The sequence below is a fragment of the Mesocricetus auratus genome, unplaced genomic scaffold, assembly GCF_017639785.1.
Source record: "Mesocricetus auratus isolate SY011 unplaced genomic scaffold, BCM_Maur_2.0 Super-Scaffold_6723, whole genome shotgun sequence".
NCBI lineage: Eukaryota > Metazoa > Chordata > Mammalia > Rodentia > Cricetidae > Mesocricetus > Mesocricetus auratus.
In genome coordinates this window covers 8,092,658-8,236,836 of record NW_024429183.1, presented here as the reverse complement: position 1 = coordinate 8,236,836, position 144,179 = coordinate 8,092,658, and the positions used below count along the sequence as shown (strand labels likewise).

Below are 144,179 nucleotides of genomic sequence, written 5' to 3'. Positions count from 1 at the left end.
CCTACAAATCCATTTACTCATCTGTTCAATCACTGATGGATCACTCCTCTGTCTACCCATAAACTTGCATACTCATCTGATGCTCATATATTCATCTGCCCATCCATCTATCCATCCATGTAATCACCACGAGTCTATCTGTTCATTCATTCATGTATTGTTCATTCACCCATTCATTATTCTTTTGTCCATCCATCCATTCATCCACCATCAGTCTATCTAGTCATCCAAATAATGATCCACACATCCCTTGACCACCCATCCATCTACTTACTTACTCACCAAACCATCCAGTCTTCTACTCAATCATCCATTTGCCATCCTTCTATCCATTCATGCACGATTTACTAATACTCACATTGTGATGACTCTGAACCCTACCCTCAGTGTTAGTTCTGAAGCCAGACGGTGATTAAGAGCCTTTGAGAAACATCTATTTGGGTAGGAAAGATAATCTTAAGAAGATGTCTACTCAACAGCAATACACAAAGCTACCACTATGACATCATAGATCTTAAATGCAGGGAAATAAAATTAGATATGATCCTGGAGGTCAGGCTAGAGTTAGTAAGGGCTGAAGACAGAGGGTGAATTATGTAGGCAGAGAATTCTGGGTTATGAGATGGGTTTGAGAGGAAAGCAAAAAGAGGGCCATGTGAAAAGTGTTTGTGGTTACAGAGAGCTGGATAGCTGGGCAAGATTCTGTATTACTTGGCTGGTTGGTTTTGAGCAGAACTTGTCCTGGTTTATACCCACCCATCCTCCCAACAAAAGGAGAGACCCTGGTCATATGATAGTTTCATTTCCCCTGGGACATTCTTGGCATTCTCTTCTTCTCCTTTCTCCCCTCTATCTAGGGGTTCATTTCCTTCCACAGGGGAAGTACAGTGTGCCAGGCTTTGGCTTGTCTCCAGAGCTCCGGGAGAAGTCCCACTGCTCCCTCTGCCTCCAACCTCTGAGTGGATAGAGAGATTGGAAATCAGCGACCTGCTCTCTTAGAAAGAGAACTGCAGGATGCAGGATGCCAAGTGATGCTATCAATTGATTAACACACAGCCTGCCAGCTTCCTGCATGATAAGACCAGCCCCATGCAGCAGGGAAGGCTGGAGTCCATTAGGAATGAAGAGCTCATCACCTCCAGCACTGCCTACCCCTTCCTGTGTGCCACCACACATTCTGAGCCCATTGCTGCACAATGCAATGTGGAGCATACTCAGGCCATGTCCCTGGGGTTGTAGCCACAGGAGGGAACCACCAAGCTGTCAGCTTCCTGCAGAGCACAGCTGCCAATGCCTGTGCAATGGGGAGGGATGCGGGGGTTGGGGAGCTTGTACCTTCTCACAGCAAATACCAGAACAGTGACTATACATCCTTCTCTTATCCTTCTTTACTTCTTTCCTCCTTCCTTCTCCCCTATGTCCACACTTTTATCCTGTCCCTTCTTCCCGCTTACCCTTCCTCCATCTTTCCTGGGCCTCTATTCATCAAAATAAACACACTAAAGTGAGAAGAATATTGGGAAAAGAAAGGGCAGACAAGGGAAAGAGAAGTTACTTGTAAGTTAAAAGTGCTTGTTGTTCCTGCAGAGGACCTGGATTCAGTTTCCAGAATCTACATGGCAACCTGCAATTATCTGTGACTCCAATTCGAAAGGATCTGATGCCCTTTTCTGGCCTCTGTGGGCACTTAACACAAATGTGGTACACATACCTACATGTATTCAAAATACTCAGTACACAAGAAATTAAAGCAAATAAATCAACAAAGAGAAAAGACAAGTAGCAAGCAATGGGAGAGGAGGAAAAAGCAAGGAGGCAAAAGAGAAGCACCACCCGCCTCTTATGGGAGCCGTGATTCCCTCATTGAGTGTGAAAGGCTAAGACCAAGGGGGCACACAGCATGCGAAAGCAGAGTACAGACCACAGGGCTCCCTGGAAGAAGTGACCTAGAGAAGGATAAAGCGTTTCCTCTGTTCTAACGGGGTAGAAACAGATGGGATACTTGAGCCAGAAGCACTCAAAGAAGGCAGAGCTGGCTGGATATTGTGAAGCAGAAATCCACGCAGTGTGGACAAGCAGGAAAACCTTGCAGACCTGCTGGAGAACTTGGTTCCCATCTTCTGAGTCTTGCTATGCGATGATGAGGGCAGGCTGATGATGTCATCCTCATTATCTCTGTGTCTACCTGATTGACTCTTAGGTAGAAAGCATTTCTCACAGGTCTATGAACCTTGCAAGGTACCCCTCAAAGTCAAGGGATCTGTGGGTCCTTCCTGCATCCTCTTTGCATCCAAAGGGACAATGCAACTGAGAGAAGCTCCTGGATTCAGTGTGAGGACAAAAAGAAGTAAGTTGGAAGTTCAGGGATGGCTGGCAGGGGGCATCTGGATGAATCAGTCAACTAGCAGGGACACTTCTGCTGGAAAATGAGTGAAATGTCCATATGATAATGGGAGGGACTCTTAATCAATGAGGTCACTTGACTTCTTGAAGACAGAGATAGAGCACTACACACAGTGGAGAAGAATCATGGAAACACATCTGCATGATGCTCTCATGCACCTCCCTGAGAGAGAAACTCCCAAAGCTGCCATAGAGCTTAGCATGGAGGGTCTCATGTGTCTCAGTGACAAGTGTTGCCGTCCTGCTCACTCAGAACCTTTTCCATCAGCACAGGGCTCACCTTTCATTGTGTTTAGAAAAAGAATCACAAGGAGACAGAAAGGCCACTCTGCCAGCCCTGTCATTCAAAATAATGAGCTAGGGAGTAAGAACAGTGAAGCCACATGAAATGAAGAAACTACTTGCCTAAAAAAAAGATGGTTGCGTTCATCTTTTGAAAAAGTTTTAAAGATGATCTGTCATTATCCTGGTCATTTGAATATGCCTTGAGAAATTTCAGTATCATCTGAATAATTACAGATATAGCATACCTGTGTATCAGAAACCAAAGCAGCCATAAACATTCCACCTATGGACTGATACCACTTCTGCCGACTCCCAGTACCAAAGTCAAAATGCACATGGATGTTGTGGGATAAAGAGGAATGAAAAGGGTTTTCTACAATGTACAGGACTCTGTAGACAAACACTGAGTCCACATGCACCCAACTAAGTTAAATACCTCACTTGGCCCACGGATTTGTTAGTACATTTAATGTGGTAATCTACACTGAATGCTATGAACCTTCAAGATGAAATGCTTCTATATCGTGAAATACTTTTACTATGTGCCTGACCACCTTCCATCCTCAGCAACGGCTTGCAGGATATTCTTCAATGTCTGTAAACACATAAATCCTAATTGCTCCTCACCCTGAGTGGCCTAGGCCTGCCTGAGACATGGGCTTTATCACAGATCAACTTTGTCCTTACTCATGGATCACCTGACTCTTCAGGAGCCCCCCCTGCCTCCCACAATGTGTATTTTGAGTAGAACAGATTGCAAGAAGTCTACCCTAAATGTGATACAGCTAGATTCAGTGATTTTTTTTCCACTCAGTGGTGACAGGGATGGGAGTGGGAAACTGAAACTTTCTCACTTTTTCAAAAGAACATCTATTAAAATCTCCCCCCAAACATGGCTGCTTACACTTCCACCAAAACCTTTTACGTAGGGGCCTTGCATTTGCAGATGCTCAGGCTTTTCATGCTAAGAGCAGATCTAGTGGTGAATCAGAACAAACAACACACCGTGTATAACTCTTCTCCAAATTCAACATTAGGCAGTGATGGCAGAAGCCAGGTTGCTTGAGGGAGACATCCACTGGAAAGTGACTGGCAGAACCTTCTTGGATGTTTGGAGTGTCTTATAACTCAATCTTAGTGAAGGATGAGAGAATATGTGTGAATGTTTTAAAGAAAAACAATCACTGAAAAAATCAGTTAGTAAAGTGCTTGATATGAAAGCACGGAGACTGTAATTAGGTATATAAAAGTCATGTAAAATGGATGGGTGTGATGACATGTCCTGTAATCCAAGCACTGGAGAGGCAGAATCAGGATTCCTTGGGCTGGAATGGCCAACCAGTCTTGCTGAATCAATAAGCTCCAGGTTCAGTGAGATACCTATTCTTCAAAATCAGGTGGGGGAACTGTTGATGAAGTCATTTAATATCAACCTCTGGCCTCAACCTTGCCACAACGCACTCCCCCTCACATACATACATGATCATGTGCACATAGATATCACACATAGACATACACACTGCCTCTGAGTTATTATATATTTTTAAATGAGCATTTAACTACATTGTTTAATCCCAATTAGAAATCAATCAAAAGGAACTGGAATGACCCAAAGAAGGTATGTTCCTTGTTTGTTGCAACTCGGAAAAATTTTTAAATGAAGAGAGTGAATTAGAAGTAGCCCTTTACAAACCATCGGAACAGAATCTTCACTTGTTATCATCTCATGGAATTTTGGCTTCTGGTCTTCTTTCTTGATGTTACTTTTTTTTTCCATCTCTTAAATGGATGCTTCATGTAGCTTCTGCCTGGATGTAGTCAGTTGGAGAAATGGGTCAGCTCCTCTGCTCCTCAACTGTATGTCATTCATTCATTCATTCATTCATTCATTCATTGTTTTGCCCTATACCCAAGGCATCCCCCAGACTGTTGGTAGTTATCCTTCCACAGCCTCCTATGCTGGGTTTACAGGTGTGAACTTATACTTAGTTTCATCTCACTTAGAATCTTAAATCTTCCCTGACTGTACCTTGCCAGAGGACTCTGTCTAACCTGCCCCCCCATCTGCTCATCCCTAACTCTAATAAGAATGGAACAACTATTGCTCATCACAGACCATGTAAGAAACATACCATATTGTTACAGGGTTTGGAACATAATTCCCATGTGTCACATGGTTTCAGAATTTCACCTGTACACTGTGTCCCACCTAGCTCACAAAAAAAAGAAGTAGCCCTTTAATCCATTTAGATGCACTCACAATACATGGATGATTCTCAGTGCTTCCTTTGGGAGGGGGATCCTATTTTATTATCCTGACTACGAAATGTCCACGTGAAAGAAGGTGGAGACTGAGAAGGCTTGCTCTGCACACAGAGCTAGTGATTCTGAGACTCGGGAGATGGAATCTTGGACAAGGGCCATAATGGGGTGGGCCTCCAAAGCACCCAGTTTCATGATAATTTCCATGGGCTCTAAGAAACCTTCTAGTGCTTGTGATGAAAGATGGGCTTTCCTTGTTGCATATGGATGAAATTTCCCGTCTGCATTAAAAAATGAGTCCTTTCCACACCGGGGACAATGGTGAGTTCATAATGCTTGAATCCAAAAGATACCAGGAAATTAGACAACCTGTCAATCCATGTATCTGAGAGGGATATGACTGAAAATCAGTGGGAGAAGTGTTTGCATAGAGAATGAGAAAGTTGAAGTCTTGGGCCTTAAAATATCTGTTTCTGGGGCTGAAGAGATGACACAGTGGGTTAGAGACCTCACTGTACAAGCGCGAGGGACTAATATTTGGATACCCAGAATCCATGTCAAACTTTGGGTGTGGTCTTTCATGTCTGTAACCCCAGCATTGTGGTGGGGGAGGAGTTGAGACAGGAGAATTGCTGGAGTATTTTTAGCATTCTAGCTCCTGCTTGAGTGAGACCTTGTGTCAATAGAGTAAGGCAGACGATAGAGCAGGATGCCCACGACCTCCTCTGGCCTCTGTGTGTGCATATAGACATATGTCACATATATGTCTGTTCCTGTTAGAAGGTGACATGAAGGGAAACACTAGCTTCAATTCCTTAACCCTCTTTCCCTTAATGTTCATCCTGGTGGTGGGTTCTGGATGAGACTGGGGTTAGAAGGCATGGTTCTGGCACTTGATCATCTGGGTAAAGGTGGACATCTTCTGGAATCTATATAATCCCTTATGTCACAGAGAAGATGTAGTTCAACATTTTATTGAGTCTTGTGTTTGCCCTTATGGTTTACCTTAATAAGCAAGGAGCAAGGTGAACCAGATGCCAGGAGTACATGTGTGCTACTAACATTGTAATGGGGCATGTGTGTTTTTTATTAATATTGCTGCCATTATTAGTTAGAGAAATTGAATGAGGCATTCTTCAAGTTTGATATACTTCAAGGGGCCAGTTCATCTCAACTATGTTCAAATTAACTTGCCCTGATTTTTCTCTGGCTGTGGCATCTCGGAATAGACCTCACACTTTGTGTTCTCCAGTTTTCCCACCAATAGATCAATGTTCTCTTGAACATCATAGAAGAAGTAAGACTAAGATACAACCCTCAGTCTGTCCGTCTGTCTGTCCATCAGTCCGTCCATCCGTCCGTCTCTCCATCCATCCATCCATGCATCCATTCATGTCCTTCTACCTATGTACTTATCCATTCTACCCACTCACTCACACCATTAATTGATCCATCAGCTCATTCACCCAACCACTTACCCTTCAACCAAACCATCTGTCCTATCGGTCCACCACCTATCTATTCCTCTACCTACCTGCTCATGTCTCCATTCATCCCATCCACACATTTATCCATCCTATCACTTAGCACCAGGCATCCACCCACCTAGTTACCATCTCCCTATCCATCTACTAATGAACACCATCCACACACACAACCCAATCATCCATTCATCTTATATAAAATAAATGTGCTAGTCAACAGCTCCTTCAATAAAAGCTGAGACTAGAAAGCTGAGTGATAGGTGAGACTTTCATCAAAAAATTCATTAGCGAAGAAGAGCAGAGGAAGAAGTGACTCTACTATGAGAAGGCCTAATAGAAGCATCTACCTCAGCTTGTGAGCAAGAGGCCGCATGAAAGGAAGGGCATCTCCACCTAAGGAAATGATGTATGAAGAAGAGCCCACACAGCCAAGGGTGGCTGTGAAAATCCAGCCAAGGGTGGCTGGGTGGCTGAATTCTCACATAGCGGTGAAAAATCCAGGAGTTCAATGCTTTGGTAAGGCAGAAGATGAAGGCAGAGAACATTAAGTACCATGATTTCACATGTCTACACCTGTGTGCAAACAGTCAGGCAACGTGTTTAGTTCAATTACCATGCATGGAAGTGGATGGAATGGGTATGGGCACTTAGTTTGAAAAGATAAAAGTGTCACAGATGAACTACTAAGGACCCCTAAATGCCACATGGTGCTGACACCATGTGGGCGATCTACCTGGATTTTGCATTGGATTCACATATCCTAGACACAGACACAGCATGAACCCTCCCTTGCCCTGTCCTGGCTGGTCGGTCATTCAGATGAGGCAGAAATAAAGACACTATCTGAAAGACCAAAACTTTATTCACTTCAGGGACCTCAAGACCTTAGTGAACTGGTCTAGCCTCCCAGGAATACGCTTTAGAGCTTCCAAGTCATCCCTGAGTTCTGAGATGCACTGGTTTTAACGGCATAGATAAAAGTGTGCTCAGACCATGCACGGCACTGCAGCCATTAAAAGGAGCAAGGCAGAGCTATGTCTTCATATCGGCATGAACAGATAGCACAGAATGTGGGGAAGTGGGGCCAGAAATGTATGCGTACATTTAGTGTAATGTCAAATTGGGAAAAATATATGCCACTGTGTTGGGGAGGGTGGGATGATTAGAAAGGACTTTCAGCAGCCAAGCTGTGAGCATCGAGAGACACTGGGATATATTTGTTTCTTAACCAGAACTAAATGGTTATGGTACGGAGGTGGCAGTGACACAGATCTGATATTTTTACCTGTCCAGATTTGTTCCTGAGCTGTCATGCCCCAGCAGTGGCTTCTGTGACAAGGGAAAGGAGGGAGAAGGAACTATATTTTACTGAGGATGTTTGATTGAATTATCAGGCTAAGAGTCCAAATTGTGATCTAGAAGGAAATGACAAGGTACATGTTGGAGGACTCTTGTTAAGAGGCAGAGGCAGTGGTGATGGGAATTTATAGGCGGACTGTGCTGCACACACCCAAATCCAGGGATGATGAGAAGGAGAAGAGAGATAGGGGTGGGGAAGGGAGGCAGTTAGGGGTAGATGGAGTATCCCAGGCTGATGTTGTATGTATAGGGATGACTGTAAACTCTGAGCAGGCTCAGAAGATACAGCCAAGAGTGCTAGCCACAAAATGGATCTTTCTCACTGAACAGATCAGCTCTGGGAGCCTGTAATGAGGGTGTCATAGCTGAGTATAAAATGAACCAGACATAGATATGAGGATAGGACCCTTGGTCTCACAAATAATCAAGAGGTTCTTCTTGGTGGGGTGTGGCTACTCACCACAGGCATTTATGGGGGGCATGCACAGGCAATGGGCAAAGAACCCACTTTCCAGCCCAGTGTCAATTAGCTCTAAGGTTGTCCATTGCTCTGTTTCTCTCTAGTGACATCCATCAGCAACATCCCCAAGTAGACATTCAGTTTCTCATCCCCAGCACCTCAGCCTCTGAGCCAGCTGCAGATGAGTCTGACTGTGCACACTCCGGGCTGTGCTCAGATGTCTGATGGCTAGCAGGTAACACAATGAAAGATGTTCTGCTCTGGATCCGGAAATTAGGCCAGCTGATGAACAATTTCTCTTAAGAGGATTTGCTTACCTAAAGCCAATAGAGCAGATCTCACTGAATCAGGAGGATGCCTGCTTGTCTGGAAGCTCCTGGAGGTAGAGCTGGCTGCAGAGACAGGAATGAGAGGCTGAGCAGTGGGGAAAGCAGCCCCTGGAGCAAGTCTGACCCTGAGCACAACAACCCCTCCACCTCATCAGAACTTTCCTTACAATGCCTGGAGCCTGAAGAAGGACTAGAATCCCAGCTCAAGGGACTGATTAAGTAATGGAAAGCCAAAGTGGTGAGGCTGAGAAGAGGAGTCAGTCAGTAAAGTGCTTGCCATACACATGTGAGCACCTGAGTTCGACCCCCAGCACCCAGATAAAAATCAAGCTTGCTATCCCAGCAGTGGGGGCAAAACCAGGGGTTTATGAGATTTGCTGGCTAGTTGCCCTGGCCTAGTCAGCTAGTCACAGGTTCCAAAGTGGACAAATAGCTCTGGCATTCACTACACACACACACACACACACACACACACACACACACACACACACACACACACACGCAGAGATAGAGACAGAGAGACAGAGAGGGGAGGAGAGAAGTGGCGGGGGGTTGGGGAAGAGTCAAACTTGGAATGTTTCTCCATGACAGCAAATCTCAATACTTGATGCAAAGCACTTTATAGATGAAAAGATCTTTGGAACTACAGCACAATAGCCCTGTGAGCTGCAGGGATTCAGACATGCACTGGATGACTGGGTGGTGACACTGTGCCTAGCCCATCAGCCCTAGCAAACTTCCTGAGAGCAGATGAGAAGAACCTGCTTTGCTGCATGGCTCCTAGGCTCACTCAAGGGCTAAGATGACAGGGCATAAACAAACCATTCACACCTCCCAAAGGTAGAGAACACCAAAACTCTGAATTATAAGTGTCAAAATCATATAAAAAGTTCAACAGGCAAAAAAAAAAGGTAAGAAAGACTGGATTAGACTCATTTTTGTGTACTCTATTTAATTCACCTGTCTGTCTTCTAGTTCCTTGGTCACCTGTCACCAAGTCTAGCAAAAGATAGAAAGGTATTCCTCTGCCCCAGGTACATCCCAATGAACATGTATAGGTGACATGTTTGGCACAAAATGTATATGTCAGCTTGATGGGCTCCCATTCACAGTCCCAACGTGCAAACATCTGAGGCTTTCACCAGTCAAGAGGCTTGTGAACTGGACTCTGTTCATACAGGCATGCATCAGCAGGGAAAATTAAGCAGACAAAGCCATTTACAAGACAGTGACTATTCCAAACAACTGATGAAGAGGGCTGGTGCAAAAGAGAAGATTTTATATGATTCCCTTCACACACAACCCCCAATACTGGCTAGGCACTGCACTCCATTGTTAAGCTAAGTAGCCTGGGCTGGGATTGAATTTACCCTGTAGCTCATGTGAGGCTTGAGAATGTGCTAACCTACTTTACTCTCCTTCATTCTCTAGTATAGCTGGGATGAGAGGCTTGTGTCACCAGGCCTAGTGATGATTTCTCACGTATAAGATACAAAAGCTGGCACAACTACTCTTTGATGTTAGGTATTGACATTGAGACTATACTGCAGGAGTGGGTTTAAACACAGCTGGTTAGGCTGCCTGTCTTGACTTTTATATTTTACTTTAATAAGAACACTGCTTGAAAATACCTTTAAAAGGATGGGCCTAGGGCCACCAGCTTGCTTTATGTTGATAGGCATTTCTTGTGGCAACACTGTCTTTAGATTGACCCGGAAGGAATTCTATGCTTCCTGTGATAGTGAACTTTAAGGAAAAACCTTCATTCTCTTTCTTCTAATCCTTTGTGGGTGGCCACTAATAAAACTAGAATGTTCTTCCCTAAGACCTATAATCCCTGGTTGTGAAAGAGATTCTTTGCAAACTTGGCTCATTGAAAAGACCCCGGAGTTACAGTTCCTGGGTCATCTCCATGGTGACAGAAATGCTAAACCTCTGCTCCGTGCTTTCTGAAGTCCTCCATCATGTTTAGCCTAGCCAGGAACCCAGAGCTGTTGAGCAGTGTTGGATTAGTTTTCTATTGCTGCCATGACAGATGGCCACAGATGTAATGGTGAACACAGAGCAGGTTTATTAGGTTGTAGTCTCGGAGGTCAGAAATTCAGTGTGGGTCTCATTGACCTAAAACCAAGGTGGTAGTGATTGCTGTCCTTTTGGCGAGGCCCCCGGGGGAGAACTGGACCTGTGTATTTGGGTTGTTGGCAAAACTCAGCTCTTTGCTTGATGCCTATCAGCACAGTTTGCTCTCAGCTACTTGAAGAGTCTCCTGTGTCCTTGAACATGTCTCCTATACCTCAGAACTAGTCACTGACCATCCATTCTGCTAAAGGTTCCAGGTTTTGGACAGTATTTGTGAAGTTCACCACTCTGAAGGACTCTGGTGAAAAGACTGGGGTAACTTGGACAGTTCAGAACCACCTCCTGTCCTGAGATCTATGACTGTACCCCATTTGCAAAGCCTTTGGAAAGGAAAAGGACATCATTATTTCTATTCTCGCCTCAAGAACTTGCATACTGTGATATACTTTCTACAATGAGGCTCTGCTTCCTGAAGTGTCCACTGTCCTTGGATCAAGTGTTCGACCATGAAGTCAGGTGCGGTTGTCTGGGACTTTTCATGAAGAACAAATAATGTTCCTTTTCTCTAAGACCTCAAAAGAAATCTCAGATTTTTAAAAGCTCTTATTCTAGGAACCAGGGTGAGGGATCAAATCTGTAATTTGTATGTACTGCAGTGCTTCTGTGCCCTTTAATGTGACATATTCTAAGGTGTTAGAGACATGGACACTGGCAACATAAAAAGCCATTGCTCAGTAGTGCCTGTTATCACTGATCCTTGCTCCTAATTTCTAAAACACATCCAAGAACCTGAAGTTTAGCTGGCAGAGTGCTGGCCTAGGATGTAGGAGGCCCTGAGTTCGGTCTCCAGTACTGCATAAACAAGGGCATTAGCACAAAAGGTGGTAATCCCAGTACTCTAGAGGTGGAAGAGCAGGAGTTCAAGGTCAGTCTCTGTCTCAATCAGTTCCTGGCCAACATGGGATAAGTGAGACCCTGTGCTAAAAACGTTATATACTGTCTCAACCTTTGACACTTAAACTTCCCCAGATTCACTTGCTCTGTAGAAAGACAAGGACTAAGACACAGAAAAGACTTCTCCAAGAAGCAGAACCCATCGAAACATTGACTCATTCATTCATTCATTCATTCATTCATTAACAAGCACTGAGTGTTACTACAAATCAGGCTAGATTCTATCCATGGTAGACACAGCAAAAAATAATCCAGTAAAGTCTCTGCATTTTTGGAGTTTCTATTTCAACAGGATGGATATGATCCACAAATAAATGAGTCATTAAAGTAAGTAGATTGATAGGTAGCTTATAAAATAGTTCTGAATCATTCCAGTTGGTCTCTTCCTGAGTTGAAGATAGGCACCATCTTGGTTACCATATTTCTTTCAGCAATTTTGGATTCATGTGAAACAAAGACAGACACAAAGGATTTTACTAAACTTTACTGAAGTTCCTAATCTACAAAAAAAGTCAAAGATAAAAGCTACTATAGCCAGGGATATTTGTTACATGGCAGTAGCTAACTACTACATGGGTCATGTCAAATGGGAATGTTTTATTATACATATCAATGAAGGAGACTAGAGAATTCCAGGTGGGAATTGGGTTGCATTTTAGAAAAGGGCCACTGAATGAAGTTTCATATGATGCTCTAACACACAGATGACTCTAGGAACCTATAATTTCTGAATAGGGTGGGGTTTTTCTGGCATTCGACCAATGCAATCATCAGGCTTGAAGCTATCATACATGGTGGGTCAGTTTCAAAGACATAACCTAAATTCCTTGTCTTCATTACTCTCTCTGCATGATAGTCCCTGGACTGTGTTATCACAGCTGCTACTAGAAATGCTCTAAGTTTTATTAGCAGAGTGGTTTCTTGCTTTTGGGTCTCTGACATACCTTCTAGCTCAGTCTGTAAGTGTTTGGATAGAGAATACCATATGGATTTAGTTTGTACTTCACATAGAGAAACCGTTCTCTTTCTAAAGGTAAATGGCTGGTGGGTGTAAAGATTCTTCACATGGGTGCCTACTTGATAAACTAAGGTGCTAGGAAAATAAACACAGCCAGAAAGGAGTAGTAGACCAGCAGGCCTTACCCCTGACAGCCAGCAATGCTACAATATTCAGATTTATCTCTACAGCAAAGTGTATCTTGATCTCTCATATTTTCCAACCATGATATATCGCTCTGGTAGTGATTTCTTTTTGTCCCCTTCCAGTTGGAATGTAAGGTTCTCTACAGAGACAGTGAGCCTGAGAATATTGGTCAAATGTAATTCTTGGTCTTGGTAGAGACAGAAAACTTAAGTCAGTGTATTGATTTATACAATAAAAGAAAAGCTTCAGAATAGTAATAGAAGTAACAACAACAACAATAACAAAATACATTTTCTTCCTTTCCCAACTTGCTTAAGTTATTTAATGTATTCACGAACAAGTAGGGTGTTAGTGGCAGCTTTTGAGAGTCTGAATTCTGGCATATAAATTCTCTCTCCATTTTATACATAGGAAGATTTGAAAACAGGCAAAGAACTAATTGAACTTCCTATGCCTCTGAATCCCGTGTTTAAAGTAAACAGTAGCAGAACAAAAGGTTTACTATGAGATTTTATTGCTGCTGTGGATGGTGACTACACCCTAGAAGACCTACCCTCTGAGGTGTCTCTCTTGGTCCCAGCAGGGTAAAACCAGTATATATCGAAGCTACCATCTCTTCCTCAACTTTTTCCCTCCATGCCTCTCCTATATCTGCTATGTGTCAATGCCTCCGGAGGATGCTGCAGGCTCTTAGGTTATGTAGAACTAGACCTGTGTCTATACCTTGCACTACACAAGGGTATACCAGTAGTCCACAGTTTATAGCAGCTTCTTCATGCCTTCTCAAGGCATTTTCTTGACTCCCATCTCCTCCCCCCCAAGTCCTCTGCAAACTAGCCTGTTTGCCTCCACATGAGGTTGGATATAATCAATCATGAAATGGACCCATGGTCTGCCTTATTCACCTCTAGGTTGGAGAATATTTGAGACTGGTTCCTGGAACTTGTTTCAGCCTCATGGCTGATTCTTCATCTGGAATGTAGACTGAGATTCCTCTGGAAGAGTTGAAACTTCCTGAGACATCTGCTTCTTACTTGGTAGAGGGGTTAGTATCTAAAGTCTTTCAGAAGGCCACATGGAGAACTTATCTGATGACATAAAAGGTTGGTTAGATACCATGTTTCTTTGCATTTATACTTAGCTTCCATGCCCCATGATTCTGGGCTGACTTCTTTTTATGACCCTACCTCTAGGACTGCCATCACCAATACTCTTCAATGGGGCCTTTTGATAGCTGCAATGCATTCTCCCAATTCTCAGGAGGCCAGAAACCCTAAAATTAAGCAGGGTGGTTTTTCTCCACAGGTCCTGAGAAGGCATTTCTCAAAGCTGCCCCATGCTTTGGTGGTTAGAATTCCTTCATTTTTCCATGAGAGTCTAACCTCTGCTGAGTGTGTTTTGTGGAGCTACAGACATCATCTATATTGGCCACCTTTGTGTCACTGAGACAAAATGCTTGGCAGGAGAAACTTAAGGATTGAATTTATTTAGGCTCATGGTTTCAGAGGGACTTTCTGTCCAGTACAATGAAGACAGCATGACTGGAGAACTCAGATCATGGCAGTGGGAGTATTGGTGAATATTGTCCCTATTATAGAAGACCAGAAAGTAGAGAGCCATACAGAAACCAGGGATGAGGGCAACCGTTAAAGGCTCATCCTCTATAATCCATATCTACTCACCAAGTTTCATGTCTTAAAGGGTCCACAGGTTCGCTATAGAGTTCTACCAGCTAAGGACAGACCCATCAAATATAAGTCTATAGAGGCAATTCAGATACAAGCCACACTATAGTCCAGGTATAGTGTAACTTCCTCTTAGATGATGCATCTATAGAAACCCAGGTCACACAAGGTCACCTATACAAGTGACAACAGCTCCTTCAGTCTTTTCCATCAGATGATTTCATGCTACTCCCTAATATACTAGGTCACATTGCATTAAAGCCTGTTAGCTTTTCCTGGTTGGGAAATTCCCACTATATAAATCTCTCTGAGACACCCTGGCCTCCTTATTTCAGTATCAGCAGGGAGATTACATTGAATGTCAAAATGCATCAAACAACTGAACTTATTTCCATCAGAAAAATTTGATTATTTCTCTTTGATTTACATGGTGTTCTTCTCCCTCCCTCCTGTAAATGCTGACTTTGAAATCCCCTTCGGCTCCAGACAATCAGAAACAGACTGTACTCTCAATGGGAAAGAGAACTTTCATTATATTTGATACTGTATTTCTCTCCCCTTAATTTGAATGTTATATTTTGATGGCTGAGACATTTATTTGCAATACTATAACCACCTCCCATAACTCTTTAAAGGGTGTTTTAAAATTTGCTTCTCTTGGGGGGGACTTCTGAGAAGTGGGTGAGGTATTATTCTCAGGCAAACTCACTTCTTTCAAACATTTAATTAAATTTATCATTTTCTAAGTTACTCAGAGGATAACTCAGAATAATTTCCACCACTGCAGCCTTTACCTCTAATATTGCTGTTCCTTCAGCCGGCTTCTCTACCAAGAGCCCAATAATTATTAGAACCACAGTCCCTCAAAACATGTAAGCCATGAATGCCCAACCCTTTGATACCATGTCATGGTGAGCATATCCTTCTATTCTGAAATTTAAGAACTGGAGGATTTTAAGGATACCAGAGTGTGCCTAGTGAGTGCATGGTCCTGGGTTCCATCCCTACTATCCCTACTATCATAATGGAGGAATGGGTGAAGAGGAGGAAGATAGAGAGGAGAAGAAGGAGAGGGAGGAGAGGAGGAGAGGGAAGAGGAAGAGGAAGAAAGAGGAGGAGAGAAGGGAGAAGAGAGATAGAAGAAATTAATCATCTCAGTTAGTATTCCTGGGGTTCTCAGTAATGAATTAACTGAAAATAAACTCAAGAAAATGCTGGAAATTCTCTGTCTCTTTTGAGGACAGGGTTACATGGATGGGGCATGCTATGTAAATTCATCAAAGGGTCCTCTTAAACTTCACATTAGGCCTTCAAGATGCTGATAGGGAAGCTCCCTTCTTGTCTTCAAGAAGCTGAGTCACTGTCTAATGTTCTGTGCATCCTTCATTCAAGCACCCTCTTTTTCTCCTTTCTCCTTCCCCCTCCTCCTACCCCCTCCTCCTCCTCCTCCTCCTCCTCTTCCTTCTCCTCTTCCTCCTCCTCCTCCTCTCCCCCATCTCCTCTTTTTCCTTTTTTGTGGTGCTAGGTATGGAACCCAGAGCCTTATATTTGCTAGGCAAACACTGCTATGAACCTGGATGAAGGTGTGACATGCCTGAGAGGGAGCATCTCAGCTTGGTGGTCAGCACAAGCTTGAGAATGACTGATAGATACCATGTTTTGTTTTGTTAAGTCTTTCCTTTATGATTGCTAGGCAGTCCCCCTTGTTTAGATTCTAAGCATTCACTCAATGATTTTTATTGAGTATCTACAATGTTCCAGAAGCTACATTAAGCAGCTAAATTCTCTCATTAAATCACTGATATATCACACAGCCAGAAAGTCAGTGGAATCTAGATGAGCTACAAATTTTATTAAAAAGAGGTAACATTTTCCAAGAACATTTTTTTAAAAAATTGACAATAAAAAGTGTATACTGTAAAATTAAAGTAAAAGAAATCTTAAAGACTGAAGACACAAGGCAATGTAATCCCTCGCTGAAAATCTCTTCTCTTCTCTTCTTTTCTCTTCTCTTCTCTTCTCTTCTCTTCTCTGTCTGTCTGTCTGTCTGTCTGTCTGTCTGTCTCTCCTGAGATGTGTCCCCCACTGTTGTGATAGCAGTGGCCCTGATGTCTTCCCTGGGCCTTGCCATGTGATGCTGGGGATGAATTATCCAAGTCTGCTCCCACCATACATTTCTCTCTGTCTTTGCCTCAGGAGGAACTGCCTCCGTCTGCTCTTCTTGTATAAGGAAAATCACATGACTGCCTCTGCTTCCCTTTTTTCTTTGGTCACCAGGAAACTTATGGTCAAATGTGTGGCCCAATCAAAGAATTGTTTGGTCAGCAGTTTAGCCTTAGGGTCACTTGCTCATTTCACCTTCTTTTTAAAATATGCAATCCCTTAGAATGGGCACTCCATCGTTGCCTTCTTATTGTTTAGTCAACTCTTATCCATTGTTTTATTTAAATTTTCCCTAAACCAGTGATGGAATTAGGTGAAGTATTTATAAATAAATGAAATAATGAAATCTATCCTTTTCCATCTCTAACATGTTAGCTAGTTTGATGCAGGGGTTCAGGAAATCTTTCTCTTATTGAAAAAAGTTCAGTTTATCCACTAAAGTTCTATTATATGAGACCTATCCTAGGATGGCATCTGGAATTAGTCATCCATATGGTATTTCATACCTTCTCTTTGGGGCACCCAACTTACCAATACCACTATAGCCTGAATTAAGTACACTAAAGTCAAGACAAGATAGACCAATGCCAATGTTCCTGTTGCAATTCCTCCTTTATATTTTCCTCTTAATATTTTCTACTTGGCACCTTTTCCTTGTCCCCGGTTCACCACCAGTCTGACATAGTACTGGGAGCTATCCAAGGAGAGACTGAATCTAGTTCAACTATTTACAACTGCTCAATTTAGAAAATTATTAGCATCTTTGAGCCTCTGCTCTCTTGTCTATAGAAAAATAACAAGTACTTTTACTTTCTGGAGCTCTTTTGAGGATTCATTCAGATTATAACAAAATGACTTTATGTCTGCCATAGAATATTTATCCCATCATTCTCAGTTGAGTGACGGCAGGGAAAGATGAATGGATGATGGACAGATGAATGAGTAAATGAATAGAAGAAAGATGGATAGAAATCTGAGTGATGATAGATGAAAGGTCCCATGGATGGATGGGTGGATAGATTAGTGGATGAATGGATGACTAGATGGGAACATGGGGAATGGATAAATGGGCTTGATAGATAATCAATGGATGAACAATAGGTGCATAGATAGATGAAGAATAGGTAGATGAATGAATAGTTAAATGGATGAATGGAAGATATATAATGAGTATGGATGGACTATCAATGGATAGACAGATGGTAGAAGAAAAGAAACATGGAAGATGGATGAACATAGAACAAGGAGATAATCAGACAGAGAATCTCTGTGTTGTCTTGCCACAATGTATCTTTACCACACCTCCCTTCCCTGGCTACAGGACTATGACTACACACCTAAACATACACACACACACACACACACACACACACACACACACACAGTGTGGAAGTCCTAGTCTGTTTCCGGGGGGGGGGTGTTCTGATTCTTTTCTAGGGTTGTGTCTACAGCATATCAGAAAAACAAAGCTAGATCCATACTCTGTTTAGAAGCCAGTTGTTTTATAGAATCATAATTTTAATCTTGTGTGTTCATGTGTGTGAAAATGAAGGGTTACATGGTGGCAGAGGGCAGAAGACACCCTCAAGTATCTGTCCCCACCTCTTAACCCAAAACAAGGACTGTTTACTGTTATGTACACCAAGTTAGCTACACAAACTTTCAGGAATTCTCCTGTCTCTGTCCTCCTCTTGCTGTATGAGTTACAGATACACACAAGCAGGTAAGGCTTTCTTTACATGGCTTCTGGGGATTTGAACTGGAGTCCACACTTGTGTAGTAAGCACTTTTTTTCTCACTGATTCATTTCTCTAGGCCCCAAAGCATTTAAAAAATTAAAAACTCAACTAGTAGAGAAACAGAAGGCATGATCTGTGACCCCCATGCCACAGTTAAAAAAGTCATCCTGAAGTTCACATTACAGATCTCTATGCCCGAGTCTCCTACACAGTGAGAGAGCATCCTGGCACCACGGGCTGCCCCACTGTGAGGAGATAGCTGGGGAGATTTGTGTGCTTTGCAAATCTGTTTGTCCTTGTCCCCTAGTCACGGGAGACAGGGGAAGTTGGTCAAAGGAGGAAGATTAAAATTCATAAAAAGGCTCAGAAAAGGGACCTGTTGTTCCCTGGGAAGGATCCTCTTGATCACCAGCTTGTACGGAAGCTCTCGCTTCCTGTCTAAACTGTGGCACAATGACACAGCCACTCCCAGTGTTCTGAGACCCGAGACAGGACAAGCAGGCCTGAGAGACGTGGGGACATCTGGGTGTGGGTCAAATATCAAGAAGGCTCATTACAAAGCAAGACTTGTAAAAGGAGACCTCTGGTGTTCCCAAGAGGGCTGGATGACCTGAGGTTTTGGGCCTACAAGAAAGCAGCCAAAATTCACTCAGGGTATCAGAAATGGACAGCACGTAGAGAAGGGCTGTTTCTGGGATGTGGGGAACCAAGTGAAGGCAAATAATATCCCCACACCCAATCCAGAAAAGCACTGCTAGGAAGAAGAAGAACACAGGGATTGGGGACTTGGCTCAGTGGGTAAAATGTTTGCCAACAAGTGTGAGGATCCAAGTTCAATCCTCCAGCATGCATGTGAAAAGGTGACTGCATAGGCTCATTCTTGCAATTCCAACTCTAGGGAAGAGGAGATACTCCTTCTTGGAGATTTACTGCTAGCCGATCTAGCCAAACTGGAAAGCTCCTGTCTTGAAAAAGAAAGAGGTACCAGGCCCCTCTCTGCAGAGTCTTTACAGAGCAGCCTCCAGCACAGGGCTTATTCCCACTGTGTTCTCTTCCCAGTCACATCCCCTTTGTGCTCAGCACACAAGCAACACTTCTCAGTTGCAGGTCCCAAAGGGTTGTACCAGGGTACCACACAGCTCCCCTTAACCTCCCTTTCTTTGTATCATCTCTTAATTGACTACTCTTCAGCAACCTTCTGACATCACCTTTTCAAGACAGAGCCCCCCAGCCCCCCACCCAATCCCCACCAACAGGAATTTTTAAAAATTAATCTTTTCTTTGTGTTTTTGTTTGGATGCCTGGATATCAAAAACTGCCACCCGGGATGGACGGCTGCATATACTTAAAATAAGATCTATGTAGAACATATAACATAAAAGAATCCTTGCATACAACAAGCAAAATTCAATGAACTGGAAAGCATGGTAAATGAATGAAGAACTTTAATATGCAGCTTGGTATTTGGCACATATAGTAGGAAAGTCCTTGGGGGCTGAACCTGGATTGGTGGCTGTCAGGGAACTGAGTAGAAATTGGAGGGGATGCTAGTTGGAGCAGGGTTTCCTTTGGGGATAATGGGAATATCCTGGAACTCATGGAGTTGATGTGTTTATGTTGAATGTAGTAAGTGCCCTTGAACTGCTCACTGTTGAGTGGATGGATTTATGATCTATGCATTTCACTGAAATACAAAAAAGTAAGTCAAATCCATGTGAGATGATGCCCAGAGGTCACACTGACACCGATATCTGTATCTCTCATGGCTTCTAGCCCAACACATGTGATCACAGGACTCGGCTCACCAGGCTATACGGCACCTTGGTGAAATCCACTCCTAGGTTTTGGTGGTGTTCAAGAGTCAACAGGGTATATCATGGGCCATGGTGGTTGCTAAGAGCCTGTAGCCTCCTCTGGAGAATAGGAGGAATAATGGGACAGGAAGCAGAAGGGAAGGAAATCAGGAACACAAAGTCTCCTCCCAAACCCTCGTTGTATGAGGAACCCTTTCTGTCTCCCCTTCCCCAGCTTTGCCAGGGAGCTCAATGTTTACACAGCTTGACTGGCAAGCATGTTGGCAGGGGACGCAAGGCCCTGCTGGGGCGCTGAGCCCAGCTCCACGCGGCCTGTTCCTATCTGCCCACATCCTCCTGCACTCCTGGCTGGACACAAGCAGGTCTAGGCCAGCGCAGGGCAGGAAAGACCTGGGGATCTTGGCCAATACTGCTGTTTCCTTGGCCCAAGCATGTGATCCATCCTCAGCTGGGCCCCAGGCTGGCATGGCCGTCTCCTGGCCCACTGGTTTCTCTGGGGATGTGTGTTGTTTTGAGTTCAGGTTTTCGAAATACTCTCCTCCAGCTACAAAGGAGCCAAATCCATCTCATTCTTTGTGTTTTGATAAGTGTCTTTTTAAAAGTTTCGGTTTTGGGTCCTGGATTTGTTTTACACATGGCTTGTAGCTTCTGTTGAAACTCGGTTGGCTTAGAGCCATGCTGGCCTGGCTAGGTTCCAATTTGTGCCAACTCTCCTGCCTCAGGCTCCAAGGTTCTGGCATCACAGACCTGAGCCACTATTCTTAGTGTGAGTGTCTTCTTGTCGGAGCCACTTCTACACCAGCAAAGAGAAACCTCTTAGCAAAAAGGTCATCACCCCAAATGGAAGAAATGAGGTGTCAGAATATCCCAGACAGATGATCCTGGGAGTGCTGAGGTAGGAGGGACCACAGACCTGGACAAGGGTCAGGTAGAGCCAGGGAAAGTTCTAGAAGCAGGTCGGCAAGGTGTGTCTTACCAGTTGTTTGAGCCTAAGAAAGCTGCTAGACTTTACCGGGCCTCGGTTTCTTTGTCTGGAAAGTGGGCACAGCACCTGCATTCATGTTTTGCATTGACTGAGTTCAATGCATGCAAAATTCCCTGCTGCACTATGGCCTAAATCTTATTGAATATTAGTTATTGGCACTAGATCTACCTTTCATTCCCCTTTGTCCTTCCATGCCCATATTTGGAAAATAAGACCATGAGATCATTTCCAGGGAACCGAGTGGGGGAAGCTGTATAATTGTATGCCATTATCATTTAGTGACATTCTCTGTTGGGCATTGACTGCCTCTGCCACCTCTACAGCGGTCTCTGCTTCCATCTGAGGTGAAGCCATGCGGGTGTTCTGGTTAATAGATGTCCGTCCTGTATGTACTCAGCCTCAGAGAGGCTGCTGACCAAAGACACACTGGAGAGGCACACTCAATCCTGCTGCCACAATAAGCTTTATGACCTAAAATACACAAGTGATGGCATCCTGGTGTGTTGGCTGAGCAGTCCTTCACACAGGACTCTGCTGTCTTAAAATTTTTGGTAATTTCTGAACACAAGGACACACTTGTGCTGAACCCTAGATAAGGGTAGCTGATCATTCCTGCACATTGCTGTGACTCTAAAGATTCACCTCTTCCAAGTGTGTGTGTGCGATTGTGTATATACATGCATGTATGTTTGTGCATGTGCATATTTATGTATGTGAACAGTTAATATGTGAGTGTATATGTATATGAATGCACACATATGTCTGTGCACACAATCATATGCATGTACACTAATGTGTTTATGTGCACGTGTGTGCGAATGTCCCTGTGTCCATTTAGTTGGGCCAGGGAGGACCGCTTTTGCATTCTCTGTTAGTACCCACCATGGAAAGGCAACACAGCTCATACGGAGCAGCAAACTGGATCGCCCACCCATGACACAGCCAACCCCACAGCAGCAGCATGGGGGAACGGAAGCAGCAAGGCGCTGACTCATGAGAATCTCCCAGCACACAGCACAGGCAATGATTTCTCTCTGCCTTGCTTTGGTGTCTCTTGCAGATGATGTATGAATCACCTTATTTACCTTTCCATCCAAGCCTTCTCCTTTATTATTTTTAATAATGCCATGCCAGCTCTGAGGAGGTGTTTCCTTTGCAAAAAGAAAAAAAAAGTGGGGGAGGAAAGAAAATCATCCCCCAACTCCCCATCCTCATTACTGGGTGAACATGCTTTTTCTATAGCCGCGCGTGTATGTGGAGGAGTTCATAAAATGAGTTGGTTCTAGGGAAGCCTCATATCTGAATATAAACAGTAATAAATTCAGGTCTTGATTCCGGGGAAGAGCAGATTACCCAGTAAAGTTTTCATCATCTTTAATGAGAATAAAAACGCTGCTGCACTGAACACTTTTTAATTTCAAAATAAAGAAGACTAAAGTACACTGTGAGTGAGGATGGCTCTGCAGGCAGAGGGTTAAAATGTGTGTGCACTGGGCTCCTGGAGGCAGTCCTTGTACCTGTTCACATGGATGCATGCGTGTGTGCGATTGTGCATGCACTAGCGACCCTGCCACTGCCACACAGCTTGTACTCAGCACTCGGCACTCACTCATTCACTCAGCTGCAGAATCTACAACATCCCGGTGAGATGGGTGTGTTCCAATTAAGTCTGGAGAGGCTCCTGAGATACAAGAGATTGTGCAGTTCCCTTCAGAGCCTACACTGCAACCAGTCATCCTTGCCTTAAGCTCCTGAGCATAAGTTCCAAATACCCTTCTAGGTTTGCATCCAGAAACATGACCTTGATTAGATGTGGCAAAAAAGCCACAGACTGACATACCTCAAGCCCTGATCTCTTATAAATGTGGATCTTAGGGGACCAACAGACCTGAGATTGGATCTCTCTAGCCTGTCACCAAATGTATATATAAATCTCTGCCCCCGATTCCCCTACTTTAGACTCCTCAGGTTATTACCCATGACAGGAACTCACTACCTGTCAAGGGAACAGTTTCCATACTCCCACGGCTCCCTCAATGAGAATGTCTGTTTTCACCACTGGAGACAGATCCCTTTTTTTCCCTGTTGGATCTTGCCTTCAGTACAGGTTTTTATGTCCTTGTGGACTGGCTTACTCTTTGAACAGAATATCTTCAAACCCTTAGCTGTTTCTCCCACAAGCCCTTTGGTGTCCAGGCCATCTGCAACTGTGGCTGTCAGACGATTGGTCTCTAGCTAAGGAAGGAATGGCCCAGCTTCGCTCACTTGAGCATGACTTGGAGGTTAGGGATTTGTTCCTTAGTCCACAGAGTACTAGGTATGCTGCATTAGTTATTTTTTCTCCTGGTTGTGATAAAATACCCAACAGAAGCAACCTAAAGGAGGATGTGTTTATTTTGGTTTGCAGTTTGAGGGGTACAGTCCATCGTGGAGGGGGAGTCACGATGGAAGGAGGGTTAATGAGCTGATCATATTGTTTACCCACAGTCCGGAAACAGCTCCCTTTGCCTTTTTATTCAGTCCTGGGAGCTAGCCCACACAATAGTATCACATTTAGGTGAGTGTTCTCTTCTCAGTTCACCAGATCTGGAAACATCTTCACAGATATGACCAAAGGCCTATTCCCAGGTGGTTCTAGATCCCATCTAATTGAAAATGAACAGTAATCATCACACTATTGCGTGGAAGTGATAGGATCAACCATTTCTGAGATGGAAAGCAGCTTGAAATTTAGGATCCAGAACCTTCTACAGGTGTCCCATATAGGGGAATAATCAGGATCTCTTCCATTCTTCATTGACCATCTGAGCCCCTTCTCCCAAGAAGAGCCTTCTGCCTGGCAATGAGGAGGGGTCCCTTCTAGGATCCTGGAATGATGAGGGTGTGCCATTTATAAAAACAACTGCATAATGGCTCCCAGACAATCCATATTTGAATATAAGGAAAATAACAGTAAAAAAAAAAAACCCGTAAAGGAACAGATGAAACTAAGTCAGGCTTTGTGGCAGGAAAAAATGTTGGTTTTCTTGTATTGATTTGATTCTTCTGGCTGATCAGGACAAATACCTGTATTCCCAGGAGAGTGTTGTCAAGACCAGATCCAAGGACTCTCCATGTGTGCCTGTCCTTTACACACTGGTACACCCTGGTTGTTACAGATGTCAGATGGAGGGCGATACGCTACCACTCAAGCTGATTGCCCCCTGTGACCACAAGGCTATGTCTGCACAGAGACCCATATCTACCCTTTTCCATGAATTACAAAAGCATCCTAATGGACCTTTATTAGTGTGAATGTGTGTGTGAGTGTGTGTATATTGTGTATTATATATGTATATATATATGTATATGAATGAGTGTGTAAGTTCATGTTCTTATGCTAGACAAAGACTGTTAGCTGGGGTAACATCTCTGTCACAGGTATCTTCGGTGGGTTGCTTGCTCTTGAAGTTATCCCAGCTTAGAAAGATAGAACCTTGAACCATGCCAAGCCTGTGCCATAGAGTTCTGGATTCAGGGCTCTACAGCCTGTTTCTGCAACTGGCCAGTTGTGTGGTTGGGCGTATTGTAAAGCCTTAGTGTTCAGCTCCCCAACCGAAAAATGAGAATAAAAAGGGCAGTCACTGCCCCATAAGTGTTACTAGACTTTAGTTCAATCCTGAAGCCTTTCATGGAGAATAGAATTTCCCCGTGCAGCCCAGGTGCCTTACAAGTTTCCTGGCCATTGAAATGAATCCAGCACGTGGTTGGGTGATGTTTATAGAGTCTCCTATCTTGGAATACTAATCCAATCTGCCTTTTACTGGTGATGAGATCTCAGAAGAGTTACTTAACCTCCCTATATCTCAGTTTCCAAATCTGTAAGATAGGGTGGTGTGACCACCTGTTTCATGAGCTCCCTGTGGGTATTAAATAAATGAGGTCTTGATAAATACTTAGCTTGTCTTGTGATTTAATGTGACATGTCCTACAGAGTCTAGTGGGTTAAAGCCTATGTCCTTAGCTGGAAAGGAGGCTGAGAAGTCATGATGCTTTTTGAAGGTTCTAAGCACTTTAACAGAAAGAAGTAGCCCATTGGAGTCATGTCCTTGAAGGCTGTATCCCATTCTAGGACTCCCTGTCTTTCTCATTCGCTGTCCTTCCCAGTAACCATGCTGTCCTGCCCAGGCACACACAGCATGCCTCCAAGGAACCATGAACTAATCCCCCCTGAAGCCATGAGCCAAAATAAGCATTTTAAATATTTTTACTAGGTATTTTTTTTTTGGTTTTTTGAGAAAGGGTTTCTCTGTGGCTTTGGAGGCTCTTGTAGACCAGGCTGGTCTCGAACTCACAGAAATCTGCCTGCCCCTGCCTCCCAAGTGCTGGGTTTAAAGACATGTACCACTAACGCCCGGCTTTTCCCTAGGTATTTTGTTCCAGCATTTAAAGCTCATGAATATAGCCTGGAACCTTCTATGCAGGATGCCTTCAAAACACACTAAATTGCTACCATCCCAGCAGAGCTTATCTACCTCCCTGGGAAAGGCTGCATCCCAGTCAGTCAAGCTATCCTGTGTGGGAAAACCTTGGTCATTCTTGACATGCTGGAAGGCCCAGCCAAGTGAAAAGAACAATGAATCCTCATCAACTACAATAATGGGATCAATAAAACACACCTTTCCCCTGACTCCTACCAGGAAAGTGGGGCATTTGATATTTGTTCTCTGAGTCTAGACAAACCTGTCTTCCCTGCATGTTAGTGAGTTTCGTTTCTGAGGTTTTAACAGTTGTTTTCTTATAAGTCACAGTCAGGCTTTCCGGCCCAGTTTTTAGGGCTTTTCACTTTGTGAGGGGGAAAAAAGCCTTGCTTGTTAGAGACAGCAATTGTGTTTTCATCACTGATTCACGGTGGAGTCTCTAGGTTGAGACCTTGAGCACACATTTTTGTCACACTTCCTATCACCTGTCATTCAAACACAGAGAGGAGTTCTTTCACACATGGATGGCTAGTCTCCCTGCTTTGTGAGTGTGAGATATACAGATGTGTTTTCACAAATAGTAGTGTTATAAAGATGAGTTTTCCTAAAATATAATGTATAAAAACTTCCATCATGGGTGCAAATACTACCTACAGAATTTCTACGGAGGGCCTCCTGAACTCCTGGTTGGGGGAGAATTGTTGCTGAGATCTCTCTCTCTCTCTCTCTCTCTCTCTCTCTCTCTCTCTCTCTCTCTCTCTCTCTCTCTCTCTCTCTCTCTCTCTCTGTGTGTGTGTGTGTGTGTGTGTGATATAGGCACAGCCAATGTCTTCCAGGAAGATTAGTGAGAACAAATCTGATTTTGGAACTAAGATTTGAGTCTGAGGATATGATTCAGAGCTTAATGTGCTTGCCATAAAAACAAGGGGACCAGAGTGTAGATCACCAGAACCCATGTAAATGCCTAGGAGTTTAGCACTCACTCTCAGAAACCAGAAGATCTCCAGTGCAGACACTCTAGCCAAATTGTTCATATCAGAAAGTTCTAGGTTTAATGAAGAGACTTTGCCTCAAAAACTAAGGTTAAGATTCCAGACAAATTGAGACACACATACTACACACACACACACACACACACACACACACACACACACACACACACACACACACACGGGGAACATATGTTCATGTGAATATACACATACACACAGAGTATTTTATAAAAAACAATCATCAATATTTGTAATTCCTCTGAAGATTCCATGACTATTCCCACAAAGCAAATGTATGGCCCTCAGGCCATATTTGGCCAAAGACAGCTATGAATACAGCCCAACACAAAATCATAAACTTACTTTAAAAAATTATGACATTTTTTTGTGAAAAATTCCAGGAATACTGGTGATTGAACTAAGGGCCTCACACATGATGGGAAAAAATGCTCTACCACTGAACTACACTCCCAGGCTGCATTTGTTGTTGTTAATGTTTAGTTGGTTGGTTGGTTTAGTTTATTTGCTTGCTTTTTGTTTTCTTTGCATGGGTAGGTGGGGAGTTACTGATGGTGTATTTCTCAAGCACAAGTTTTGTAGATGAAAAGGTGTCTCAATACTGAAAGGTAGGATATGCTTGACTATGCCTTGAAGGCTTGTTGTAGGGGCCCATGAGCACCCAAGTTGTCCCTCACTTTCTGGATATTGGCTTTTCTACCAATGCTGAGAACCAACTGCTTGGCCAGGTTAGACATGCTTCAGTGATGATATGGCTTCTTCCCTGGTGGACTACCCATTAGCGGTAGCCTTCTTCTTATAAGCAAGCCTCCTCCCTTCCTGCAATGTTCTCTGCATTCTGACTTGGTCTTTTCATTACTTGGCACTAATGAGCATACAAGATTCTCTTATATGTCTATGAATTCACAATGGCCAGTAATTGCCCCTTTAGTTCCCACCTTTGAAAATGGAGCATGACTCAGTTGAGAGAGTGTTGGTCACACAGCATGATGACTCAAGTTTGGTCCCTAGTACTCATGTACTAGCTGGTCACAGTGACATAAACCTTTAATCCCATTACTTGTGAAGAGGAGCAATGTCTGTCAGATCTCTGAAACTCCTGAGCACTGAGCTTCAGTGGGACTTAATATGAAAAAATAAAGGTGGATCTGGGCTTGGGGATTCATGCCTTTAATCCCCAAACTTGGGAGGCAGAGACTCTCAGATCTGTATGAGTTCCAGGCTAGTCCAGTCTTCATAGTGAGTTCCAGGCCAACAAAGAGTACACAATGAAACTCTGCCTCAAATGAATGAATTAAATAAAGGAATGAATAAACAAACAAACAAATGCAGAAAACAATTAAGAAAAGACCAAATACCAAATATGGACCCCTCGCTCCCACCTGCACATACCCTTACTAATAAGGATACACACACACATCATCACCTACAACACAATGCACACATACTAAAACTGAAAAGGGAGCATGGAAAAGTACCTACCTCCTCTTTATGTGAGGACCAAATGAGATGATGCAGGGGATGTCATGGCCTATCATGGAGGTCATGCTTAACACACCAGCTGTCATTTGTCACCATAGACATTGTCATTCATTTAGACTTCTGGTGCTGACCCTGACCCATAGCCATTGTCTGTGACGGTGACTAGTGCCATTTGTCAAGACACTTACAGCTCTGCTCCTCCAAGGCAGGAGCCAAAATAGTCTCTTCTTCCTTGTGTATTTGGTCCCAGCAATTTGAAGCTAATGAACACAGCCTAGAACTGGGTTCATGAGATGTTTACAAGATGTATCAGCTAATAAGATTGAAGACACTGCAGCTCTCTCCTCACGCCCTTACCCACTTCAAGAACATAGGGCCTCAGATATGCCAGATGAGAGTTTTACCACTAACCTACATCCCCAGCCTTTGTAACATTTTAGGGTTTTCTTTGAATGCAGCTGTACATTGCTGTGCTGTCTTGAAGGCCATGAGCCAAGAGGCTTCCCAAGTCATTTCCTCTCTGAGCCTTCTTGTTTCTGTGAATGAAAATTCCCATTTTTTTCTTCAAATCACTGCTCTTTTTAATTCACTGTCTGTTTCGGCCACTTGGCATCCACCAACATCACCAAGGTCTTTGTCTATCACATTCCATTGCAGAATCTAAAACCACTAAGGGCTCTTTTCTCAACTTAGTACCTTGGCTCTGAGCCTACCTGAGGCAAGGTTTCTTCACAGGATGAAAATTTCGGAGACCAACCACTTCCACTTGGTTCTGCTCTCAAATTACCAAATAAGTGGTGAAGCCACATCTTCCTAGCTGCTTGGCAAGCTAAAGCAGGCAGATCATGAGTTCAAGGTCAACCTTGGAAACTGAATGAGATCCCCAGCTCCAAAAGGTAACAGAAGGTTGGGGATGTGGCTCAGTGACAGAGTACTTGATGGTAGCCAGTAGTTCAGGTTCTGTAGCCAGTGGGTGTGACTTTGACCCTGTACCAGTTATGAACAGCAGCCTCCCTCTGGGAGAGTTTCTTGGCCTCTGTGTACTCATCCATGCAATGGTGATAAAAATACATTATGCAGCCTGATTAGTTTTATAACTAAGCACACTGTACCACACACACACACACACACACACACACACACACACACACACACACACACCAAAAACAAAAAAGAAACAAAACAAAATACAAAACTAGGGACAGTTCCCAAACCATAGTTGGTGATTTCTAAGGCTTAAATCATGCTATTAGCCATATTCACATCTGAGTGTTTAAAGATAGAAAATCCACAGAGTGAGATAATAGTGTTTACAACACATTCTAGTTTATTCAACTTTTTCATCATTTCCCAGGCCAGTTATCTTGGTTGAAAGTTATAATGTTCATCTTGTCTTGAGACCACCATGATTCTCGCCTTGAACACCTGAGGACAAGAGAAGTTCATTGCTAGCCTAGTGCTCCAAATCACAGACTAGCAACCCTGGATTTATGAGACCTACATACAGCCATGTGGCTTCCCTGAGTATATCAAAGAAGAGGAAGTCCCATGAGGTGAGGTCTAAAGCAAGCAGGCTTAGCATGTTTGTGCAAACACGGAGGCTAGCTTAACCCTACCTGAGACAGGGAGAAGGCATCTGGGTCTGCCACCTGCCTTGTCTAAACAGAATGCCAAGGAGAGCTACATTCAAGAGCTCCAAGCCCCACTTTTGAGGACAAGAGTGCCTGCTGCTGCGCCTGCTGCTTCTAGAGGTTTTCTTGCCTGAAATAGTCACCCCACCCCCTTAATGTCTGCTGTAGTGCAAAACCCAGTTCCTTATCACCTGTCACCGCTAACAATCCACTGGCCTTGGGGGTCAAGGAGGGACTACAACTCTGGTGACCTGGCAAGGAGCCAAGGCAGGCAACGCTGCTCTCGGGTGCCCAGATTTCCTGCTTGCGGTTTGCCCCGCTGTGATTGTGCTGGCTCACACTTCCTGTCCTCACCCCTGGGCTCACATGACATGATGCTGAGTTCTTCCAGGACTGGGCTCACATCGCAGGTGGGAAAAGAAGCTGGCACCTTGGGCTATCCTAATAGCTCTCCTACCTCAACCTGGTGTGTCCTGACAGTGCATTTTGTGTGTTCCGTATCTGTGCAGGATGACCTGAGGGGGAGGAGACTCAGGAGGCCTGTGAGGTACCAGTCCACCAGGCACATGCACTAACACTGACAAGCTGTTTCCAGGCCCTGATGCAAAGTTCCGAATCCTGCCCACCAGAGGGGCAGCACAGGGTAAAGGAGATGCCATGACAGATGGTAAGAGTGTGCTCTGGGTGGGGCCTGGGTGGCTCCTAGGCTTGACATGTTTCCAAGACCTGTGTTCCTTGGGGTGCTAGGCATAAGGGTGAATCTCACAGTCAAATTCAGACCACACCTCAGTGGACTTCCGTCTCAAGTTCTTTGGTAGCCCAGGAGACATTTGAGTGTCCAGCCTGACTCCTTTGATAAGTGTACCATTCCATGCCCTTGCCATGCTGAGTTCTTCCCAGGTCTGAGAGCTACCCAGGCCACATGCTTCCTACTCAGGGTGATATATCCTTCACCTCATCCTGCCCCTCTGATGGGCAAGATTCTGGACTTGGCATCAGGGCCTGGAAATGGCCTCTCTTAGGTACTCCAGTCAGTTCCTCCAACTCAGAGCCCACTCTGAGTGCTAAGTGAGGACACTGACCTTGAAGACAGCAGATCTGGAATGAGCTCAGCCCTAGGCCATGCTCTCCCACCCATCTCAGCTTGCCTCCAGACTTGGAGGTGAGCACACAACAGCCAGGTGCCCAGCTCGCATGAAGATGATTCTTTGGAATAAGGAACAAGAAGATTGCATTTGAAGAGTGACCGCAATGAGTCTGGGATCCTCTAAGCCCCTCCTTAATGAACTCATTGCATCCTTCCAGTGTTCCTAGGAAGCAAGTGCTGCTATCATTGCCGTAGTTTAGATAAATAAGTGGAGGCTCAGAGGTGAAATAACTTCCCAACACCACTCTGTCACTCACACAGGAGCCTCACCACAGAGAATTCAGCTTTAAACCCTGAGTTTGCTTCCTTCTAGGACTCAATGAAATGGTGACCTGGAAGCCACAATATTAGAAAGTTCTAGGCCAGGGGGCTGAGAAGTTGGAACTGCCAGAGGGGTCGCCTTGTGCTCAAGTGAGGGTGCAACAGAAGCCCAGGGCTCCATAGACACCTTCCCTGTTTGCTTTTTGTTAATAAAATCATAAAATATCATTGGCTTTTAATGGGACCCCATGGGGGTTAATTACACAGCAGAGAACGGTCTTTGAGCTTAAACACTGTGGGTTTAATAGATGAACCTTCAGAGAAAAATATATAGCACATTGATCTTTAAAAAGGAAAAGTAAAGATCCCCAATGTAGATGAGGAAGGGAAAAGTCTACACTCAGCATTTAGCCCACCATTAATCCTCAGCAAACATTTCCTACAGGATCTCTGGGTTCTTCCTGTTATGGACTCTGGAATTCCAGCCAGAGAAGCTTCCCATCCACCCTGAACCAGACCCTTTTCCCTTCTGAGTCTCCCAGAAAGAACAATAATAAGGCCACCTTCTCATTCCTGGCAATCTTTCACCCTCAGCCACACATACTGTGCATGACTTGGCAAACTTTCAAATACAAGAACCTACAGTGAAGGAGCTGGGAAGATGGCTTAGTTGCTAACCTGATTGCCAGCAAGCATGAAGACCTGAGTTTGAATCTCAGTACCCACATAAAAATCTTGATACCAGAGTGTGATTGTAATTCCAGTGCTGGGGAGGCAGAGAAAGGAGGATTCCTGGGGCTTGCTGGCCAGCCATCTTAGAAGAATTAATACATTTATGCTACTGATAGATCCTGTCTTAAAAAAATAAGACAGATGGTTACTGAGACTGTTACTGAAGATTTTTTCCCCAGTATCCACAAGCATGTACTCCACAATCTCTTTAGCAACTGAGCTATCTTCCCAACTCTTCCTTGCAGGTTCTTGTACTGGGAAGATTACTAACTCATGCATAGACATGTATGTACACAGACACCCACACATATGCACTCCCACAAACATATATACATCTATACACACACACACACACACACACACACACACAGAAAAAGAGAGAGAGAGATGGAGAGAGAGAGAGGGAGAGAGAGACAGAGAGAGAGGACCTGTAATAAAATTGTGCCTCTAAGACTCAGTTTCCCCCATTACTACAGTAGCCATAATAGCACTGATTTGAGCAGAAGAGTTCATTTCAAATAGTTACAAAATAGAATAAAATAACAGCCAATGGTTTTCATTGCCTTGTTTGGAGGAAGAAGACACTACAGGCAATTTATTAAATCTATCTCTTTTTTACAATGCCATGTGAGAGATGCTAGTACCATCATCTTCATTTTCCACAAACAATGCTGGGCTCTGGGGAAATGATGGCTCATCTTCCCTACAGTGGTAGAAAGAGCTGTGGGAAACAGCACTTGCAAGGAGGTAGGGCCAGCGTGAAGATGACACTTCACCACGCAGAGAGGCCAAGGGCTGCTAGTGGGCTAGAGGAAGCATGTGAGACACAAGTAGGCTAAGGACACAACTCAAGGACGCACAGATCCTTAGATACAGAGCCCAGATTAAGATCAAGGTGGTTTCTACTCCATGCTACTGACCCTCCAAGACTCTAGTGCTGCCTGCCTGCTGAATTTGGCTATCAGCTCCCTAGCATAGCACCCAGAATTATGAAAAGTCTCAATTGATGGCTGCCTATGTTGGCTTGACCTGTTGGCATATCTGTGGGGGAAATTGTCTTAATTAAATTAGTTGAGGTGGGAGGAGCCAGTCCACTGTGGGCAATACCATTCCCTGGACAAAATTTCCTGAACCATGCAAGAGAGGAGAAAGCTTGCAGAACACAAGGAGCTCTTGGGCATTCGCTTCTGTCTGCTCTCTATCATGGATGCGATATAAACAACTATCTCAAGCTCCTGCCACAGAAGCTGTCCCATACTGATGTTCTATAACTTGGAACTGCAAGACACAATAAGCCCTTCTCTCCCCCAAGTTGCTTGTAGTTGGGGTATTTTGTCACAGCAACAGAAATGAAATGAAACTAGGACAATCCCTGAGGACACTGCGTTGAGTAGTCCCAGAAGAAATGAATGAGCCTGCCAAGGATGGAAGCCACTTCCTGCACACACCTCTAGAGGAGCAGATATAGAGCAACCTCTAACCACACACCCTGTGGAAGGAACTATGACCTAGAAGAACAGTCCTGTAGATCCAGGAACTCTCTCCTGCCTGGCACAGGGTGGGGCATCTACAAGCCATTTGGACATTGCTCCTTGGGAGTTCACAGTCAAGCCACGAAGGCTGAAGAACACACAGTTCACATTCATGCAACTAAAGCCTCACTGAAGTGGGTGCTGTGTGCATGATGCCAGATAAGAACTCTGGGATTAGAGATGGGCCTGGAGATGCCTCCAGGATGGGGATCAGTTTCCGGGCTTACATGCTGGGATTGTGAGCAAAAGTCATTTCATACAGCTGCATGCTATAGCACACGTTGGGCTTGATTAAGGACACTTGCTTCTTTAATACATCACAGTTAGGGAATCTGAGTAGAGCCTTAACCCTGTGGGGACTGTGTTTGGATTTCCAAATTTCAAAATGTGAGACAAGGTGTCTTCTGCCTCAAAATCTTCCCCAGCCCAGGAATAAAGTCAGAATCTTGGAGAAAGAACATGAGGATATACTGAAACGTCATAGCAGGGGATTGCAAAAGTGCTTCCTGTAGGACATGTTTCTGCAACCATCTAGTCACTTCTCTAATCACATGGGGTTCATTCTGTCCATGGAACAATATTACTTGATGGTAGATACTGTTACAGTGTTAACCAGAGAACAGTGCTTTACTATATGGCAGCCCGAGGTAATTTTGGGGAAAACAACCTAAAAATTATTTTTTCTATTTCTACCTTCTGGAATGACCATTGCCTGTCCGTTGTCTAGCCAGAGCTACTCTCACATGAATAACCAGTCAAGGTGTGACTCCAGACTCTTAGTCCATAAAGGAATTGTGTTCCTCTCACCCTGAAGACAGAGGCCTACAGAAGACTTTTTTCTACACAAGTCCAGACTCCATCATAGAAAAGATGATGTTGTGTCTGTGGAAATCTGAAAAGAAAATTCACATCTATTAGTTGATGTAATTTTCACAGCCATCTATAAGCACATCTATAAGTTTATCTGTCGATCCATCCATCCTAGAAGGTTCACTACCAAACACTCACTGTGGCCAGACATTTGGTATAGTGATATAAGTCAAATAGGATATTTTACTGAGTGCATTGAGGTTAGTGATGACTTGTTAGTTATCCATGGGTACCTAAAGAGAAATGGTTTCAGTACCCCATGGCTACCTTAATCCTTAGAAGCTGAGGTCCCTACATAAAACAGTACTGAATTTGCACAGTACTGCAAATGTCACAGTACTGTAATGTGACATTCTCTGATGTATTTAAAATCATCTGTACCTCACCTAATGCAAAGTCAACAGCACATGAATGGTTGTTCTACTGTGCTATTTTGGGAATAATGGTAAGAAAAGGGACTGTGTATGTTCAGGACAGATGCAATTATCTTTCTCTCATCATCAGCCATCAATCATCATCACCATCATCAATCATCATCATCATTATTATTATTTTATCCATTACTGATAGAATATGGAACCACAGAACCCTTGAGTCCAGGAAGTCTGACTGTATGCCAAGAATTACAAGGTAAGGTGAGCCACTTGTAGCAGAGGTGACAAGGATGGAGTACAGCATGCTTCAGTGTATAGGAGGAACAGAGATTAAGGAACTCAGACAAGGTCATAGGTCATAGAACAATCATCCAGTGAGGCCCATGAAGTAACTGAAGCCAATCAATCAAGTGATTACTTTCTTGGAGCGGTTTTGAAGAGTACATTATGGTTTACTTCTATCCATCTTGGCTGATATAGTTGTGAAGGTTTTGGGATTACCAGTATGCAATGACACCAAACTTCTTGGTACCTATATGCATGCATTGGAGCTAGCAGCTCCCTCCCCTGACTTCCAGTCCTACTCAGGCCCTGAGGGATTTGAGTATCCTGAGAGGCACTCCCTGGCATCCCACTGTGCCCATCAATATCCTCCATTGGTGTTTTTCCTCTTCTACACACCCTCTGATCTCCACTCAGGTCAGTTTCAATGGGCAAGCAGGAAGCCTAAGCCTAGAAGGAGATCTGGCCATCTTACCCATTCAGCAAGGGACTTAATTTGCTGCCTGTGCTGGGGGCTCTGCTGTACTCCTTTGCTGGGATTTGCTTCCTCTCTCTCATAAGGCTTACACCTTCCTCTGGGATTGGCTTGCTTTTTAGATGAGGATTTATTTGAGATTGGCAAATAAAATATATCTAGCCATTAGCCTGTTGCAATTATTCCTGTCTGGTCAGCTAAATGAGAGAGCTCAGCTGGGCATCCCAAAAGGTCCCAATAGTCATCTCTCATTCACCCAAGTCCTGGATGTTCCAGCCACAGCAGGATGGCAGGGGCATAAAGCCTTCCTGTGCCCCCACCATCCAAGTGCTCCTACTTGGATGGCAGGTTTGTTTTGTTCCGTATTGTTTTGTTTAAGATTCTGACTTCCTATTGAATGCACACAGATGCTTGTTTAAAAAAAAAGCACCTTATTTCTCATCAACTAAATCTGGAAATCATTCTGTGATCATCTGGCAAGAGGATATGTCATTACTTGCTTTCCCCCAAAATTTTTTATCACATTGGACATGGGAATTAGGTAAGATTAAGTTCTTAGGCAGTAGCAACTTATGGGGTGAGCAGATCTTGCACCATCCAACTGCATGAGGACATTGTGGCTATCTGCTTAAATGGAAGACAACCTGGTCACCATGCACACTGATAGAGCCACTGAGGTCGGCTTTAAGTGGAACAGCATCAGGTTACTCTGAGGTGACAATTTCTAAATGAGAGCAAAACTGTGTAATAAGATTTTAAAAATTGGACCCATTCTTAGTTCCCTAGCTCCCCGGCCAGTGACAAAATATGCCATTAGTGGCCACAGCGTGATTCTGAAAATATACCTTCCTTACGATTTAACGCTTTTTTTTTCCCTGTGAGCTAAAAATTACAAAGCCCCGGATTTCATTGCTCTTGCGATCTATTCTTTTCCCCTGACTTCCTGTTTTCATGAAATTTTAATCAGGCACTTAAAATAAATAGCTATGCAGAGCTTTGCCGCCTCCAATAGTGGATGGATGTTTGGGGTAAAGTGATAGTCTAGGACCTTAAGAACAGCGAATAGGACAGAAATTAAAACATGGCCAGGTCTGTGGCCACAAACCCAGAGGGGGCAGAGTGGTCGTCCAGGAGCCAAAAAAGGTTTAATACATTGGTTTTGGGTTTTGTTTTTTTTTTTCTCCTCCTCCCAATATTTACAGCAATTTGATCAACTCAGAAGACAAGCAAAATAAAACACAATTAAAGTACATAAATTATTCCAAGTAAAGAAGGACTAAAAGGATGAAGACACAATGAACTTCTCAAATTGCTTTAAAGTGGGGGATCCTTCAGTGGGGGAAGCTCCTTTGACTGCAGGTGTTTCATGGTATGTGTTTTAGCTCTTCGTTTAAACAGAAAGATGCTTAATTTTGGGGAAAACAACCTAAAAATTATTTTTTCTATTTCTACCTTCTGGAATGATCACATCTGCAAATAACTTTCTAGAAAAAGTTTCAGGTATGGGTCCCAAACATCCATTATATATAAAGATAAACAGCCTTTCTAGTAATGTTTTCTGATTTCATGGCCTAAGAAAAAAGGAACAATACTAGAAGAACATGGTCACCCACATTCATATTCTTCACAGTTCTGGGATCCTTTGAGATTCTTAAAGACACTTAAGGAAAACAACAGCCTTGATTTGAACTGCCCTGTGATGGGATGATCAAATTTGGTTAACAAGAGGCTCTTAATTTATTGATTGCAATTTACAAAATTTAAGTTAAATGAAATGGTGTGAGAGTTAAGATCTTGCAGTTATGCTGCATCTTGTTATTGTTTCTGTTGTCTTGAATGTGTGTGGATTTATACTTTGGTTATTCATAGATGTTATGCCCAGTTTCACCTCTCTGCCTCCAGAGAGTAAATAATTCATTTTAAATGTTAGGCAATACCACTGGTAAATTAGCAGAGAACAAGTGAAGGCTGTACAACTGGATGCTAACACACACACACACACACACACACACACACACAGAGAGATAGACAGATAGATAGACAGACAGACAGACAGACACAGATAGAAACAGATTGAGATTTAAGGAACCTTAATTTATAGTATTTACCTGTGGCATATACACTTCTAGTATTGGCAATTTAAAACAACTTTGATGTTATCAAACAAGGCTTGGAAGGGCCCCACTTGATAATTGTGAGTTACAACACATGTACACAACAAACATATACATAATAGCATAATGTACTGATGTGTTTAAAGTTGGAACTTTTGTGACACTTTAAAAGCAAAATCGATCTGATCATGGGTTTTCAATGTTTGACTTCTAGTGACAGTTTTGTCTAATGAATACCTCTAAATTTTCAATAAACTCACCAGTAGGACTTTATGAACCAGGACAAGTTGACTCCAGTGAGATGGAGATCCTGGCATTAAAGAGCAGCTCAGATGGAATGAGTTAGTGAACTTGCCTATTTGTTTCCTTTCCTTCTTTCTCCTCTCTCCTTTAAAATATTTATTTATTTATTTATTTATTTAGTGTGTGTGTGTGTGTGTGTGTGTGTGTGCATATGTGTGTACCACTTGTATTCAGGTAGCGGCCACAGAGACCAGGAGAAGACATAAGATAAGCTGGAACTGGAGTTATAGCAAGTTATGAGTTGTCTGATGTGGGTGCTGGAAATTGAGCCTTGGTCCTCTTGCAAGAGCAGCAAACACTCTCAACACCCAGCCCTCTCTCTAACCCCATCCTTTCACAGATTTTAGAGACTCTCACTCTTTTGTTTTCTCTAAATGTAGCTCTAAGCTGGCCTTTTATCTTTTTATAAGAATTAAATAATGTTGAGAGTAGAAAAATGAATTCTCCAAACAAAAAGAGTCATTGCTCTCCTCAGCAACCTCTGCTGGCAAAGCTGGGCCTTATTTCCCTTTCCTGCAGGTGCAAGGGCGTGTTCCGCTAGGGGAAAGGAAGAGGACGGAATTCCCACCCAGTTCATTTTCTGATGCCAACACTTAGTGACCTCATAGGACAGGCTGTCTGGGATGTTTCTGCCTAAATGGGCCCAATCATTTGGTCACTGTCATTGGTGGCACCGTTCAGAGAAGCTGGGGGGGATGGGAGTCTGTTAAAAAAATGTCACCGTTTAACATTGTGAAGGGGGTTGGAAGAGCTGCCTGAGAGGGTTTGTCTGGTATGATGGCGCCTGTAACTTATTGTTTCAAGACCAGTAGAGTAGAAGACAAGAGCTTCAAAACTGAAATGAAATCTGAGCCTCCGAGTCAAGTTGCCAGGGATCTCCTGTCCAAATAGTGTTCTCTGCCCCCTTTAATTTCTTGGCCAGGTTCAGCTCCAAGCTCCAAGCAGTGTTTTGCCCCTTCTCTTCAGTGATTCCACTGAGCAGTGGTCTGATTTTCTGGCATGGCGTTCCTGGAGGAGGAGGAAGCCAAGCTTCTGCGGTTGGATGCTTCTAGCTCCTGTGAACCACCCACACTATCAACAGAGGCTGTCTCACTGGCCAGGAAATCATCTTGCTTTTGGTGGAAAAACACAAAAAGCAAACAACAACAACAACAACAACAACAAGACCAAAAAAAATTTACTGCGTGGTTAGGAACTGAGAAAAATCGTCCAAACCAAGCAAAACTGAGCAAAGTGGGCTTCTCTCTGTGCACTGAAATCCATATTCAGCACCAAGGGTCTTGGCAGAGCTACAGCTGGGCTTGGCTCTGGGTAACGTCAAACTGTATCTCAAATAGCCTGTTCTCCTAATAAAACACAGTTTGACTTAAGGCTTTGAGATATCAATTTGAAGGTAGGAAAAAGAAAAAGGGAAGCCTGCCGAGAGCCTGCAACTCTGTCAGACCTCTGGATGGATGTGTGTGTTTCTGCACATTATTGATAGAATGAGCCCAGACTCTGAAGCCGAAATGGGCCGTCTTTGGCTTCTTCATTTACAGCTACTGACTAACTACTTGGAGGTTCTCAGAGACCTGGGGATTTCTCCGAATTGCCTGTTTTTCATATTAGGGTCTCCTCCGTCAGCTCTGCTGAATAGTCCTGGGTGGCAGGGAAAGGAAATCGAACCATCAGGGGTTTCTAATTCTGTTTTTACCTGTCTTTTTAATTGAGCCAACTCAAGTTGGTCCCTTAGCTGAAGGAAGAACCTGAAGTAGCTCCATCATGAGCACCCTGAGGCAGGCTAGGAATGGCTTGGAAAGGCTGGGTCTAGAATGAGAGCTCCAGCTGGGCTCTCATATCCTAATGTCGCCTTCCCCTGGGCAAACGTAGGAAGGGGTTTTTAAACTTAGACATAACTGAGCTTGAACCGCTCGCTACCCTTCCATAGCTGAAAACTGCCAAATGGCTGTCCCAAACTTTACTTCCCTTATGCGTTAATGTGCAGACAGACAAACAGAAAGAAAACAAAAACTAGAAAGAAAAGAAAGAAATTCCCCATGTGCCATGCTAGCAATTTCTTGTGAGTCTGTAATTATTCCCGAATCAATGTTTTTAAAAGAAGCATTTATAATAATAACGACAATAATTTAATGATCTCTCAGAGGGTGCTCTGTAAAGGTTAAATAGAGGAAAATATGAGGAAGTATCTAGTGAAGGGTTGACATTTTAAGAAGATGTTGGCTGAAGGCATCAATGGGGGCATGGGATCTAAGCACTGGTAAATGTTGTTTTAAGTTCATTTCAGACAAGGGATGATGAATGTTGTGTTCTCCAAACACCAAGAGAAATACTTTTCTCTCCAAGAGCTATAACCAATAAAAGAAGCCCCAGATGACAGCCTCAAGTGGGACCCAACCAAGTAAATTAATGATGACACGAATTGATGGAGTGCCCAACCTTGAAGATACCTCAAAACATTTTGTTTGAAGGCCCTTTCAATCTTTACATTTCTTCTAGCTGGAGGACACATCTCAGGACTCACATTTCTCATATAAGGCAACTGAGACAGGAAACATGAGTGGCCCAGGGGCACTTTGCATTGAGGACTAGAGTTTGGATCTTCAGAACCCACACAAAAGATAGCCAGGCACTGAAGCCTATCCGTCATTGCAAATCTTGGGAGACTGAGGTGGGGAATCTCAGGCAAGTTGGCTGGTGGGCTCCAGGTTCATCAAGAGACCCAATGTCAGTCAAATAAACAGGATGTGAGTGAGGAAGAAACCTAATGCCAATATCTGACCCATGTATACATACATTAACACACACACACACACACAGAGGCATAAACACATACACCTACATATGTATAGCACACACCACACACATGCAAAAAAAATCAAAGGAAAAACAGTGTTTTCTGAGGACTTATAAGTAGTCAAACCCCAGAGATCCATGCTCATCTACAATACCTCAGGACCTTTTCCACTGGCCTATTTCATCTCTCTGGGGACCTGGAAGGGCAACTACAGGCTCGGATCACCACACACAGCTAGTGGGAATAGGATATGCATCTAACCTAGTTGATCATGAGGCTGAATCAGGAAGATCATGTTAGAGGCACATAGCAATATCCTATCTCATAAAACAAACAAGGAAATATACAACGTAGAACTCAAGGAAGTGAATAGAAGCACATGACTACAGGTAGAGCACTCCTTAGCCAAAATACTCAGAACCAGAGGCAGCTTGGTGTTTTTCGGTTTACTTTTTTTTTTTTTTGGTTTTGTTTTGTTTTTACACTGATGACCAAGAATTTGAGAACAGGATTTCTGTCTAATCTGGAAATTAATTTATATCTCAGATTTACTTTGTGTCTACCAAAAGAAATGTGCCTATGTTTTCACTATAACCTATCACTGCAATAGGCCCATTGTGTAAAAGAAAACAACAGGGCTTTTTAGGCCAAGCCTCAAATGCACTCAAGACACAAAGATAGGAAGATCAAAAGTTCAAGGTCATCTTCATGTGCCTAGTATGTTTGAGGTCATTCAGGGTTAGGGTTAGGGTTAGGGTTAGGGTTAGGGTTAGGGTCAGGTTAAAATATTTAAGAACATTGCTAATCCTATAAAATATGTTTCATTTTTACCCACAAATAGAAGTATGTAGAGAAAATACAGAAAGCAAATGACACGCAAATGTGTATCAAAATTTTTCTAGTGACCGAAGAAATGAGTGACTGTTATGTTTTGCCTCTGATTCTCTGAGCTTTGCAAACTTTCTCCACTGTTTTAGCAAAACGAATTAATGGTGAATCATGCCTCTGATTTATTTTAAAACTCTCACACTTTCCTCCCTTCACTATGCCCAACAGGCCTAACTGCAGGAGAAATGGCCATTGATTTCCCTTCAGCCACTTCTTTGTGGCCAGAAAAGACACTTGAATCAAATGTGCATCTGTCTGTAGGGAGACGGCAAGGAGAGAGAGGGGGTGTCTAACGGACAGAAAACCAGGAAACACTGTGAACTCACTCCACCTATAAGATTTTGGTGAAGTCACAATACTCCAAGCTCTGAGTGTCTCAGATCTCTGCCTTGCCACGTGTCTGCAGGGTCAGGAGGATGAAATACACACAGGCTATTCTCAGAACAGAGTTGGGCTCCTTCAGCCCCACACTCTGCGTGAGTAACTGGATAGCCAGGCATGGTGGTACACACCTGTAATCCCAGCACGTTGGAGGCAGAGACAGGGGGATCAGGAGCTATTCTCAGAACAGGGTTGGGGCATATTTCCACCCCACATTCCAGTGAAGTAATTGGAGATTGGGGTGTGGTGGCGATCCCAGCACTGGAGAGGCTGATGTTGGAGGACCATGAGTTCAAAGCCAATGTGGTCCCCGTACTGAGAGAAGCAGCTGGCAGCAGAAGATATCTTACTTCTGTTGCTGTGGAAATTTTACAATCCTTCTCTGACCTGGACATTTCTCAGAGGTAGCATCCAGGTTTTCTTGTTTTATTAAGCACAGGGAGAAGGGTAGGACAGGGCAAGGCAGCCTGTATCCTCTGTGTCTCTGTCACTTATAAACATCAGGAATGTGGTTCCTAAAATAGAAATCTTTAGGGTCTATAAAGCATAAGGAGACAGACAGTGGGTGTAGGAGACATGAGGTCCAACCCTGACACCTATGTGTTCTATGGCCGAAAAAGGCACATGGTGTGTTCAGAGCTAGCAGAGTACCACTGAAGAAGATACAGCACACCAGCCTGTCAAAGTACACAAAGTACAAAGCTCACAGCTGAGATTCAGAAAAGTGATGAGAAACTATTAACAGATCCAAGCATTGTGAAGGGAACTACTTATATAAAAAATGCAGCCCTTGCGTTCTGACACTCAAACTGAACTGGACTTCTTGTCACTTTATCTGCTGAGTCTGGCAAGCTTGACCTGGCAACAGCTAGGTCTCCAAGTACTAGATGGTTTTTTGTCTCTTTGGCTTGAGGTGGGATTTTACTATGTAATTCAGGCTAGTTTTGAACTCATGGTTCTTTTACCTAAGCCTCTTCAGGGTTGGAATTTCAGGCGTACACTACCACACAACTCTCCAATTACTTCACTGGAGTGTGAGGTGAAAAAAGGCCCTAACTCTGTTCTGAGAATAGCCAAGGGAGGAGGGAAGTGGACAGGCACAATGCCAGCCCTCCCAGCTTCTGCCATCTCCCAGCTGCCCCATACCCTTATCCCATCAGAGACATGCTGCAGCCGCCGGAGGAGCCTTGCAAGCAAATAAGAGTTTGCATGAACGTTTTGATAGAGGAAAGAGGGAAAGCAGAAGAAGACTTCACATTTTAGAGACAGTTCATTTCTGCCTGCATCGCTGATTCATTTGTATTCTGTATATTCAGTGCCCAGAAGAGAAGTAATAATGGCCTGGGCTCTATGTAATCAGACAAGACTTGCTGGTGAGAAAGAGTGGCCTGTGTGTACTGGTCAGATTGAAAGAAATGAGCAGACTCCTTTCCCATGTCCCTCCAGGCCAGCCTGGTCTGCACAATACCCGATCAAAAACCAAGCCAAACAAAAAAACAAGTAAGCAAGCAAACAAAAAGCCAAACAAATTAAATTCTTTTAAAAATGATTTATTTTTATTTTTACTTACTCATGTGAGTTCATGTGAATTTATATCACAATATGAAGGGTGTCAGATCCCCTGTACCTGGAGTTACAGGTGGATGTAAGGCGTTGTGAACCAAACTTGGCTCCTCTGCAACAGCAATAAATGCTTTTAACCACTAAAGCCATCTCTCCAATCCTGTGGTTGAGACTGAATTCTTACTATATGAGAGTCAAGAGCATCTGCATCTCTAAAGCATGGAAGTACAAAGGTATAAAAGCATTTTTTCTGTCTGTCTGTCTGTCTGTCTGTCTGTCTGTCTCTCTCTCTCTCTCTCTGTGTGTGTGTGTGTGTGTGTGTGTGTGTGTGTGTGTGTGTGTGTAGTACCAGGCTTAGAAAGCAGACAAAAATAACACAAAAGAATTACTTAGGGCATCAGATAACTTTGAAGAAACAGACAGGTTCTGTCACACCATCCCCAAGTGGCTAGCATATCCATGTGGTCAGTGCCAGCCATGCACAGTTAAAATAAAGCAAACAAATACACAAATATCCGATATCATTGCTAGGAGCTGGCCTGTGGGTCTTTGCCGACATCTGAACTGCTTCACATAACCTCCTGGCCTCTAAAAATAGATATTCTGTGGTACATATAATTTTTATAAGATGACTAATACAGGAATGCCCTTTGGGATAACTTAGTATCTTCATTTCTCTCTTTTCTCTCTATATTTATCTGTCTCCTCTGGCCCTTTTGTATAAAAGTTGGACTGAAGTCAGGGACCAAGAATATTAGCCAGAGAAGTACTTGTCAAGTTCTCCAAGGACTGTGACTTTTGTCACTAGAAGAGTTATCTGTTTCTATGTAACTTTTAATGTGTGTGTGTGGTGTGTGTGTGTGTATGTGTGTGCGTGTGTGCGTGTGTGCACGTGTGCATGTGTGTGTGTGTGTGTGCGTGCCCTTGTGCATGCCCATGTGCTCATGTGCAGAGACCAGACAGAGAATGATAATGTGTCTTCCTTTATTGCTCTCTGGCTTGTTTGATGGGACAATGTTTCTCAATGAACTTGGAATTTTCCATTTTGACCAGGTTGGCAGGCCAGTCAGGCCCCAGGATGCTTCTGTCTCTGTCCCATTCGTCCACTCTAGTCCTAGAAAGACCGCCTTGGTCAGCTTCTGAAACCTGGGTTCTGGAGCTGTGATCTTAGTTTCTCACATATCAAGCATTACCCACCAAGTCGTTCTTTCAATACGTGTCTATATTCGTTACAATGGAACAGGGCAATAGTTTGTGTTTCTTGTTTTGATCACTTTCCTAATGAAGGCCAATCTTAAAGGGCTCTCAAAGGTCTTTTCCCTTCTCTATCTTGTACAAAACATAGACAAACAGAAAAGAAAGTGAGTGCACTCTAAAAGATTGTCCTTATATTCAAGCTTATTACCCTAAATCTCAATAAGGTCAATTGGTCATTCATAACCACATCAACCTTACAGAAAATTTTTATCTTGCTTTTTTGTTTTGTTTAGTTTATTTTTTTCTGAGACAGGGTTTCTCTGTTTAACAGTCCTGGATGTTCCGTAACTCACTCTGTAGACCAGGCTAGCCTCACAGAGATCCACCTGTCTCTGCCTCCAGAGTGCTGGAATTAAGCGTGTGTGCCACCACCACCAGGCCATCGTGTTCTTTCTAAAGATATCTTAATTATATTTGTGTGCATGCATGTGTCTGCGGGAGCACATGTGCACCATGGGCATAGAGAAGCCCTTAGAATCCAGAAGAAAACATCAAATCCTCTGGATCTAGAGTTACAGGAGGCTTTAAGCAGTCTAGGTGGGTGCTGGAAACTAAACCTGGTCCTCTGCAAGAGTAGTAGGTGCTCTTAGCTGCTGAACCATCTCTCCAGCTCCTTTCCCTCTTTTTGATATAGATTAAGGAAAGAAGAGATGAAAAGAGAAGGGGGGTAGGAAAGAACTAGATGATACATGACAGAATGAGGGGGGCAACCAGTAGAAAGAAGAACTAAAATGATTAGAATAGTTTGTTAAGGGTAAAGGTAAAATTATACATTCACTATCCATGTGTACACCTCTCACAGAAGATCACATTTCCAGAATTAAGACTACTTTCAAGTCACCTCTGAGTTATGTATGTTAGGTAGATAATTGGTGTTCAATAAATACTTATAAGTCAATGAATGGATGGGTAGATAGAAATAAAGATATGTAGATGATGTATAAATGGTAAGTAAATAGATAAATATGTGTATAAGTGGATGAAAGATTAATGATAAGTAGACAGACAGATGATAGAACTGGAAGATTAATGATGGACAGATAGAAGATAAATGGTAAACAGGTGTATAGATGAATAGACTGAGTGAAGATAGATAAATGATACATAACTGGATAGACAGGCAGATATAGATGAATAGAAAAATGACAGACAGATACATAGATAATAGATAAATAGGTAATAGAAAGATAAACAGATAACAGGTAGTATGTTAGATAGACAACAGAAAGAGAGTATCTTAGTCAGGGTTTCTATTACTGTGATTAAAAACCATGATCAAAATCAACTTGAGGAGGAGAGGATTTATTTCATCTTATACATTGTAGCATCTACTTTAGAGATGTCAAGGCAGAAAGTTGAAGCAGGAACTGATCCAGAGGCCATTGAAGAACACTGTTTACTGGTTTACCCAGCCTACTTTCTTAAACTATTGAGGACCACCTGCTTAGGGGCAACAACTCCCACAAAGGGTTGGACTCTGTCATATCATCAAAAAATGCACACAGTCTTTCTTACTGGTCAATTTGGTGGGGGCATTTTCTCAACTGAAGTTTTTTCTCAAATGACTCTAGCTTGTGTCAAGTTGGCATAAAACTAGCCAGCATAGGACAGCCAGCCAGACAGGTAGGCAAGCCAACAACAGATAGGCATGCAGAAAAAAGAAGATAAACAGAGGAGAGACATGGAAAGAGAAACAGAAAGTGAGATGATGGGTGGGCATGAGACTCCTTGGTCCTATGCCTTCACAACACAATGTAGTAAGTGGGACTCTTGAGTAGTCAATACAGTCTTTACAAAAGTTTTGCCCATATCAATCATATGACCTTTTAGAAGATAGAATTCATTGCCAGTTTCTGCCTGTTAAGAATACAAAAGGCTCACACATCAGAACAGATATTGGAAGAGAGCATTTTTATATACTTTAGACTTTAATTCATCATTAAGCAACTGCCCAAGGTAGGTGTGTGTGTACCAAGAAGTTCACAATCTCTGGACATTCCTCAGATCCTGGGAAGGTCTTATGCTCAACTCAACAAATTAGTACCACCTACTGAATGGTCAATAGGTCATTTGGTGAATCCATTGACAGCTCAAACCTGCTTTGAGAAAGAACAGACTCACACTTGGATGCATTGTTTCAACTTTATGGTGCTGGATAAAAAAAAATGTCCTCTGAGGCTGCTTCACAAAATGCATTCAGGCACATATGATCCCTGATGACATCTTCATCATCATTAGCCTGTCTGAGTCTTACCAGAATGTGTGGTATGGCAAGTAATGATGGTAGGAGTCTTATGCATTCTTCTCACAAATATCCCAAAGGGAAAGCATTACTGCAAGGCTCAGTTCACAGATGCGTTAAATATCTGGATGGTTAGGTAGATAGATGCATGTTTACATGTACAAAAAGATAGATGAGACAGATAGACAGATAGTAGACAGATGGAGACAGACTGATAAATAATAGGTAGTAGTGAAATGCTAAGGTCACACAACAATATGTCAGGGAAGCTGATTTTCAAGACCAGAATCAGCGTTCCTCCATTCCTCACCAAACATAGCCATGGAAGTAGGCTATTCTGACTTCCATCCTCATTTTCTGCTTTGAGCACATCAGTCTTTCAAGTGGGAACAGGTTGCTGTTTGCTGCACATGAACTTGAGAACAGATGCCTCCTAGAAATTGTTGAAATGCCATGATATCTGCTGCCTTGAAATGTCCAAGCAGCAGAATTCAAACCCAGGTGCCCTGGGTGCCAGAGAGACAGCTGGCATCTCTTCACCCACCAGACGAGGTCAGAGGAGGAATGTGAAACCTTGGAGCCTCAGGATGGCCCTGGAGATTGGCTGAGCACTTACTATAATTCTGTCTTGATCTCCTGGTTTGATGGAGAGTCCTACAGCATTTATGCATTATGGATATACTCTTTCACCCCATTACACAGATGAGAAGCCAGGATCTCAGCCCTCCAGTTCACAAACTGAATTTACTTCCTATCACCCAACTGTGTGTTCTGTCATTACAGCTGTTAAATGTACATTCTGTTCTGCAAACTGCATTGAAAGAAGATAAACAAAAGTTTGTCCATGTATCAGCTATCCTTCTGTCCTCCTGTTTAGTTATCTCTGTCCTGTGTACTATCTATCATATATATTTACTGATGATGTCTGTTCATCATCAACCTACTTATTTGCCATCTATATATCTATGTAATGACTATTTATGTATCTATCATCGTTCTAACTATCTTCTATTTAGCTACCTATAGTTCATCTACTACCTAACTGCTTACCTATGAATTTTGTGAGAAAGGGTCTCCTGAATCTCAAGCTAACCTTGAAATTACTGTGTAATCAAGAATGATCTTGAACTTCAATTTCCTGACTCCGAGAGGTACTGGAATTGCAGGGAAGCACTACCACACCATCTTTATATGGTACTGGGGACTAAACCCATGCATGCGGGTAAGTACTCTACCAATTGAGCTACCACAGGCCCTTTCTATTAATTGGAAAGCCAAAAGTCAGGACTTTGTTTTAACAGATACAAAAATTGTTCATAAAAGTTCAGATACAGAGTGAATATACATATCAGTGAAGTGAGGTGTGTGTGTGTGTGTGTGTGTGTGTGTGTGTGTGTGTGTGTGTGTAAAGCTAGGGTAAAATAAAGATTTGTCACAACCACAGTAAACACAGTAAAGAGGCAAGCTTTTAGGACAGCATTCTTATAAAACTTGCTATTTATTTTAAAAATCAAGCTAGCTTCTCATACTATATAGGAAAGCAAATTATAAATGTGTTGAAGATTTAGAAACTGGAAATAAAAATAATTTAGGGCTAGTGAGATGGCTTTGTGGATATAAAAGCTTGCCAACAAGACTGACAGCCTGAGTTCAGTTCCATAACCCACACAGTAGAAGGAAAGAACCAACTCCCAAAAAAGTTGTCTTCTCAGTCTACAAGGTCTCCTTGGTATGTTCCATTTCCACTAAATTAAAAAATAAATGTAACTTAAAAATTATTTAAATGGAGATAGCATGGATGAAGAATTAATGTATATGCCAGGAAAATCATTCTAAGTACAGTACACAGAGAAAAATGTGTCACTCAAGTACACTTCATTAAGAAACTAAATAGTACACATATTAAAATGCAAGTACAATCAAAAGCCAGGAGATGAACATGTAGGATAGTCTGTTATGACTGGAACAAGGTGTAAATGCAATCTGTATAAAGAGCTGTTGAAAGTAATTAAGAATCCTGGGTTTTTAAATAGTGAAGTAAGGAGGGAAAAGAACATATTATCCATAGAAGGGAGGATGAAATAACCATAGTTAAAAATATGTGTTTAGCAATAAATAAAGATATAAAACAGTAAGATGCCAGTTCACTTGACTCTCCAGGTTGTTTGAAATGAATAATTCTGATAAGCTAAACACACCAAAGTGATTGCGTTGTACAGAATTTGTCACAAGACCAACTAATTCCATGTTTTTGCAAAACGCTTTTATTTAATGTGTTGACTTTTTAAATTACATTGTTGTAAGTAATTGAGTACATTAGAACTCATACTAAAGGAGTAACCACCGGCTGGATTCAAGTGTGAAGAGGTCTGATAGAGAGAAAGTTGTGACAGAAAACACTGTTGGGGAAGTCCTGTGTATATGTCAATAAATTACTGCTGGCCAATAGGAATCTAGATAGGTGGGGCTAGGAGTCCAGGAGCATTCTGGGAAGGAGAAACACAAGAGAGTCGAGATGTAACGCCATTGGGGTAGGAAGCCCCGAAACCTCTCCGGTAAGAGACATACTTAGACTAACAATTATGGGGTAATTACTTAAGTCAGAGCTAGCCAGTAAGAAACAAGCAAGGCCAACAGCTTCATAATTAATATAGCCTCCTGTGTGTTTATTTGGGACTGATGCGGATCTAGAACCAGGCGGGCGGGAAGGCTTTCCTCTCAAGAAAAAGCTTCTCTTAACAGAATGGTGTCAGGAGTGGGATTGAATTTCCACACAAAACAACAAAAACTTTAAAGAAATTTTAGAAACAGAAGAACAGAGAGAAGCACAGATTTTGGTAGCAGCATTTTTTTCAGGTGTGCTCTGTTTTGCTATCGACAAACCGAGATTCATGTGGCTGGCTTACCAGAGTCTTCCTGACTCAGCATAAAAAGAAAAAAAAAAAAAACAAGGTTGTTTTAAGAGACTCTGCTAAGGATTAAAAGGTGTGTACATACTGCTGGAAGTGGCAGCTTTTGCTGGATGTCACCATGGACTGAGGCGGTAAGCTGGAGTCACGCTTACGCCCGCCATCTTGAAAACGTCAGTTTAAAACTGCCGCGGTTTTACAGATAAGACACATGGCCAGAAAAACATAAAGATTTACAGTAAAGTCAGACTTGGATGAAAAAACCTCTAAAGGTTTACAGTGCGTTTAAAAATATACGTGAGATTGAGAGAGAAAATGAAACGTCAAAGTGGTAAATAAATACAAAAGCCCGCATTGTGGTGGCGCACACCGGTAGGATTTACTCCAGAGGCAGAGACAGACAGATTTCCAAAGAGAAATCCTGTCTCAAAGAAAAATAAATAAAAGTAAAATAAATAAAGTAATAATAGATAAATAAATAAGCCACGTAAAGATGGAAAATACACAGAGAGTCTGGATACTGTACGCTATTGTGTTTTTCAGTTTTTTGATTACTCATCAAGGAACTGATAAAGTACACTTGATTATAAATGCTGCTAAATTAATCCAACTTCTATCTTTTGAAAATGCCTTGACTTCAAAATTTAAGTATAAGGATGTGTTACTCGGAAAAGGAGTTTTAGTTTATGTTTCCACAGAAAATGAAAAGCTGAGGATTCCTTCCAGCCTTCTGTGGTTTGACAAACCAAGACCCCCGGAAGCAGTAGACCAGGTGTTCCAACAACTGAAACTGTGAGGAGCCGCCCCTCGCTATCGCTATCGCCATTAGAAGATGGTGCTGACATCCGCTGTCAGTTGGAGTTTACCATTTAAGCTGTGCCTCACCCGTCATCTGGGGTGATGAGCAAACCACCAATCCTGGCTCTACACGTCTCACTCGGAGCTCCTAGGCTTATATAAGGGGCTGGGTTTCTTAGCTTGGGGTCTCCCTCTCAGAAGCTGATCATCTATCTCTCAAGATGCATTAAAGCTTTACTGCAGAAGGATCCGAGTGTCCTGCGTCATTCTTGCTGGCGAGACGGTAGCGCGGGACATCTGGTGCCGAAACCCGGGAACTCTTCAACATCGCCGGCACCGCGGGAGACCCCTCGGAAGACGGGGCAGATTCAGAACTGCAGGGACGTAAGTTCAGAGAGGTATGCTTTATCCTGAACACCCCTTTTCTCGACTTTGGCCTTAGTTTGTCATCACCGTGGGACGGGTCAGTGGAGGCTTTGGTGCTAGTCCTGTTTGTTCTTCTTCATCGTGGCTGGTACTGACAGAACGGTGCTGTCAGTCTGGTAAAGGAGTCGAGCGCCGTTTTTTTAGATAAGCCGCTAGCGTGATGGGGTTGTCACAGTCAGTGGTTACTGCCCTACAGACTGTGCTAAAACAAAGAGATCTCAAAATTGCACCACGAACACTTCAAAATTTTGTGAAGGAGGTAGATAGAGTGGCACCATGGTATGCTTGTTCCGGGTCCCTCACTGTGGCCTCATGGAACAAGCTAGGTAAAGAACTAGACAGGAAGCATGCAGAAGGAGATCTCCGCTTAGGTACCAAAGCCATTTGGAAGCTAGTTAAAAACTGCTTGGAGGATGAGGCCTGTCACCCTGCTATAGTAGAAAGTCAGGGAACCTTAGAGGAAGTTCAGGATAGCATGTCAGAAACTGAACGGAGTGAGAGAATGGGAGCTCGCAAAAGGAAAGACATGTCTAAGAAAAAGGCCCTCCCCAAGAAGTTAAGAAAGGGGGAGAGAAAGAAGGGAGTGATCATTCACCCCCTAACAAATCTAAGAAAAAGAAAAAGCCAGAATCTAGCCTATACCCTACGGTAGAGCTAGAAGCCTTGGAGCTAGATAATTCCGATTCTGACACTCTGGATTCTAGCGAAGAAGGTGGTCTAGAGGAGGAGGTGGCACGGTATGAGGAAGAAAGATATCACCCTGATAGACACCGGCCGCTGAAAACAAAAATGAATGTGAGGCCACCGCCTATAAATCCGGCGGGCTCACGCCCTCGGCGCCTCCGCAGTATGAGCTTCGGCTGAATACTGGTACTGACTCCTTTTTACCTTTAGAGGAACGGAGAAAAATACAAATGGCTTTTCCAGTATTCGAGAATGTGGAAGGCGGAAGAGTACATACCCCCGTAGATTACAATCAAATCAAAGAATTGGCCGAATCCGTTCGTAATTATGGGGTCAATGCTAACTTTACCACAATACAGGTGGAAAGGCTTGCTAATTTTGCCATGACTCCCACTGACTGGCAGACGACAGTGAAAGCAGTGCTTCCCAACATGGGACAATACATGGAATGGAAGGCTCTCTGGTATGATGCAGCCCAGGCGCAAGCTAGAGTTAATGCCACAGCTGAAGATGAGAATCAGAGGCAGTGGACATTTGAAATGCTGACAGGTCAGGGTCAACATGCCCTTAATCAAACCAACTACATCTGGGGCGTCTATGGTCAGGTGTCGGCCGCCGCTATTAAAGCATGGAAGGCCCTCACAAAAAGGGGAGAATCCAGTGGACACCTTACAAAGATTGTCCAAGGACCCCAAGAGCCATTTTCAGACTTTGTGGCCAGAATGACCGAGGCCGCCGGTCGCATCTTTGGTGATTCAGAACAAGCTATGCCCCTAATTGAGCAACTTGTCTATGAACAAGCAACCCAGGAATGTCGAGCGGCTATCGCCCTCGCAAAAGCAAAGGTTTACAAGATTGGCTCAGAGTGTGCAGGGAGCTGGGGGGACCCCTAACCAATGCAGGACTAGCTGCCGCCATTTTACAAACGCACAGGCGTGGAGATTTATCTAGTCGAAAAGCTTGTTTTAATTGTGGGAAAATGGGGCACCTTAAGAAAGATTGTCAAGCCCCTGAAAGAACAAGAGAACTGGAGCTTTGCCGTCATTGTGGTAAAGGTTATCATAGGGCTAGTGAATGCAGGTCAGTCCGGGATATGAAAGGGAGGCTTCTGCCCCCTATTGAAGAACCCAAGGTACCCCAATCAAAAACGGGTCACGGGGCCCATGGTCCCAGGGCCCTCAGAAATATGGGAACCGATTTCAGAAAAGCAATCAAGAGGAAGTAGAGGCTTCCGAGGAACCCCCGGAATGGACTTGCGTGCCGCCTCCGACTTCTTACTCATGCCCCAAATGAATGTTCAACCGGTCCCAGTCCATTCCCCTGGACCTTTGCCCCCTGCCACCATTGGGCTTATTCTGGGCCGTGGCTCCTTAACTTTACAGGGACTCATTATATATCCTGGGATTGTTGACCCGTATCATAAAGAGGAGATTCAAGTTCTCTGTTCTAGCCCTCGGGGTGTATTTTCTATAAAGCAGGGAGATAGAATTGCACAACTGGTGTTGCTGCCCTCCCTCGGGGATGGAGAAACCTACACTTTACAAAAAAGGGCTATGGGATCTTCTGGAAGTGATTCAGCCTATCTGGCTATACCCCTAAATGAGAGACCTACAATAAAATTGTTAATTAATGGAAAAGAATTTGAAGGGATAATGGATACGGGAGCAGACAAAAGCATTATTTCACTCCATTGGTGGCCGAAGTCTTGGCCCACTGTTGTTTCATCTCATTCTCTACAAGGTCTTGGATACCAGTCCTCTCCTGCCATCAGTGCCTCAGCCTTAACCTGGCGGAACGCTGAGGGCAAACAGGGATGTTTTACCCCTATGTGTTGCCACTCCCTGTAAATTTATGGGGACGGGATGTGTTACAAGCCATGGGCATGACCCTAACTAATGAATACTCCCCCAGGCATCAGCCATTATGGCAAAGATGGGGTATACAAAGGGTAGAGGCTTGGGTAGGCAAGAACAAGGCAGAATAAAACCCATTACGCAACATGGAAATCGGGGTAGAAAAGGACTGGGTTTTATTTAGGGGCCGTTGAGGCTTCACGACCCATACCATGGAAAACAGAGGAGCCGTTATGGGTCTCTCAATGGCCTCTATCCTCTGAAAAATTAGAGGCTGTCACAAGATTAGTGCAAGAACAGGAACGGCTGGGGCATCTAGAGCCTTCTACCTCCCCATGGAATACACCAATTTTTGTTATTAAGAAGAAATCTGGGAAGTGGAGATTACTCCACGACCTGCGGGCCATTAACAATCAGATGCATCTTTTTGGCCCTGTTCAAAGAGGACTTCCTTTGCTTTCTGCACTTCCTCAAGATTGGAAGCTTATTATTATAGATATTAAGGATTGTTTCTTCTCTATTCCACTTTACCCACGGGATAGACCAAGGTTTGCCTTCACTATCCCTTCTCTTAATCATATGGAACCAGACAAGAGATTTCAGTGGAAGGTACTGCCGCAAGGCATGGCCAATAGCCCAACAATATGTCAGCTGTATGTGCAGGAGGCTTTGGAGCCAATTAGGAAGCAATTTACATCTTTAATCATGATCCATTATATGGACGATATTCTTATTTGTCACAAAGAGTTAGATGTTTTACAAAAGGCTTTTCCCATGCTGGTGGCTGAATTAAAACAGTGGGGATTAGAGATTGCCTCAGAAAAGGTTCAAATTGCAGATACAGGCCTCTTTTTGGGCTCAATGATTACTCCCAAAAATATAGTTCCTCAGAAAATAGAAATTCGCAAAGACCACTTACAAACATTAAATGATTTTCAGAAACTTCTGGGAGATATAAATTGGTTGAGGCCCTTTTTAAAAATTCCATCTGCTGATCTAAAACCCCTCTTCGATCTCCTGGAGGGTGAGCCTCATATCTCCTCACCCAGAAAATTTACCCCTGCCGCCCACCGAGCCTTACAGATGGTGGAAGAGGCCTTACAGGAAGCACAATTACAACGTATTGAGGAGTCACTACCTTTTAATCTGTGTGTTTTTAAGACAGCTCAATTGCCAACTGCAGTCCTGTGGCAACATGGACCATTACTTTGGATTCATCCAAATGCTTCCCCTGCTAAGATTATTGACTGGTACCCTGATGCTGTTGCACAGCTCGCGCTTCGCGGAATAAAAGCAGCTGTTACGCATTTTGGCAGGGATCCTGATTCCTTGATTGTGCCTTATACTGCTGCACAAGTTCAGACCTTGGCAGCCACATCTAGTGATTGGGCAGTTTTAGTTACTTCCTTTTCAGGACAAATTGATAATCATTTTCCAAAGCATCCAATTTTACAGTTTGCCCTAAACCAGGCTATAGTGTTTCCACAAGTGACAGCTAAAGACCCACTCCCAGATGGGACTGTGGTGTACACTGATGGATCGAAAACTGGTATGGGAGCTTATGTGGTCAAGGATAGGGTTATATCTAAACAATATAATGAAACTTCACCTCAAGTTGTAGAATGTCTGATAGTACTGGAGGTTCTTGAGGCTTTTCCAGGACCCCTCAATATTGTATCAGATTCCTCTTATGTGGTTAATGCAGTTAATCTCCTTGAGATAGCTGGAATAATAAGATCCTCCAGCAGAGTTGCTAACATCTTTCAGAAGATACAAGCTGCCTTGTTAAATAGGAGATTTCCTGTTTTCATTACCCATGTCCGAGCACATTCTGGACTCCCAGGTCCCATGTCCTTAGGGAATGACTTAGCGGACAAGGCTACAAAGCTGGTGGCCGCTGCCTTGTCTACCCACGCACAAGCAGCAAAAGAGTTCCATCAGCGCTTTCATGTGACGGCTGAGACCTTGCGCCGTCGTTTTGCTCTATCCAGGAAAGAGGCTAGGGAAATTGTTACTCAATGCCAGAATTGCTGCGAATTCTTACCTGCTCCCCACGTGGGAATAAACCCACGTGGCATTAGACCATTGCAGATGTGGCAGATGGATGTTACTCATATTCCCTCTTTTGGAAGGCTTCAATATGTTCATGTTTCTGTTGACACCTGTTCTGGCGTAATGTTTGCCACGCCCCTAACAGGGGAAAAGGCCTCATATGTGATTCAACATTGCCTTGAGGCCTGGAGTGCTTGGGGAAAACCCAGAATTTTAAAAACAGACAATGGACCAGCATATACCTCTCAAAAATTCCGACAGTTTTGTCGGCAAATGGATGTTACCCATCTAACTGGCCTACCTTATAACCCTCAAGGACAGGGCATTGTGGAACGTGCCCATCGTACACTCAAATCATATCTGATTAAACAAAAGGGGAGTATTGAGGATGTTCTACCCTCGGTACCAAGAGTTGCTGTGTCCATGGCACTTTTTACCCTTAATTTCTTGAACTCTGATGCCCAAGGCCACACTGCGGCCGATCGCCACAGTTTAGAGCCTGATAGGCCAAAAGAAATGGTAAAATGGAAAGATGTCTTGACTGATCTCTGGAAAGGCCCGGATCCTATTCTTATAAGATCCAGGGGAGCTGTGTGTGTTTTTCCACAGGAGGAAGAAAACCCCCTGTGGATCCCTGAAAGACTCACTCGAAGAGCTCCTTCACAACTCCAGAATAAGAAGGATGGAGGCCAAGTGGGTGATGAAGACTCTCCTACTCGGGATGATGGTTCCTAGTATGATGGGAGAGTTACGGTGGGCCATCATGTCTACCTTCCCCTACCGATGCCAGTGATGCATAATGCCCAGGAGTTCCCTAGATTTTTCACAACTAATAGAGAGTTGGGGCTTGCCTTTTTGCCTTTAGATCCTCAGATACAGAGTTTTCAGGATGAGAGAACCTTGTCATTGGTAGGAAGCTTGTGCTTTACTGTGATTTCTTCATTAAAGGATAATTTTATTCATATGGATCCAGAAAGATCTAATGCTAATCCTTTTGAATTAATGGAAGCTGTACTGATCTTTCTCCTATGGCAATGATTGCTGGAGGATATAGTGAGAAGGGACAGATTACTTTTGATTGGAAAGGGGCATTAGGCAACAGTCTGAGTGAGGGACAGAGCTCTGGATCATCTGATTGGTCCTCCTCCAATGTTAAGTATACCCCTTTTAAGAGAACTAATTATTCAGCTGCTCCAATTTGTGTTTGGCTGCCCTTTATTTGGGTTGTGAGTAATGATACCTTAGGTAAGAATCAGAAAGAAATAAATTGCTCTGCTTAGAATTGTTTTTATGCATTATGCTGGGATGCTATTAAGCACCCTTTTGCTTTGGTAATGCGCATGCCTCGATTTGTTCCAGTTCCTGTTGAGGTGCCAAGTAGTTTGAGTTTGTTTAGGGAAAAGCGAGATTTTTGGGATCTCTGCTATTATTGTGGGCCTGATAGCCGCCGCCGCGGTTACTGCTTCGGTTACCGCCTCGGCCCTTGCACTTTCCGCCACTGTGCAGACAACTCAAACCATTAATGAACTATTGGCCACTGTGACCATGGCCCTAGATAAACAGGCCACTGCCAATTCTCAGATACAAGGAGGCCTGATGTTGGTAAACCAACAGATTAATTTGGTTCAGGAACAATTGGATATATTGTGGCAGATGGCCCAATTGGGATGTGAACAAAAGTTGCCTGGCCTTTGTGTCACTTCAGTACAATATGAGAATTTTACAAGAGCAGCTAACCTGTCAAAAGCTCTGTCTCAACATTTATTACAGAATTGGACTTTTGAGTTTGAGCAGACACTCCGTGAGTTGAGAGTGGCGATCCTGCAAGTGAATTCGACGCGTCTGGATCTTTCTCTGATGGAAGGCCTCTCCTCCTGGATTTCATCTGCATTTTCTTATTTTAAGGAATGGGTGGGGGTGGGATCATTTAGCCTAGTTCTCTGCTGTGGAATAGTGTTGATGCTTTGGATGGTGTGTAAGCTCAGAGCCCAAACAAAAGAGACAAAGTGATGGTGGCACAAGCACTTGCTGCCTTAGAACACGGAGCCTCCCTGACATTTGGTTAACCATGTTAAAGCAATAGGTCGCTGGCCTCCCGGCTCTTGCACCCCACGAGGCTAGTCTCATTGCACGGGATAGAGTGGGTAGGCTTCAGCAGCCCAAGGAGTTGCAAGGCTAAGCACTGCACAGGAGAGGTCTGCGGTATAACGACTTTCTCCTGGGAGATAAGTCATCTTGCATGAAGGTTCTATGTCATGATCTCCTTCCCCCAGAAAAACGACATCCGGACTGGTCAGGGCTCCCTCTGGGGATAAGACCCTGGAGAGGAGCTTTGTACATGTTCCAAATTTGCACATGGGGATTTGACCTCTATCTCCACTCCAAAGTTGTGGGTGTCCTATGGCTTCAAAAATAAATGAATAGGGGGAGATGTGAGGAGCCGCCCTCGCTATCGCCATTAGAAGATGGCGCTGACATCCGCTGTCAGTTGGAGTTTACCATTTAAGCTGTGCCTCACCCGTCATCTGGGGTGATGAGCAAACCACCAATCCTGGCTCTACACGTCTCACTCGGAGCTCCTAGGCTTATATAAGGGGCTGGGTTTCTTAGCTTGGGGTCTCCCTCTCAGAAGCTGATCATTTATCTCTCAAGATGCATTAAAGCTTTACTGCAGAAGGATCCGAGTGTCCTGCGTCATTCTTGCTGGCTAAGATGATGGAGCTTCACAGACCCTAAAAATAAGGACTTATACAGGTTTCTGAGTTTTGTCATGATCCCCATGGCATAAACAGCGCCCCCTTCCAGCATGAAGCAGTTTGGAATGAGTGACGTCCTAATTCCCATCTTGTTTATAAATCTTTGTTTTCATTTAAATGGGATTGTTTATAATTGGTTAATGATCACAATCAATCTCTTTTTTAATGGTAAAAAGGGGAATTATGGTATGGGTATTGTTTTTCATTTATTGATACAAATTCAAGGTCAATTTTGTGATGTGTATATTTCTCCTCTTGATTAAGTATTGTGCTTATACTGATCTTTTAAAACATAATACATAATTGAATACAGATTATAGATAGTTACTTATAATAGTCAGAATTTATAGTTAGGTAAGTTAGGTTTTCTAGATATACAGAAATATATTTGACATAGACAGTCTTCAAACCTTTTAAAGACCTTCAGAAAATGGCATTTAAAATGGTTTAGGGTTTTACTTGACAATGAGAAATGTCTGCTCCTGGCAGCACCAATTATGTCTGAGAGGAAGATGGGCATCGAAGAAACTCGTTATGGAGCTTGCTTTCAACATGGCAAGATTAGCCATTTGGGCAAGAAACTGCTCTTGCCTAGACTGACTGTTGCTGTATAAACTGGACATGCAGGACCCACAGGAAAGTGATTGCTGAACTCAGTCTTACAGGGTTCCTGCTTCATGAAAGAGTCTAAGAGACTTTCTACAGGACAAAGAAAAATGACTGACAGACTGCCAGTGCAGATGGACAGTTTGAAATTTCCTGCTTTGCTGAGAAGTGTTCCAGACACATTGTGGCCTATGGGCTGAAGACGGATGCCCCAACGTTACAGAGGAACTTCGGGTGACTGTCCAGGCAGTAAGATGTCTCTGTCAATCCTAGTGTTTATATATTATCCTTCTGTGGTCTTTGATGGAGTTGAAGACAGATAGTTATAATTATAGTTTTCCTTAGTTATGATAAGAGATAAGCTACATATAGAACTTTGGACTCACAAGAATGAGATAGATGATATTTTCTTTAAATCTTGCTAAAATATTGTAACTATGTTCTTACTTGATAACTGTTCTGTTATATACAATTTGACTATGTTAAAGTTAAGACCTTTCTTTTTGTTTAAACAGAAAAGAGGAGATGTTGGGGAAGTCCTGTGTATATGTCAATAAATTACTGCTGGCCAATAGGAATCTAGATAGATGGGGCTAGGAGTCCAGGAGCATTCTGGGAAGGAGAAACACAAGAGAGTCGAGATGTAACGCCATTGGGGTAGGAAGCCTGGAAACCTCTCCGGTAAGAGACATACTTAGATTAACAATTATGGGATAATTACTTAAGTCAGAGCTAGCCAGTAAGAAACAAGCAAGGCCAACAGCTTCATAATTAATATAGCCTCCTGTGTGTTTATTTGGGACTGATGCGGATCTAGAACCAGGCGGGCGGGAAGGCTTTTCTCTCAAGGAAAAAGCTTCTCTTAACAAAACATGAATACAATCTGAACAGCAATAACTAGCTGAAGATTATAAAGTGTAATCCAGCAGTCTTCCAGTGCTTAAGCATGTTTTGGCCCTAGCTAATTGCACACAGTTTAATACTTTGGGGTAAATACAATTGAAACTATGCCTACTCTGTGATCTCAGTCATGTGGGGCTCTCTCAGCATGTGGAAAATGGACCTAAGTAGTGGTCATTAAAAGAAGCAAGGCCATATTTATCACTATGAGTAACTATGATTCTTTCTTGTCTGTCACTAAGAATTAGACTCTATTACTTACATATTGCATATGTGTATACATGCTTGCATGTGTGTATATATGCATGTGTATGCACATGGAGGATTGAGAACAATGTCAGGAATCATCCTCCCTCACTAGCCCACATCATTCAGTGAGGCAGGGTATTTCAGTCAAAGCCAGAGCTCCCTAATATGGCTGATTTTGTTAGCTAGCTTCTTCTGGAGATTGCCTCCCTCCACCTTCCAAAGCTGGAATCACAGGTGGGCTGCATGCCCACTCAACAGTTGTGTGGGTTCTAGGGATCAGAACTCCAGCTCTCATGTTTACCCAGAAAGTACTTAACAACTAACCACTCTCCCCATTCCTAAAAATATCATTTTAAGCAGACAGGATGAGATGAATATGTACTGGACCTTATTGCTGGGAGAAGCTCCCATCACAAGAAACTAAAGATGAGACTTGAAACCCTGCAATCTCAGAGTGAATGGCAAGGCATCTTCAGGAAGCTCTCACAGCACCAGGCCTCAAAAGGCTGATTGGGAATAAGGTGGACAACCAGACTGTCGGTGATGGGTGATGGGGGGGCTTGTTGTGACCAGAATGGGAAATGTGTCTCTGCTCCAGGCTGGTGGCACTATTTGGCGAAGCCATGGACCCTTCAGTGGTAGGAGGAAGAGCTAGAGAGATGGAACACTGAAGGCAGGCCTTGGAAGGTGATGGCTCCGCCCTGCTTCCATTTCAATTCAAGCTGTCCTCTTCTTGATCAGCTACTATAACATAACCAACTGCTTTGATGTGACCAGCTGCCTCCTGCTCCTGCCTCTGAGATTGTAGGCTGTTCCTATTATTGTGCTTTCCTCACCATGGTAGACTATCCTAGGAACCATGAGCCCAAATAAGTCTTTTCTCCCTTAAGTCACTTGTATTAAATATATGGTCACAGTAAAGGTAACCAGTGGAGAGGCACTGACTAGAAGTTAGCTACCATCTCACCCCTAGACACATGCAGACCACAGGGAGGTACCACCAAGCAGTGACTCCATGGCCTTGGACACTCTAAATGCTTGTTTTGCTGGCTACCCACAGTTTGTGGGAACCTGACCACCCTTATGGCAATCTGTCAGTCACCAAGCCTGGAGGCACCACCATGACTCTGAATGCAAGGTCATCTTGTACACCAAAGACTCACCAGCCAGGTCCCGAGAAGCGTGGCTGGATGATTAGGTCATCCCTTTTCCTGCTGGCACTGTAGCCTGCTTACCTTCCACAGATGCCTATTGCCCACCATGAACTTGTTGAGAGCTGCCAAGGGGATGTCTGCTTCTCAGTGGGTACCGCTGAGGTAGAGGTGTGATCTTGTAATAATCAACTGAAATGGAGAAGAATGGCAAATGGACCCTGGTGGGGTCAAGCAGCAGCATCTGCCAGGGAGCAAAGTCACAGCTCTCTAGTGCTGCTGCTGCTACTGTGGCTACCCTCAGTGAGAATGCTACTGTTAGCCCTGCATTACCATCAACAGTGTTGCTATTGTTATTACCATCCAAGACATCATCTCCATTACCACTGGTGCAAAATGACCACTCTAGCCACCACTATCATGGCCACCATTACCTCTACCATTGGTGCGCTTTTATTTTCCTATCACCACAGGTGCAGCTGCTAACTTCTTTTGTCATCCAGGCAGTTTGAAGGCATTTACAGCCTAGATCCATTTCAGATCTGGAGTGAATCATCATAACTTGCATGGTTTTCTCTCCATCATCCCAAGAACTCTCTCTTAAACTTTGAGACTCTGTACCTTTCCCTGAAGATCGTGCGTGCGTGTGCGAGTGTGTGCTTGTGTGTGTGCCTGCACCCTACTCCTTGAGTGGAGGGATCATACCGAGAGCGGGTGAAGGAGTCTGCCAGGTTCCAGTTGAGACTCACTGTGCATTATTCTTACACCAGGGTTGTTCTCCTTTGAAGGAGGAAGAAACAGACACGGAGCATGAAGTCATGTGTACGAGATCACAGAGCTGGTGAATAGTGAGGCCCTGATGCAGACCTTTCTACCAGAGTCCCTAGTGTCAGCTTAGCTGCCAGGGCTTGAAAGGGTTAAAGAGGAGGTGTGGATTGCTGAGTAATCTAGGCTGATTCTTTTTGCTACACCTGTCTCCAGGCACTGCAGTCATAGGTGACAAACTCCTCCAGCAGGAATGGACCTTGAAATGGCCAGGGACATGGGACCCTGGACTCTGGAAAGCAGGGCCCTGAAGAGGGAGGGGCAAATGGCAGCAGGGAAGAATGAGAAGCAAAGGCAAACAGGAAGGTGGTGCAGGTCCTGAAGGCCACCACCCTAGATGGGCCTGGTGCCACTGAGGCCCCCTAGTGTATGCTATTTTGGGAGCTGGCTGCATGGTGAGTGAGTGCCAGTGGGATTAGATAGGGTCAAGGCCAGCTTCCAGCCTGGTGCCTCTGAGGCAAATCTGTTGCTGGGGGCCCCAGGCACCAGGCCAGAGAAGTGATTCCAAGCTATCCCTCCCCACCCACACAGAGCTCTCAAGGCCCTGGATAACAAAGGGAAGCATCCAGAGAAGGGGGAACTGTTCTTCCTTCCCCTCCAACCCCAACCATGCTCACATATAGAAGCAGATCTGATGACCTTAGCAAAGCTGTCCCGGCCTGAAGGATCTTGCAAGCACAGACTTTCTGGGGCCTGTGCTCTGGCGGCAAACTGGGCTTCCTGGGCTGGGAGGGGTGAGCTTCCTTCCCCTTTGGGTGGCCTTGGTCAATCTTTGGGGACCACAGCAAGTACATCGAGATAGACTTGAACAAAGGAGTTTCAAGGTAGCTGATTTCTAGTAAGGAAGTCTCTAGGCGGCCTGTGTGTTCCACTCCTGCCTTGTGATAGGAAAGAGAAGCTGCCACTGAGTGGCATGGCTGTATTCTACTTACTCCCTACCCCATCCCTTTCTGAGCTACAGAAACAATAAAAGTCAGTAAAATGCTGAGGTTTTTTTAAACCATGTACATTTTGTATTTCGCTCAACCGTTTTTTTTCGGGGCCTGATAGCATGGATCTGTGTAACATAAGTAGGCTATTCCCTGGTATTTGAAAGGATGAAAGGCAGGCCGAGCTTGACCCTGCCCTGGACCACCTGCATCTAATGACATTATACTCCAGCATCTTAAAGGCAGGCAAAATAGAGAAAGGACAGAGTTTGGAGCCATCAAGAACTGGGGTCCAACCCTAGTCCTGTAAGATGCAGGTGATGTGGCACTCTCAAGCCACCTTCCTAAGCCTGATTTATCTCATGTCCTGGAGGGAAATGATGCTGCCACTGGAGGCTTTGTGCATCTTGCATAGATGCTTAAGGATAGTATCAAATGATGCTCAGAAAATGTTGGGATGCTCTCAAGATGGACACCCTCTGGTCTGCTTAAGTTTCCTTCATCTGTCTTTTTAAAGTTTCCTTTATCTAGGAAAAAAAGACAGCCACTCAGGAATGTTTCACTACCCATCTTCTTGATTTTACTATACAGTGTTCCACTTCGGTTATGTTCCAGTGCTAGAGTAATAGATGAGCAATTTCCAAGCTCCACTTTTCTTTGTATCAAGATAGTGATACAGAGCATAGAATTCTGGCGTAAAGGATGAACAAAGTTTAAAAGTTGACTCTTGAGTAGTCATTAAGGGCTGGAAATATAGGTCAGTTATAAAGCCACATGTGTAAGGTTCTAAGTTCAATTCCCAATAATGAAAACAAAACAAAAAAGTAGATGAAGAAGAGCATGTACACAAATAAGAAAAAACTGTAAAGGGGGTGGAGAGCTGACTCAGCAGTTAAGAGCATTGGCTGTTCTGTCATGAGTTCAGACCCCAGCGTCCATATTAGGGAGCTCACAAACACCTGTAGCTCTAACTCCAAGGGATCTGATGCCCTTTTCTGGCCTCCTCAGGAGCTGCACTCATGTGTGAGTACACATATGTGCTCGTGCACACACACACCAACAAATCTTGGGAAAAAAACACTGTTCAAAGTAGTTGTCCTTAATCTAATTAGAACTAACTGGATATGGGCATTAAATTTTAAATCCATTAAAATAATATACATGTTGGCATTTAGTTCCTCTGTCATACTGTATTTCAGATGCTGAGCCTTCAAAGATATAGAAGCATCTACATTTACAGCACAAAAAAGTCCCAGCAGAGAGTCCCTATTTAGACAATAAGGAAGGGATTTGGAAGCATTTCAAACCTTACTTTCCTCAGTGATATTTCACCATTTTGTTTTCCATTGCAAAGAATGCAATGTCAATAATAAAGAAAAATTACTAGAATCATATTTCTTTCCATGTACTAATACTGTGCCTTAGTTACATTTACATTTATGTTTGCTAATGTAATAGTTATTGTGTCTTTTAGAACAGTCAACACGTGACCACAGAATGAGGTGCTAACCTATAACATTGGAGGCTAATACTCTCAAAGTAGTTTTTACATCCTCACAAAGGCCCTTTGTTCTGTACAGATTCAAACCATCTTACGCCAAGGACCTCTGGCTCCCTCAGATCAGGCCAAAGTCCTGCACTGCTCCCCAAGGGGCCACTTAGCATGCATGCCTTCTGTTTGCTTTCCTTCAAAACTCTCAGAATATTAAAGAGATGTTTTCCTAGTCTTCCCTCTAAGGCCTTAAGTTCCACCCTTAAATGACAGGAGGAAGAGAAAAGCAAACTGGCAGGAGAAAGAAATAGTAATGTAAAAACTACCAAAATGCCGGGACAGCTGCTAACTTCATCAGCCAATGAATCAGACTTGTGGGAGATCCTTGAGCATGGTCTGTGGCAGCATGGGGTACATGGTGCGGGGAGCATGAGGCAGCTGGTCATGTTCCATCCACAGTCGGGAATCAGAGAAAGGTAAATGCTGATGTTCAGGTAACTTCCTCCATTTTACTCAGTAAGGAACCCCAGGTCATGGCATGATGCCACTCACAATTAGTGTCTTAGTTAGTGTCCTATTGCTGTGAAGAAACACTATGACCATGGCAACTCTTACCAAGCAAAACATTTAATTGGGGATGACTTACAGGTCCAAAGGTTTACTCCATTATCATCATGGAGGGAAGCATGGTAGAGGTGCTAGAGAAGTTGCCAAGAGCTCTGCATCTGATTCAGCAGGCAGCAGGAAAAGCAAGTGAGCCACTGGGCCTGGCTTGAGCATCTGAAACCTCAAATCTCACAGTGACATACTTCCTCCAATAAAGTCACACATACTCCAACAAGGCCCTGGGTTCCAATAATTTCAAATAACACCACTCCTGATCAGGCTATGGGAGCCATTTTTATTCAAACTGTCACAGTCAGCCTGGGTCTTCCCTTACTTAAGCCAATCTAGGAACACCTATAACCCTAGCACTCAAGATATGGAAGCAGGAAGAATCTGAGTCCATGATTAGGGTGAGATATACAGTGAGAAGCTGTTTATAAAGAATCCTACTTTTTTTCTTTTTGTCTGTATGTATCTGGCTTTATTTTTCTTAACAAAGTCTAGTTCAATCCATTCCCTGTGGATATTAAGATTTCTTAATGGCTGAATGAAGTCTCATTGTTAATATTTCTTTTTTTATTTATTTTTCAGTTTAAATTTAGATAAGAAGCAAGGTTGCTTCACAAGTCAGGTCCAGATCCCTCTCCCTTTCTCTCCCCTCCTTCCGTGCCCTCCCCCCGAACCCCCCATTATCCCCTCATTTCCCCAGGGAGGGTGAGGCCCTCCATGGGGTGTCCATAGTCTGTCATTTCATACAGGGCAGGGCCTAGACCCTCCCCCAAGAGTTCAGGGTGAGAGTGCACTTGTTGGATGGGAGTCCAAAGTCCGTGTGTATACTCGGAATGAGTACTGATCTGCTGCCCAAGGCTCAATAGATTACCTAGGCCTCCTCACTGACACCCACCTTCAGGGGGGTCTTGATCAGTCCCATGCTGGATTCCCAGGCTGATGCCTGGGATTCAAGAGTTAACCTTTGTCAGGTTAGCTGTTTCTGGGGGTTAAACCAGCCCAGTCTTAATCCCTTTGGTTATCAATCCTCCCTCTCTGTTACTGGCTTTCTTGAGTTCAGCTCAGTACTTAACCAAGGGAGTCTGCCTCTTCTTCCATCAGCCACTGAATGAAGTTTCTGTTTCCCAGACTCTCTGGCCATGGGATTGTAGGCTGGCACTCCCCAGATCTATGTCTAAAATCCATATATGAGAGAGTACATGCCATGTTTCTCTTTTTGTGACTGGATTACCTCACTCAGGATGGTTTCTTCTAGTGTCATCCATTTGCCTGCAAATTTCAGGATTCCATTGTTTTTTTTTCTGCTGAATAGTACTCCATTGTGTAAATGTACCACATTTTCTCTATCCACTCTTTGGTTGAGGGACATCTAGGTTGCTTCCAAGTTCTGGCTATTACAAATAATGCTGCTATGAACATAGTGGAACAGACATCTTTGTTGTATGAATGGGCATCTTTTGGATATATGCCTAAGAGTGGATCATTGTTAATATTTCAATCTTCGTCGTGCTCAGCTGCTGATGGACATCTAGGTTGACTAGCTGTTTCTTTTATTAGTGTGAATACTGCAGCATTGGCATGGATGTGAAAGTATCTCTCCGATATGTTGATTTAATAGTTAGGTCATGTGATAGCTACGATTTTTAGTAAAGTCTGTATTAATTACATAGGGACTGGACAAAGTAAAATCCCCACCAGCAGTTTACGAGTTCTTTCGCCACATCCTCACCAGAATTTAACAAATCCTATTTTTATGTGCATAATTCTTTACTCATATTACAAAATAACTCATCTTATTTTGAATTCTGTTGCTTGGTAATCCTAATGAAAATCAGAATCACTGAAAAAAACTGTTTTAATTTATTCCTGAAGCTATGCTTAAGGAATAACCTTTCCAGTCAGGTACTCTGATGTATGTCATTTCCTATAAGGAGTGGGGTATCATGGAATGGAAGAGAAGCTAGGAGGTTTCGGGCCATACTTTTTAAAAAAGTAGTAGGGTTTCTATTGCTGAGACAAAAACACCATGACCACAAAGCAAGTTGGGGGACAAAACGGTTTAGTTGTCTAACACTTCCAAGTTGATATTCATCACTGAAGGAAGTCAGGACAGTAACTCAAGTAGGGCAGGATCCTGGAGGCAGGAACTGATGCAGAGGCCATGGAGGAGTGCTGCTTACTGACTTGCCTCCCCTGGCTTACTCAGCCTGCTTTCTTATAGCATCCAGGACCACCAGCTCAGGGATAGCACCAGCTACAATGGATTGGGCCCTCCCCAATTGATCAATAAATGAGAAAATGCCGTACAGCTGGGTCTCATGGAGGCATTTCCTCAGCTGAGGCTCCTTCCTCTGATGACTCTAGATTGTGTCAAGATGACACACAAAATCAGCCAATACAAAGGTTTTCAGGGCTTAAGCCAATGTATTCTTCTGTTAATGTCAACAAATTAAAATGATTAAGATGGTGACAGTGTTAAGACAAGTCACTTATCTTAGATCAGGGCATTGGACATTGGATGTAGTTCTTAGAAGGATGGAGTTGGCCCTCAACTTTCTCCATTATTTCAAGGCTGGCTTCAGATCCTTTGCTCAAGAGCAAGGTAAGTAATTTATCACTCTCTGTGAAGATTTACATCAACATGGTCAAGGTTTAGCAAACAGTGCATGCTACTAGACTTGGCAAGAGACACAGATCTCAGTTTTGGATCATGTGTCAGACCTCATCTTTTGTGTTCATTAGATGCAGAGGGACCTAGTGCAAGTTACTTTCCTTTTCTGCCTCAGTTTCCTTTTCTCTGAAGTGGAGAAATTAAATGGCACATGTACTTGTCACAGGTGCTTGTGGGTAGACCATAGAGTAGAGGCATCCAGAGAGAGGGTTGAACCCAACCAGTGACCAATCACTGATATAACTAGAATAAGGTAGGACAGATCTTTGTGGCATAACCATGAACTTCAAATTGCACACAGGGGAGTCTAAATACGGTGACCATTTATTGGAACATTAAAATTGACAAGTGCCAGAAGTACACAACTGCAAATAATAAAGTAGAAAATTTTAATTCATGTATGTATTTGGAAGTTGTGATCCTGTGGATAATATGGTGACATGATATAAGTGAAGAGGAGGCTTCTTGGAAGACACTTATGTCTAGGGAACACAGGAGACACATGGATTGTAGGTTGCATTCTCATACACCCATACACCCATATACATATATATACATATATATATGCAGCCCTGTACATACACACTCTTTTACATATAGCCTGCACATGTGGCCTATATGAACATGCATATACATTATACACATTCATGCAGCTATATACACATAGCATAAACTCACTAAGGGTTCACTCAGTACTTAGCCAATGTTTGTGCCAGGTCCATGAGTGCATCTAAGTTTAGAGAGACATGCATACATATGGTATAGTTGATCTTAAAAATACATTTGCACATACCTCTGTGGAAAAGCCTAAATTATCAATGTTAAGGCCTATTGAAGTTAGCTATTTTGCAATATTAATTTACCTGGACTCCTGTGAGACTTTAAGAAAGTTCTATAGCTGGAGTCTAAAAGGCCTGTTTTACAAGAATGCTTTACAAAAGAAGCCACATATATTTTAGGAATTCCAGAAATGACATGAAAGTGAGTATAGGATTGTGCATGTCTACAACCAACCCTCTCCCATATCTATTCCATCATAACTACATCATATATTCTGGTTTAAATTGGTGTGTGTTTAAGAGCAAGAGAAAGAAGAAATAGTGAGACAGAGAGCCAGACATAGAAGTTTCAAACTTATACAATATTGGATTTTTCCCTCCTTAAATATATTTGGGCAAAACAAAGAAAAAGGCACACACACACACACACACACACACACACACACACACACACAATGTAATCAGCTGCTTTAATACAATCAGTTGCTTTAATAAACATATCATGGCATGATATACAGGCTGTTTTCTTTTTTAGCCTTGATTTATCTGTCACTTTCTCTCCAAATTTGATTTATTGGTCAATTTCTTTGCAAGATTTGATTTATTGGTCAATTTCTCTTCAAGATTTGATTAAAACACATTACATAAGTCTTTTTAGATCTACTCCTAAATACCACATGTATTTCTAAGTATAGATGTTTAAAGTCTATATCCGTAGATGGTCTTGATTGATGCCTGGCTTTTTATTAGATTTTTAAAAATATATTTCAGGCAGTCATTTATTCTGTAATCAGAATCAACATAAACAAACTATAAAATGCAATTGAGCTATGAATTACTCAGATCTCAGGTTCAAAGAGAAAAGAAGCTTAAGTCTAATGAGGTAGAACCAGCTGTCTTGGTTTCTTTTCTTGTTACTGTGATAAAATATCCTAACAAAAGCAAGTTAAAGGAGAAGGGGTAAGTTTTAGCTCACAGTCCAAGGTGAAGTCTATCATGGTGGGGAAGTAAAGGCAGCAAATCGTATCACACCCATGATCATGTTTAAAACAATTATGGATGTTTGCTGCGGCTCAGTTCCCTTTATTTATGTAGTCCCGGATCTCAGGCATGGAAATGGTGCCATTAACTGTGGGAAGGTCTTCCCACTTCTCTTAACAGAATCAAGAGAATCCCCCACAGCCATGCCCAGCAGTCTCCCAGGTGATGTGATCTCATCAAGGTGACAATTGAGATTAACCATTATACCAGCTTGTGCATGTAAGTACATATATATACATGTTTGTGTGTCCTGTGTGTGTGTGTGTGTGTGAGAGAGAGAGAGAGAGAGAGAGAGAGAGAGAGAGAGAGAGAGAGAGAGAGAGAGAGAGAGAGAGAGAGAGTGTGAGTGTGTGTGTGTGCTCATGCGAGCATGTGTTTCATTAATCTTCAACCTGGGAATGTATTGATTTTTTTTGTTTTATTATTACTTTTTTTATTTATTTATTTTTCAGTTTAAATTTAGATAAGAAACAAGGTTGCTTCACAAGTCAGTAGTGAGGATTATTTAAAACCATATCCATAGAAAAGGACTCTATCATGACATTTTCCATGACCATTTCTTAGTCCGTGGCTTTCTTAGATGGCCTTAATGTGGAAGAGGTTCATATAGTCTAGAAAAATTCCTTTATTTCATTTCAATTTATTTGGTGCTTGCATATGTGTCTGCATGTTCCTGTGTAGGAGTGCAGGTATTTGCCTGTGTGGAGGTGAGAGGACAACCTCATGCGTGTGTCCTCTCTTTGTGTCTTGTTTGAGACAGGCTCTCTTCGTAGCTGTATAAGCTATCCTACATGTCCACCAGGGTTTGGATTCTCCTGTGTCTGTCCCCCATTTCCAACACAAATGGGAGTACCTGACTCCTGTGCTACTGTACATGGTCTTTTTCTTGCATCCTGGGGATCAGAACTCAGATCAGTCAGGGTTGTGTAGCAATCACTTTTAACTTCTGAGCCATTTGCCTAGCCCCCAAACATCTCATTTGCCCCCAAACTTCTCATTTTAATGGGGCCATAGAAAGTGGGTCTGTTTGTTTCAGTGCTTTCGTATAAACTTCCAGAAGCAGTAAATATCCTCCAATGTTTGCCCACCACATTCAAGGACACATGGGAAGATGATAAAACATTGCCAGGGATGGGGACAGATTGAGGGTCTGAGAACCCAGGGTCATACCTTCTTGCTTGCATTCCCAAAGCCTCTTTAGATAAGGATATTCACCAATCAGTTTCCAGAGAACACTGTTGCATTGTAGCAAGTATTGTAGTATTATATGTCTTTTAGAAAAGAAATAACTATACTAACCGAACCCCAGTCTCATCCCAACTTCATCTTCTGTGAAGCTTGGGTAGATTAAATGAACTAATACATGCAAAGTGCCAGATATCTGGCCACTGTTAGGATTTAATTCAATAACTGATAGTGAAGAATGAAGACAGCTGAGAGAATGCCACTTGTCATGTGGTTATGGTGAGCTAGGCATGGAAAAAAGTGCTCTAAGGGATTTGAGCACACTGAGTAGAGGTCAGTGTTACAAAGAACCTCAAGTTCTGGCTCAGTAAACAGAGCTAAGGTCAGACTAGTGGACATCAGTTCTATTCCTGGCTGTGTCTGCTCCACTTTGCAATGTAACCTTCTGCGCTTGAAGAAAGCTAAAGATAATTACTGTGGGCTGGGGAGAAGGCTCTGTGTGTAAAGGGCTTGTTGTGACTGAGTTTAGATCCCCAGTACCCATGTAAAAAGCCAGGAATGGCCGCATATTCCTGAAACCCCAGTATGGCACACAGTGGGTAAAGGCGGGTGGATCCCAGGTTCTCAATGGCCAGATGGCATCATTGAAACTACAAACTCTAGGTTCAGGAAAAGACCCTGCCTCAAAAGGTAGGGTAGAGAGTGATAGAGGGAGATACTGAAATGTGACCTCTAGCCCACACTCAACAGGCAAGTATAACAGCATATACACCAAACACCACATGCACACACACACACACACACACACACACACACCATTTATTACATTGTGTATGAAAGTCGTTAGTCCTCTAAGTCTCTTAAGACTTGCAGTTCATTTATGCCATGTTCAAGGTGAAGAAATCCTGTGGTTAATTAAGCAGGGACTAAAGCAGGCTGATTCTCTGCTTTACCCTTGGCATAGCCAGCAAAACCCAGCTTCAATTACACAGGCCACATCCCCAGTGTGGAAATCTCCAGTTCAGATTGGCATTCCCCCCAAATGATCTCTTTGGGATCCCTTTTTACTGTCCAGACGCTGGAGGCCAATGTGGGTCATCTTACAGCTCCTGAAAAGGTGCCCAGACCAAGCCTGTTCCAAGCTAGCTGTGTTTGTCCTCTTTCATAGATTCAGACCCCAAAAGTAGATATATTTCAGAAACTTTTTGTAAGGCAAATGCAAACTTCTTGTCTTGGAAGTCCTGGTAGAGATCTACCCACCCCAGCCAGCCATATACATCCTACCTTAGAACACTAGGAAATACTGGCTGCACTGGGTAAGTCATTCTGTCCATCTTGGTGACTCCTGGAAACTTATCTTGCTCTTAATATAGAAAACTCCTTTGGGGTACAGCTCAGGCAGAAGCTTGGAGTCAACTTGAGCTCAGAAAATCCTTCTGTCAAAGATCTGCATTGGTACACTGTGACCTTAGTCTAGTCTTCCCACTTCCCAGCCCACTGAAATACCCAAGTCAGCTCTGGATAGAGATGCCAGAAGCCAGTCCTAGTCCCAGCAGTTCCACAGCTTCCAAAGGAAGGCAGGGGATTTTCTCTTCTTTGATGAATGGGCTTGGCAAGACGAGATACCATGATACTGTATTACTTCCCTGGTGAAGAGTTCTACATTCCTTAGTGCTTCTGACGACCATGGTTTCACAATAAAACCAACCAGACAAATAATAGCAGTGAGTGTGCAATGTTCTTGCTATGTCTAGGACATGAACATATTGCAGCAGAAGGATTTCCCAGTGTGACTCCATCCACCCACCCTGTGGGGTAGAGACCAAACTCTCCAGTGTACACATGAGGAAACTGAGGATATAAAGTCAGATGGCCCATGTAAGTCTGCTGGGCTCTGAAGTCAGGTTCCCTAATCTCCCTCATCTTCACTCACTAGGAAGGCAGGAGAGTGAGAGCCTCAGCTGTCTCAAGGGAATTTGAGGGCTCATGGGAAATTCTGCCCAGGTTAAAAATAGATGGGAGTTCCAACAGTTGGAATGATGTTACAGAAGGGACATGGCACTAGACACAGGAAATGCTGTAATGCAGGTGAGAGAGATCACCTTCAAACCAGTGTGATCCTCTCTGTCACTCCTGGACGTGGCTTACTGCATATAGTCCTAGCATAGACATCAGGGCAGTTTAAAAACCAAGAACTTTCAAGATGGTTCCAGAGAACTGACCTTTTTGGAAGAGTTCTCCCAAAAGCAAAAGAATTCTCTCTCTTTTTTTTCTGTGATAACATACCCGAAGCAACTTGAGAAGGCACGGGTTTACTTGGCTGAATTTTTCAGGTCACGGTGCATCAGTGAGTGAAGATAGGGCAGGCACTCAAGGTAGGAACACACAGGCAGGAACCAAAGTGGCATGCAGCTTTCTCACTTCTTCTCTGGCCTGCTCATGCTTAGTTTGCTTTTTTATGCAGTTCACGACCACCTGCATAAGAATGGTGCCTCCCACAGTGGGCCAGCTCCTTCATAACTCTGCTGTGAGTGTTGGGGATCCCTCTCCCTGTGACTGGTTCTGAGGAAGCATTGCAGGGCCAGCAGAGTTCTGGCTCCCTAGAAAGTACACCTTGAAATGTGGGTGGGTTAAGTAGAGTGTGTAGAACTTTTGGGCAAGCAAAGATGACTGAGAAACTCCCTCCAAGTGTTTTCCTACTCCTGGCACACTGTTTTGGGACTCCATCTGAAGATGAACTGACCAGTTTATCTTAGAGCTTGTGGCAGTGGGCAGGTGGTAACATGTCATTTTGGATGGGCTCCTATGCTCCTCACCTTAACTGCCCTGATCCCTAACTTGTAGTATGTGGGCTCACACTTCCCAGGAAAAGGCTAGAACCTGGTGCTCTCTTTAATTTCTGCTTTTCCCCCAAACTGCTGTGAAAGCCAGTTCCCTATGAGTTCTAATCTGAGATCTCTGAAATGCATTTATCACTTTTTTTATATCTGGTTTCTTCTATCCTTTCAATGAAGGTGTCCTGGTAATTACTTAACAACCTGCCTTCCATGGAGATAAATGTGTTATTATTAGTGTTTGTCATTTTCTGTTGTGTCTTCCTATAACTGATCTCAACCTACGAATGCCACATTATTAACAGAATTGGAGAGAAAGGCAATGCCAGATTAATATGAAGCACTTCTATTAAACAGATACATAGATATAAATAACCATGAGGGCATACATAGTAAAATCTAACAGGTTAATTAGGAAACAATGGTGCTGCTTATCACCTTTTGTATGTGCATCACATGTTCATGGATGTGTGCTGTGGAGGCTGGAGTTTAACCTGCAGTCTGGTTTCATTTTCATGAAGTTTCAAGGACATGGTGTCTCACCACTCTAGAACTTGTGATTCAGCTAGTCTTGCTGGCCAAAGCGTCATATGAACCGTCCTGTCTCTGTCTCCAAGCATTTCAATTAAAATCACACATCACCGCTTCTGGCTTTTTATGTGGGTTCTTGGGATCAAATGAAAGTTCTCATGCTTTCACAGCAAGAACTATACTGACTGAACTATCTCTTGCAGCTCCTGACTGAGTGATCTTTGCATTCCCCATTTATTGCATTTTAATAGAACATATTTATATGTAATTCTATATAAGTTTACTTTAAGCATTGTCTATTTGGTGGTCAGCTTGCAAAATTCCTGAAAACGTGGCAATCACATTATGCAAACCAGTGCAAGCTGACTTCAGCACACTACTGTCTCCAAGCATGTTGTACCATCTGGCCATCAGAACAGTGTAGTACTGATTTCATCACAGCACTGCATCTTTTTGGAACACCCTCATACAACTGGGTGGGGGGGCACCTTTAAGATTCCTATGCAGCCTTTACCACTTAGTTCAAAATCCTTCCTCAAAGCAGGTCTAGAATATTGTCCATTGCCTGCTTTGGCATATTGAGTTGATTTTCTGCTTGCCATGGCCCTGGGCCACCTTCTCCTGGACTCAAACAGTAGCCCTTCAAATGCAAGTTTTAAGCAAAAGGATTGCATATCAGAGAACTCAACCTTAAAGAAATCGAAGCCTAGGAACTTGTTGGTGACTTTACTTGGTGAATTCAACCACATAACATGGGAAATTAGGGCATGAAGGTTGAATGAGTAGCCTTTGAAGATGCTAGTTTTTCGGTATTCCAAGTCCAGTTCAATGGGCACCTGTGTGTTTTAGCTATATGACTTTGGCCAAGTTAGATCAGTTCTCTGTAGCTTTTCCCATCTGTAAATACGAGAATAATGAAAAATAAGCACAGGACTCAACATACAGGAAGAACCCAGTATGGTGCTAGACACACAGCACGGGCTTGATGCCTGTTAGGTATGGAGGGTTTTTCCATTATGGGTTCTCTGCCATCCCTACACATACAAGTGATTTTTGGCTAACTTTCAGCAAGTGTCGTTCTTCTTTTACTTTCAGTTCAATTCCATTGCTACTGCCAGCTCTATCAACACTTGGGCTGCTGGGGAAGAGTGAAGCAAGACTTTCCTGCCAAGGTAATTTCCCGAAGTTTCCATTTTTGGAGGAGAAAATTAAAGAATGGCCAAGATCAGCAGTTTGGGGAGAGAAAATGAACTTCTCTTTGCCAACAGTCTTGTCACGGAATTTTTCATGCTCCCAGGTGCACAGGGGGACTGGAAAGTGCCCTGGATGTGAACAAGAAGAAATCGATTACTAGGGATAACCCAAAAGACAACACTGTTTTGGTCATAGGCACTTGCTGTAGTTAGTCCACACTTTGTATTGAAGTCCTGCCATTTGCTATTTACCTGGCTTTGGGCATGTTCAAGCTTCTAAGAGACTATACCAGTGGCCAATTCTTGGAGGATGTGTAGATTAAAGAAGGTACTCTACACTACAGCAGAACATAGCCATCCCTTCATAATGTAAATTATTAATGCAAGCTCAGGGGTCATGTGTAATTTCTCATTTGTTCAACTAGCTGGCATTAAAGGCCTCATGTACTCCCAATGTTATGGGAAAGTGAGGGTGAAGTATGAGAAAAACAGATTTATCCCAGGGAGATGAGTATTAGTGAAGAGATGTACAGATACTGTGGGGCCAAACCTTTGAATGCCAAAAGCTAATTTAGGCAGTGTGAGAAAGTAAGTTTTAAACTGAGACCCAATGAGGTCTTAAGAAGGGAAGTGTTGTCTGATGATGTGAGGAGAGTGAGTTGGGGGACTATATTGAGCCTTCTCTCCCACCTCTATGTATCAGAATGAGAAACCAATCTGCATCTGAGCATCTCATTGGGCAAGCCAGTGGGAGATCAATAGTCTGTACAGCTCAGTGCCTTAGTCCTGGGGTCTCCTGATCTCTTATGGCCATTTTAATTTTCACAATGACTGTCAGAAAGATCCAGAAAGGGTAAGAAAGGGAATTGTGTTCATTTATACTTGAGTTAAACCAATAAGGAAGAAGTTAAACCAGGAAAGGGGAGGAGGATGGAAAGAGGGAAATAAGGAAGTTGATTGGTGGACCTACTCTCGTGTCTTGGTAAAATGGTGTGTACCCTTGCCTTTGGTTACTACACTAATTTAACATTTCATTTCATATGACAAGAATTCAGTCTTTCTTTGGGCTAAATTAAAAACAAAATAGAAACTTTGAACAAAACTTTGGGCAGGATTATTACATAAAGAGAGTAGGCTGTGGTGATACATCCATGCAATCCCAGTGGTCCAGAGAGTAAGGCAAGGGAATTTTGAGTTCAAAGCCAGCCTGAGTCACATAGTGAGATCCTGTCTCATAAACCAACAAAATTAAACAAAAATAGAAAGGAGTGAGTCATAGAGATAGCTATCAACCTCTTCAAGAAACACAGGTGGGAGATTTTATTAAAAAGGTAAGTCTACAGCCTAGGTAACATAGAAACTCGTCTCTGCCTCAATATCAAAGGTTGAGTTCAAGAGTCTAGATAAGCAGTTCTCATCCTGTGGATTGTGACCCTTTGGTGGGTCACATATCAGATATCTTGTATAACAGATATTTACATTATGATTCATAATAACAGTAAAATTACAGTTATGAAGTAATAATGAAATAATTTTATGGTTGGGGGTTACCACAATGTGAGGAACTGTGTTAAAAGGTTGCAACATTAGGAGGGTTGAGAACCACTGGTCTAGAGGCTTTATTAGAGCAACAAAATAAAACAAGAGTCTCCTGCATGCTTTTTATCCATTCCCCAGGGTTCCTGATTCTATCAGGCTTCTGAAATTCTAGAGATGGTCACCCATTAACCTTCCTACTTCCCTTTTGGAAGTGAGGCAGCTGAAACCCAGAGTTTGCTTATAAAACCTTGGCTAGAGCCAAGCACTTCTCTCCAGAACCAACAAAACCCCACAGAAACCCCTCTCCAGTCTAGCTCCATACTCCTTGTATGTTTGTTTTTGGGGGAAGTTGACTTAATTGCCATCTCTGAAACCACAGTGTAACTGTGACACAAGTGTCAAGCCCAAAGACCTTGACTGTGGTTTGAGTGGGCTGAACTATTAACTGAGTGTGCACTACAGTATACCCAACTCTGAGAGGCCCCTGGATTTGGGCTCTGAATGGTTCATCCACACACACAACAGATACCCTCATTAGATGAGGCACTGTTGAAAGCAGACAGCTATATGGTTTACCACTTGGATTACACTGGCCATCCACATCACAAGACCCAGAAGGCCCTGGTTTGTTCTTTTCAGCAATGTGCAGCTCTGCTCAAATTCTGAACTCGAGACAGCCTGCAAATCAGAACAAATCTTCCAGAGAAGTCCCTGAGGAACAGACAGCAGAAGTCAAAGCAGCCTCATAGCACCTCCCACTCGTTTACCTGTGGCCCTGTGTCTCAGCCATAGTAAAAGCAGGAAACCAACACCAAGCATTGAAAAGATATAGGCTGAAAAGCTGGAGACCTCCCCTGTTTTATTGACATGTCGCTGCAGATAAATTGACTATAATTTACTTCAAGAGTAAATTACAAGATGTTCATTGAAAAAAAAGGAAAGAAAGAAAGGAAGGAAGGAAGGGAAAAAAGAAACTGCTGCGTATTGCAGGTCCCTAATTAAGATGTTAAACTTGAATTCTTTTAAAAATCGGAGGACCAGTCAGAAACGAAAACTGCTGACAGCACCGCATTTCACTCAGCATCGCTTCCTTTCTCTGGATCACATCAGGTTAGCATTTGGTCATCAGATGGACAGATGTGGCTGGCTGAGCACAGACACTTGCTGGAGGACTCTCTTAATGAATTGTTGTTTGGGGTTTGTTGGGTTTGTCACTAACACAATTCTATAGGGAAATTCCATAGCCACATATAGTATTAGAGAACCTACCGATTAAATCAGTGACACCAATAGGATTTGAGGCAAGAGGAAGAGGAGGAAATATCTACAAAAGCCTCCATCCTGGCTTTGAAAATCAAGTGCAATCAATAGGGCATTGAAAAACACACAACCACACACACACACACACACACCACAGGCATACACACAAATATGCACATACAAATATACAAACACACACACATATATATGTATATATAGACATATAAATGTACACACACATGCATATACACACAGAGACATACACACATATACATATACATATACACAAAATTAAGAATAAACAATAACTGTCCTCAGCAAATGTGCAGTAATGAACTGTGCTTGGCAGCAAAGGACAGGGAAGAGTCTGCAAAGACAAAGACAGCTGGAATAATAATCCCCATAACTTGGAATGAAAGGCCCTGAGTTGGGAAAACTAGTAAGAGCGGCTTCCAACTCAGGGGCTCCCTGTGGTAACCATTGGGCTTCACCTATTTATAAAATATTTGTTTCATGCCTTCAGTGGGCCTGACAAGTAAGCTAGGTTCTGAGGCAGCTAGAACACAATAGTACTTCAAGTCTCAACATGAGCCATTTTTTTCCCAAACTCAGGACCACAGTGGCCAGTGTTCAGTTGTGTTGTGGCTTAAACATGATGTGTTCCCCTTCAAAAGCACATGTGCTGAAAGCTTGGTCACCAGTTTATAGATACAATCACTTAGAGGTGACTGGATCATGAAGACACTGTCTGAATCAAAGGATTGCCTCATTGATGACTTCATAGTCAAATGGTATATTTGGGAGCTAATGTAATTTAGGAGGAGAGACCTGGTTAGAAGTGGGCCATCAGGGATGTGGTTTAAGGGTCATGTCTGCTTCTCAAAGTTGTTTTCTTCTTGTCTACGTAGTGAGCAGCATCTTCCACTGGGCTCTGCTGAAGCACAGCTCTTTGCTCCACCACAGGACCGTAGCAATGCAGGCAGCTGATCAGTAACTAAAAGTCTGAGCCAAGATAAATGTTCTTACTAAGTTGTTTCTCTTATGTATTTGTCACAGTGATGAGAAAATGTCCAACACATACTCTTCCCATCTTTATTCTTATGTCCCTAGATTCTTAAAATGTCAACTTGTTCATCCTTGAAGAAGCAAAATCTCATATCTCCTTCCAGTCAGATCTGGTTGACCAAGCAGAGTGTTCAGAGTCTTCATGGCATTTGACATAGTTATGATGAACTTTGTGTTTTAAGTCCATTTACAACAAAGACTCTGGAAAACATAGATGGGAAAGACCAAGGCTGGTTTTGTTCCCGCATGTTTCCCCAGCATTCCATGGTTTCACAAGCAGTTACTCTATGGGTGATATGTCAGGTAAATGGATAGGCCGAGGGGAGGATAAATAAATGACTAGTGTCCTTTCTCACTGTGCTCTAGGACCTAAGAGTTGGAGACATTGTCCTTATCCTGTGTGAAAAACTTATTTCATGGGTTCAGAGGTCTGTTAAATAACCAGACATACAGGGCTTTCCTACATACTTTCTACCCTGAAAGCCAAGTACAACCATGGAGTGTTTCTTGTCCTTGCCCCTGAATATAGATGTAAGAGGCCAGAATTTTAACATTTATAGACTTTGAGATAAAGCTTTAAGCTCTCTCCAATCCTCATGTGTGCAAGTGTGTGTGTGTGTGTGTGTGTGTGTGTGTGTGTGTGTGTGTGTGTGTGTGTGGGCGCGTCTGACTGTATTTGTGTTGTGTCTCTGTGCGTATCTCTGTGTCTGTGTGTATCTGTCTGTGCTATGTGATGTGCCATGCAGGTGATCATGTGTATATGGATATGTATTCATATACATATGCTTTCCTATGGAGGTCAGAGGACAGTCATGCATATCATCCTCAGGCAATGTCCACTGTTCTTTTAAGACAGAGTCTCGGCAAATAGACTAGATATTAAGAGCCAGGTTCCTTCCATCTGCCTCTGCCTCCCCAGCACTAGGATTACAATGTGCACATACTTGGGTCTTCTAATTGGGTTCTGAGGATAGAAATTGGAACCTCATGTTTGCCAGGCAAGCACATGACCAGCTAAGCCATCTCCCCAGCCCTGTAATCCTCATTCTTAAGCCTCCATGTGTTTGAGAAGGCCCTATTCATTGACTGCTCTGTTCCTCCGGAAATGACCCACCCCTTACCTCGATCAAGTCATGCTGCTCTCAGAAATGTCTACCACTTTATCATTTTTAAATCATCCATCCATTCTTTTGTCTGTCCATCCACTTGGCAAATATGAGGTCCCAGGATGTGTAGGTGCCGTACGAGGGCCTTCCACTATGCAGGCAAAATGTAAGCTACCCAGAATATATGCTTGGCACCCGGGCTAAAGAGTATCCACAAAACCCTGGTCCATCCAGAAACTAGGGAAGGCAAGATTTCCAGCTAGTAATTAGAGAATTTGAACCAGATTTCTCAGGTAACCTTCACCTCTGGCCTAGTGCCTTGACCAGGGTGGTAGCCATGGGTCACAGGTAAATACAAGCACTTAAAGGCGGCCAGCATCTGAAGAACTAAATTACTAATCTTACCTAAGCCTAACTATTACACTACCATATTTAAAACCTGAAGCCATCTCACTTTTTTCTTCCCACTCACACCTCTATTGCTTTGGTCAGATTCAGAATTAATTTTACATTAACATTGTGGAACACATAGCACCCAAATTTGAGAGCCATATCAAGTTTCAAAGACTTGAAACAAAATAAATAATTATAAAAATAAGCCATGAATGTGATTTCTGAGCATACATTGATATGATAATTTTGATGTATGGAGTTTAAAACAATATTAAGTATCTTTGCACCTGTTTCACTTTACTTTTGTAAATGGAGCTGGTAAACAGCATAAGACTGAAGATGGGCTTCATCTATGTATCTTCTTAGACAAGGAATACATGTAAATAAATAGTAGAAACAATTATACTCATCTATGAGGTTGACTACTTGATGATCTCTGGTAGGTGTCCTGTGATGTTCCTTATACATCCAGAGCAATGCTAGGAAGAGGGGATTTTTTACCCTTTGGAAGCTTTAATGTTGACAAAGTGTCAGCAGACTACTCAGAACATAATCAGAGGGTATCATTTGGGGCTGCTGAAAGTTTGTAATTTCATGGTCAAATAAGGTGGGTGGGATGTATTTCAAGTGGAACAAAGATTTTTTACAAGATTCTCTTTTCCCAAGGCCACTGATAGTCCCTCAAGGACTCCTGAGATCCATGAATAATTAATTGTGAAGTCCTATAGGATAACCACTCTCTTTCTTAACTCTGTAAGTTTTTTGGTTGTCATTGCTGAATAGATGTAGAGTGTTATTTGTAAGTGTGTCCCACTGTCTTAGCTAGGTTTCTACTGCTGTGAAAAAACTTTGACCACTTGTGGTTGGAAGTATTAAGGAATTAACAAGGACAATTACCCCATGTCAACTTGACACACTAATACAACTGTTAGACCATAACCTTTCCTTCTTTGTTTACCCCTGCAAGAACTCACACTAATATCAACATCACAATATAAAATACATTTCAATTTTAAATTTCCCAGTCTTTAAAAACTCAAACATTTTAAAAATTCAGCCTCTTTAAAACATTCAAAGTCTCTCTAAAACACTCCAAGTCTCTGTGACATATCCAAAGTCTCTCAGCTATGGGCTCCTATGAAACAAAACAAAACAAAAATCAGAAACAAAAACAAAAAATCAAGTTAAATAATTTCATACTCCAAGAGAGAAGAATCAGGGGATAATAACAATCTGAACAAAACAAAACCAAACTTCAGTGGCATAAATCAAATATTGTATAGCTCAATGTACTATATCTAGGATTTACTCAGAGTCTGCTAGGCACCAAAGGACTTGTGCATCTCTACTTGTCTAGTTCTGCCATTTATAACACATATACCTTATAGGCTCAGGGCATCTCCACTCCAAATATGCTTCTGTCCTTGGTGGCTGTCCCATAGTCCTGGAATCTCCAATATGCTGGTGTCTCCAGAGCCTGCACCTTCACCAATAAACTTCCTATGTCTCTTTGGAGAGTCTGAATCTGCCACATGGGGCCAAGCCTTAGACTCTCTTTGTGGCCCCTTCAATCCTGGGATCTCCACCACAACTGAGGTTTCACTTTCACCCAGTGCCTAGCCTCAGCTGCTCTCAATGACCCTTCAGGCCTTTAAGACCGGTATCTCTTGGAAGACACTAATGTATTGACCAATTTGGCTACCAGCATGAGATACATCCTTAATCCTCTAGGGACCACAGTTTCTATGTGTTGACCATAAGAAAATACTCTCAGGAGATTTTGTTTCAGTGATGCTGCTCTCCTCTTAGTCATGATTAATTTCTCAGTTCCAGTTAACAAGTATTGATTGTCCCTGGAAAGCAAAGGTTTTGCTTCAGCAATGCTAGTCTCTTCTGGAATCACAACTGATTCTTCGGTTCCAGCTGACCAGAGCTACATGTTCTTAATTCAAACTATCACATGGACAGTTCAGATAGAGTCTTAAAAGATTCTCAAACTTCCCTCTGAAAATTCACAAGCCAGGCCTCCATCACCTACACTGAGTTCCCCGAACAGTTCATTGAGCTCTGAGAACTCAATGGCTTTTCCAGCCCAGAATTCCAAACTCCTTCCAAATTCCTCCTCCAAAAATGTGATTATGTCTGTCACTGCAGTAGTTCACTCTCTGGTACTGACTTCTGTCTTGGTTAGGTTTCTATTACTGTTATAAAACATCATGACCAAGAGTAACTTGGGGAGGATATGTTTCAATTGGCTTATACATCCTGATCACAGTCCATCATTAAGGAAAGTCAAGACAGAACTCAAGCCGGGCAGGAACCCAGAATCAGGAACTGAGGCAGAGGCCATGAGGAGTGCTGCTCATTGATTTATTCTCCATGGCTTACTCAGCTTATGTTGTCCAAGGTAGCACCACCCACAAAAGCAATGGGCCCTCTCATAACTATCATTAATCAGGAAAATGTCCTACAGACTCACTTACAGTCAATCTGATGGAGGCATTTTTCTCAACTGAGGTTAATTTTCTCAGATAGCTTTAGCTTATATGAAGTTGATGAAAAATGTAACCAGGATAACCACGATGTAGGAATATGTCTTCCAGCTCTTACCCAGAAGGGTCTTTCTTCCTTCTAGTTGCACAAAAAGAAGGGGGAAAACAATAAGCAAAAAGTCCACAGAATAAAATCAGTGGAGTGAAGGTAGAGCCTAGATGCAGGCCATGGGAACTTATTGTGGACCTATTGTGATGGGTCATTATAAGTCACACAACCGTTCACCTAATGACAGTTATGGAGGAGAGGGACATTGAATGAGTCTTGTGTTTAATTTTTCCCTTCTCTTCATGGCAGCTCTAGAGAAAGGGAGCACCTAGTACCAGCCAATGGCCTTTTCACACCTCTACTTCCACAGCTAATGAAAACCAAGATTATGGGCAAGTGGTCTGAATCAAGCGGCCATGGGAAATCTGGTGGATCCACAACCATAAGGCATGGTGGATCTTGATCCATCAGAGCCTGTTATAATGAATAGCAACCACTGACAGCACATGCAGTGTTGATAGCAGATGCTACATGTGTACAGATTGACTTCTGGGATGCCTTCCTTCCAGAGCATTGGAGAGGTTAAGGCAGGAGGATTAAATATTCAAATTTGGCTATAAAGCAAGTTTGAGGCCAGCCTGTGTTGCATGAGACTCTGCTTCCCCCTACCACTTCCATGATAATGCAAAGACTTAGTGTTCTACATTCCCAACGAGGAAGACCTGTGGACAGGGCAAGAGACCTGTCTATGACCAGGGAGGTTGTCCCCAGAAACAGATCACTCTACCCACCAGCCAATGTCCCCTTGAGCTTCCCACTTATTTTTATAAGGTTCTAAGGTGACTTTTCTCCTATATATGAGGGCTGGAAGTTAAGCTTAATGTACAAAGCTATATTTTACAAAGCGGCAGGTTGGCCTTCTCCTATCGACAGACTCCGGAGCTGAGATTTATTACAGAATGGTAATCAGGCAAAAGAATAAATACACTGCATCTTTAATTCATTAATCACCCCGGAAAGCAAAATGAACTACAGTAAAGAAGACAATATGTTTTCCGATGGTGGGGGTGGGGGAAGAGGGAGTGGGCTACTCAATAAAATCTGTCGCTATAATCCATCGTGCAGTGCAGATGAAAGCCAGGACGATTTGACTCTGATACTGAACTTCTATAGGGATGTGGGCACTTTGCAGAGGAAGTGGGACAGGTGGGTGTCTGTGGATGCTACCTGGGTGTCCCTGGTGTCCTTTGCTAGGTGCCTGTTGGAACTCATATTGTGACTCACAGTCAGGCTAAGAGGTAGATAAGCCCAGGTTCAAACTCTGTCCCATCAGGTAAGAAGGAGAGGCCTGGAGTAGCATTCAGACTCACTTATTGTCTCTGCTTTCACCTCTGTGCTGCTGTTTTGTCCTCTCGACATTTTGTATCATCAAATCCCAGGAAAAGTCTAGGGATATAACTCCACTGGTAAAGTGCTTAAGTATGAGAACCTTAGTTCAGTTCCCAAAACCACATAAAAAAAAAGCCTGGCTAGCATAGCCGGCCTATAATCTCAATGGTAGGATGGCAGGGACAGATGGATCCCTGGGTCTTGATAGCCAGTCAACATAGACTACTTGGTGAGTTCCAGTGAGAGACTGTATTCCTCACCCCCAAAATGGGGTAAATATGCTTGTCACCAAGCCTGAAGACCTAAGTTCTATCCCTGAAACCCAAAAGGTAGAACCTACAGGAGAGAACTAACTCCTATCCTCTGATGTCCACACTTGCACTTGGACACATGTGCATGTACACATACAGTTTGATTCATGTAACAAAATGTTTCTTTTAAAGACTGCTTGTTCCTGAGGAATGACACCTGGTGTTGTCTCCTGGTCTCTGCACATATACACCTGCAATTTCACATATATGTGCACCTGCATACACAGAAGTGTTAGGTATACATAAGCACAACACACACACACACACACTTTACATGGAAGCTATTTTGTATTTAGCTTGCAAATGTATCAGCAAAAATGAGACATCAGATTTTATTCTCCCTAGTCATTGCACCTGTGACAGAAGAGGGCATCAACTGGTTGTCATCTTGAGTTTGCCATGTAGGAATGAGCCTATTCCTGCTGTTGCTTCTGAACCCCAGACACCTGGAAACTGGAAAGAAGCCTCCCTTCTGCCTCTTTAACACATCTACAGGATGAGCAGTAGCAAGCTAGAATCTCAACCTCTCCCCGCAGCTTTCAAGCCAAGGTCTGGGTGAAGAGGTACTGGAAAGCGACAATCACACTTGACATTTGCCTAGCACTAAAAGTGAATTCTTCCCTTCATCCTCACAACCTCTCTGCAGAGGGAGGCCCTGGGGCTGACTTGAGAGAGCTCTCACATCGCTGCATGATTGTTTGGGATGGGGGTAACTACCATTTTCTACTGAGCAGAGCCTCAGAACTTTCTCCAGAGTGTAGAGGCTCGCCCATTCTTCCTGACATCTAGAAAGTGGGTTCTGATGGTTCCCACTGTTGTGTCAGTGCACATACGGACAGTGACCAAGGAGCTGACACTGAATTTCTCTACCTTAACATGAGTGGCCTTTAGAGCTGGCCATTGGATTTGTGGTGCTGACCTGGCTATTGTAGAATGAGGATACCTCCCATTGGAGGACCAAAACACCCTCTCTGCCAATCGTGACAACCTAAACTATCTCTACAGGTTACTGGATGTTCCTCTCAGAGCAATGCCATTCCCAGTTGACCTTCATTGCCTCAAAAAGCAAACACTGTTGAGGCCATGTGGGTGAGAACTCCAAAGGAGAATGGTACCTGATTCCTACATTAAACTGTTTTCTAAATGTCCTTTCAGATATCTTGAAGCTGTAGGCTTCCAAAGCTCAAATGTGATTCCTCTGCTGGTACCACCTGGGAACTAGTGAGAAGTGCACATTCTTGAAGTCTGGGGAGTGGGCTCAGTCACATAAATATTTACCTTGCAAGCACAAGGGCCAGAGTTAGATTCCAAGAAGTTACATGAGAAAGAAAAAGTGCACATGGTGTATGTGCTCCTAACCCCAATGCTGGAGAGGTGGGGGCAGCTAGATCCCTGGGTTCTCCGGACAGCCAGCCTAGCCTCCTGGCCTGCTTGATGAGTTCCAGGTCAATGAGACTCTTTCTTAAAATAAAGGTATGGGGACAGTTCCTGAGGAGATCCTATCTCCTCTCATCTTCATGCACAGGTACACACGTGTGCATGCATGTATGTATATATACAAACTTGAACACACACACACACACACACAAACACACACCCCTCAAGGTTGCACACAAGAAATGTACACATTATTAAGTCTCATTCCCCAGCTACCTGATTCACACACGCTGGGTGAAGCCAAGCACCCAGGTGATGCAGAAACTAGAGGCTGAGAAGCTCCCCACTGTGGCCTCTGAGTATACCTGACACTCAGACCTTCATAGGACATCAAGTATACCCTACACTCAGACCCTCACAGGACATCATAGTGTACCCTATACTCAGACCCTCAGAGGACATCACAGGGTACCCGATACTCAGACCCTCAGAGGACATCACAGTATACCTGACACTCAGACCCTCACAGGACATCACAGTGTACCCTATACTCAGACCCTCAGAGGACATCACAGTGTACCCGATACTCAGACCCTCACAGGACATCACAGTACACCTGACACTCAGACCCTCATAGGACATCACAGTAAACCCTACACTCAGACCCTCAAAGGACATCACAGTGTACCCGATACTCAGACCCTCACAGGACTTCACAGTGTACCCAATACTCAGACCCTCACAGGACTTCACAGTACACCTGATACTTCAAACCCTCTCACCACTTCATCTCAGATTGCTCTCCAATGATGTGTCAACATTTCTACTGGTTTAGAAAGTTTTGCTTGTCAGCTTGACACCCTTGGGAAGAGAACACCAAAATTAGAGAATTGCATCCATCAGAAGGCCTGTGGGCATGTCAGTAGGGAGTATTTTCTTGATATTGAGCAGTGCCAGCCTTAGACAAATGGGCCTGTGCAGAATAAGAAGGTAGCTGAATGCCAGACTGAGAGGAAGCCTCTAGGTGCCTGCCTTGAGTTCCTGACTTCCCCAATAATGGGCTATACGTTGTAAGTTCAAATGAGCCCTTTCTTCACTAAGTCGCTTTAGGTCATGGCGTTTACACAACAAGAGAAAGCAATCTAGGACACTCTAGTTAGTTTCTGCCTTGGCTCAGGTTAAGACAACCACTGCCCACTGTGTCAAACACATCTGCACACTAAAGGAGTGGCCACCTTCGGGGAAAACAGAAATGGACTTTACCATGATAATACCGTATGCCAGAGATTTTACTAATCCATTCCCTCTCCCCAGCCCTGACCTTCCCTCCTTGATTGACCCTTTTCTTTTCCTGTTCCTCCTTGGTCCTTGGCAAGCCTGAAAGTGCTCCATGACCTGAACATCTGCTCACAACCTTTCCTTCTCCTGAGATTTTTCCTTGACAGCCCCAGCCCATGAAGACATTTCTGGCTTCTCTTCTACCTCTCATCAGAGTGACAATATCAGCCATGCCTTTGCTATTGTCTGTTGAACAGTTTTCACCCCTGACCTCCTTATGGAGTGGTGTGCTGTTGACGGAGTAAAAACTGGCTGTCTGGGTAATGCTCGTCCCTCTTACAATTACTCCCGTGGCCACTTTCGTGTCACCTATGTTAGTCATGGAATATGGAGTTGAGAAAACATGCATACGATTTGCTCTCACAGGGCTATGGACACAATCCAGCTAATACTTACTGGGAATTTGTTCTGTGTAAGACTAAGCATAGGGCCGGGGGGGGGGGGTGGAATATGGAGCCGGTCCACTGTGCTATGAACAGGAAAACTTTCTTTCAGGGTGACGGGTGAAAGGTGAATGGCCAGGTTTGGGAAGGTAAGAAAGGAGGGAAGGCACAGTCTGCCGAATATACTGTGGGGTTCCCTTGAATGCTGAGGAAGTCAGTCTGTGTTTTTGAGCCAAATGAGACATGGTTGCCACTGGACACTTCTACTGGCCCCTGAGTGACAAAGCAGCCAGCTAGCATGGGCCCTTCCTAGATGTCATTTCAGCTTTGTCATTTAACTTACATAACACCCCTCTCCCCATTTGAAAGATTAGAGAATGGGGCATGTGTAGAAGGGAAACAACTTTGCCAGTCACAAGACTAGGAAGGTCTGGCCTTTGTGGCTGTGTCACTGGCTCTCCATTTGGGAATGCCCAAATGCTTCCAGCAGGAAAACTAAGTGCTTATTTTTCACACCAGAGACTGGCTGAGCTAACAATGCCCTGGAGTAAATAATTCCCCAAAGATGACCGCTCTGGTGTACCGGGAGCCTGGACCTGCACAGGGACCGGGGGTGACTGGGAGGGAGGAGGGCCAGTAGCCTGGAGGCCCAGCTCCACTCAGCAGCTCCCATCTCTCTTTTATATGGTGATCTCACATAAACTCTCATTTTACAAATGGTTCCTCTGCTGAAACCAAACAAAATAAAATGAGTTTGCAAACCTCTGGGCCATGCCAAGCCCTTAAATTTATGGTTTTAGTAACTGAAGCCTGGGGAGCTGCTAGCGGTCATTCCATCCACTCCATATTTCTCTTCTAACTTGCTGGAGTGTTTGGATACTATAAGACTAAAATAACATGCAGGCATTTCTCAGAAAATGCAGGGTAGCCTGGTTGCCTCTGCCCCATGAGGGAAATGGCTAAAACAAATTTGAAGCAGTCTAGGAACACAATCCTCTGGCTCAAAGGAGGGCGTATGTCTTCCCTCTGTGTCCTCCACTGGGCTCATATGAACTGGACACTGCTCACTTGTCTCAACATTCACTCACATCTGAATTAGTGCTGGGAATTCTCCTACCTCATGTTGTTCTTGTGTATGATTTCCCTGTAGGCAGTCTCCTCTCCATTCAGAGATTTCCCCCAAAGGCAACAAGGTCAAAGAACCGTAGCTGCAAAACTTCCCCTTTTGCTTACCTCCTTCCACTTGATTCTCTTCCTAGGGTAACACAATGGCTGCATTGCTGTGTTTTAAGATATAACTCACAAATTAAAAACTGAAAGAAGAAACACATTTCTCTGTCAATGGCTTAAGGGGATTCCATCTCTAAGCGGCAGTTAAAGCTTCCTTAGTCTTTCTTACATTTGTAGCATTTTGGAGCAATTTGCTAGAGTCAAAGAAAGCAGTGAAATTCCCACAACTGACTTCAAAGCCCCCAAATCCTGTATCAGTAGAGGGAAGTCTGGTAGCAACCCCAGAGGGGACGTTATTCAAAGAGAAACGTGTAAGAACGTGCTAGGCATTTTTGCCCGGGCATCTGCGATTGATGTTAATGGCAGACACGTGACCAAATCCCCATGTAGTTCTTTGAAGAAACACCCCTCCTTTTCTTCTCCCCAATAGTGTGAACTGTGACAGTGTAGATGATACAGAATAGAGGGACGGATGAATGCTAGGTTTAGCCCCACTCGCAGCGCTGGCCTTGAATGCACACGAGTCCCTTTACCTGGTGAAAAGTGTTGAGGAAAGTCAGCAGACAAGAGGGTGGATGGACTGCCACTTGGTAATGAGTTCTAGGTGAAAACACAGAGCAGGGAAACTTGCAATACTCCAGGTCTCCAGCCCCCTTCCTTCTTTCCTCTCTCCTGCTTTGCCGTCGTTCATCACATTTATTCCCTGGCTGACTTTCCAATTCCTTCCCAAGCCCAGCACTGCCTACTTCTCTTGGACTGCATTTGAGACAATGCTTCATTCTCACAAGTCTTCTACAAGTCCATACACATACACAAGTCCTCTGCTTGTTCTAGATGAATCCCCAACAGTAAGTCCATTTTCCAGTATGGAAATAGCACCCTCTGTTTGTCTAATTAAATACTAAAAAATACTTGAAATGTAAAATTTTAATGGGAAAACAGCCAGAATAAAACGCTCATTGACAATAGTCTCAAAAAGGAATCCCCTGCTAGGACTGGGGTTAGGTTGGCAATATGTTTGCTTTGCAATCATGAGTACCTGAGTTCAAACCCTAAAATGCAAGGAAAATAAAAACAGTAACAACAAAAGCAGGTGTAATGGCACACACTTGTAATCCCGGTGATAAATTAGAGTCAGAGACCAAGCTAACTAGCTAAATTAAGTAAATAACTAAAAATATAGCACCCTGCAGGTGACATTTAATGTGCTGTCCAGAGAAGGAAATTGGTGTGGTGTTTGGATAGCCAACTGCTTATTCATGGAGACCTGTGCTTTGCTTGCAAAGCTCTATGCCATGGCCACTGTGTGTGACTGACTCACCATCAATTGGGACTGTGCCAAACACAAGAATGTATCATTATAAACTTCACTCTCACATGGTCTCAGAAGCCAAGAGGAGAGGAGAAATTCACAGGGCCATCTTCTTACAAGGTAGAGCAATGAATGAGTATCTTCAACATAGGTTTGTGTATGTGTGTGTGTGTGTGCACGTGTGCGTGCGTATGTGTGTATGCATGTGTGTCTTTAACTATGTATCTGTGTATGTGTGTATGTGTGTGTGAGTGTATATATGTGAATGAGTGTGTATGTGTGTGTGTGCATGTGTGTCTTTAAGTATGTATCTGTGTATGTGTGTGAGTGTATATATGTGAGTGTGTATATGTGTGTGTGTGTGAGTGAATGTGTGTATAAGCTCAAGCACATATGTGTGTCTGACCTTGGTAGAGAATCAATGAGCCTGACAGCATGTGATCAAATATATTGGTTAATTCCAGAAAGCACCATTCTCCTTGGGCTTTCTTATATAGTAACCAACACCACACACAAAGTGCCTGATGGACTGATGACAAACACTATCGTGTCTGCAAAAGTCTGTGCAAATAATTTGAGACTGTATCTATGTTTGTAGTTTGATCACTTAACAAGCATTTTCTTTTCTACACAGATTATTTTTTAAAGGTATCACAGTGTAAAAAAAAAACAACTCACCATTTCACCAGTTCAAATCCTCTCTCTCCAATTCACTGCTAAATTTGTGAAACGTTAGGCACATAGCTGATTTCATAGCCCTCCTTGGCTTCCAGGTCAGTTACACACCCTCACCATTTTTTCTTGTTCTTTTCTTTTTTTTAAAGAAAAGTTTGTGACATGTGATCCCAAAAGGCAGTAAAGGGAACAGGACCCATTTACATCCTGGAGCTATGCTGTGGCCAAGTCAGGTTTAAATTGGAGGTTTCCAGCCCCAGTCTGCTTTCCCCGAGGGACCTTATCTGACTGCAGTGGCCTTGCTCATCATGAATAGAGTTGATGTTTCTAGAGGACTGAGGAGGCCAGATGGAGTGGGAAACACAAAGCAATTGTTCTGCCCTTCTCATCTGAAACTGGACCTGGGAGATGCTGAGTTGTCAGAAGGAGAAGAATGCGGGAGCTTTGCCAGGGGCTTCTTGACTCTCTGTGTTTTCTATAGATGCTGGTGCCCCCTGCATTCTTTTCTGGGACTCCTCATTCCTCCTTCCATACTAGAATGTCTTGAACTTGTTTAAAATAAAAAACACTGGTGCCTGAGCTCACCCACCCCTTGAGGTTCTGATTTAATTGACATGTGAGGTGGGACATTAATGTTTTCCAAAGCCCCACTCCCTTCTAGGAACATCCAGGACTGACAACCCATCTTATAGGTTCAGAGACCTGCTTGTTCTCAGCCCCTCTCACCCCTGCCAACAAAGCAGGTGCACATGAGTACTGAGTACTAATGTTAATCTCTCATATTGGGACCAGGTTACTGTGCTAGCCTCATCCAGTCCTTGTCTTAAAAGATCTGACTAAGCAAGAAGCTGGCCCTACAGACCCTCCCTAGATACTGTTCATTCAATGTTAGATGAGCCAGTCAGTTCTCTTCGGAGTTGGGGAACCTAGAATGTCCGCCTAAGCTCTGATGGGCTTTAAGAGCAAACAACGTAGTTGGGGCGGGACTTGGGCATGAAGGTGCATTAAAAAGGGGATCAGAGAGAATGAACCTTCACCCCTAGTTCTTGCTGAAGCCATCTTTTATTCATATTGCAAGAGATACTCCCATGCTTTTAATAAAGGATCCCCAAACTGAAGGCAGCTTTCACAGCCACAGACTCTCTGGCCAGAATCCCTAGGAAATTATGTATTCCATGCAGAAGCTTGGAGTCCCTTGGATGGCTCCTCCAGTCACAAAAGGCTAAGCCAAGTTAAACAAGGCCTCTGGGTGTGCTAAACAATCAGAGGATCCCAAGCTGAACTCCTGGGATCTCCTGGGGACCCAGGGAGGCAGGGCCAACTCCTGGAACTCATTATTGCACAGTCCTATAGGATTTACCCCCTCATAGTTTTCTCTCCTAAAGTATACATTGCAGGCCAAATCATATACAATTGTTCTGGGCTGATGAGTAAAATGAACATGCAGAATGCAAATGAGCCACTGAGGACAGGGTTTTCACCAGGGAAAATTAATAAGAGGGCTCTTTGGTGCTAAATGAAAGAAATGTCAGGACTTTAATACTTTAGGCAATCATCTTTCTTTTTTTCCAAAATTGCCCAGCACAATGCTAGTTACAGGAAATGGTTGTTTAAATACCAGGGTCCATGTTCACACAAGTTTGGAAAATACTGCATGCCATCTGTGTTAGTATAATATGTATACAGGGCATACATATTAGCATATAAAAGCTCTGAGATGGATGACAGCAATATTAAATGTTTAACACGCCATTTTCCTAAATTATTTGAGCAGCAAGATCCCCAAAGCACAGTGATTTTATTTTATTTTAAATTTTTAGGGGTGATGGGATTTTTAATAAAAGAATAGCCATAAGCTATTATTCTATACCAACCTCGGTTTTCTGGTTTTGAAAACATTTATTTTAAAGCAGAGGGCTGGGAGTGGAGGAGTTCAATACTGTAATCACAAAGTTATTCTAATATAAACCAAGGCTTGTTAAGTGTCAAGGTCAGAATTTCATCCCATGTAACATTGTCCATGGCTGAACATTGTGGGGTGTTTACCCAGTGCAGGTGTTTTACATACATTAACATATTTAATCCAAGTGCTTTACATATATTACCATATTTAATCCTTTATGCTCCCCTTTGAGGGACAATTCCCATCTTTAAGATGTGGAAATTGTATTCTTTTTAGTAACAGTGCCGATTTCGCTGACAACTTTTATTCAACGGGGCTTTCGTTGGAGTGATTTACCAACACCGACTGATTTATCTTCAGTGCCCAGCAATTTCCTGAGTGACTTTACACATTATGGAGTTTTAAGGAGATGTGTCATCAATTACGTTTTAAACTGTGGCTGGAATGACAGTCATTATCTTTTGAGTGGTAAAGCCTTTTTTATTGCCTACCAAAATCAAAGCACTGAATCATTTGTTTGGACCAACAAGGGTCCTCGGGAGTCAAGACCATGAGAAGTCATGGCTCTGGACCGACAGACGCTAATCACATGATATGCCTTTTCATCGGAGCCACTCTCAACACTGCTCAGGAAAAGAGGCCAAGGAGAGGGCACTTGGGCTCTTCCAGTACAAATTGAGGCTAAAAGCTGGAGTGTGTGACAGAGGAAGGCTGGGGGCAGATTGCCTGGGGAAGAAGAGGCTTGGTAGGTACCTAAGCAGGATTGTACTAAATGATCACATGGCACCTAAATTACTCTGTGCTTATTACTCTCCACTTCTGTCTAGTGGATTTAAGTATCTGCCTCTGTACTTGTTTCAAGGACTGCAGATGACATAGATTCTGGCTCCTGGGAGGTGCTTGTTCCCCGGTAGCTTCTCATCACATCCTTCAAGTCTGTAAACGGCTGGGCGGGATGTTTGAGTGCACAGATGTTTATTCTATCTCCGACAAACAGATATGGCCTTCATGTGGCCATAACAAATGTTAAATATCAATTGTTCTTGAAGTATGAGTTTTAAAATTTGCCATAATTTCTGTAGCTAAAGCAGTTCAAAGTGAAATGTCTTGGTTACATCATACAGTGTCTGCTTAAGAAAACCATGTTCTAGATCAGGATGGTCCATCTCCACGCATGCCAGGGTACTCATTGAGGGCCCCTGCTGTACATTTTCCTCTTCTGTGAAAGATGAGTTCCAGACAACCCCCTGCTCAGGTGCTTCAGGATCCAAGACGCTTGCCGCATGCACTGACATCCTGGGTGCAAGTCTGTCCAAGGTACCTTTGTAAAAAATAGTTTCCAATTTCAGAAAATAAAACCTTGCTTGTGTGCACGCAACAAGGAGCGAGTAAGCAGAATGTCTTCTCTGAAAACAAGAAAAGATGAGTGAATGAAATCATCCGGCGTTAATGTCAAACGATTGTTTCCCTAACAACAGAAGTTGCATCCCGTCATTCAGCATTGTACTCTTAGCTCTAATGTGTTGTGTTTAGTGTTCTGGTCATTTATAGAATGTATTGATTTGTACTTTGTTTTATTGCAATGTTTTGGGGGTATATTTGGTAAGGTCTGTACTGCACCAAGCTCTTCTTGGTATTAATAAGCCCTAAGATTAAATACCCAGGACATGAGCAGAACAGCATTTACATCAATTCACTTTCCACTCTCACACTGGCTTCATTTTTCAAATGTGCAGATGTTATTGTACATTGTCTCCTTTCTAGATAGAATCCTATGCCCCTATTTATTGTCCTATTAACAGCTTAATAATTAAATCTAGCAACACAGACAAGGAAGTATGTAATGAGAAAACTCCATTAAATAACACTTGTCTTCAACTTGACAAATCAGACAGAGAGTGTAACACACAAAGCCTTTCAAAACAGCTGCTTCTACAGGTATAAACCCAGTGGTCCCTCCAAACAGATGAATAGTTAATTTTGGTTTGATGTTAATCACAGCTTTTTTCCTTTAAAAAATTAATTAAAAACACTAGATGGAATAAATATTTCAGGAGACCAGCAGTAAAATGGGGAAATCCCATGTGTTTGGAGTTTTAGTGCTCTCTGAGTACAGAAATTTATTTGCAGGAAGCAGAAAATAGACAGCAAGCATAAAAACACAGCCGAGTCCCCCTAGTGAAATTATTTATCAAGCTAACAAGGGAGGGACCCTTCTACTCACAACAAGCCAGCAAGGAAAAGACACGGCTTTATATTTTACCTTTGGGTTAGCAGACCAGTAAAAATGCCAGCTGACAAGCACTTCACATAAACATCTCTTTCTAAATGAGCTTCCTTGTTAGGGAGAAGGGGGAAAACACGGCTTCCAAGCTAAGGCACGCTATAGCTTCTGCACAGAAAATTCTAGCTACATACTCTGACTCTTTGATACACAAGTACCATAATTGAAAAGAAATACAATAAAGTAATACGAATGGCAAGTGGCATTTGGATCACCAATTATAATGTCATTAATGTCAATATTCTGGTGCCCTTGTCATGATAGGCTCATGGGTGAATGTATAGAAGCAACACAGGTCTGTAAGATACTTTTTGAGAACCACCTTTAATGGCCTCAGAAACAGACCATGCACATATATATTCATGCACACAGATATTTATATACTTACATATCTGCATGCATGAATCTGTCATTGCATCTACTATGCAAGCCTCCTTGCTATACATTATTTTTTGAATGTTTATTTCATGAGCAAAACTCTAAAGTCAGTTTTGCACAGTTTAACTTAACGATATCAAACTTTGATTATAAACTACAAGAATCTCTGTTGAAGCTTGTAGCAGAAAAGAAAGGGATGGGAATAAAAAGAAAGAAGAGGTGAGGAGAGGAGACTCTGGAAGCACACTGTGACCTGATCCCAGTTATATCTTAAAGAAATAGTAAAAGTCGCCTTCCCAGAGCCATTGTGTATAGTCAGCCACTCTGCAGGGAACTCCTGACAAATTGACAGGGACCTCTCACTGCCTCTCCTCTTTCCAAAACTGAGGTTCTCACCCATTATCTGTGGGAATGGTGGCAAGATGCCCTTTTTATTTTATTGTGGAAGAAAATGGTCCTGGTGAAGACAGGTCTGAGACTATAAAATGCTGAGCAGAGGGGCTGGAGAGATGGCTTAGTGTTTACGAGCATACACTGCTCTTCCAGGGGACCTGTGTTGGGTTCCCATCCAAGTCAGGCCGCTCCTGACCACCTGTAACTCCAATTCCGGGGGATCTGACTGACTGCACATTCTTCCCTCCTTAGGCACCTGCACTCCCATGCACAAATCCACGCACGTACACAAACATTGAATTAGAGAGTAAGATAAAACCTAACAAATTAAAAAAAATGGTTAAGCAGAGACAGACATAACCACCTTGCTGGAGTGACACCAGGGCCCTGCCTCCTCATCAGTGCTTCAGCAGGATGGTGGCAGTTGGTTTCAAACGAGTGGATGACTCAAAGGAAATAGGAAGAAATAACTCAAACAGGCTTCTCTTATCTGCCCCCTCTCTGAAAATGGCATTGCAGGATACTTGTATAAAACTTCCTCTTCTTGGGTGGGGGCTATGTGTACTCTTCTTCCAGGGCTAAGGCTGAAACTCCCCAGCTCAAATCCTACAAGCCTGCTTTGGAAGCTGTGTGTATTCTTTTCCCACAGATCTGAAGGGACAGTTTGGGACTAGGTCGGTCATTCTCCGTTCCTGAATGCTGTCTTTTCCACTATCAAATTAGGGTCTTTAAGATGAGACCAAGTAAAGACGAGAGCTAAAAGAAAAATATGTCACACTTCAAATGGTTGTCCTCGAAGACTAAAATGTTTGGAAAACATTACACATTCACCTCTGAGACACACAGCGCAAGTTGGTCTGGCTTTGAAAGCATCAGGATGAAAATTCTGGTGTGGTTTCATTGCACCAGCAGGACACTGAGCAGGCAGAGAGGCTGCCAGTCTGGATAAAGGACAAGACGCAGCAGAGCAAGGGATCTCTACAGATAAGCTTTCTGGTGACATCTAGAGAGAAGGGCAGCTGGAGTTCTCAGACTCAGGCAGTGGAGTACATTCAGCTCCTCCTCGACATACACCAACCCAGTCCCCCTCCTCTTCCCTGCCACTCCAGGAGTGCAAAGTCAGCTGCAGTCTCCAAAAGCACAAGAGAAAATTGGCAGCAGCCCATGCGATTTGCGTTTATATTCTACTAGATAACGACAAGAAACTGTTAGAGATTTGAAGGGAGGAAAATCAGGAGGAGGCGCCATGGAGCAGGAGGAGGAGAATAAGACATTAACGAAATTAGCAATAACAAAACAGACTTTAAGCATGGGACAGAACCTGAGCTATCGGCAGGAGCATAGGACGAACTCTTAGCTCACAAAGGTCAGCACTTGTAGAGGAATTTCTGGTCTCTCTGCTACCTCCCATGACCAGAAAAGAGAAGGTCTGAGTCTGTTGCCAGCAGACGCTTTCTTTCCTTTAATGCATCATGAGAGTCCAACTTTGTGAAGTCTATAGTTTATATAGACTTGTTTTTTAAAAAAAGGAGCCTATGCTTTCCATTGCAGGATGTGGGAAGGAGTGAGGGAGAAGGAGTGAGAGGGAGAGGAGAAGAGTGGAAGGGGACATGAGAAGGGCGGGAGCAGGAGACACAAGAACAGGAGGCAGAGAAATAACAAAGACAAACAGAAAATTCTATTCTATTCTAATCTATTCTATTCTAATGTTCAGGACAGTTGGCAATCTCACAGCAGCTTTGGTCCCTTCTTTTCGTGTTCATCAGGCAGGAACCTCATTTTAAAATATAAACAAGCCAGAGGCACACCACAGCACTAGAGACGCCAGCCCTTTAATTAACTACCGTAGTAACAAAAGGTCTCTATTTTGATTAAGGGTACAGAGGGAAAGTCAACCCCGGTGCCTAAGAATTCCTTTAAATAATTACAGCCCCCAACTCAAGTCTGCTGCTGGGAGTAGGCAGGAGCCAAGGAAGAAAAGAAACTTTGTGTGTGGAGCCCAATTTAAGGGAAGATGACCTCAGGGTCAATTTCTCAGAGCATTTGCGATCAATTCAATTCTCACCTCTACTGCCTACCTGCCAGCAAATGAACTTACTGTGCTTTTCAATAGACAGGAAAGACGAAGCAGAAACCTTCCATAGCTGCATGCGAATGGCCACGTTAGATGATGCTTGTGGAGCAAAAAGAGGAAAACAAAATCCTACCAGTAAGATCTCCCTTCCTTTATCTTTCTTGTCTGTCTTCCTTGATCCCTGATGATTCTGTCATAGGATGCATCCTTGCACTGTTAAAGAGGTCTTTATATCTGCCAGGGCTTACACCTGCTGCCACTGTACGACTCAGCTGACAATATCTTTAAGTCCCACCACAGGCTTGATTTTCCCACGGAGCCCTGAAACCACACTCTTCTCTCTTTTCGATGATACTACTTTCATCCAAAAAAATACATGGTGCTAATTAATAGCTTTCCTTTGTTCCTTGTAGATGCTTAGAAAAAGAGGCATACTAACTCTTCTGGCTTCTCCTTGTCGTGGTATTTTTCAAGTATTTTAAATGGAAACTAAAAACAAATAAGCAAAACTCCCTGATCCCCGTGCTTAGCTCATTTATTGCTGATGATTTCATTAAGTGCAATGAACAGAAAAAGAAATGCCAACACGAATCCTGGTAGTTCTTTTTGGGGGAAGGATATGACAGACTCTGCCACTGAGAGGAGAGGAGAGGGAGTATAAATGTCGGTGTGGAAGCCCAGCTGTAAGTCTGAGCTTTTGACAGGTGACTGAACGCTTGCCTTTATGATGAAACTTCCTTACAAAAGAATCATTTTTTGTTGTAAGTCACAAGGGCTACGGGCTTTGTAAGATTTCCTCCTCTCACGTCTGTCAACTAGATGTAAAATGTTTCTTTCTTTAAGTTCACCGCTTCAATAATATCTCAAGGTTAGGGAAAAAGGCTAGACATTTAGATGGTGTGATTAGGCTAGTAGCCCATTGTCAGGAATTGATTAAATTGGTTTGCTGGTTGGGGAGGGGTTTAATCTAAATAAACAAAAAACAAACATAGCTAACAAAAAACAATTAGGGTGAGTCAAGATCATGAAACACTTTAAACAAAATCTTTTCCCTAGTTGTCTGAGCGCCAAAGGATATAAAAATTCAATAGGCTTGAAATACACTCATGGGGTTTTACCAGAATGGTCCCCACCACAAATACTCAAATGAGATAGAATATCTTCTTTCTTAGAGGATTTCTTCTAAAGACTCATTGTCTAGATGCCCCCAATCAGCCTTTATTGGGGGATAGGGTCAAGACCAAACATTTGTTCTTTCCAGAGGTGCCAATCACAATTTACAGTCTTGGGGGGGTTCCTTGTGTCAGATTTCTGACCTAATTTCTCATAGGTCCTGTGAGGGACACTGGGTGTGGTGTTTTTAATGTCATAACTAAACAGTGCACCCACATTCCCTAGGGATTATGAATTTATGTTCGCATCTTCTTTCCCAAGGCTTATAGGCAACACTGAGAGACAGGTAGCCAGGGACAAGACATTGTCTTCGCCTTGTGTTTTCATGTTATCCTGTTCAGAGAGCAGGGGTGACCTTCTTTACATTTGATGATTTTTCTGAAATCATTGCATGGTCACAGGGAAGGCCAGAGAGAATCCTGCCCAGGCTGTGAAGGCTGGGGTCAGAGGTGGGACATAAGAATAAAGCCTGTTTCTGCACATTTCATCTCCTATAGGTGACAGCACGGGTATCACTGGCCTCTTCCTTATGGGTGTGTCTTGTCTGTCATGCCCAGGACAGCTCTGTAAGACTTGATTACATCCACATGAGTCTAAACCAATACCGGGAACATCTGAAATAGTCAGAATGGACACACGAACTGGCTGTGAGCCATTGCCACCTTCCAAGTCCTGTGTCAGTACCTTAAGACACAGGAACAGGAAGAGTTGATTTCTAATTTGATGTGATTTACAGATAGTTAGATCACACCTCACTATACTTCAACCCAGGAGACCACTTCAAAGGCTAGTTCAAAAGCCACCCTGAGCCATAGGGTCAGGCAATAATATCACTTGCTTCCTTGGCAACAGCCACACCTTAGTCAGTGAGGCTATGGGACCATGCATAGGTGTTTAGGCTTCCATGTTAGGAGAACGTTCTTGAGAAGGAAGGTCTATATGCATTTTGACTGATTAGCAGGTTTGGGTCTATGCAATATAATAGAAAATGTTAGTCAAGGTCAAGGAATTTGACTGAAGCAGAGAATGTAATCTTGTAATATCAACTAGGTGAATATTTTAAAATTGTTTGTGCCAGTCTGCCTGTTTGTCTGTCTCCATCTGTTAGGTGCTCCTGGAGGCCAGAGGAAGTGTCAGACATCTTGGAGCGGAAGTTACAGGTGGCTGGGAAGCACCCAATATGGATATTAGAATCTGCAAGATTCTGCAAGAGCAGTGTAAGCCCTTAAGAGTTGAGCCATATCTCGAGCCCTTGGATGAACATTTTGTAATATGGTCATGAACCATCATATAATCCAGACTGTATTTCTGGCAATAAATAAAAAGCAAATAGATAGTTCCCTCCAAACTTATGGTTGCATTTTCACAACCTACCTTAACATTAACGTGCCATACATGAGCTGCTGAGCTGTGTCTGGCTGAAATTAACAAGAGGCAGCAAGCCTATTGATTCACCATAGTCATGCTTCCCTGAGTGAAATCCCTTAGCCAAAGCGTCTTTCCAAAAATAAGCTAAGCAACTCTCTCCAGAACACCAGGCACTGAGCTTTCCATATATCAGTGTATAATGCCTAATGCCATAAGGAACTTGGAGGCATTGTCCTCCTCCTCAAATTCCCCTCCTGACCAAATGCCTTTCTCTCCCTTGCTCTTGCCTGTCAATCATGTTCTCAGCTGAAATTTGATTTCTCTCCCACAAGTAGCCTTACATGAAATATTACCAGTGGGGTTAGAACCAGTGTGAAGCTCACTTTTAATGTTCATTAACTTCTTGCTCAAAATGGATGATTTCAATGTCACAAAACTTGCCATTTAGGCCTAGATCATTGTATTTAACAGGTGGTTTTCAAATTACAATTAGAATGAACTGCCCAAGAAAGGAATAAGTACAGCAACTTCACACATGTACAGACATACAAGTCACACCAAAGGAATACAGCAAGTTCACATCTAGATACTGACATTCCTTAAAAAAAACCAATCTGTTATTTTGTATAAGGTTGGCAGATAAACCGTATTGCGTATTCACAGTGCAGTTATTGAAAATGAGACTTTCTTCACAACAGCAAACGTATGTAAATAATCAGACACTATTTTTGAATAAAAGGGGAAAAGTGAGCTCTGTTTTTTTTCCAGTAGTCTCATTCACCGGATCCTTCAAGAGCCTTCTTTCAAAGGAACACAATTTGACAGTGTGACTTTTACCCCCTTCGGTTTTGCTAGACACCAGATGAAAAAAAAGTGCAAGCAATTCATGCAAATTCTCAGCAAGCAAACTTTTTAATAATAAAAATATCATACTTAGTTTGAGAGGTAAAAAGAACACATAAAACCATGACTCTGTGCAACTATTGGTGTGAGTGTGTCGCTCTGGCTCCCCAAATGGAGAGGGTTCATAATTAAATTTATGCTGGGATACTTCAAGTTGAAAACATATTTAAACAGCTATATTTTATTAAATAATAAATAAAAATAAGACTGTGACCTTCCATGTGTCTCCTTCCCTCCCCCTTTGCCTCTGATTGCTATGGAAGGCATCTCCATTGACACAAATGGATTCAGAAAGACATACTCTGTATTGAAATTATGCTAAAATCTGCAAATGTGAGTACAGATATGATAAGCCATTGTAAATCTGAAATGTTCACAAACCAAGACAACAGATGTCAATTTTGCTCAAATCCATCCAATGATCTGACATTCAAGGAGAAGGACTGCCTTCTCCGGTGTGGGTAAAGGTTTGTGGCACCACGATGAAGGGTTGAGATCTGTTCAGATCGGATTAGTTACTCTGTATGAGACAGATAATAATGTAAAGAAATCAATATGGAACAGCAATGCATGCTGGTTCTCACCTAGACAGATGTGTCTCATTCTTGCAGTACCAAGTATCACCATTCATGCTGCGTATGAGACGCTAATACTAAGATGACAGAAAACAGCAGCTCCTCAGGCCCAAGGAGGGCAGCATTGCTTGCTGCGGCACTGCTCACTAACATTCCCTCCCTCACATGGCAAGTCCATCCAACAAGCACATGCATATTGAAGATCCACGCGTACCTGTTTGACTCCGGGCAACTGCTTTGCTCACATCACAGATGTAGAAGAGTCCCTTGGGTACCTGATTCAATAAATATATTAAAATAAACAAAGGGTGGTTAATATCCAAGAAAAGCCTTTGGAGGACAGTATGTGCAAGGTAGCTTAACTATCTATGACAAGGCAGAGACGGCTAAAAGAAGAACAATTTGGTCTAGCTGATCTTCAAACTAGAAAAGGGGTCTGAATGGAAGGAAACAGTCCACAGTGATGGTCTGTTAGTTGTGGTCCCCAAAAGTGGGATGCCACTGCCTTAGCATCTTGTATCAGGCACTGGCCTAGCATCCCTTTTCAGCTTTGAAACTGTCCTCAATTCACAGAGAACCAAGCAATATGGGTTCACAGAAGGGGGATCTGATCAATTTCTGGGGGATCCTCTGTGTTTTCTATTGCAAGGTCCTGAGAGGAGCCATTGGTCCAGTTCTTTAGGCACCTGCTAGGTACCTGCTCCTCCAGATGGTGCCCTCTCCTCCATCTCTGTGGTCTGTTTTATTAGCACTCTAGACAACCACTACAAGTGTTCTCTTAACAAATAGTAGCGTTTAGATGTCATCCCTATGTTTATTGTTTTTTCTGTTTAAATTAGTAGCCAGGAGTACTCAGAATGTTGAAATGAAAATAAAGTTGCTTTAAAAAGTGGGGTAGGGGGGCACTTTTTGTTTTACAGAGAATAATGGCACAATAATTTAAAACACTTATCTCTAAAAAAAAAACCCTCTTATTTCTATTAGCTATACTAATGTGGGTGGCAAAATAGCGTTCATTTGCTGTACAGAGCCTAATATTTTCTAGACAGCAGCTTAATAACAAAACAGACTTGTCATCTCCTCCCACAGATAGTCACACTGTACCGGTACAGGCTGTCAAAATGCATTTAAAATCTAATTTAAAAGATTCGACGTGGTTTGGGGAAATCTGTGTACAGTAACTGCAGTAGACTAGTAAGTCACTCTATTTCCCACCCCCGCCACAAGGATATTTCATTATTTCCCTCTAATCTGCCACACTTCCATTTGGAGGGCTTTGCAATTGGTGGGAACAAATAGACAAAATGCTCATTTGCATGCTGGATGCCATAGGCTGTGTAGCTGAACCCATAATCGTCACTTAAATTGTCACTCAGCTTCACAACTCCTATTCTTCTGAACGTTCTTTATCTAAAGTGTAAGACTGCTCAGATAAACAAATCCTGGTCCTTGTAGCAGCCAGGACCATCGGAAATTAATCACATGTTTTCATTTGTATTTCCATTGAAATGCGTTAAAAACCGTAAGATCCACTTGTCTCGTCTTTACATACTCCTCTCCTCCTGAATATATAATTTACAAGAAAGAGGGAGTAAAAAAGAAACAAGGAATGCACTGAAATTTTTCCAAAACCTGGAAGTGGGTCATTAAGACAAACTGTTCCTTAATGGAAGTTTAGATAATTAATCTCAAAACAAAAGAAAATAATAAAATTTAAATTTTCAATTTAGGATAGCTTTCTCTTATTTAAAAAAAGTCTTTAGGAACAATAGATTTTCTCAGAAATGCAAGTGAATGGAAGGGCTTTGAAACCAGGAAGACGGTGGAAGGAATATCGGAGTCAACCCATTGGAGAATATAGCAAACATGTTAAGATTTGACAAGGAGGATTTACATGAGCTCAGATACTAGCAGGGCATTTTACAATTTTAGAAAAATATTACAAAGCAATAATTGAATGTGGGCTTTGCAAAAATGCCCCCCCACCTGTCCTTCCTGGCCCTGTCATTGATAGTATCTGTTATTTTTGGAGGAAAAGCATCAGCTTCATTAAATGCAATATTTGGCATCTTGCCTGAAATCTCATAAAGTAGCTGTCCTTTTTAGATCGTTGGTGTCATTTTCCTCAAGATGACCTCTATGCTCTGGCTACCTGGGGAACCTATCTGATTATCTAGGCACTTACTTTCCAAAGCCTGTGGGAGGAAGGCCCTGGTGTTTGCACACTTGAATCAAGTCCAAATGCCAGTGCATTATTTTGGTGTTGTTTATTGTTGCTGTTCTGCCTCCTTTTACCTCGACCAGTCACTGGGGAGGGGTGAGGGCCAGGGGGTCTCTGATACAAGTGAGAGAGGAGAGTTTAGAGCTGGACCATGACCATGTAATCGAGGCCAGATCACTGACATCGTAGAGCCATTTACTCTAACCACTAAAGAGGTTGTTGTTGTTTTAAGAGCGTGACAGTGAACACCAATAGTCAAGTTAATATTTCAAAAGAACTCAATACCCTCACACCACAGTGAGTGCATCAGAAAGTGGAGAGTACGCCCTGAAAGTGTGTCACAGGTTATCTTCCGTGTCTGACAATGGCTCTAGTCAGACAGGTCAGCTGTCTTTCATAGGTGAGGAGTTTTCTAAGACAAGCCGAAGCAAGCCTAGTTCTTCTGTTCATGAAGGACCGAATGGACAGAAGAACTCTACCCTGTGACACTTTTAATTTCATAAAGCAGATACTGCAGATTTATCCTTAAACAGCTCTGCACTTCACTGTGTTAACATCAAAGGAGCCAAATATATAAATAAATGGCAGAGGGCAGAATATTTTGAATTTGTTGTCTAAAACCAGAATGACACAAATAGGGGTTTTAAAACAGATTTGATAACAGTATAGTTACCACTGGATCTTTTTCTTTTGTTTTTCTTTTTCTCTCCTATCAAAAAGGATCTTTAAAATAATGTAACAGTATTAAAAGTGCCCATGATTCGTAATCACTGTTTGGGTTTACAAATATCCTCCTTCACAGATAAGGCAGGCACTGAGAGACCAAGAGTTAAAATATGGAATATTTGTTCATTAAGACACAGGGGGCTGCCTAGCTTCACTCCACCCAAAGACACCATGAGAAAGAGGCTACCGGGGCTGAGACCATTGCAAAGTGTCTGCTTCTAAAGTCTGTCCTATGGAGACAGTTCCGAGGTGCTGGCAGTTTGTTTGGAATTGTGTGTAATCTGTTAAAGCAACATAACCATTAGAAAAGCTCTCAGAAATCTTGCTCAGATGTCTTTGCTCTGTTAAGGGGTACCCAGCTAGAGACCACAGAAAGTCCAAAGCATAAAAAGAGACTTTAAAAAAAATTTAAGCATGCTACCTGAAGTCCCCTGTTCCCACCTTTCTTCTTCTGTCTAATCAAGGCAGGAGGGGGCATCTGGAAAATTAATAGAGTAAAACACACAGATGCTCTAGAGCTCTGGTAATGCTCATCTTGTTTACAGAAAGTCCAGGGCACTGGGAGGTACAGTAGGAGGGCCCCAGGGGGAAAGACAGAGGTTCATGGCAGCATGCTTTTTCCCACCAGGGTCTATAGTACAGCTCCTCTGGTGGTTCTGACAGCCCAGAAGGTCTGCTCCACCCAGAGTCATCCTCTAGGACAACTTCATTCAGATCCCAATGCACAGCAGAGTTCCCTGCAGGGGTGCTGTCACTGGGTCTAGTACAGTACCCAGGGACAAGCTGGTTATGGATGCCACCTTGCTTCTAGCACCAAGTTGCCTTTTGGGGGGTCTCAGAAGTGACACTGGGGTCTGACCCCCAAACATGCACCAGCTTCAAGTAGAACTGTAGCTACAGGCAGGGCACCGAGGGACTTGCTGGTGGCCTAAGGAAGTCACTGGTCACAGGCAGCCATCCTGGCTCCCCTGACAGCCTCTTGCCTCAAGCAGATTCCCATCTGCTGTTCACCAGTTGGGAGTCGCCGAAGGTGTCCAGTACTCTGACCCCTCAGCTGGAATTAGGGCCAGCTATGTGGGCAGAGGCAGACGCGTGTTCTTTATGGTATGGTGAGGAGTGTGTGGATGCTGGGAAAGGAGCCACTCTCAGGCTTTCCCCTGGCTGTCTTTCTCTTCACTCCAAGCTAGAGAGAGCTTTAGGCAGTGGGAGACCAAGCACCCTTCATATAACCGGACTCCTGTCCTCTCTGCCTTTGTCTGCACATGGGGTGACTTGCCGTGGCCTTAACTGTTTCCTGGCTTGAAGACCATGCCCCTCCAGGGGGCTCTCTCATGACCTTGTGTGACTGACATGACAGGCCTGGGTGCTGACAGTTACAAGATGGACACTGGATAGTATGGGGGTCAGGTGATAAGGGTTCAAATGTTGTTGTTAAGGTCCTCACTACTTTTAGCAATCTGTGCAGGACCTAGGGGTCTGCCAGCCTCTTATCAGCACTCCCTGCAAACAGATACTTGCTGGGGAGAGTCCCTAAGCATGACCTGAGATGACTCTAAGCAATTGGAAGTCAAAGGTCAAGGTTGGCCTTTGTCAGTAATTCCTTCCCTAACAGTTGCAGCCGCTTCCTTCCCTTTGGATTTTAAGTCTTGGTTAAAATGACCTATTGTCTTATGGGCATCAGGTTCATGTTTTTTTTTTTCTGCTAAAGTTCCCACAGAACATCCAAAACCCACTTCGAGAGGCTTCCAGAAGCAGAGGCTGTCACATAGAATCTGGGAAAATATTGGTTGCAAAAAGGGCATGTGTAACTTGGTCCTGATTTGCAGGTCATAACTGTCCTTGATATGACATTTTCCTCTTCCCTGCCTAGTACTGCACTGTGTGGTAGGTTAGCTTTTCTAAACCAACTGAGGAAATATCTCCTGAGAGCTCAGTTTGGAAGCTGGCAGACTGGGAATCAGAATGGACTCCAACTGAGAAATCTAGGAACAGAATCAGCCAAGGCAGGCTTGGAGTGAGGGTGGCTGAGGACTGAATGTCATGGACTGTTTCCTTCTACCCTCTGCTTTCTGTCCCAAAGTAGGGAGGCACCCCAGAGTCCCCCTTCTTGAATTAATACCCCTTTCTAATGGCAACTAAAAACTCAAGATAGATTTGTGCAGAGGGAAGGCATGCAATGATGTAACCTAAAGTCTACTAGGGGGAAATTTGTGATTTAACAAAAAGAAAAAACCGGAACGTTGAGTTGTGCAGGAGGAGGCACTCAGCAGATGCCCCCTCTGATTTCAGGGAGGAACTCCGCATTCCTATCACAGCCTCCCTGTGGAAATGTGTTTGGGGAGTTTCTTAAACCCGTCCAACTCACGCACATTCATATAAACATCTGATTTCTGTGTTCTGTTGATGTGTGCTTTCTTTCTTGGCTGTGTCTGTTGTGCAGACTCTCTCTCTCTGTCTCTCTCTCTCTCTCTCTGTCTCTCTCTCTGTCTCTCTGTCTCTCTCTCTGTCTCTCTCTCTGTCTCTCTCTCTGTCTCTCTCTCTCTCACACACACACACTCACACACACACACACTGACACACACATGCATACCCTCACTCGAACATAAAGGGCTTTCAAATTTAACCGATCAAAAGCTGTTACAATGTCATAAAACCCAGTGCAGTGTATATACAAATATTGGGATATAGTTTCTGTGTGGTCCAAAACGTTACCACTTTCAAACAACCAAGTACTATATTCATAAATGCTCCCTCCAATTAAGACACTAAGGGTTTCCTCAAAGCTCCCCTTCCCTTTGGATCCCTATTTAAAGAAAAATAAAAATAAAAACGCAAGCCTGTGTGTATGCACTTTTAGAGGAGAGGATTACTACACGTGAGCCCTGCCCTTCGTGTACACAGGAACTGATTTTGGCCACTGAGCAAGTGAAAGCCCTTGGAATTATTTATTCCGGGGATCCTTGCCTTCCCAGTCTCCTCCCTTGTCACCTCCTATGACTCCTTCAGGGCCTGGGCTTTGTGATTTGATTTTGCTTTGTTGTTTCTGCTCATTCCTCTCCAGAGGGTAACAAGGCCCCCAATTTGTCTCAAGACTCTGTTGCTTTATTTCCCCAACAAGCACAAGCCAGTCCTACAAGCTAAGATTCCCTCAGCACATCTCCAACTCCCAGCCTGGTTGTTCAGGAACCCACATGGAGCTAAGTCTGGAGAGATTTCCCTTTTCTTGTTTTTTTAATTTGTTTTTTTTTCAAGTTCTTGGGTTTTTAATGTCCGCATTTTAAGCATTTGTATTCAAAGTGATAAAAGCTATCTCTTGAGAAGGTGGGTTAAGGCTTTTCCTGTTTTAGACAAAAAAAATCCTGGTTTCAATAGAGACCCTGGACTCTGTTCCTATCACCTACGGCTACCGCTCTACCATGGACTTAGGACATCTGTGAGGTTGAGATCAGCTAAGAGTGAAAATAAACTTCAGGGTTTTGAAGGAAAGCACAGACTCTATAGCATGCATTCAGCATCTTGAGGAATAAACTGAAGTGGTAGAAACCACAGCCTCTGCCTACAGAGAAGACTTTCCTAACTCCCCCAAACAGCAAAACTAAATGGCACTCCTTTTTCCAAGAAAAAACTAAATTATTAATTTTTCAATCAAATATAAGCCAATCACATTGGAAAACCTTGCAAAGCCCTGCCCATTGCTCTCACTGGCCCTTTGTATAAGCACTAAGGCCTCACATTGGCAGCGTGAGTGCTTTGGACACAGTGATCAGATGTCTGAAGGCTGTCACCAATGAGTTTTTATCTTCCTTTCTCTCTCATTCCAAGGGGAGGGAGAAAAAAGGAAGAGAGAAAGCAGATTCCAGAGTGACAATCAGATTTTAAAATATTGATTGGTCCCATATACAGCAGGACTATTTTTATCAAGCTGAAAATGTGTGAATATGGAGGGAAACTTTCCTCTGTCAGAACAGAGCAAAACAACAAAGGCCCTGGATTCTCTGTCTGTGCCCTAGAGCTTTGGGCGGTGTCCTAAGCAACTTCTGTGACTTGGCCCAGGAAATGCCAGGAGTTTGGCTGGAAAGCCAAGCCGTATGCCATGCCCGTGAAGGTGAATACCATTTTCTCTCTTCATGCTTTCAACAGTAAAATTGGCAGTTTGGCCATAGGAAGTTCTATTTACAAGCCTAAAAATCTTGAATTGCTGTTAACCACATAAAAAAGACTAGGGTGAAAGGTAAAAGAGGAAGACAGAACAGGATGTTAGCATCAGACATTCAGCAGTAGACAGCATCTCCCCTTGGAGTTTGTATGGAAAGAGGCTCCGTGGTCACGGTACCAAGATGTAAATATCTAGATGGTAGATTTATCGGTTGGGTAGAGGTTGGAACTATTTGATGTGAATATATGCAGATGTCAGATGTGTTGCTAAAAATAGTTATAATTTGTTTTCTTGAAAAGGAGAAACACACACAAGGCAGGAAATTAAAAGGAAGTGATTTTTGTTGAGTGTCTCGGAGAATAAAACAGTAGATATATGGTGTAGGGAAGAAACACACAGAGGGTGTGCATTTAACTAACTGTATTTTGCCATTCTTCAGTTTCATTTACATCTATGTCTGACAAATGACACATTTGACATCATAGAAACTAGTCAATGCTAGTATCACCATGGCCTTTGGAAGACTAAGGTCCCCAGTCACATAGAGCTGCTTTCCCAGCATGGGGTTGGGAAGAAAAGCACAATTTTTGCTGTTTTTTTTCTTAGTACAATTCTCTGCCAGGAAAACAATGAAGATATACTGCTAAGAATGTACGTGCCCAAATATTCTTTTAAAGTGCTAGCTGTTTGCTTTCAGGAAAGTTTTCTTATAGATATATTTGCATAACACACACAGGTTCCATAGGTTCTAATTCATATATATATATATACATATATATATATATTATATGTTGAAAGCTCCTAGAGCTGTTTGGTTGTATGCCTAGTGCACGGATAAGCATAGGGGATCTTTTTTGTGGGTCTGTCTATGAGTTCTTCGGACAAGGGGTGTAGTTAATTGTTTAGTATGGTGGTTACATATTCATTATCTTTTTTCTCTAACACAGTAATTTTTTCTTAGAAAGGGCATGAAATGGGAATCATTCTCCAAAACCACAAATAAATTTTAATGTATGGCTTACATACATCTTATGTACATTTCATATCTTATGAACACATCGGGCACATGCCGCTGGATTCCCCAAATGCGGCATATCCCACTGATGCCTCTAACTTGCCAGTGGGGCTGTTCCATTATTGGAATGAAAGGAATTTTAACACTATTTAGACAAAGTCCCAAATGCAGTGTAAAAGGGAAAGCTAAACTTTGATTTCTTTCCCTCTCTTTCCTCCCTTTTTGTTCTTAAACGTAGGCATCTATTTGTGATAATGCACATTTGGGAGGGATATGGTTCTTGGTGTTTAGCTGAGTTTACTATTACCTTCCAAAGTTTCATCATGTCTGAAAGTGCTTTTCAGTGGAGGTTAACTCTTTCTTCAAGACAGTCTCTCGGCCTCATTTTCACTCTGCTGCTGCTGCTTCATCTTTTAATGTCCGGGACCCAAACTGGCTTCTAATATTGAACTGCCTTACAGAATTCTATCAAATGCTTAATTATCATGTACCTGTGCTTCCCACCCCACCAAGGCCCTTCTTTTTGATAAATAATCGCAGCCATTCTATTATGAATCACACTCTTATTCTAAGACTACATTTGCCTAAATTCTTCCTTTTGGCACTGAGCTTTTGGTTCAAATGGCATACCCATTTTCTCCTCTCCAGAGGGCTGATATGTGTGTATTTTTTGGCTGTAATCAAAGAAATAAAAACCTCTAAAACTGAGGACAGCTAATTTACAGCATATCTGAGAAGTTTTGCAATTAAGATTTCTGCCAAGCAAAATGAAGTGTTTGGGGGACTTGCATTCAAGTCCATCAAGAGAGGTCAACACAGGAAATGTAAACAGTGTTCTGTGCAATACAGCCACACAGGCCTAGGAGAAACTGGCCAGGATCTACCAGACTGAAAAACTACCTGTGTCTTTAAAAACCAGACTTTTACTAAGGGCTGCAATATTATCTTTTTTTGTGGAAAAAGAATTGAAAACAGAATAAGACTAAGGTTATTGTGTTTAGCTATATTCTCAAAAACAGTGTTGGCTTTGTCTACTATTCTATTAACTTCCAGGGAGGCCTACCAAAAGACAAAATGGCCTGTATTTGTAACATGGTTGCAGGAATTTGTGTCAGTTTTAAATGGGTCAGGGTTTAAGAATTCAACTGAAGGTAACAGATTTTTCTGAAGTGATCTCTCAATTAGACCCCATTCATAACATGATTTGGGGACAAACACTAACACATCAAAGCAGAGCTTTCGACCCCTGAAGGCATTATTTTCTTCTAATATTTATATTTTGGGAATTCATGGAATCCCTAGTTTTTCTGTGTGGAAACAACTCCTGGGATATTCCCAGGAAATATAGTTAGATAGCAAAGATATAACCTGATATGAAGTAGAAATTCTGTGGGGAAAGGGTAGACTTTCATTTTCTCATTTAAGACAAATGATTTCCAAAGTTAAAGAATTAAAGACCCAATTAAAAATTTAAAAAAATAAAGCAAAATCAAACAACTTTGATTTGCACCATGTGTTTATATTTTGTCTTGTTAAGGCCAGGGAACAAGAAAATCCGGCCACGTAAAGGAAAAAGAAAAAATAATCAATTTTGGCCAAACGGCCAGAATTGTTTATCTCTGTCATTAAATGCATATGTTCTCACACACTTCTGATGAGTTAGACTTGTTGGTCCCCTCTCTCTAGAATGATTTATTCCTGGGTCAGAAGCTTACAGTGTTTCCAGAAAGATCTGCTTTGTGTGTGTAAGTATGTGTATGTGTGTGTGTGTATGAGTGTGTGTGTGTGCGTGTGTGGTCTGTGTGTCTGTCTGTCTGTCTGTGTGCCTGTCTTTTTCTCTCCCTCTTTCTTTCTCTGTCCCTCTTTCTCTCTCTTTTTAATGACTCAGCTCATTGGGGGAACTAAAAACTTTGGGAAGTAAAAAATCGAGACTTCATAATTCGCCTCTGTATTAAATATTATTAGTGACTACGTGGTGCCAATCTCCTCAGCTCTCAGAACAGCCTATAATTTCACCTGGAATTACTGCCTCCAACTCCCCTGTTCAGAAATCAAAGAGGATGCATTTTGAATTTCACATCCAAGCTCCAATACATCCCAGACATGGGGCCCAGTTAATCTGTACACTAAGAAACGGAACAGAATCAAAAAAATGCAGTTTATTATTGTAGATTATTCTTTCTCTTGATATAACCAGAATTGAAAATGAGAAGCATGGTAGAACATCACGCGTGGTTAGTTAGTAACTCAAGTTATAAAACAATTTTGCACAGCAAAATATGTAAAAGAAAAGTAACTGACAAAAGATTTTTTTATATTTATTGTGGTAAGATTTACTTTTCTTTCTTTTTTTTTAAAAGACAGGATGTCAGTCCCTGAAAATAACATTTACTGGTTATTGCCTTTAAAACTGTGGATTTTTTTAAGTTACAGAAAATCCAGTTCTGCACCACAACACAACTGTAAAAAATCTGCATCGCTTTAAAACTGTGCAGTAATGCCATTTTTATAACTGCATAAATTTTATTAGCGTTCTAAACAGTTTTGCGATTTTTTGTATTATATGCTTGCAGGTTATATCTTAGTGCAATTCAGTCCCAAATACTTTAATTTTGGAAAAACATACATTTTTGAATGTAAAATACCCCTACAGATATAAACAGGGGCATTTCCCCTTTAATACTTTGGTTTTCAATACAGTCCATGGTATAGCAAGAACTACACATACCCAACTTATATTTAAGTTGCAAGCACATGCTTCAGAAGCTACTTTTTAAACAGTCCCCTTGCAAACTCTACCCCCCTTAACATCACAACAGTAAACAATTTAGTGCATCGGTCTTTAAAAAAATCTACAGCTACACAGACCTAACTCTTTCAAATTTATCTATAACATTCCTTTATCTGTAGCATACATTTTAACTGGGCTAACAGATTATAAAAACTATAATTAAATTATATACTAGAAACTCATAGCATTCCACATTTGACAATGACCAAAAGCCAAAAAAAATAATAATAAAATAAAACAAACCAAAAATAATTGGGGCAGATTTCTTTCTTTTTTTCTTTTCAAAGAAAATTTAGACTGCTTTTGGCAACAGCACAATTTAAAGTGCCCCCAAACAGGCATCATTGTTTCTAAAAAAATTAATTTATATTCTGTAATATTTGCCATGGAAATTTGTAGCCCATTCTGGTATCTTTGACAAGGAATGCCTTCAGTGCATTTACAACAGGAGGCTGAAGTTCATAGTAACTCAAAGCAGTCGGGAGTAGAAGCAAACTTTCAAGGGAAGAAGGCTCTGGGATTGTAATTTTTCTGTTGTTCTGAACTCAAAAAAGTCATGAGGCTGTAAAACAAAAGTATGGATGCCATGCGCTAAGTCTTCAAAAGTCCATTTCCAAGCCAAAAGGGGGAAAAAGGAAAAAAATAATTATACCATACATGTCCAGCATGCAGGCCTTTTTTATTAATATAATGTCTCTTTTCCATAATGTCTTTGAAACTGTTATAGTTCATTGTTGCTAAGACAAAGTAGCAAGCATCATAATGCATGAGATGAGAGTAAATTTGTTTTTGTGGTTTTGTGTTTGCTTTTTAATGGCAGGCTAAACTTCCAGATTTGGCATCCTAAGGCCAAAACTCAGGAGTCATACCCAGGAGCTTGATACAGGCTTGACTGTGGCAGGTTCAGGAGGGGCTTTAGTTCATTCTGTTTTAGCATAACAATGTTAAAACATAAACCCGGTGGAATTCAGCACGATGCAAGGTCTATAGCATTTCACATTTTTTTTGTTTTGTTTTGTTTTCCTTTGCAAGTTCAATCTCACAGAAGAACTCAGGAGGAGAAAAAAAAAACCCTGCTATTTTTTCTTTTATCTCAAGAACAGGGTGCAGAGGGAATGAGGGTGGAGGTTGGGAAACACGGCAAGCTCCAAAAAATGAACAAAAACCAAGAAAAAACAAAAGAAAATCCAAACAAAATAAACACACACACACACAGAGAATGAACACCAGCTCATGAACTGAAAAAGAAGAAAGGGGGAAAAAATACAGGCGATTGATGGCCGGATTCAAAGGTGAGCTATGTCCTACATGAAGTACTCTGCTCAGATCTTTGACCCTTGTGCAAGTCCTGGGTGTACATGTGTATGTGAGTGTGAGGGGTGTTTTTTTTTTTCTTAAGAACAACCAAGCTAGCAAGTTATGGGGAATTCACGTTGGCAATCCATGAGCCAGACACCCCTCCCTTCCCCAATTCAAAACAGTTACACCACCACAAGTTTGGTGTGTGGTGTGTGTGTGTGTGTGTATGTGTGTGTGTGTGTGTCTGTGTCCGGGTGTGTGTCTCTCTGTGTGTGCAAGGCCAAGGGGAGCAAACTCGCCAGGGGAGGGGGCGAGGTGGTGGCGAGCGTGGCCCTGCAACTAGCAAGCCCACTTAGGAGCCGGACCCCCACGGAGCATTTAACAAGGTGGCTAGCTGGGATCGCGTGTCACACTCACATGAAAAATTCGGGAGAGGACGGGTTGTCGCTGCTTGAGCCGTTTTCTCGGAACCCGCTGCTCACCAACTTCTCGTATTTCTCCTTGTAGGCGTCCCTTTCGCGCACCAGCCTGGAGATCTCCTGCTTGAGGTGGTCGACCTGCTGCAGCAGCTGGTTCTTCTCCGACTCCAGGACGTGTCTCTGCTGCACCCTCTTGAAGCGGCAGGACTGAGCATAGCCGCGGTTTTTCAGGGTCCGCCTCTTCTGCTTCAGTCGGATCACCTCCTCCTTGCTGACCCCGCGCAGCTGCCGGTTCAGCTCGCGCACCGACATGGTCACCAACTGCTCGTCCGAGAAGCGGTCGTCGAAGTGCAGACCGCCTGCGGCATGGTGCGGGTGCAGGGCGCCCCCCGCCCCCGCCGCACCCCCGCCGCCGCCGCCGCCGCCGCCCCCGGCGCTGGCCGGGCCACCGCCGCCCGCGCCGCCCGCGCCGCCCGCAGAGGCAGACGCGTTGCCCGCGGCTCCCGGGGCGCCGGCCGTCGGGTGATGGTGGTGCCCCGCGGCATGGTGGTGGTGGTGATGGTAGTGCGGTGCCGCGCCGCTCTGAGCGGCGGCCGCGGCGATCACGGCGGACACCACGGCGGCGGCGGGGCCCATCTCCTCGCCGCTGCCGCCCAGGGAGGCGCCGGTCCCGGCCCCTGCCGCTGCGGCCAGCTGCTGTGCTCCCCGCGCGTAGCCATCGAAGCCACCCTGGAGCTGGTGGCTGTTGCTGATGAGCGCCTCGACCGCGTCCTCCGGGCTGAAGCCCAGCGCCTCGGGGTTGAGCTGCTGCGGGTAGCCGGTCATCCAGTAGTAGTCTTCCAGGTGCGCCTTCTGTTCGCTGCCGGAGCCCGGGCTGGGCGCCGAGAAGCTGGGGGACGGGGGCACCGAGCTGCAAGGCGTGCTCATGGGGGTAGAGGACAGCGAGCCCCCAGCGATGAGACGGCCGCACTGGCTGATGATGCGGTCGGTTTCCACCGGTTCCTTTTTCACTTCAAACTTCATCAGATCGAAGTCATTAACATATTCCATGGCCAGGGGACTGGTGGGCAGGTCGGAATTGTTCATTGCCAGTTCTGAAGCCATCCTCCTGCCTCCGCCGCCGCCGCCGCCGCTCCGCCAGATGGGCTGCAGGAGAGGGGCCAGCGGGCTGTGCTGGGTGGCCAGCGGGTGAGCCAGCTTGCCGGGCTAGGGCGCTTCTAGCTTGCGCGGCGGTGGCTGTGGCCCGAAAGCTCGAGCGTGCACACACCCCCCCGCCCTGCCCGCAGCCCCCCGCGCCCGCCCTCCCTCCCCCCTGCTCACGCCAATGTGCTCTCTCTCTCTTTTTTTCTCTCTTGCTCTCTCTCTCTCCCGCTCGCCCCGGGCCCCCTCCTCGCCTGCTCGCTTCCCTGAGCTCCGATCCCGGGCGCTTCAAGCTCGGGAGGGTCCTCCGCAGCTGGCGGCGGCGGTGGAGATGACGGCGGCGGAGAGGATGCCGGAGGAGCCTGGCCCGGTGCGCGGCGTCCCCGGCTCGCCGCTCCGCTGCGCGCTTTGCATAAGGAGGGCTCGCCTAAGCTGGCCCGGCTGCAGGCGGGGCGCGCGCAGCGGCTGCTCCAGGGCTGGGTGGCGCGGCGGGTGTCTGTCCCGGAGGCGCGGGCCTCCGCACCTGGGTAGTTAACACTTCGCGCTTCTCTCCTCTTCTGCCTGGCTCTTATGATTACTATTATTATTTTCTCTTTTCTTTCTCCGGATCCCTCGCGTGCGTTCTCTCTCTCTCTCTCTCACCCTCTCCCTCCGTGCAAAGTGCAAGACCGAGGTGCAGGCCCGCTGGAGGCAAGGGAGGGGGGGAATTTAGTTCTTGCTTGCCTTTTTTTTTTTTTTTTTTTGGTTTTGGCTTTAAAAAAAAAAAAGCAAAATTGCAAAGTCCTGGGCCAAGGCGAGGCGAGAGCAAAAGGGTGGGGGGAGAGGCCGAGCGGACTAGCAGTCCGAGCTACAGCTCCAAGATGAAAAAAGATTTTAAAGCCTCTGATCCAGCGAGAAGAGTTTAAAGCAATTGCTGAGTTTTATAGCACCCGTGACGTCAGGCTCAAATGGGAAATTGACTGGCACTCTCCTCCAATGGGAGGTGGCGAGAGCGGCCGCGATTAGCATAATAGTATAGAAACAAGGAAACTTTTCGGAGCTGTCAATCACAGCCCAATCAGCTGACTGTCAGCTGGGACAGGCTGGCTTAACCCTTGCGGCGCCGCTGCTCTGGTGCAGCCAGGGAGCAACATTTCCCACCCCCCGCCCCGCTTGAAGTTTAGTGCACCAGGGGACCGAGTTTGTTTAAAAGACGCTGGAATATGGGAGAACTCGGGAAAAAGGTTTGCTTTTCTTCGGAGCTGGAGGCCTGTCCTGCTGAGCCGCAGCTCTGGCTCTGCAGAGATCCTGAATGCTCCTGTCCCTTGCAGGTCCAGCACCCTGATAAGGTGCATTCATTCCTCTTGCAGTTTTCGCTCTTCGATCCTTCTTAAGCATCCTCCGCGGCTGTTGGGGGATGAGGTGTGTGTGTGTGGGGGGGGTGAAGTGGGGGTCCTTCTTTCCCTGAATCTGATGCTTCGGGGTCCAACTTGACTCAACTCTTTGTCCCTCTCCAAGTGTGGTGATCAGATGGGGGCGCCAAGGATGCGGGGACCCAGAATGCGCACAGTGCATGGTGTGTCTGCACTGGTTGTTCGGATTTTGCGCGGAGAAGAAAACCTTTAAGACTCTCTTGAAAAACGAGGGGGCCTTAAGTATTTGGGGACGTTCTATATAGTTACTTGCTGCCCTGCTGGCCTCTTAGGCCCTTGGAGAGAGTGATTGCGCGGCTCTGCCAGCAAGTTGATTTCCGGACGTTCAGAGCCAGGTCAGCCAGGCTCAACCCTCAGGCTCCTGACTCTGGGAGTTTGGCTTCTGAGAATCATATTCACACTCATTCTCTCCTCTCTCCTTCCTTCTTTCTCTTTATTCCTGCCCAGCAAAGTCTCTTCTCTCTTCCCTTTACTACTTTGCATTTATGAAACCTGAGCCATGCTTGGGATTGCCCCCGTCCCCTCACCATTATGAAATCCAAACTCTGTTTATCAGGGTCCGGGGTGCCCTTTGCCCTCCCATCTCGTTTGATTATTTCGTGTTTGGAACTTGGTGGTGAAGTGGGGGGAAACAATACCCCAGAGCCCTTCCTCTCTCCCCTCCAAGGGTTAAATTTTAAACCGCTTTTTCTCTGGACAAGTCCGGAAACCCGGAGAGGGGGTGGGGTAGGGTTGTCCCCTCCCGTTACAAATGCTAATAACCAGTTTAATTTTCTTGACTGATTCTTCCAAAGTATGCAAAAATATGGGGGGCGGGGGCCAGGGAAAGAAAAAAAAAAGAAAAGAAGCTAACAACTCTCTTTTAAGATTTTAAAGCGATAGGCAAAACGAAAGAGCAGAGATTGGCTGGGGGAAGCAAGGTTGTCTGAAGTCTCCCTATATTTGGAAGAAGGGCTCACCTGCTTGGAAATTAGGACCATTGATTCCTTCGTATAAGGAAATGCATTTGGTATTAATCGTATTTATGTATTTATTTTAACTATAAGGGGGTATCTATGAAGGATAAAGGTGTACTAAAAAAAAAAAAATCCGAAAAGCCTGCAAAAGAATCCAGAGTAAAAACTATTGTTGGATCGAGTTGGTTTCTACCTCAACAGCGCCACCTTTCGGCAAAGGCCAGTTGAAAATTGATCTGTCTGGTTTGAGAAAAGTAAGATAGTCGCTGATTTCCCAGGATAGGAAGAGGCTAGAGGGGTAAAAATCTTGTTGGAACTCAGTAGGAGAACACAACCTTGCAGGAAAGGGCCTGCAGAAACTGCGAGTAGGTTCTTGAAATATTTTTTTTTCTCTAATGGCCCTCTTCGTTGCTTCAGAAGAGGTCCATAGACTCAATCCTTGGAGGAGGTTATTTGGGCTGAGCGACCTGTATGTGTTGATGTCATGTAACAGGGCTCTTTCAAAGTGCCAGAAAGAATTTTCAACCGGCTTTGTGGCAATTACAATAGAGTTGAAGTTCTTTGTAATTCAGTGATATGTGAGGCAGCTCTCATAAGCAAAACTATCGTAGAAGTATGAAATCATTTATTTGAAAAGTAATTCTCAGAAAAACCTGACTTCTGACACTTAAGTCATATATTAAGCCAGCTTTGTGAACATTACATCTAAGTGTGGTCTCAAACCTGCCCATAGAATTTTTTTTTCTGTTTATAAAGAGGCTTTGGGTGTCACTCACCAGCTTGGGACAGCAGATTAGACCACTGTTAATTTCTCATCAGCAAACTCTGGCACCCCTACTGGTAGACACCCTGGGAGATACGTAGAAACATCGTTGTTCTAAAGGGCTTGCTCTGTGGGTGTTTTCTAGAGAAGCCATTCTTTTTGCACGATTTCTGCAGAGTGACTGTGTGTAAGAGTGGTTTTGGGTTGGCATGAACTGTGTTTGGGGAAGAAAGGAGTGAAGGCTATGTCAATATTTATGTGACCCAAGAAACCTGTCTATGCTTTTCTCCTTTTAAACAATATTTTACCTAGTAATGAAGTTAAGGGATTACAGTGTACATATGAAGCAAAAGCCAGTGTTTAAAATCACATAAACGTGCTGGTTAGCTATGTTTTTTTAGGACTTTCTAAAAATCATTAACCATAGATGCATAATGTTTACATTTCTATGCAAAATATGAATATGTGTTTTTATAAAGAATTCTTTTTTATGCTAATTTTTAGAATTTTCACCATCAAGTTTTTGTCAAAAGCTGTAAAGTATAATGCTTGACTCTTGTATTAAAATTTATATTTTGGGCCAAGAACATGGAGACTGCAATATTTATAAATAAACATCACTTTGTGAACAAAAATTGCTGATGATGGAGACCATGCCCTATAGTTCCATGACCACATGCCCGATTGTCACAATTATATACCATTTCTAGACATTCAGGGACCACATTTGGCCAGCTAACTGTATTATTATCTACACTTCTTTACGGTTTATTTTTCATTCTTGCTATTGTCAGCCACGGCATTTCTCTTTCTCTTTTTGCAAAGCCTTTTACAATTTCCCACTCTCGTTTGAAAAAAAGAGAGAGGGGGGAGGTCAGAAATATTTTTAAAGACATATTGCTAGAGTGTTTTCAGGCTTTAGCACTTAGGTCCCATTTTTGTCCCTCTCCTTTGTTTAGTGATGCACAGGAGGTGTCTAAACATTTACAGTTTGCTGTTAGCCGCGTTTCTTTGATAACAATTGCAAGCTCTCATTTTAATTTAGTCCCATTCAGGTTTCTGATTCCCCACAATTATAGCAGGCCACAGTGCTTGCCACGTCTTTGCTAACACTGTTTGTTTCTCTTCTAGCCAAAGCCAATCTAATCCAAATACAACACTTTGAAACCCTCCTCCCCACTCCCATATATACTTTAGTAATCTCATGCAGCTATGTACAGTGATTCAGAAACCACACGTTTGTCATTATTGACCAATTCAAACTGGTGGCATTAATGTTTCTGCAAGCAATGGATATTTATAAAACAGTTTGGATGGGAAGGAGCACATCAGGCTGGCCATGCGAGAAGACATGGAAACAACAGAAAACACAACCATAACTGAGTCTGTCTACATATGGCTTCTTGCAAACAAGGATGGAGCTACGGAAAGCCCTTCATGTCTAAATTGCAAATATTGGGGGCTAAAAGGAGCATATTTTTCCTGATTACAAGTTACTACCACTGAAACATATCATGTATAAATCACACACACAGAACCTGAAGTGAACAGGGTATAGCTAGAAGCTTCGGATGGCTTTGTTTATGTGCCAGCTGGTTTTATGGTGCTGAACTAACCAGTGTCCACTAAATCTCAGGAGGAAACCGACTCCACTGATCTGAAAAAAAGAGTTCTGGAGGGGACTGGAGTGATAAGACATTCTCCGTTCTTAGGTCTAGTGTTAGATAAATCCTTTTAGCTGTCTTCACTTAGCAGGGTAAGTAAATCACAGACTGCTGTTAGCAGATTCATGGAAGAAAATTAATAGAATCAGGCGAGATAATCTGATAAGGGTAAAATTGCTGAGGAAACAGTCTTGGCTCGCATCGGAGGGCGAGAAACAACGGTCTGATTATGAAGAGTTGTTATGAATAGGTGAGTTATGGGCTAAATAATCATCAGAGCAATTCAGTCTTTATTAATTTTTCTCTCTTTAAGCAATTCACAGTTGTAAGTTAGAGCCATTCTCTTTGAAGACACATCTTTTATAATTTTTATTAGAGGTAATTTATTATTTGCGTTACCTGTATTTACTTCATAATTGAACATTTTGCATTCAAATTTATGTAATGCATTATGCCTGAGAATATATTTCTGCCTGATTAGCATAAATAGTCACTTCATGAATTACTAACAAAGTTTATCTTAAAATATAGGTTTCTTTTTATTAAGTGGAACACAAACATATGTACAATAAATTCAGATCTTTTTTTCCTAATGCAGTTAGAGAAAGCAAAGGGTAGGCAAATGAGACTCACAGGCTTCCTTCCAAGGGTAGCACTCAGATGGGGGACTGTGGGGAGCGGGGTGGGAGAATGACAGGATGCTCTCAGCTCTTCAGATAATGCTAAGGTTATTTATTGGAGGATGCTCTCAGGAAGCATGGAGTCTCATCATATAGCAAATATATTCATGTCTTCTGCCTGGAAGGGCGAGAACTGTGAACGCAAATTAGTAGTAATGACAGAGTTTGGGGACTTAGCTTATTTTATTCCCCTTTTATTCGTTTTTGGCTCTTTAGGCTTCTTCTTTAGAAGATCAGCACGGAGTCTTTCATGGTTTACACAGGCTGTGGAAAACTCTACTGTTCACTGGGTTGATGCATTAGGTTTTGCTCATCTCTCCTCCTTTTCTGCACCCAGAAGACCCCAGACATGGCCTAGCAGATGGAGGCGCTTTAATTTAATAAATTGCTTTAGGAACACATGACCACTGGAATGAAAGGGTTTCTTTGGGTTTCAGACAGTAGGCAGAGATGTAAAACGCTCGCGCTTGTCTCCCTGCTCTTGACATTCCAAATTAACAGATTTCCACACTTGACTCCTTTTTGCCCTTTCTTTTTCAAGGCATAGCCATTTCCTTAGATTCCCACCCCCCTTCCTTCAATTAGAGACTCGCATTTCCATCCCTTTTGATCCCATTCTCACTTATACGGGGAAGGGAGGAATTTGGCTCCAAAGCATTCAGTCCTTCAAAGATTTTTATTGTCTTCAACTTAAACTGGAGTTTTTAAAAAGTGGGGGCGGTGGCGGTGGAGAGAGAATATACCAGAGACAGCTGATCTGAACAGGGGAGAGCTCTTGGACCCCAGACCGACAGCGGGGAGGCCAGCATGGGACTGATCTGGACCCCCCAAATGTGAGTGTCAGTGAGAAGGCCTGGGCAACCTATGGGGCCCTGAGCTGTGGATCAGTGTCTATCCCTGGTATACAAACAGTCTTCGTGTGCCAATAGCACAAAGAGGGATGCTCTCTCAGCCTGGACTCTTAGGGGAGTGCCTGGACCCTACCCAGAGTAAAATGACAGACTCTAGATATCCCCTATGTGGAAGGATTTGGCAATAGGGTGGGAAGGTGGGGGGGAAGGGGAGTGCGGGAGGAGGGGAGGGAGAGGGAACTGGGATTGACATGTAAAACAAGCTATTTAAAATTAAAATAAAAAAATGATAAAAAAGAAGAGGCTTTAGGCAGCTTGTGCCTTTCTTGGTTGGTTATTCAGGGCACCTTGGTGATGGGGTCAGCCGTGTGAAGTGCTGCTCACCTGGGCATAGCGTGCTGCATACCCCATAGAAATGCAGTTCTAACATAAATCAGCTGGGCTTAGATGCACTAAACTTGTTTCTGATTGTGTTTGGCTGGGGCCCTGGGCATGGGGCCCTTTACAGTTCTGTTTTGTATTGTTGTTCCTGGGTGCATCGTGGGTGCCCTGGAGCTTTCTCTTATGCCGTTCTAAAAATGTCAGCCAGTGACATCCCCACCTCGCCTTCCTTGAGAAAGGGTTCTTCATCCTTACTCAAATAATAACTAAAGTTAGGTTCATAGATCTTATCGTACTTTATTTGTCCCTTTTCTAGCTGTGGTGTACATTCTGTTGATTAAGTGTTTAAGTAGAAATAAGACATTGAGCAAAGGAACTGCTAGGTTCATTTCCACCCCAGGCTGTGGATCTTGTCTTTGGGTCTCAGCCTCTGTCATGTTTAGGGTACAGGCGTCTGGGCTTTACAGAATGGAATCTTGGCATGCAGACAGATCCCTCTTGGTGTTTTCTTCAGAATGCATCCATGCTAATCCAAGGCAGACCTGTGTCCTTCTCTGAAAGCAGAGTTTACCTAATAACATCTCATTTGAGACAAAGATGTGTGGAGATACCCAGTTTAACAGTTCTCCTGTGGGTGAATCAGATGTGGTGCCAGAGGTTGCTGTAGCCCACAGAAACATACATGTGAGCTTCTTTTCAAACCAGAAGAAAGGAATATTAATTTAGCATAGGTTATAACTGCTACCATAGTGGTGTAGGCATAAAATATATTGTTTTTTATTTTAAATAACAAGGGATCCATGGAAGCCAAAATGCCAAGATCCTACAGGAGTTCACATGCAATTCCAACACCTCTTTGGTTGCCTCTGATGATGACGGGTTCGCTTTCTGTCAATCATGTCTTCCATCCTGCCCATCAATTTTTATTTTTCAAGAGTTTCTGAGGTTCGTGGGTAAAAGAACTTATCATTCAAGCCTGGTAACTTCAATCTGCAGAACTCACTACAGAAAGAAAGAGCTGATTCTGGAAGATTGTCTTCTGGCCTCCTTGGGTAAGTTGGGCATGTGCACACCCCTCCACTCCTCCACACAAATATTAAATAAAAAGTTTTAAAATGCTTTGTGTCTTTTCTCTTTTAGCATAGGGTCGACTCCCTTCCTATACCCATGTATACAAGTGTATGTATATGCCTATGTGTATTGATAAGATTATCATGTGCTGCAGGGACATGGGGAAATCAATACCTTTTCCCTGCTTTTTGTTTCTTCTAAACAGATGGCTGGCATTTGTAACTATGCTTTGCTTTTAAGAGCCATGTCCCCTGGTTGCTGACTCCCAGGTAGGACCACGTGATCTTTGTTGCCCTCTGAGTGCTCAAGCCCCAGAGCCAAGCCCAATTGCCCAGGCAATCTTGCCATCACACAGCAAGTGTGACACCCCGCCTCCCTGGTCACAGCACGCCTGCTTACTGCATACCAGTGTTTCTCAAGCATCTCCATCAGACACGTAACTTCAGGGATTGGTATCACATGTACGGTGATGAACCCAGGCCCAGGGCCACTTCTCACATCTCCTGTATGTGTGTTCATGTGCTCACAGCTTTGACTCTACATCTGGAAATGAATAGCAGCTTCCAGAAGGGTCCCTCTTCTTCACTCCAGCCCTTTCCTTGCTTGCCTAAGTCTCTTTGGATAAGAATGTGTTGTTGACTAGTTTTAATTTGCTTCCCAGCTTTGAGTCAGCTGCAAATGAAATTCAGGTCTGCTTGTTTTTTAATGACTTCACCTGTCTGAACCAGAACTGAATACCCTGTGTGTTGGAAATGTCAGGTGCAGCCTGGGACCATTGGAGAGCTGCACAAATGGCTGGCTCTCTGAGTTCTTCTAACTCTGCTGAAGTTCCAACACTGAAGGACCAAGGTCCTGGTCTTCCCAGGAGAGGCTGTCCCTCCCTAATCCCTCAGTAACTGCAGAAGTGATCCATTGGGTCATTCAAATTCCTTTGTGGACATTTTAAACTGACACAGCTTGTTTGATAATTATAGTGTGTGTGTGTGTGTGTGTGTGTGTGTATGCGACAGATGCCTGTGTATGGGTTTGCAAATAAGCATATCAGACTATAAGACAATCTTATCTGTTATTTCTCAGGTGTCATGAGCTTCTTTTCTTTGCTGTTTGAGACAGGTTTTTTAATTAAAATTTTTTGAGAATTTTATATATAAACACTATCTTTATATTACGTTCTCCCTTCCTTTCCCCCTTCCAACTCTTCCCATGCCCCCTCTTAAGTGCATGGCCTGTTATTCTTTAATTGTTGCTGTTTTATACACACACACACACAACTCACACATACATACCATCTGCTGAGATAATTTACTGTTGTTTGTATGTATATGTATTTAGGACTCACTGCATAGGACTAGATAACTGAACAGGGGCTAAATCCCTGGAGAAGACCAATTCTCCCTCTCTCAGCCCCATTATCTACAGGGTTTATTATTGTCTTGGAACTTGCCAAGCAGACTTTACTGACAGGCCAGTGAGCTCCAGAAATTCACCTGTCTCTCAACTGCATGTGCTTTTATACATGGGTTCTTTAAAGTGTGGGTTTGTAGAAAATCAAACTCAGGCTCTCATGCTTGCATGCAGGCACTTCAGCAGGTGAGCTATCACCCCAGCACTGTTGTGCTGACTTCAGTTAATTGCTCCATCTGGGTGTCAGACAGGTGTGTTGTTAATAGATTCTAAAACAACGTCTGTTTTGGATAGTGTGGATAAAGCTTTCCACGAGGGCATAGATCACTAGGTAACGTTTCACACCAGCCTGTCTTCACGGTCAAAATCCATGGCCGTGGTCCTAGATTTGGACCCCAAGACTAATAACAAATAGCCCAACCCTGGAAGAAGTCTGTGTGGGTAACACAGTTGAAGGAGATCTGTTCTTCCCTCCCTAGTTTTCTTTTGCTTAGATCACCAACTTTCCTGCCCTTTCCTGCCCTTTCCTGATGCCAATTTTGAGTGCAGGAGGCTCCAAAGTATTTTCTGGAACAGAAGAGCTCCGAGGGCCGCATGTCTGCCTTTCAATGCAGCTTGTCTCTCTGTTGGTCTCTTAAAGGAACCTAAATGTGCAGCTTTTGCAAAACCTCCACTCTGAGGCTCATGCCTCCCCCCCCCCCCCTTTCTGAGAGAGCAGCGGCAAACAGCCTGTGAGTTATTTATGACCCATGTCTGATTTGTGCCCAAGAGAGGATGGCAAAAGCTGGGCAGTAGACCTGGCCCTGGATCCTTGGGGCCCAGAAGAATGGAGGGGACTCTTCAGAGAAGCACCCATGCCTTTGACCCCAGGTGCTGTGAAGCAGGGGCAAGGTACTGTTAGTGACTCTGATCATGAAACAGTACTCTAGCAGGCTAGGATGCAGAAGAGGGTGGGGGTAGGGGTGGGGTGGGGATGGGGGTGGGGATACTGTTTCAAGGCCAGTGCTCATGCTGCATGCTTCCCCCCCAGCAGGGTTCCTGGTTGACTTCCTCCAGCTCCTATTTCAGGGTGCAAAAGGACTAGATTGGCTAAGAATCAGGCAGGGTGATACTTGGGCCATGTCCCCATTCCAGCCCTTGAAAGCTCAATGTAGGACAGGTAACCAGAGTGATCACCCATAGACAGGATGAACCACTGTGGAACATTCATAGGCAACAATGGCCAAGTCAGACAGACTCTCTTTGAGATCACCAGCTGAGTGAGGTCTGAAGGGCAGGGCCACACCTCATGCATCTCCAAACTGAGAAGCAGCTGGTTTAAGCAGATATTCTGAACATGGTGGTACCATGGCAACCAACAACCTCCTGAATTACTAAGGGTTACCAGCCAACTATCTCTTAGACCTGGTGTGAATCCTGCTTCTCCTAGGTCTGAGAATCCTACCTATGAATCCTGATAATCCTAGGGCAAGTGTCCTACGTGAACCTCAGTCTTCCCCTCAATCAGACGTAGACAGGGCCTTAATGAGAATGGCATACATAGGTACCAAGTGCTTGGCATTGTGCCTGCTGTGTGAGGCATGCACAGAAGAACTCACTCTCGCAGTGTCTGCTGGGGACTGTGCATATTCTGTCTACAGTGGTTCCCAGTGTGGGCCTCAGAGTACAGTAGAACTCTTTCTCTTTCTCTCTTCCTCTTCCTCTCTCCTCCCCTCTCAGCTGGAATTCCATGCACTCTACTTTTCCTGTCTTCGGTCCTAATTACTGACTCATGTAGATCTCTCCTTGGATCATAAGGTTTCTGTCAGAAAGAAACAATACCAAGTCCTCTTGAATAGCGCCTCCCAACATAGGCCAGGCACACAGGGAAGACCTTGGCCTTGAGTCCTCAAGCTTCTTACCCCCATGAGCACCTGGAAACCTAACAGAACACCTCTTGTCTCTTCATAAACCCACCATAAGTGCTTGGTATACAGTAAGCATGCAAGACATGCTTATCAAGTGAGTGACCAGATGATCACTCTGACCTTGCATTAGAAAATTTCTAACCAGAATGTTTCAGGAAAGACAACTTTGGTAAGTACAGGGTGCCCAACCACTTAGCTACAAGGCAGTTTTCACATTCACCCCTTGCCACCTCTTGCCTTTCCCAGGGTGCCTCACTGGTTCCTTGCATAGCCTACTTCCTTCCAGGGTGAAAGGAACTGGGAAGTATGGTGGAGATGAACAGGTCCAGGAGCCAAGACAGAACACAATCCGCCTTGCTGGGATGCATGGCTAGATTCAAGCAGGGATATATTGAAGCATCTGGGTGTAAGAAAGGTATTTGTTACTGTTATGGCCCTGCTCCAGCTTTGCATCATAGCTGTTTCCCTGGGGCTTCGAGGCACAGACACTTTTGTAATCCCTCTTTAGTAATACCAGGCCTGTCCCCATTTCAACACGCCCAGATCCTGCCCATTCCTCCAGGCATGGCTCACAGGCAGCGTTGCACCCAAAGCTCTTAGCATCTGGCATGCATTTGATAAAGGTGAACACTCTACCACCAGTTCAGCTACCAAAGGTCAGAAGCCATAAGCCCAGCTCTGGGAAGCAGCACAGAATCATGGTCAGGCAGGACTGTGGTTTTAGGTGTGTGATCTTGGAAGTATTGTCTGTGTGCCTTTCTAGTCTCAGGGTTTCACGATGTATAAAGCAATGCCATGAAGTCTTCAGACTGCATGGTCTAAAGCAAAAGGGAAACTCAAAGATTCATAGGATGTGAGGCTCCAGGGTCAGAGCTGGACTGGAGACTGGCTGGGGACAGGCATCATGTGCTGTCTTTGGAATCCACTTCTCTCCATCTGTGTGAGCTCCAGAACAGGACTCCATGTGATCAGGATGGCAAAGGGCACCCTAGACCTAAGTCCTCCAAGACTGGTTCCAGAGAGTGAGTAGAGGCCTCATGAGGGTCATCTAACCATGGTTTGGGTGGCAATAGGCTGGCTCATTTGTTGGGTCATATGCACATCTCTGTGTCTGACCTTGTGGCAAAGTGATGACAAGTCAGATTGGCTCAGACTTGGACTCAGAAAGTGGGAGGGACAGGGATCTGGGGAACGATCTGAGCTTTTCTTAGGGAGCCAGAGGCACTGTATCCTAAGTGACCCAATGGAGCCAGCCACCAAATTAAAACATTACTGACAGCCAACAGGTATCTGATACTCACTGGGCCCTGACCTCAGTTTGAACTCATTGGGCCATCATAACAGCCCTATAAGATGTGTGTTAATACTGCTGCCTCCAACCATCTGACTAAAGACAAAGCTGAGGTCCTCCCTGGTTTCCCTGTAGGTACCCCTCAGAGGGCTTTTCTTATATCATGTGGTGAGTGGATGGCAGCAGTTATGCTTCCAGACATGGCTGCAAAGTTCACGCTCTAAAAATCCTTTATAATCTATCATAAGGAGACAGTCAAGAAAACAGATAGTAAATTGGAGACAAACATGACCTGACATGATAGTTTGCAGTGTAGACTCATGTAAATAGTATAATAGTTTATGAGATGATACAGTAAGAGGTCATGGTCATACCATGGCAGGCAGTGGTAAGCGGTCCATCTCGATATGGGGCTCAGAGAGGTGCCCAGTGAGTGTTAGCCTGATGACCAAATGACTTGTTTTATGTGGACAGCATGAGTCCTTTGACCTGTGACCCTGTTTCTGCCACCTCAACACATTATTATAACATTTCTATATTCCCTTGTGCCTTCAAAAAAGAGCAAAGGACTTGAGTACGAGGGAAGGAAGGCCCAAGCCCTGCCATTTCTCTCACTGGTGGTGCATGTGTAGGGATGCCAGGCTGGCCCTGTCTCATTACCACTGTCTTTCTGGATGTTCTTGGTGGGAAAGGTCTCAAGAAATCTTCTTTACAGGCAAGAAGAAAATGAGTCGTTGAAACACAAGAGATTTTAGTCCCTTACCCCTCTTTGTAAAAATGTTCATCTTTTTGGGAATTTGCATAACTATCCCCAAGTTGCTATCAGAGCCACAAAAACATGTATTGTTCTGTCTGTTGGATTTGACTGAGCAGGGAAGTGCAAAGCAGGCAGGGAGTTCAGTCACTAATGCATTTGACATGCAAGTGTGAGGATCTGAGTTCAGTCCATAGAACCTATGTGGAGAGCTAGCTCTGGTTCTTTGCTTGTGGAATCCTAGCACTGGAAGGCAGAGACAGGCGGATGTCTGTCCCTTGATGGGCAGTTAGGCTAGCCTGCTTAGTGAGCCCTAAGTTAGTGAGAGACCCTGTCTCAAACAAGATGAGAGATGCATGAAAGCACCCAGTGCTGACCTCTGGCCTCCATAAGAAGGTACACACAGATGCACACATACCCACTGATATACCAACCTGAATACACACACACACACACACACACACACACACACACACACACACATTTCGGTTTTTACTTATTGGTGGAGTTGGTGGTCTCTTCCACTCTCTCAAGGTACAAATATCAAGGTAATAAATAACCTTTCATTTCTTCACTTCCCTCCTGGCTCTCATCTTGGAGTTGAGCATTGTTGGGAGGCCCTTACCCAAAGCATCAGAGTCATTACAGAACTGCTTCTGAAATCAGGCTCCTATCGAATCAGAGACATCTCCCTCTCTCTACCATCCTGGTGTGTAATCCTTGTGTGATTTCAGGTCTCTGTAAGTGACTCAGAGTAGAGTCATTAGTGCAACACCCACCAACTTTATTGGAATTTACCGTCAGAGAAGTCTGTTCCCCAAAACTGAACTGCAAGTGGCTGCAGTGCCGGTCCTTCTTGGCTATTGCACAAGTCCGTGCATTTTGTTTGCTTTGGAATTACATCCCAAATGTGTGCACCAGCATGTGTTTTGCTATCCATTTTATATGTCTCGGGGAAGAGAGGTTCCGGATAAAGTTATTCAAAAGAGGAACTAAAGTTCTAGAAATGTTCCCTCTTGATAGCACATGTGTCTTTCCAATAACATCTTGGTGGTTTGGTAGTGAGGAGGATGTTGCCACTAAGCAATAGAATCCTCTGTTTAGAGAAGAAGAAGATGGAGAAGTGAGTCTATAATAATTCAAACTAAGAATCTTGGAAATAGCCTAAAATATATGTTCTTGTTCCTACAACAAATAAATTATCTAGAGAAGAAGAAGGGGGTAACAGGAGCGTCACAGACTAAAGCAGGCATTCTTTTAGGTCCTAGAGAAGGGTCTTGAACACAGAGGGGATGCAGCAGTAGTTTGAAAGTGATTTGCTGAGAGAGATGAGGGGCAGAAATCAGCCTTCCCTTGTCTTTAGTTTTACTTTCTTCAGTTCCAGTGATTCATAGGTATCCCTGACCCAGAAATGCTAGCTGGAAAACACTAGAAATAAAAAGTCAGTGAGTTTGCAACTGTGCACCATTCTGAACAGCATAATGAAATTTTAAGACATCGCACTCCATCCCACCTAGAATATGAATCATCTCTCCTTTCATCGTGTCTGCACTGTATGTGCTACCCACCCATTAGTCATTTAGTTGCCATTGGTTACCAATTGGATGATCTCAGTATTTGCATATAGGGTAAAGCACTATCTGTGGTTTCGGGTACCCACTAGGGGTCTGGAATGTCTCTCCCTACAGATATTATTGTGGGAGTTCAGGGGCTGCTGTATTCCACTTCTCATCAGCTATCAATGTCTGTAGTTAATCTAGCAGTGATGCCTGCAGCTCCCAGGTGCTCCCTGGCAGGTGCATGTTAGCCCTTCCTCCTCATCAGACTGACAGACTCATATTTTCTTCTGAGAGAAGTCTCTCCTTGGAAGATCTTTGTTTATTGCTAAGCCAAGTGAATGACACACCTCTACTCTGTTCAGTGGACCCTCTGGCTTGGCATTTGTGGCCATACAGTGTAACTAAAGATGCATTTCAATATTTAATAAAGATGCATTTCAATATTTAAAATGCTGTGTGAAGGTTCTCATGTAGTATAAGTAATTGCCAAGACAGATCCCAGGGATCCTTTACTAGTTTCTCCCAGGCCTCACATATTACATAGCAATTGTACAATAGTACAAGCCAGGAGTCTGGCATTGTTTCAACCCACCCATCTTACCTGTGTTCTCTCTCTCTCTGTCTCTCTCTGTCTCTTTCTCTCTGTCTCTCTCTCTCTCTCTGTGCCTGTTTGTGTGTACTTTATTTCTTGTGATTTTGCCAAATTGTATTTACCCCAGTTAATACATGAAGCACTCCTGTGTCTTTGTTCCTGTTAATTCTCTCCACAGTTGTCCTTTTACTCCATTTCCTCACTCTGTCAGTGACTGGGGCAGGATCTCAGGTTTGCTGACTGAGTCCTGGTTCCAGCTGAATCAGATCCCAGGCCCCAGGGGGTCCTGCATGAATATGAATATGTTGGAAGACTCTTGGGCAAGGGAATTGGAAATTCAGAACTCTTTATAGAAAGATTTTTCTGCAAAGGGAAGAAAAACATCCAAAGCACTAAGCACCAAGGGTGCAGAATGTAGTGCCTTTCCCACCACAGAAGATTGTGAAGACCCTGGAGATACTGATGCCTTCGCATCATCTTGAAAAACCACTCGTTCAGTGATGCAAACCTGCTTTAAGGAAGGCATAAATTCCTGTGTGAAGTCAGAGAGAAGCACTGAGGTGTCTGTATCTGACTCCCTCTGCATCGTTTATCTACAAGGATGGGCCTTTGGGGCTAGGCATTCATCATGGACTTGCCATAGACTTCCTTGACACCAGGCCTCTCTCATAGAAGCTATCTTCCCTTGAAACTACCCAGAGTAGAATCATACTACACATCAGGCCAGAAATGTAGATGGAGGTGAGCAAGCACTTGGGGACACTCAATTTAAGACTCAGGTTTTCTCTTCACTAGACAATTGCATGATGAACCTTGAAAGAAGCTCCCATGCAGTTTCCTGGCCACACCTTTGGGTTCAAACCTGTTAACTATAGAGTTCTAGAGACTTTCCAGATTTGCAATGTCCCTTTTATGCATTTTCATGTTTTTGCTCTACATGCAAAGCCACCTGGGAGACTCTGGCTTACCAACACTTTGAAGATCAGACAACAGTCAAGTGTTACAGATAATGCTGAGTTCATCCCAAGTCTCAGACTTGCAAAGGAATGTCATGTGGGTATATTGTTGAGATCACAGATGACAGCTTCACTAACTGGCAGCTTGTTGTATGTAAGGCTTTGTGATAGTCTCAAGGAAAGAGAGGTCAAAAGGTTTTCTTTTCATCTCTGTATCATTTCATCTGTTCATTTATCCACCCATCCAATTGGTCTTTTATCTTTCTGTTCATATTTATGTTAATTTGTACATCCATTCATACACCCACACACCTAGGTACCCATCCATCCATCCATCCATCTATCCATCCACCCATCCATCATTTTATCCATCCACTAATCTATTCCACAGGTCCTTTCCTGTCTTTCTGTCCTGTTATCTATCTGTCAATCCACCTAGTCAATCATTACTATGTGCAGAACATAGAGACATTTTAAATAGCTCCACAGGAATAAGAAAATGACATTAGGGCAAGAGTATCCCGAACTTCTTTGAAATATCTTCCAGACACACCTTTTTATTTCTTAAGATTAAGAGAACTAACCCTTTGTAATATATGTGGGGTGGGTTCTTAGTGACAGCCTCCCCAAATACTGTTATTCTCTTCCTTTGTTAAATAGAGTTAAGCTGTTGTGGCTATGTTCCCCCATGCCCGAGGTCAATTACATTTTGTGGTGGTGTTTTTTTTTTTCAAAAGTGAAACTCTCATGTGACATGTAACTATGCATGTGTCTATGTACAGACATTTGCATAGTATGCACATATATTTATGTGTCTATGCACACATGTGTATCATTTTCCTAATGCCTACCTACTCAGATTTCCCAAATGTTGAATGTACTGCCACTACCCCATCTCACCTATGGAATCATACAGAGACTCCTGGGAACCCTTGTGAGTATTCCTAAGACTTGACTGTGATGCCCACATAACGGTGATGAAAGTCCATGTCAGTGGCTCATTCCCCATAAGCTCCCATCTTTCCATGAGGATCAACCAATCTGAGTAGACTCTAGCATTCTCAGAAAGTTGTAAAGATGTGTTCTGAGCCCAGTCCAGAGAGCAGAGTGAGCCCCTGAAACAACTGTCATATGAGCTGTTGGTGAACACCCCTGCCACTTTCACTGCTGTGATCTGCAGCTACGAGGGACGAAATCCCACCCGCTGGTCACCTGATTCCTTCCAATGCTGTGACCTGTACTAACTGCAAATGCCTTTACTGCTGAGTTCTTGCCTGTAGAGCCTTAACACAACATCCTTAAATTACAGGACAGGATGCTAGGAAGAGGAAAGCAGGGCTATAGATCCGGGGAAGAGTGAAGTCAGGGATTAACCCTGTGCTCCAGCCGGTATTCTCTTGAGACAGACTGGAGGAGAGACTGGGATGAGTACGTGAAGCACTGACCCTGCTGGGTCTGTGTGCTGCATTGCATTTCACAATCTATGGGCACGAGTCAGAGAAGGCTGGGGCTAAGGGCGTATAGCCCTGTGTAAGCTGGAGAGTCAAAAAGTCCCAACACTCATTCAGCACTCAGGCTTCACACAGCTTGGGAGACGCAGGGCTTTCATCTTGTCTTAACTAATGCTCCCATATTATAGATTTCTTCACAGATCTATGTAATGGATCCAATTCTCAGACAGGCTCAGCATGATGCTGCATGCATTTAATCCTAACACTCTGGAGGTGAGGGCAGGAGGATTAGGAGTTCAGGGCCAGCTTTGGCTGTACAGTGAGTATGAGGTTAGCCAGGAACTCAGAAAACCATCCTAAACCAAAAAGGACAAAAACAATACCCAAGGGACTTTCAGAAAGAATTATTTCAGTTCTCCTGGCTTTTCTTACTCATCAGAACAGTGTCAGTATTTTGTTGAAGGGTCAAACTTTCTCAACTAGAAGTCTACCATCTGCCCAACTATTCATATTTTTTTCAAAACGTCTTATCACAAAGTGTGGCAATGCTTCCCATAACTTCTAGCACATGATAACCATTGAAACCAGAAATGCTGGCTCTCTCATAATTTCCATCTTGAGAAATTCCAATGTACCTGTAGGAATATTATCTTTATAGTGGAGTCACATATCCATTTGTAGTTTGTTATTGTAGACACCGACTCCTGTCTGGTTCTTTTGAAATGTCTTCTAGAAAATAAAATCTCTTGCCCAAGGTGTAGTTCAGGTCTCCCACTATCTGCATGGCCTCATCCTAAGCCACTGTGAGAGTGGCTTACTTTTGTATGGCATGGGATGCCAACATGTTGGGGAAGCTCCATGACAGGTAAGATTCAGGCAGAGCCCAGCACCTGTGTGCTCTGTGAACAAACACAGCTACTGCTGTTGTTACTAATCCTGAGCTTGTAGGTAAGGATTCACAGAAACAGGTGACTCAGTTTGTTTTGCTTCAGAGAACCGGAAGTTGAAGCCTGCTCCACAGAGGAAGTTTTGTGGTTTAGAAAGGGAGAGAAAATTATATACCCAAATGACCTTTCCCCCTAGCTGTGCAGTACAAAAAAACTAATTAGCCAGGCCCTAATTGGGTTGAAGTTGGAGTTTAAAGGGGGAAGTTACTCAGTGGGGATATGACAGTCCTTGTTGTAGACTTTACAGTGTCCTGTGTTTGTTCTCAGTGACTTCTGTATTAAATTTGTTCAGCTTTCACACAGGATGGCTTGGAAGTCAGTTCCTTCTGTGGTCTCTAGCCAGCAGCCAGGAAGTTGGGTGTTGGCCTGGGATGATGAGGGGCACCAAGGTTCTGAGTTCGTCTCTGGTTGCACCCACTGTGCATTTTCTTGAATTGGAAGACAAAATTCATATAGCCTCTACTGGGAACCACGATGGACCACCTGCTAAGGTAGAAAGCACAAAGGTCGTGTGGAAGGAGTACACATGCTGTGTCTCTAAGGGATGTGCAAGGCAGTGCTGTGCAGCAAAGAACCCAGGCCTCAGATCAGCTTGTGGTGAGCATCCACCCACACCAAAGAGTCAAGATGACTGCACTGTGTGAGGGCGGCAGCATAGGTTTCGAAAACAAAGCCTGCCTCCTCGGTGACATGCTTGCTGGGAAACCAAGGTCAGTGACTACGTCTGGTTGGGAGCCCAGTTCTGCCCCAAACCATTTGGTTTTTACATGGTGGGATTTGAGGACTAACCTCAACTCTGCAAAATCCCAGGAGATTAACCCCAGGTCAGCTAGCTCTTGTGCAGACTTTCATGTTGTTGTTGTTGAGACAGGGTCTCCCTGTGTAGGCTTGACCTGGAACATATTCTTTAGACCAGGCTGGTGTCTAACTTACACATGTCAGGTCCCTCTGCCCTCTAAGTGCTGGAATTAAAGGTGAAGGCCACCACATCTGACTTGTGCAGACCTGATGATGTTGGAAGGTGAGGGAAAGCCTAATGTTTACCACTTTACTTCTGCACACTCACCTCCCATGCCTGGTTAATGCGGGCACTGTAGCCTGGTGAATGCAGTTAGCAGCATGCATTGCTGTTATGCAACCACCTTGCAACCTTCGTACATAAATCAAGAGAGGGAAAATAATTCAATGGAGATGGAAGAATGAAGTAATGGTGCTGGTGAGACGGCTCAGCTGGGAAAGGTGCTTGCTGTCAAACCAGAAACCCGACTTCAATTTTTAGACTCCACATGGCTAAAGGAGAGAACCAAATCCAAAGTTTGTCTTCTGACCCCCACCCCCCCCACAAATGTAAAAATAAAAACATTGGAGAAACGGAAGCAACTGGTTACTGAAGACAGAACCTAATTAATACATCGAATCTGGAGCCATCCCCTCACCCTCAACTACAGATGCCCACTGAATGAGATAAAAACTTCATTGTGTGAGTTCCATGGACCATATGCTATCTTACTTGAAGCCAAGAACATTCTAATTCACCAGGCTCCTTCAAAACCCTTTAGATTTTGCCTCATATCCTACTTTTCATAGTTCCTTTACAGAGTTAATTAATACCTGTTATCAGTTTTTCATAGATCTAGGAGTTCTTTTAGGGCATGAATGATGTATAACTTCACATTCCTCAAAGGATACAGTAGAAAAAATATACTGAATGAATTGATGGATAGATGGATGGATGGATGGATGAATGAATGCATAGATGGATGACTACATGGATGAGTTAATGAATGAGCAGATGGATTGATGAATGAATGAATGAATAGATGGAAGAATGGGTGAATAAATTGATGGATGAATACAGGAATGAGCAATTGGATGAATGAATGAGGTCGATAATTTGGAAAACTAAACACTGCAGAGGCTACAAGGGAGCATAGACTCTTGGTAGTTTTTGGGTTTCAGGGAAACCTCCTCATCTAAGATCAATTCATGCTCCAGCCTTGAAGTCTCTTATGAGGACCAAAACATGTTCACTCTTCCTCATTGTAATTTAAAACACATTAAACTCTCTCCTCCCCCAAAAGATGACACAAGGAAAACTTGACATCTCTTGTGATGAATTATGTGTCTCTGGGTCTTTCTTAATTTTTTTTCTATTTTCATTTCTCATAAGCACAAAAGAATGTTCTTTTCATTTTTGATTTTACCAGAAGTCATACTTGTGTGGATGAAGAGGTCAGATAAGTTTCTCAGTAAAGGAAACAGGGCACTTCTCTTTCTGCATATTGAAGACTGCCCGGGGAAGCCAGATGCCACAATACACACCACACCCTTTCCACAAGAAACTGAATTTTTAAGACTTTATGGACCCAAGCTGATCTGTTTTGTTGATGTCCTAGGGGTTAAAGGTAACCATTTTCTGGCCAAGGGAACTGAAAATGGTGACAAAAAGAAACAGGTTTAAATTTACTTTACAATGCAACATCACCTCCTAGGTTTTATTTCTCATTCAATTGCAAGTGAACTGTCATGGAGGATAGTTGTTGAGGAACAGCATTGTCAAGATGAAGTTAAGTTAGGTACCTTTATCATTTATTTCCTTTACTTTTCTTTAAAAAATAACTTTGAGGTTAGGAGATGGCACAGCAGGTTAAGAGTGCTTGCTGGACAAGTAGGAGGACCTGAGTTCAAATGCCTAGTGTTCACATGACAAACTGAGTGTGAAAACCACTTGGGGCTGGATACAGGGTTCACTGGAGCTTTCTGGCTGTCAGCGAGAGACCCTATCTTATGGATATAGGGTGAAGAGTGATACAGCAAACACCTGATGTTTCCTAGACTCTGCACAAGTACATGAGGGAGTGCACAGGCACACACACACACACACTACACACTACACATCCTTATTGGCATGTAGGTCAGATACCATAGGACACACCCATTTGAAGCATAGCATTCTGTGGTCCATTAATATATTTATAAGGTTGAGAACCATGACCTCTGTGCCAATCTGGGAACATTGTCATCGTTCTCACCAAAACCTCCCTATTAGGGGTCACTTCTGTGGCAACTACCAATCAACTTCTTTTTCTCTGTAGGTTTGGGATATTTCTAGGAATTCAATTACATAGCCCACATCCCTCTGTGACTGGCCTCTCTCTGCAGTGTGTCATCATTGTGACCTACCCATGTTGTAAGTGCTAGGGCTTTAATCTTTCTTATGGCTAATAATATTATCCTCTCTATGTGCACCCTGTGGCCATCTGAATGAGAAATGTCCCCCATACTCTTGGGCATTTGGACCCCTGGTCCCAGATGGTGACACTGTTCAGGGAGTTTTAGGAAGTAAAACAGTTCCTTGCTGGAGGAACTGTGTCACTGGGGGTGAGCTTTAAGAGTTTAAACCCTCAAGTCACTTCCAGTTATCCCTCTCTGCTTTTTGTTTGCAGTTGAACATGTGAGCTCTCTGCAACCTTCTCCAGCCATCCACCATACCCATTTCTTTCTGCCATGCTGTGCTTGTCATTACAGACTCTGAAACCATAAGCAAAATAAATGATTTCTTCTCTGAGTTGCTTCCTCCTTGGTGTTTTAGCACAGCAACAGGAAAGTAACCAACACACACCTCATCTTGTTTACTGCTCTTACTTTTCTGGTACTGGAGATTGATCTCAGGGCCCCACATAAGCCTTACACATGCTGTACCATTGAGATGTGCCAATAGCTTATCTGTTGTTTTTTGGTGGCCTTACAAGTTACATCAAATTTTAACTACTGTGAGCAATGCTACTGAACACAATCATGCAATCTTTGGGTGGCTGTATTTTCTTTTCTCTTGGATATGTAGCTATAGTAGAATCACTGGGCCACATCTTAAGGCATACTTCAGTAACTGAAGGGATGACATAGGGTTCCTGTATTCTCCTGAAACCACATAATGGCTCTCTAATTATTATCCTCTCCATCCTTGTTCTCTTCTGGATAAGTCTTCTGATCTAGATGGAGAAAAGCAGTCTCTACTCCAACAAATACATTGAGATCCTATGTAGTGGATGAGAAGAATGAAGATCTATTTAAGAAGATGAAGTTAACTGGTCCAAACTTTTCACTGTTTGCAGCTGTTAGCTCACTGGAGTAAAAGCTCAGCTCTTTGTGAAGATCCATAAACCCACTTCTTGTGGGTAATCTTCCAATCCCTGAAACAGTGCCTCTTTCCTAGTCCAAGTCTTCATACATATTTGCACACCCTTTTCCTTTTACTCTACCAATGTTAGAGAGTGCCATTTTCCAAAAACTGGATGAAAGAATGAATAAATAAACCGAAATCATTGTATCACTGCATAAAATTGTGTCTCAAGGTCACACAATTAGTTGATGACAGAGTCCTCACCAGATTTCCACAGCAGAGACTTTACTGTGTCACTCTTTTCTTGCAGTTGGTGTGACAGTTTGTTGTGATCTCAGCTTGACAGTGTGTCTGAGGGTGTTTCCCGAGGGGTTTAACTGAGGAGAGAAACACCCATTGGGAATGCGGGAAGCACCATCCCATGGGATGAATATTCATAACTCTTCTGCTTCCCAACTATGGATGCAGTGTGGCCAGCTGCCTCATGCTCCCACCTCCATTCCTTCTGCACCGTGGTGGACTGTGTTCCCTTAACTGTCATCAGTTCAAACAAACTCTCCCTTACTTCAGTTGATTTTGTAGGACGTTTTCCCCCACCTGAGATAAGTAATTGATGCAACTGGTGCTCTAATATCCTACCCTTTACTGAAGACCACTTCCGTCTCTGGGTTGCCATATGCAGCAGTGTTGGTGTTTAGGCTGAATAAACATTTGTGCCCTAAAGGGCACTGAGCAACATCCCAGCCCCCCACCCACTCACTGGCTATCAGTAGCAACCTCTCTCATGCCAAGGTTGTAACAAAATGTGTCCAGACATGGCCAGATGTCCCCAGGGGAACTACAGCTCTATAGCTGTTGTCTTGTTCAATGGACATTAGTGCTCAGAATAACCAAGGGCATTCTCTAGACCCTGTTTATCAGGAAAGATTTTCCTTCAATTCCCCTTTTCTTTCTGGCCAAGAAATGATCGATACATTTTTTTGGAGGAACCTTAACCAAAAATTTGGAATCCAATGGATTTTATGACTGACAAAGTTAACAAGAGTATTTAATTGAATGGAATTCATTTTCTAGAACTTTCTTTCATAAGCACCAACCTAATGCAAAGCCCAATATCTCGACTTAGTTATGTAATCTCAGCCCATATAGGAGATTTATCCTAACAGTAACTTCTGAGTTGTTTAGTACATCCTTCCTTGGGCTTAGACCCCCAGGAAGTCATGGTAACAGACAATGAAAAATGATTTTCATAGAGAGAGACATGACAAACGGCATTTAGTTTTAAGAATTTTGTGCAAATTTGTATCTTCCTCAGTGTCAGCCTTAGGATCAATTCTGAGATGTAGAAATAATCCCAGTTGCTCCAAGGCAGCCTGCCTTCTGAACTGGGATACTACTGGGCTCTTGTATAGCTATTATTCCTACTTGGGAGGTGAGATTGGAGCTACCATCATGAACTCCCGTGAAAATACAGTTAGCAAAAAGCATCCAAAATATAAAACCCCACCACCACAGAATCAATAAATTTCCACCATGCATATTAAAATTTTAATTAAAACTCAAATCCCCAGTATATTCAGAAACATACCAAAACCCATTAGAGGCAGGGCAACTGTGATTCAGCCAGCCATTCCTCCATCCATCAGACCCCAGGGGCCCCCTTCCTGGGTTGCACCACAGGGTATAAGGCTGCTGTTTTAACAGTCTTATGGTGTGCAGGTAAGTGCTAAGATCACAAACACAGCAGCACCATTGGCCAGCATCTCTCTGCCTGCCACCAGAAACCCGAGCCCTCTCTACTGCGCATTGGAAGCTGAGAGCTTTGCCAGAGGAGGCCGGCATGGGGGAAACATAAGGATCCCAAGAGCAAGCTGAAGTTTTCAGATGAAAATGCTCAGAATCAGAGAGTTTTAGACAACTTTGGTTCTTGTTTCCAGTAATACTTCCTGGGGTCCTGGCGTTGGCTGTCTTCCAGAGTGGAACAGCCAGGCTCATGCTAGGCACTCTCACACTGTGGGACAAAACCTTATTTAATAGCTGTATTAATTAAAACTTCACACTGTGGAGCTGGAGGGTATTCATAGCACAGTGTCTTCATGCTGTTAGAGATGCTCCTGGGTGGTTTCCTGTGTTTGCCAAACCAGGAGGATTTCCTTCCTTCCTTCCTTCCTTCCTTCCTTCCTTCCTTCCTTCCTTCCTTCCTTCCTCCCTCCCTCCCTCCCTCCCTCCCTCCCTCCTTTCCTCCCTTCCTTCCTCATTTTCTTCTTGCATTTACAAGCACTCCCTTTGTTCCACAGTTCCTTAGAATCATTTGTGCAGGGTGCATACATTATGCTAGGGATTGACCTTGACTGAATGGCCTCTAATTGACAAGTGCAGTTCAAAGCAGTCTACACGGGCTGCATAGTTAAGTTAGGATGGCTGGATTTCTGTCTTCTCTTTCTCCTGTGGTCCTAGCTTTTTTCTCCTCCTTCTTCCTTCCCTTTCCCTTCCCATTATCATTATCAGACTCTGTTTTAACGGGGTGGAGATTATATAAGATATAGTTTCCATTAGGTTTTATTTAATTGTGCATGTGTGCGCATGCATCAGCTTTTGAGTATGGAGTTCAGAGTATAACTGGCAGGAGTTGGTTTTGTTCTCTACCCTGTTGATTTGGAGGATGGAGCTAAGATTCTCAGGTTTGCAGCAGGCATCTTTATTAGCTGAACCATCTCACTGGTCCCTATAAACATCATCTAGTTTTTTTTAATTTAATCATATTTGTCTTTTGACAATTTCATGCACGTATATATTATGACCGAACATTCTGGAATCTCTCCTTACATTGCAAACCTGGCCGCTGACACTGACTTACTTTAACATAGTTTGTGACTGTCTATCCACTGGTCACAGCTCCATGCTCTCCCCCACCATAGGGCTTTACATGTTTGCTGCTCTTTTCTGGCATATTTCATATCCTACTTGCCTACAAACACGCCACCCCACGAGTGTTTGTTTATAGCCTACAGGCTAAGTATCACAGGTTTTCTTGTTTGAGGAACATTTTAGTAGAAATAAAAGAGGGGAAAAAGGAAGGAAGGAAGGAAAGAAAGAAAGAAGGAAGGAAGAAAGGAAGGAAGGAAATAACAGGATAGTAGCAGAGAGTTGGTTCTGCACGGAAGAGAACCACTTCATTGTGTTGTCTCTACTGAAAGAATGGTAGAAGGGACATTTCTTCCTCTCCAGCTCTTTCCTTCCAAAGTGCCTGGTACAGTATTTAGTAGCATAGCAAGTACTTTATAACTTGTTCAGGCAGAGAGTGAAATGCTGGGGGAAGTGTCCTTATCAACCCACCTTGGAGTCTTCTGATGCTCTGTGTTTGAGATCTTTTCTAGAACTTACTCCACCTCTTCTAAGTCTGATGCAGTGATTTTGCCTTTGTTCACATCTGTTCCTTCGGGATTTTCCTTCACCCTTGTGTTTCTTAGCGTTGTTTAAAACAAACAAACAAACAAACACATAAATATGGCCCACCAGGTAAAAGCACTTGCTGTGAGCACCTGGCAACTGGAGGCCCACCTCCAGAATCCCAGGAAAGGTGGATGGAGAGAACTAGCCCCACAGAGTTGTCCCCTGGCATCTATATGCATGGCATTGCACATGTGTGCCCTCCCCACATCACACACAGCATAAAGTAAATCAGTATGTAACAACCAATAAGATAGAAACTCAAATGTGCTTCAATCTCTCTTCAAGCCTGCCCTCAGCTGCCCACCATCCTCAGTGAAAAGTCTCACTCATTCACATGGGCAGGAGATGCTCACTGGTTGTCTCAGGTCACACCGATGGCTTTGTGATCTCTGCATACCTCATTTCTACTCTTCAGTGACTCCCAGACCCTCCTACCCATGCTTGCAGATTCTAGAATGCACTCTACTTTGCCCAACATCTGGATATTTACATGTGTTCTTCCTCTTCGCCCTTTAGCTAAATCTCATTGGATCTCAAAACTCTGATCAATTCTCATATCCTCGAGAAATTTTCTGACCCTCCTCTCTCATCCAGGCTGACTTGGATGCTCATTCTTCTTTTTTTTTCTTCTTTTTTTATTAATATTTTTTTTCCATTTTAAATTTAGATAAGAAACAAGGTTGCTTCACAAGTCAGTACGAGGTCCCTCTCCCTTTCTCTCCCCTCCTCCCGTGCCCTCCCCCATCCCCCCCCGTTATCCCTCATTCCCCCAGGGAGGGTGAGGCCCTCCATGGGGGTGTCCATAGTCTGTCATTTCATATAGGGCAGGGCCTAGACCCTTCCCCAAGAGTTCAGGGTGAGAGTGCACCTCACATTGTTCTATGGGAGTCCAAAGTCCGTGTGTATACTTGGGATGGGTACTGATCTGCTGCCCAAGGCTCAATAGATTCCCTAGGCCTCCTCACTGACACCCAGATTCAGCGGGTCTTGATCAGTCCCATGCTGGATTCCCAGGCTGATGCCTGGGATTCAAGAGTTAACCTTTGTCTGGTCAGCTGTTTCTGGGGGTTAAACCAGCCCAGTCTTAATCCCTTTGATCATCAGTCCTCCCTCTCTGATACTGGCTTTCTTGAGTTCAGCTCAGTACTTAACCAGCCACTAAATGTAGTTTCTGTTTCCCAGACTCTCTGGCCATAGGATTGTAGGCTGGCACTCCCCAGATCTATGTCTAAAATCCATATATGAGAGAGTACATGCCATGTTTCTCTTTTTGTGACTGGGTTACCTCACTCAGGATGGTTTCTTCTAGTGTCATCCATTTGCCTGCGAATCTCATGATTCCATTATTTTTTTCTGCTGAATAGTACTCCATTGTGTAGATGTACCACATTTTCTCTATCCACTCTTCGGGTGAGGGACATCTAGGTTGCTTCCAAGTTCTGGCTATTACAAATAAAGCTGCTATGAACATAGTGGAACAGACATCTTTGTTATATGAATGGGCATCTTTTGGATATATGCCTAAGAGTGCAGTTGCTGGGTCTTGTGGTAGGTTTATTCCCATTTTTCTGAGGAATCTCCATACTGCTTTCCAAAGTGGCTGAACCAGTTGGCACTCCCACCAGCAATGGAGGAGTGTCCCCTTTCACCACATCCTCTCCAGCATAAATTGTCATTGGTGTTTTTGATTTTAGCCATTCTGACAGGAGTGAGATGGTATCTCAGAGTTGCTTTGATTTGCATTTCCCGGATGGCTAATGATGTTGAGCACTTTCTCAAGTGCCGCTCAGCCATTTTAGACTCCT

General features: G+C 43.4%; 1 protein-coding gene across 4 annotated transcripts; it reads right to left on the bottom strand.

Moving 5' to 3' along the window:
- Nucleotides 1-74,940: 74,940 nt before the first annotated feature.
- Maf (MAF bZIP transcription factor) lies at nucleotides 74,941-116,313 on the bottom strand. Of its 4 annotated transcripts, none has more exons than XM_040736476.1 (3): nucleotides 115,018-116,313; nucleotides 102,607-102,667; nucleotides 74,941-75,551 (listed from the first exon to the last, which is right to left on the bottom strand). In XM_040736476.1, exons 1-2 carry the CDS (start codon nucleotides 116,121-116,123, stop codon nucleotides 102,634-102,636), a joined length of 1,140 nt encoding a protein of 379 aa, XP_040592410.1. In that variant the 5' UTR covers nucleotides 116,124-116,313; the 3' UTR covers nucleotides 74,941-75,551; nucleotides 102,607-102,633. The 4 variants fall into 4 exon arrangements, with proteins under 4 accessions (XP_040592410.1, XP_040592400.1, XP_040592405.1 ...); XM_040736466.1 differs by lacking the exon at nucleotides 74,941-75,551 and adding an exon at nucleotides 90,264-94,650; XM_040736471.1 differs by lacking the exon at nucleotides 74,941-75,551 and adding an exon at nucleotides 90,264-94,565.
- Between the last annotated feature and the right edge of the window lie 27,866 nt (nucleotides 116,314-144,179).

Coding starts and splice junctions, on each gene's coding strand:
- Maf (XM_040736476.1), bottom strand. CDS start 116,123: ATGGCTTCAGAACTGGCAATGAACAATTCCGACCTGCCCACCAGTCCC. Junction 102,668..115,017: donor TCCTCTCCCGAATTTTTCAT/GTGAGTGTGACA, acceptor TTATTGAATCAG/GTACCCAAGGGACTCTTCTA.